The following is a 135,671-nucleotide window of genomic DNA, read 5'->3' as shown; positions in this document are numbered from 1 at the left end:
ATATTGTTTTAGTTCAACTGTGTGTAATTTAAATTTTCATTGTAACAATAAAACTGGAGCTTGTACTTGATTGTAACTGCTGCATGAATCCACATTAGTGACAAAACAATTCTATTGGATTTATTTAGTGGTTGATTTATTAACATTCGAGTTTGATTTTTTTTCCACAGAAGTGTCTGATATTTATTATGTGAAAAAAAACTAAAAACGTGAATGTAAAACTTCGGCATCTAAAATCAATGGGAGTTGTCTTAGGCAAAGTGAAGCCATATTTCCAATTTAATAATTTTGAGTTGTTCAAGTTTTGTTCAAGTTTGTAAACTTGCCAATTCGAGGTATTCAAGTTTTTTTTTTATTCAAATGAGTTTTCCATATTAATAAATAAGCAATAAATGCAAGTTTATTCGAACTAGAAAACACTCTTGAATTCACAAACTCAAAAGTTGATAAATAAACCCATTAATGTTTCAGTGTTTTGAAATGAGGTATGTGATCCAAAAAGCGACAAAACCCCTTATCCGGAAAAGCCTGGTTAATAGAATTCTGGATTATAGATCCCATGCCTGTACTAGCAATTAACTTAACATTTTGGCTTTTCTACATGAGTGGGGGAGCTATGACTGCCATCCTACAATGTGACCCTTGACAGAGTCCCATTTGACACTTGACATACGAGTGTTAGTTGAAGTTAAGGTATTTTACATAATCATCTGTAGCACAGCAACATCTAATATTCAAAATCAGATGGTGCTATTCCTTTAACTAATAAGGAAATGAATTTAGCTGCCATGCATATGTACAATATAAATGCCAATACTGCGTGCAAAGAAGGAATACCCTTAAGCTATATAGTTATTTAAGGAAATATGCAAAGGTAATAAACTTCTACATAAGGTTTAAGTTTCCATAAAAGGCTAGTCTCTCCCTTTATCAAAATACTGCCGGGATAGAAGTGGATTACACAAAAATAGGAAATTATGTGAGGATGATATGCCTTTAAGATGAAAAATAATAATATCATAATTCTAATTTCAAATGGCTTTCTCTGCTTAGGCACTCTAAACACGTTTTCATTATGTGTTGGAGAGATGAGTATAACATATGGCTGAAGTGCTTGACCTTCAGCAGTGGACGCTGCTTGTTGACATAAAGGATTCCAGGAGCCGTTGCATCAAGAATGTAGCCTATGGCCCCTTCAGGGGCACCACTAAGGAGATTACTGAAGGAGCCTCTACAGTTACAGGAATCGGCTTCTGTTTTTACTTTAGATCAGTTACTAGGATCAGAAGCAATGAGAATACAACCTACACATTCATATTAGCAAACATTTGCTTTGTATACCATTGTTAGATCGTTAGGCCTGTCTTCTCTCTAGTCAATCAGCAAGACTATAGATCATAGAAACACATTATGACAAAACACACTAGTACTATATGAATCTGGCAACAAATAAAGCTGCCTGCACCTTTGCATAAAAGTGTCAACTTCTCTTTCCCACATCCTGTTTATCACCTACCATAGAATTTGATATAACCTATACAAAATACCAACAGCTGCCTAGTACACAAAAGATGTGGCTTGACAAGATTCAGTTACTGGGTGGGTCATGGCAAAGACAAAGAAGCAGCTGGACAACTCTATCTCCCCCCCCAATTTGGCTCTAGATTAGTTAATGACCTGCAATTATCACACATAAGCATTTTTAGAGCTTACATTTAAAACTATTTAAAACTAGAATCAGGTATGAACAGCTTAAAATGTGTATTAGTGTCCTTTTATAGCAATACAAATAATTCAGGTCAGCAAGGGTACCATGACAGAACTTATGTCAAAATGATTTCCTGTATCTTTGTATACATTTACATAAAGACTTTAAATATAATATGTATGCCATATAATCGCCATTTGTTCTGTGTACTCTTTCTAATAGATTGTGATAGATGACAAGGTCTTTGGGGCAGGGTTCTAATGCAAACTGTGGGGCTGATTTACTTACCCACGAACGGGTCGAATGGAGTCCGATTGCGTTTTTTTCGTAATGATCGGTACTTTGCGATTTTTTCGTATGTTTTGCGATTTTTTCGGATTCTTTACGAATTTTTCGTTACCAATACGATTTTTGCGTAAAAACGCGAGTTTTCCTATCCATTACGAAAGTTGCGTAAAAAGTTGCGCATTTTGCGTAGCGTTAAAACTTACGCGAAAAATGCGCAACTTTTTGCGTAAGTTTTAACGCTACGAAAAATGCACAACTTTTTACGCAACTTTCGTAATGGATACGAAAAACTCGCGTTTTTACGCAAAAATCGTATTGGTAACGAAAAATTCGTACAGAATCCGAAAAAATCGCAAAACATACGAAAAAGTCGCAAAATGTTCGTTTTCAAGTCAGAACTTTTCCAATTCGGGTCGGATTCGTGGGTTAGTAAATCAGCCCCTGTGTTTTGAACTCCCAGCACAGTCTGATTTATGATATCTATATCCCATTTGTGTTTACACCTTGTAAAGCAATGTATATATCTGTGCTGTACTGTATCAATAAATACAATATATACTGAATAATAAAGAGGGTATAAATACCTTTTTGCTATAGGAGGGAAGTTTAATTTTGTGGCAGCAAAATCACTGTTTACTGGTCTTATAGTAGGACCCTTTTGTGGTATCCTGTGTATTGAATGGCACATATTGATTTCTATCAAAATTATTGCACAGTGCCAACACTATAACACATGCACAGAAAAAGGGCACATTTGGCAATCTTTCTTCATAATTTAAAGGAGAAGGAAAGATAAAAACTAAATAAGCTTTATCAGAAAGGTCTGATGTATATGTAAATACAGCCATAAGCACTCACATAAACGCAGCACTGAGTCCTGTGTCAAAAGAAACACATGATTTCTTGGCTCTTTTTTGTAAACATGATGTTCCAGTGTCTGACAACTTCAATTCCCGTGGCCAGAGTCTGCGTAGTTCTCTCCTCTCTCCCCTCTCCTGCTCCCCCCTCCCACGAGAATGCTAAGAACTCCCTCCCCCCTCCCTTAGAAATGTATGCTCTGAGCCAGCGTTTTTCAACCGCTGTTCCGCGGCACAGTAGTGTGCCGCGAGATGTTGCCTGGTGTGCCGTAGGTGAAGACAAGACTCCCCCGGTCCCCTCTGGGACACCTTCCACTTCCTGGCTCCCTGATGCCCGGAAAGCGTCACTGCCTGTGACGTCATCCGGCATCGGATCCAGGAGGGCGGAGCAACCAGAGAGGAGAGGCAGCACTATCCTGCCTTGGCACAACCCGACCGGGGGGAGCAACTGCCCAGGCCCTGCCCCGACAGACCAGATCCACCAGGGGCCAGGCCCATGCACAGCCGCCCTACTCCCCACCGGAGGACAATACCGGGACACCCCTGGATGCCGCAGCCTAACATGTAAGAAAACAATTAATAATAATATATATATAATATAAAAATTTTTGTGTGTATAAAAAAAAAAAAAAAAAATCAGTGGGGGGGTGGGTTTGTGGAGAAAATGTCCCGGAAAATACTTTCTTTGTGTTTATTTGATTCCTATTCAAGAGAATTACTTTATATATAGTCAATATAGGCACAGAGTTACATTTTTTAACATTTTCTAATGGTGGTGTGCCTCGTGATTTTTTTCATGAAACAAGTGTGCCTTTGCCCAAAAAAGGTTGAAAAACACTGCTCTGAGCTATAATGGCTAGACTGCAGGCAGAAAGCTACTTAAAATGGCAGCTGCTATCTTAAGTAAATGGAGAAAGCTTCTAAAGCTGTTTACTCAGGTATAGTAATGGTTTCTGCAGAATAAATATATTGTTCAGGCACTAATGTGGCAAATCTAATGGCAGTAAAATGCCAAAATGACTTTCTTTCCTTCAGCATTCTGGTACTTTTTACAGTTCAGTAATATGAGTGGCATGCGTGGCAGTTTTATACTCCTACCCAGGATTTACTCATTCTTCTCAACCCCTGCAAGTAAGACTGTGCTATGGCAAGTTCACAATTCAGGTTTATATATATATATATATATGTATAGGGTCCATGGAAATTATTTTCACATTACAGAATGATTTAAATGACTGGGGGAGTGGCTGCAAACTGGACAAATGAGGTTTAAAGTTTTTAAATGCAAGGTCATAAATTAATTAAAAAAAAAAAATAATTCAAGTTATAAACCAAAGGAAAGTGTATTATTTTAGATGATTTTGGGTTGACTGTGGATAACAGCAACGTAACTCAAGGCAGCAACATGCCAGAGGGGCTACTGTAAGATGCCATAGACATTCACTATTTAGTGATCTGTTAGGGAGCTGTTTGGGGCTCTGCGTACTTGAAATATGAGGGCCTATTTTAAATCCCAGGGCCTAGTCACCAGCACATATTGGTTTATATCTAGTTTGACTTGTATAATGTGGCATGCATGCACATACTGTTCAAATAGATTCTGAAAATGGTGCGCCGTTGCATGTCTCTTCCTGAGACTGATGTTGGGACTTCATCTGCTGGACTTTTTTCCTGTCTTCAGCCTCACTTCAATTAATCTGTAGGCCTTATAGTTTAGAACATGTTCTGCCTGCCCCATTACTTTGGCCCGTTATGCCATCAGTTTGTCATCTGTTGTTTGCCGGGTTACCAGCACTTCTGCCACTCCTACATTTAACTAGCCTTGTCATAATCTCCAGGCGCTGTCTTATTGTGGGAGGTGCAGAAGAGGCTACTCTAGTCCCTTGGCTCCAGTCACCTGTTCCTACCAACATCTCTCATCTACTAGATTCTGTGGTATCCTGTTGCTCTTTTAGGGGACTGAGATAGCAAATCACTGAAAGCTATGCACAACAATACGTTTTGATTAGAATCGATTTTTGATGACAAAATACAATACTTTGATTGATTTCATCAAAATTCTGGTTCAAATGGCTATGAATCCTGTTAGAAACCCGCATGATCTCTCATTTGTTTTTTGATAATTTTTTTCAATTGTTATAAATGCAATTTTTTGGTAGGACAATATACTGGAATGGGGTGGGTGTATGTACGCTTTTATCCAAATGAGAGCAATCATACTTAGAGACATTACTTCTGTCCTACAAATGAGTATCCCAGGCTGACACTGTACAAGAATTACATGATTTATGTTAACTGAGGAATATGAAGCATTTGCTATCTGTGCTACTGTGTAACAACTGCCAATGCCATTGCATCTAGAATGCAGTAGTAAGAGATAAAAGCATACCGATGCACATTCCCAAGCAACTACAACAGAAAGAAGTATTTGGGCAATTGTATCAGTGCCCCTGTTGTGTCTTCTTTCTGTTCAGCTGTTACCTACTTCATGTTTTACATGGGAAGCACAGTTTCAGCGGTGGCCACATGGTTGTCACACTGGAGGTGTATTGTCAACATTCAAGTTATTTTCCTTTTTTTTTAAGATTTTTTTTTTTAATGCATGGAACAATTACATTTTTAAATTGGAGTTTTTTTTCCAGCAACGCAATTAAGTTTTTCTGATTTGTGTTTTTTCATAAAAATGCTATCGATCAAGAAGAAAAAAATGTGGGATGCAACAATAATAAAGCATAACTGAGTTTAGAAAAAACCTCAAATTTGATAATCAATAAATCAGCAACCCCATGTCAAGTGTCTTTAAAGCTGCGACAATTATATTTGAACATGAAAATATGAAAAATAGAATTTGGATTTTATATATATATATTTTTTTGAAAGTACATCAGTATATATTGCTCAGTCTTTTATAGTAGGGTGGACAGATATTCTGAGGTGTGTTGGGGCTCATTTATCATTCACATAAAAATCATCACAACTCAGGCACTCTCCTTTAAATGCTTCTTTGTGCAAAAAACTTACATCATTTTAATTCTTAAATAGAGATTCAGCAGACGTTTCGGGGACACAGCCCCTTCATCAAGTGCTCTTACAAAGTGTGTGCAGGGAAAACATATTTAATGGGGAGGGTACTCCTAACCCCACCCCCTGTGAATCATGTGGTAATCTGTTAAAGGCTAAAAAGTTTTTCTTTACACACATACCCATTATATAAAATTACTATTACAAAAGGATACATAATACCTTCATTAAAAAAGTGTCCATATACATAAACGATCAATTTGTTGTTGCTGTTAAACAGTACAATACTTTTAATTAGTATGAGTCCATAAAGTGCTGTAAAGCGCATAAAGTGTAGATTGAAGCTCTTTTGGGCAGGGCTCTCTTCACCTCTTGTATGGGTTATTGATTGCTTTATATGTTATTCTGTATGTCCAATGTATGAAACCCACTTATTATACAGTGCTGCGGAATATGTTGGTGCTTTATAAATAAATGTTAATAATAATAATAATAATAAAGTGCTGTAGAAGGAATAAAAGTACATTAGCAAACTTGAGACACAAATCACTTTCCCATTGTTGCCAGGTAAAGCATATACATATTAAAGTAAAGCATATACATATTATTTCCCCAGCAATTAATAAAAAAAGGAATAACTTAAATCCTCATTTAACCCCATGGGGGCTAGTGTGTTCAGTCTCTCTATCCATAGATCTTCTTGTTGTAAAAGTATATTACCAAAATCACCTCCCCATGCGGGGACTCTTACTACTAACGGGAGTAACATTTTTCATTTTTACAAGGTCACAATTCTCAATGGATCTTTTATGTTCACCGATCCATGTCCTCACCTGCCTTTTAGTTTTCCCAATGTAGCCTTTACCACAGGGGCATTTTAACATGTATATAACTCCTGTAGAAGTACAGTACATGTGGCAAAATCTTTTAACTTAATCCTGTACCCAATAGAAAGATGATTAAATTCTTTCCCCCTAATAATGCCATTGCAACATTGGCAAGACAAACAGGGGAAGGTACCTATTTGTGGTGTACTATGAAAAATTGTTTGTTGTTCATTACCTGTTACTAAGTCAGCTTTAACCAGATGGTTACCCAAACTCTTAGCACGTTTATATGAGAATAATGGTTTCTCTATGAACAAATTGCCAAACTGTTTGTCTTTTCCTAAAATCTCCCAATGTCTGTAGACAGTGGTTTTGTCCGAAAAGGCATTAAAAGTAGTTACAAAGGGTAATCTTTGCTTCTTACATTTCCTATTTACATACATTTATCATTCTCATGCCACAACTGCAGGATTTGTGAGCTCAGCCGCAGCATAATTCCAGATGTGAATTAACAAATATTTTTACACACTGCAACTGTTGATAATTTTAATCTACCAGAACCTTATTATAGAACAAGACCCTGAGACAAGGTTCTCAGCATAACTGATGGTTTATTCATTAATCAAAGACAGAGTCTTGTGGAAGCTTTCAGCAACACAGTAACTGAAATGTGTCACAAACAGCTTCCAATGAGACCCTGAAAGCCTCAGCCTTTTATAGATGATGGCATACCTTATATCAAAAGTATATAACACCCCTTTTACAACTTTCTGTGTACTCTGTGGTTACAGCTGTGCAAACAGCAAAGTGCATGTGGGGGCTTAGCTAGTCAGCACTATCATGTCAGGCCCTTTTGATTTTATAAGAAAGCATATTAGAGTTATATTTTATACTTCACATATATAGCATATTTGACTGAGTGATTAAGGAACACTACTATAGTTTATATAAATAAGCTGCTGTGTAGCCACGGGGGCAGCCATTCAGGCTGGAAAAGGGAGAAAAGGCACAGGTTACATAGCAGATAACAGTTAAAACACCATTACATTCTACATTGTTTATCTGTTATCTGTTTTACCAGTGCCGGTCAGCAGTACATAATAGTTTTATTACTTTGATACATTTTTATGTTTTGGTGTTACTGTTCCTTTAAGACATTGGCACCAGAACTGAAACTCTTTGTCCTTAGGGCAAAAAACTTGGAAACTTGTGATGCTAAATTTGTCCACTGTATAGAGCCAAACTGCATGAACCCTGATAAATATTACAGTCTTATGCAACTGGGTCATCTTCTGGGAATTGTGGGTTTGTGAAAGTGCATGCAGTTCCCAGCTACTCATTTCATATAAAAGCTGTGTCTCATGTGCTGATACAAGGCAGCTTCTAGTGCTTAACACAGCCGCTTTCATCTTCAGCAGTCCTGGCTACCAAGCTACTCAGCATTAAGGTATATATCTAAAAGAACCCTCCTCTCGCTCTCACCCAACAAAAGACTAAGGGGCACATTTTCTAATCCATCTTACTAACCAGGCTTTTACTGCTTAAAGAAGGGGTACAAAGGGATGCCATACCCAGAGATTATACAAAAATGTGCACTGTTTGATACATGCTAAACTAGATACATGCTAAACTAGAAAATACTCGTAGTTAGCACAGGGAAATATACAGTCATAGAAACTTAACTGTCTGGGAAAATGTTGCCAAAGAACTGGACTGTAGAGTTTGATCGTACATGCCCATGGGAGCTTACAACTGGTTTTGGGATGCAATTAAGTTTTATTCATTCTGCAATGCAAATGGTAATTGACATTAGCCTGTCTGGCAGATCTGTACCCAGGGGAGTTGATATCAACACTTAATGCAGAAAAAAATGACCAACTGTAGACCGAGAACAATTAGCATTTGTGTTGCTTTGCAGTGGAATGCATAAAACAAAACCTTATGGAAAATGTCATTTTATGTGCCTGTGGATGTATACTGTTCTCTCTTCTTCAATTCTGTTTTGTCCTGATTTGCTATGTTGTGCTGTTTGCTATGGGCTGTAGTAAGTATAGGAGACTAAAAAGCTTTTATTTTTAAGAGTAAAGTGGAGACAAATAATCATATCACGTAAATCAGTATTATGCATGCCATACCAAACAACATACAGGTACATCCCAGTGCTGCTGGACTCCACCCTCCTTATGTGTTTGGCAACATTGGGTACCTCCTCTGATGAAAGGCCCACTGGTGTGGAACGCATAAGGAGGATGGAGTCTGGGGACAATGCGGCGCTGGGATATACCTGTATGTCTTTTGGTATAGTATGCATTATTTTAATTTACTTGATCTGATTACATGCAATCATCATTTAAATGGTTATGGTTTTGCATCATAGCTTTAAACAGTTTAATGCCAGTAAGAAAGTAAAAGGAATGTCTGACTGGTTGCTATGGGCTACTGCACTGTGGCAAAAGTGCTCAGTGTTTGTATATAAAACCTGCTAAGATTTATTATGGATAGTTTACATGATGGATTATTTATGACTTGGGATCATTTTTTAGTGCGGACAAGTACTAAATCCTCCATTAAAAAATTGGCTGAATAGGAAGCTGAATGCAAATCCTTATTTGGATATTCAAAGAAGAGCAAAATCAATAAAGTCGCATTATTTTTGGGGACAAATGACAAATGTGTTGCCATCAGTTGTAATGGGGTAAAAAAATGACAACAGTAAGGGTTCTAATTTGGTTTGGGTGGTTACCAAGGGTTATTAAGGATTGGGAAAAAGTGCTTGTATTTAGATTTCTAACTGAATCCTGGATTTGGTGCATTAAATATGGGTTCAATATAATGTAGATAAGTGCAAAGAGTAAATTTTACAACGCACACTAAACACTTATGGCAGAATGCATATGTCGTGTTAACACTGACTGTACGTGACATTTTCTTACACAAATGCAGTGTGCAAAGTGCAGTTTTAGGCGCAAATCTCCATGCTTTCTACCCCCAATTAAATGCTTTTTTTCTCCAAAATTCCATTGTCATTGCAGGCAAGTTCTGCATTTCATTTACCACAAATGTGTGGGATACGTCCAAATGAATGCAATTCAGTATGAGTGTTCGTTTGTTAAACAAACCCACACCTATAATTATTGTAGCATTGTCACTGAGGAGATCAATGTCCTGTATAAAATATTCATCTTTTTATATGGCCATGGAACTCCTCAATGCCTTCTAATATCCTTACATTTTACTATAGGGACTACATTATTCTCTATATAATTGTAATTTCTTTAGCTGGAACTTCAGATCCAAGTTGTAAATCTATTATACACCCAGGAAAAACTCTTACACAGTACTTATGTTTAGATTCTGGCCCACAGCTCAGTAGTGGCAAGAATCACACACCATTTATCAGGCAGTGACATTAATCCTTGGATAACTGGCATGAGGGTTTTATCCAACAGAACAGCTGCAAATACATAAAGGTTCTTGAATCATACAAGTTAGCATGCTGTCGTATTAGTGGCTTTCCTTGCCAGTACTCATAACTTCCAGTAAACAAACAAGCTGTCCAGTAATGTTTTCTTATTGGGTGCCAATAAACTAGTACATCACGGGGTTACGCTCACAGCAAACACATACAGTCATCTGATATGAGCAGGACCCTAGGCTAATATGTATTCTGCCATATTCTTTAAATGATACTGTTATGACTTAATGGAATGAGAAACGGTTCTTGTAAAGCTTGGTGTAACATATGGTAATGGATGACAATAATAATAGTAATATTTATAAGTACATTTTTTTTCACACAGCCTCTAATATTATGTTACTTTACATTACATTAGAAGTTCAGGTTTTCTGCATTTATGTGTTGTAGGAACCCATAGAGCTAATTCCCATACTGACTTGGGTAGTCCAAGTTACTGTTTCCTATGCCTCTTGGGAGAAAAGAACCCTCAATTTGCCCAAGTCTGTGTTCATAATTAATACAATTAGAGGAAGCAAATGGTTCTTTCTCTTTAGATGCCACCTGCTGTACAGCATGGATGCTGCTAGAGCCTAGTCAGGAACACTGAGAAAGAGCAGCACTTGATTCCAACATGGATTTATAGACTAGAGGTAACTCTCCCAGGCCATTTCTTAACAAAATTGTTGGGACAGCTAGTGAGTCAGAACAGTTTTAAACTCTCTGAGAGGTTTACTCTGAAGGACACCTGAATAACTAGCAGGTATTAACCCTACCATGTCTCTTACATGGTACCAGTTCCTGTTCAATTGAATGTCGATACAAATTTCAACCACCTCAAATACATCTTTGTACTGACTGAGTACATTTATTTCTATTAAATAAACATCTGCTTTTTGGTTAAGAGTTACTGGCGCCTAAAATGAGTTGTAGTTGAACCACGCCTTCTTTCAAACATCACTGTTAGGGCCCAGCTGAGAGCATGGCGTCACCAATGTATGTATGTATGTATATGTATCTATATCTTTATTTATAAAGCACTACTTATGTACGTAGAGCTCTACAGTAGAATAATAGATTAATACAACAGGGGGGTATTGAAATAATAGATCAATACAAAGTATAACAATAAATACAAGGTACAGTTGCAATAAGTTAAGAATCAAAAGAGACAAGATGATGGAGGTTCCTGCCCCATAGAGCTTACAATCTAAATGGGAGGGTAGCTTACAGACACAAATAGGAGAGTATAAATGCTGTAGGTTACAGTGGGCAACACTGCAATATAAGTGCAATGTAACTGTGTTCTACCAGGGAGTAGCCAAAAACTTAGTTTTGTGCCAAGAAAGGCTCAAAGGCCCAAATATTTTTTAAAGTGGAGACTAGTGAGTGAGAAAATGTAGGTTGTAGCCCCCTTTCCTGGTCCATAATTTGGTCTGACCCTCTCCCCATCTCAATACAAGGTTACAAATGTATTAAAATATTGTGGGATAGTTATGACTAATGTTCTCCCCTAATTGGCTCCTAGTATTTTCTGACTATTTACTTGTTTATTTCCCCAAAGGATGTTAGTGAAGTGCCACAGTGGGACATTTTTACAAATGCTGAGCTTAAGCAGAATATTGGCAGTCAGACTGCCTATGTCACCTGTCACCACTTTCTGTAGAGATGTATAGAAAATGCTCTGCATATGGCAGAAGTAATATTGAGATGTAGCAATTAGAAACACTTGCTTGAGCATTTCTGACAAGTGGTTTGCCTGCTGTGGCAAGCATTTCACATGGGCAGAGTTTGGACCACCGCTTTATTGGATTAAATCGGGAATTACTTTTTTTTTTTTTTTACAGTTATCTAGGTATAATGGTTGCCCGCTCACACAGGTATCATTGTGAAAGAAGGTAGAACAGAAACCCCCAGCTGCCACCCACCTTCTGCCCATTTTATATGTGGTGCTGCTAAATGCAGGCATCTACATACAGACTTAAGAGGCAACACACAGGGCAAAGATCGGGGCACTTTGCACATGAAATCTTACTCTTTCTTTAAAAGCCATCAAACACAACTATTCCCTTGAGATCTGTCTAAATTTGCAACAAGCAACAGGCAATTATCAAAGTTTTGCTGGTTCCATTAGATTGTTGCAGCTGAAATCGTTACCTGTATCTCTTATTGCTGTAGTCCCGTATTGGTGCATTTCTTTGTATTTTATTGATGCATTTAAAAGAAATACCAAGAACAGAAAGAAATGAAAATAACAAAGGGTGTCTGAAATGAATTAGGATACAGTATAATAGTAAAATACTACATTTCACAACATTTGGGTGATAACAATGCAGTTGTTAATTAAAACATTAAAATTTCTTTAGTCTTGCATGTAAAGGGAAGTGAGAACAGTATTTGTTAACCAAAGTCAACCAGTTGACAGACGTATAAATATCATTGGGACTCAGTGCAGCAAAGAAACAAAGCCGAGCTTCTTAAAGGGAAAAATGACCCTGTTGCTAAGTTATTTGTATTTTCTCTGTTTTCCATTACATAATGAAATAGATCTAGATAAAGAATGTGTATTGCATTTGCTAAACAAGGCAAAATACACAAAACTGCCATTTGCCAATGCAGAATTTTTCCCACAATTTCATTGTAATTGAATATACTGCAAAAGAGATAATTAGGGAACAAAATGGTTTGCTATTTCATGTATTGTGTGCTGTTGCACCAGTGACAAAATGTGCATGACATAGATAGGATAAAGACATATATTTATTTACCCCTCAATTGTGCAAAATTTATTAGAGCAAAAATGTGGTGTTTGTAGTCAGTGGCAGATACAAAATAGTCCACTACTGTATACTCTGTACACATATGATTGTGTTCCTTCTTACTCTGGAAATAAAATCATTAAGTTCGCAGATGATACTACGGTGATCGGACTGATCTCGGGAAAAGAGAGTGAGATGGACTACAGGGATGAGGTTGAGCGGCTATCGGAGTGGTGCAGAACTAACAACTTGCTCCTAAATACTGCGAAAACAAAGGAACTGATTGTCGATTTTAGGAGAAATAAGACCGACATTGAGCCACTCATTATTGATGGAACGAATGTGGAGAAGGTTTCGGTGTTTAAATTCCTAGGAATGGAGTTGGAGGACGATCTGACTTGGAGTGCAAACATCAAGGGGCTGTTAAAGAAAGCGCAGCAGAGGCTGTACTTTCTGAGGATTTTAAGGAAAAACCATCTTCCTAAAAATCTGCTTCTTGCATTCTATCATTGTTCCATTGAAAGCATACTTACGTATGGATTATGTGTGTGGTTTGGTGGCTGCACTTCTAAAGATGCAAAAGCACTAAATAGGGTTGTTAGGTCGGCAGAGGAAATAATTGATTGTTCGCTCCCCACCCTGGAACACATTTACAGCTCTCGCTGCCGGAAAAAAGCTATGGACATTATACATGATCCAACCCATCCTGGCCACTGTCTCTTCCAGCTTTTGCCATCGGGGAAGAGATATAGAGTCTTGAAAGCTAGAACAAATAGGATGAGAAATAGCTTCTATTCAAAAGCAATTATGGCCCTAAATATGAAAGACTGATGTATTGCCGGTATTGTTGCTAAATGCTTTTCGCTTTGAGTTGTCCTTTTTTTTGCTTCTGTAAATCTCGTTGTTCTCGTAACAATGACAATAAAGATATTCTATTCTATTCTAAAATAGGGGCTTTTTAGAACATAAATAAAAGGGAAACTACAGTAAATGGCAACAGAAAATGTGGAAAGGAAGAGAAAAAAATAAAACTATAATTATTAAACAAAGGTTTCAACTAATTGGTTTTGACCTTTAGTGTGTTTAATCAACACTATGCTTTTGCAGAGTACAAAGCAAGTCTTTACATAATTATTACAGTGCTGGAAACTCAATCAGTGACTCTCTATAGCATCAGTAACCATTGCCATCTACTGTGCATTTTGAATATTGCACAGCAACAGAATTATAATAGAATCGCTTCACACTGATCCTTATTTGTGGCAAAGATGCAGAGAAGAACAGGATATAGGAATTCTTTATTTACTAGCTTTTTATTAGATCCTAGTATTCCAAATGCTTGCAAATCATGGTTCTGCTTCTGAGGGTGCAGACACAGAGGTTATACTGGCTGGGCTGCACTACTTAACCCCTTGAAGACATCTGGTGCATGTAATTGTACTCTTAACAGCAACATAAACAAAAAAAAATGTACTGTTACAAAACCTAACCAGCAAATTAAAGGCAATGGTGATAAAAGAATGAAGAACGAAACAGAATAAAAAAGGTATATATAATATATAGTATACTGAATATACTACTCAGCGACTTAGGTAGAATGATCAAGAACATATTTAGCTATATATGCAACTGCCAGAGTAGTTTCTTGGCAGGTGGCTTTTATTTGGGACTGTGGGAGGAGAAAGCCTTTCTTGCCTTCATCACGCAGCTCAAAGGTGAATGAATACTTAATTCCCAGTGAATAAGCCCAGTCATCAGATGAGCCAGCGGTGGGATCTAGAAAGTATACAACAAATAAATATTTGTGTCCAGTGCAAATAATAAATTCAATCATTTCAATTCATGTACAGTTTAATTTTCTCATGTCATTATGCATGATCCTGTGTTTGCAGAAACAGCTTTTCCTCATTTTCTCCTGCTGGGTGCTCTTCTCACATCTGTCACTAGGTGGAGCATGGGTGCATATTCAGCAGTGAAGATGATTGCTGTGCTAATTATGACCTGTGGGGTGCTGAAGCTTGCTGTAGTCTTCTGCAAACCTGCTTTTTATAGGGTAAGGATCCATTGTCTCTTACTGTATATAACAGGGGTCATTTATGACTGCAAGTGAAGTGGCATAAGTGCAATTTTGAGAGCAGTCGCCATGTCTTTACCCACATTGTAGCCCTTTTCCATGATCCCAGCATAACTGCAGTTGGCAGGAGGAGATGCACCTGACATAATTGCAGCAGATATATTAAAACTGACACAGTCGTGCTTGCACTTCGACATGAAATGCAATTGAGCAGTAAATATTGTTGCCATCATTTCCAGTATATGTGGTTTCAGATATTTCTCTGCCAGCTACAGTACACAATTTTTTTTTAAATATCTGCATTGCCCAATAGACCACGTTTGACACCCTGTTGGGGCCATAGTTGGTATTTTCTTGGCTGTAACATCCCACATGGCTGGTCACATTTTATAAATCAGATTTAGCTCTGTGCAACTGCTTGGAAAGGGTCCTCATAGGGATGTCTTGTATGACCTTGAGCTGGTAGAACACTTGATATTCCTCTAGCTGAGTGCATGAGTTAATAGATTAGTAATTCTACACTGTGGGGAATGCACATAGCTACATTAGAGAAAGTAATAGGAATGACCTGTGCACGCTTGGCCCCAGTTACCCCTAGTAGGAATTACAGGTATAAATGTATTAAAAAAAGGATCAAACCAGAAGCATGTATGGTTCATACCTCAATGAAACCTACCTAAAATTACATATATTAATGTAATAAGGGAACTTCTGTACAATTCTCAATATAAGCCAATGTTATCTGGTGCAAATACAACACAATTTAGCGACAGTGGCCTTTTTACAGAAATGTAGCTTCTGACTACAGGCATTTCTTTTTTTTATATGTATGAACTTGCATAATGAGTGGAAATTGGCATATCCTGCGGTGATAAGGAAGGATTAAAATCATGGATACATCTGGTGCTGAGACAGCCCCTTGAACTTGGTTGTATTCTAAACAATGATTTTTCAAGAAGTGGGAATATGCTTACAAATTGTTGAAGCAGAAGGTCCATAGGTGTATGATGTTCCATAAAGGCCCTGCAGTTCAGCCACTGCTCCTTTAGCAATTTCATCCTGAAAGAAAAAAAAGTAATGCTATCCCTTAGTCCACTATGCCTTATCTTGGTAATAGAGACCTGCTGCCCAACATTAATCCTGTGTAACAGCCCTTTAAAGAGTGAAAACTGGTGGCTTTCCAGCTTTTCAATGCCCTAACTGAAAGATTATTCATGTTCTGAGGTTAATGGGTCACTACTTGCCAGCTCTTTGTGATCGGGTGCAAGCTCATATGTGTAGGAGAAAGGGAACAATAACATCTGCGAGAAGGAGTGGAAACTGATGTAAGCTTTGATGGAATCCACATGACTTCGGATAAAACTGGCCACGTTCTTAGTTTCTATTTCAGATTCGGCAGCTGCTCCACAGTAGATTTCGCTGCATGGTTCATCTGAAGAGCCAATGTCTGCAAACAAATAAGCCTGAGTGAGACACAAGCACATGATGTGCTATACAAACCATCTTAAACAACTCATAACCACGCTACATTAGGTCACAATAATCAGCCAATGCACTTCACGGTTGTGCCCACTGTGCCATGGTAATCAGCCAGTTCACAACATGATTATTCAGTTAACTTAAAGGTTAACTAGACCTCATATATAAGCTAATTCAATAAGAGATAAAGTTCTGCGACAATCTGATATATTGTACAGAGTTGGGAGAGAGGGCAATAATTCCTGTAATATATTGTGCCAGGAAAACCACAGATTTGAACAAACAGTTAGTGCTAAATTTTAGCCGGGCCTGGCCAGAACATTTTGTGGCTAACACAGTCTAAAATTAGTGGGGGTTTATGAAAATAAAGTCATTATTCTCCATTCTAGGCAGGCAAAATAAAATATGAGCTGAAAAATGACTTTGCGTTTGTTTGAATGCTTAACGGCAATGATACTTTATGACTTATTTAGATAAAGGCTGTATTTGTGAAATCGAATAGTTTTGCTCTATTATTCCATTTTTAAATTGCTTGGGACAAAGACTCTAAAAACCACCCACTCTGATTTTGATTTGCTGAGCAATTTAATGGTTAGTCTGACTGTGAAATGCATATGCTCTGACTCCTCCAACTGTGAGATTAATGATAAAAAAAAGTTGGTTTTATGGAAAAACTGCATCTGCCTTTTTGTTTTTATTACCATTTTAAATTGGTTGCACGTTAAAATCATTTCATGGTGGTGAAATCATATATTGACCAACATTATTTGAATGTTATCTATCTCATTTATAGCTGCAGAACAATGATATTTTGTGCTTTCTGATTGAAGGTTTTATATATCAGACAGATCTAACGAGATAACAAGATAAATGCTGTTCAGAGTGAGTTATTTGCTCATAATAATCTCCCAAAGTGTTCTATTACATACTCCCTTTAATATGACACAAGGGTTTTTTTGAATGTTTGGTTACAGGTAATAAAACAAGATAAGTCACATGGAATCACCACCCATATCAGTGAATGGAAACTGAGGTAAGTGGCAGTGAATTCAGTGTTCATAAGTCAGTAACTTACATTTCAGGCCTATTGCTGTATCAGCCATTCAGTCATAATTGCAGGGGTATAAAAGACAGCAAATATGTTCATCCCAGTCCTTATTCTAACTAGTCTTCTTCCTGGTTTGCCATAGTATCTGGGAGAAACAAATAGGATTTTTTCCCTAACCTTCCTTTATGCTGAACCCCTGCAGTTACTGCTCCAGGGAGGGCACCCCAACGATTTGGGAACGACTGATATTAGTTCTTATGCTGCTCAGTAATAGAGCAGCAATAGCTACAATCTGGCTTCTGGCAAGATCAACAGGTTTCCTTCTCCAGGAGTATAAAATACAACTCTCTGTGTGCACACAAGCTGTTGCTTTTACAATGGTCTCTTCTGTAACGATTATTTTTATTGCCTGGCTTTTGGATGAAATTTCATATAAGCTTTCTTACCACACCATGAAATGTTGAAGTTCCTGTTGAGGTCTGTGCCCACACATTTAGCGTCTTCTGAAGGGGATCGATTCTTTCTCCACATGCGATCCTGACGCAAAGAAACATTAGTTTTGTTTACGAACTATGAACTTGATGTTACCTTGCAAATATTCTTTGCAAACCATATAAATGACCTTATGTGGAAAAACAAACTAAAATAAATAAGGTACATTTACTCAGTAGATGATATTTGATTATATTTAAAATGTTTAACATATTACATGGGAAAAAATTGCTCTGGCAAAGACTTTGTGTATGCTATACTAACCATATTGTCATGAAGTTTACCCTAGTATTAGGTGTTTGCATTTCTATGATAGGAGATTTAGATTTTAAGTTTCAGTTGGAAAGGTACATTTTCTGGATGATATATAAACAAAAGGAAAATAAACCTTTTTGCACAATCTTTTGGGTTATTCGCCATAGTTCTGTGTTTCTACCTCCTGTTGTGCCATGCATTAGTGTTCATGTGCCCCAAAGTTCTAATGTTGTATGTGCATGTTTATGAATAGGTGACATGGGTATCTTGGGACTGATTCGGCACAGCAAGAGCATCCAACATTATCACAGTAAGGAAGACACACAGAGCTACATGTAGCAGCTACTTCTCACAGATAATGAACTCCAGAAATTACCCTGCCATAGTATAGTCCATTTTTGTATCCGTGACAAGTAGCTCTGTGTGTCTTCACCCTTACTGCGATATAGTTGGATGCTCTTGCTGTGCCTTGTGCTTGTTCTTATTTCAACTGAGACCTTTGATTCAGGAAAAAGAGAAGCAGGGTATGTTGGTGCTGTATGTAGGATTCACTTAATTCAAGTTTTATGAGTTTTTGTTTTGCCAGTTGTGCAAGAACCTGAAATCAAGAACATAAGGGCTCATTTTTGACCCCAGGGGGCGGCAAGAGCGAGAGTTTGCCCCTTAGCACTCAATCTGTAAGCAATCGAACTGCACTCTGCGCTGAATGCCAGATGAAAATGTGGTGCTCAGTGATGAGTGTAGCATTGGGAGGCACAGCTAGCCCTGTCCTTATTGCGTGCCCTAATGGACAGGGCCCCAAAGTGGGCTGCACCTCCTGCTGCTCTGTACCTTGCCCCTCTGAATGACATGCAAGGTATAGGGCAGAAATAAACTCTTTAGAGTGTTAAAGATAACTCAACAGAATTGGACAGACATTTTTCTAAAATAGTTTAAAATCATAAATAATCGTAGGGAATATAAAAGTACACAGAAATGCAGAGCTTTAATATAAGAGGAATGATAATATTTAAAATACCTCTGTCCATGTCCAAACATAGCCATCAATGTTAAATACAGGTAGAATATAGAAGGTAAGGCTCTTCACTAGTTCTCTTATGTTGTTTTTACCTTTAATGAGCTAAAGAAACAAAGAAGAATATTGTTTCATATTGATAGCATCTAAAAGACTGGGTAATAAAATTATATTTAGTCTACACTTAGCTAAACAGAGAGAGGAATACAGAGAGTGTGGCACTTGCAATCCTTACAAACAGAATTGCCTCATCGTTTTATAGGGTATATAGAGAGTTCATTCCTGACCCCACCTCGTTATCAATGGTGATGACTAATTAATATCAGCTGTACTGTACTGGCTTTTCAGCCTGAGTGAACAGAACCCCTGTTATTCTCCACATCTGATCTGTCTTATAGAGACATTTTAATACAACATATATCATATATACACGTGTGTGTAAAAGGCATAATGCATATGTTATCATTACCTCTTTAACAAACCACTGACAGAATGCTGGTGAGATCCATTCCCGTGCATGTATTCCACAGTCCATGAAAATTGCTTTTGTTGCAGAGTCTGGATTTCCCACCTACAGAATAAAAACAATAAACTGTGATTACACAATATGAACTATGTTTTATATATAGCAATATAACACCATCATTTGAGAAAACTTTCATTCAGTAAGTCAGTAAAATAAGCCAATGCCTTTTTAACAAATTCAAAACCAGTTAACTTTTATTAGTCCAAGATAGTCCTGATTTAAAGGAATACTATCATGGGAAAACATGTTTTTTCAAATTGCATCCGTTAATAGAGCTTTTCCAGCAGAATCCTGCACTGTAGTTTTATTAGTTTTATTTTAATATTTAATTTTGAAATTTCACATGGGGCTAGCCATATTCTTCATTTCCCAGGGTACCACAGCCATGTGACCTGTGCTCTGATAAACTTCAGTCACACTTTACTGCTTAGCTGCAAGCTGGAGTGATATCACTTTCCCCAGCAGCCGATCAGCAGAACAATAGGACATGAGATAAGACTCAGGCACAATGCACTGAGATGGCGCCTACACAGCAATATTACAACAAAAAAAAATACATTTGTCGGTTCCAGAATGAACTTTTAAATGGTAGAGTGAATTATTTGCTATGTAAACAGTGTAATTTAGAAATAAAAAATACACCATAAAAATCATGAAAATCCTTTTAACACTTTTCCTGCAAGACTAATAATATTTTTATTACATATAATATAATAATATTTCTGTTATTACATGGAATGTAACATATTACTTTGTAATGTACCCTCAGAAGTTGCTAAAAGGTGTTTAATTAAAGTAATAAAGCCCAGGCTTTGAAAATGCCAACTGCCAACCCACTATTGCTGGCATTCTTCCACCATGACTCTGCTAATATCTATCTCAGTGGAAGTTATCCAATTAATTATAATTTTGCATATTTATTGACCAGTCCTTAACCAACTGGTACTCCACCTCTGCTAATGCTATTATTATACTTCAGAACGTGTTTATAATATATCTTCACTATTTGCAAATGTCTTCTCTTAAAAATATATGGATATGGAGCTTTTCAGAAATGGGAAAAAAACTACTCATGTCCCTATGTAAAGCAGAAGAATGCCACTGACTATCCCCAAGCATAAGAACATCATGAGTTTATTGTTCACATGCTTTATCTGTTTAATATGCACTCAGTTAGAAAAGAAAATTACTTTTTTGTCATATCTCACCTGCAGGACATACATGGGGCGCCCCTCTACAGATTTTCCAATGTCAATTCTTTGTACAAGGTTAGGATATTTCTTGGTCAGTTTGCTCGTCCATTCAACAATCTAAAAACAGCAAATATCACACAACATGGGAGTAAAATGGTGACATGACCCATGCAAATGCAGGGAGGCTTTAATGCTATAGAAACAGACTCACAGCAGGTAAAAGAAGTACAAGAATAGAAACTACTGCTCTCAAACAAAGCTTGTCTGCAACTGGCTGAAATTCACTTAAGATTTCTGGAACAATATCTATCTGAATATTGATACATCAGATACATTTTTTTGGATGACCTGGGCCCTATTATGAAAACAAAATAAAAAATTTCATAGGAAGTATCTTCTATCCATCAAGCATGGTGCTGATGTATTGATGGTCTAAGGACTGTCATTCCTACCGCTGGACCTGGGTGCCTTGCCGTTATTAAAGGAACCATAAATCCCTGTTTGCATTAGAAAATTCTAAAGCAGAATGTCAAACAGTCAAGGAGTTGAAGTCAAAATCAGTTGGGTTAATGCAACAAATCAATGGCACCAACAGCAGAACGGCTTAGAAAATAATAACCACTCCAATTAAAGCCAATGAGTTATGAAATTACTTGAATGAGACTGAAATGTTGGAAATAAAAATATGCAAAAACTGTATTTATGTATACTGCATTTATACTATAAACAGTGTCAAAGAGTTAAAAAAAGGGTAATATGACCTGCCCATCTGTATGCAGGGGATGCTTGGGTAGTTAGAAGCTAGATAGTAGAGTAGTTAGAGTAGAAGAAAGTACCCCTGGGTAGTGCAAATTTTATGGAAAACTGACCTGATACCGGCCAGAATTGCACAGTTCATGATCTACCATGCTGGGATACCCAACATAAAATATGCCTCTAGTGGTTTAACCTTTACTTTTCCTTTAAATATTTTTTTAAGGAACCAATACATTTTTTTTACAGTTCTACCTTTTCCCACGTATTGTACTTTGTATAACTGTGTCTTTTTGACTTCTTCGTGTTGTTCAACTGGGCTTCAATACCTTCCTGAAGATCATGGAACAAAACTCTAGCAGGAAAAAAAAAACAATAGAAAAAAAGGGAAAACTTTAACTTGCACTTTGCAAAAGGTGTGAAACACCCAAGCTCTCGTTTTCTTCCACTGGTACGAGTTTTGCTGTGCAGCACCCTGTAGCAACCAATTACCAATTATGGGCAGATTTAGCAAAGATTGTTTTCCTGTAAAAACCTTGCACTGGTCAGCGTTTAATATTCTGCAGTTTTTATCGACATTCTAAAACCTTTTTACAAATTTCTAAAACTTTTCAATGCTGTTACAAACTTGATTTTATTTTCTTTCATACAAAAGAGCCAGATTTAATTCTATAAGAAAAACTTGGTTTATCTCATGAACACAATAGAAGTCTGCAGGAAATTTGGAATTAAATTAGGGCACGTGTTTTTCTCATCAAAATAAATCTGGCCCAAAATGTGAAAAAAGGGTTTTTTTCACCCTAAAGCTGTCTCTTGGCAGGTCAAGAGATAAAGTGGGTTACAGACTTGTGTACAGACTATGTTATGAAGGGCCTCAGTGGCTTATGGTTGAAAATATACATGAATGCACAGAACCTGACAGTAGGTGTCTAGTAGCAAACTGTCCCTTTTATTATATAACCCCCTATCCTACACATAGTTACTGTTCATTGTTAATAGTTAGACTCTACTCTATTTTTTTTATCTTTTAAATGGACAATTACCCATCACATATTTTCCTAACCTCAGTTTACCCCTTTAACTTAATGTATACTCTGGGCTGGGGGTGGTAAAGGGGCTTAGACTAATAAGGCATACTGACCTAAGACTGACAAAGAAGTCAGGGCATACAGTGTCATACAGTATATCTGGCAACATATTCTAATCCCACCATATAGACATGCCTGTCTCTAGCCCCCTCTATCCCAATAACCATAAAAAAGCAACCACAAAATGGAACTCAAACTGAATACTGCATAAAATCTTACTCATATGGCACTGAGTTCTGTTGCAGAAGAATCTGAACAGAATCTGCCTGATCACTGTGAACGTGAAAGTCAGCCTCCGTGTGTGGGACCATTCTGTCTGCCGTGTCTGGGTGCCAGAAGTCCAGCTGGAATCCAAGAGTTTTTATCATTTTTATTCTTTAAATTGAAAGGTTTCTTTATACATTTTTAACCAGCTGCTTAAAATGTGACCCATAGTAGAGGAATCCATTTCTTATTATATTGTCAGATATTATTCTCCCAGTGCAGAAAGTTTTAGCTTCGGGATCTCTAGAAATTGCATAACTCAACTCCCAGAGTTCCTCCAACAGCTCTTGCTATGATGTTGTTGTACAAGGCCTGGGATGCCAATGGTTGCCAACCCCTTCTATACACATTACTTATAGTATCAATGGTAAAGTACCCTTAAATATTGGCATCCCAAAATGGGCTATGCTTCAATACAGAATAGCACAGAAAGTATAACTATATACATTTCTTATTACATTGCACAGATAAAATTCCACATGAAAACTTGAATTCTCCCAGTGTATATACGCAGACAGTAGCAGCTTTTGGAGCTTCAGACATTGCACAACTCCGAGAGTTCCTCCAACAGTTTTCTATGATGTTATTTTACAAGGCCTTGGATGCCAAAGGTTGCCCTAGTATCAGTGGTAACTAAATGCTCCCTTAAATATTGGTGTCCCAAATGGGCCGTGCTTCTGTGCTTCAATGCACAAAATATATATATATATTTTTTAAAAACATATAAAACATATATAGTTAAACAGTACTTTTATTATCACTATCCCCAAGAGGCCCCACTCTTTACCCCACCCTAAATTTGGCTTTGGGAATAAAGCCAACTGAATGGCTGCAGTTATAGTGGTCATAGCAAAAAAGCAACTTTATATGCACTGTAGAATTAAAATTTGACTTTTACAATCTGTAAAACAAATCAGGGTATGTTTAAATGATTAAAATGACAATAGGACTTACCTTGATTGCTTCCTTTATTTTGTGAATGAGTGCCACATGTCCTTCTGTCTGAAGCTTGGCACGGAACACCTTGTCACTGACATATATACCGCGTTTCACATTTTGGGATAAATAAAAGAAAATGAGCAATATTAAAATGAATATGATATTTGGTTGCACAGGGTAAATGTTATGCCCACTTTTACTGATTTTGGGAAAAAAATGATACGTTATAGGAAAATGCTGATATCTTACCCATGAAATGTTTGCTTTGCTAGAACTGCAGAAGCAGCAGAACCCAAAACCCAAATTAAGAAGTAATTCATGACTTTGTACATTGCTTTGAACCCTTTCCAGGAGTGATCTTATGTTGGTTCTAGAACAGTTTTGTATGCAGTGTTATCAGATAAAGTTACTTTCCCCTCCCTCAGTGTGCCCATGGCACAGTATGCACTAGGGGAGATGTATCAACTGGCTTAATGAGAAGCAGTCTTTCAAATATATTGTTTTTTACTCTGTCTCACTCTGTGTAACTTAAAAATATACATGCATGGCTAATGACATTATATTTTCCTTTGTCAATGTAAGGCAGATATTATCATCTAACAGTAGACCGGGCACTGGTGTCTAGTAGACCTCAATAGAAGAACAATGTTAATAGATCTTTTCATTAGATCATCTCATTGGTCATGGCCATTGTTTTATTCCAAGAAAAATGTAGAATTAGATGCCAATGTAGATGCCAATTACATACAAAAATAGTTATCGATATGATATGGTTGGGTTGTTGAACTCTATGGGATGTCATACTGCCCACTTAGGGCAGTGATTCTCCACCAGTGGCTCGAGAGTAACATGTTGCTTACCTCCCCCTTTGTTGTTGCTCCCACACAACCCAAAGCAGGTTATTATTTTTGAATTCCTTGCTTGGTGGCAGGTTGAATAAAAAGATGTACTACCAAACAGAGCCTCCTGTAAGGTGATAGCCTGCATAGAGGCTACCAAATAGCCAATCACATCCCTTATTTGGCACCCAAATTAACTTTTATCATGCTCCCCAACTGAGGTGTTTGCATTTGCACTTTGCATTGCCACCATTTCCCTGCAAAATAGTGCTAAGCACAGGGGCATGCTCGTTGTATAGTTTTATAGTGTCCCTATAGTGCAGTGGAATAAATGTACAGTGAAACTGATACATCTCTAAGGGGTCATATGTAAAGCAAAACTAAGTGCTCAAAGTCCAATAAAGCCCACAATCGCACATTTTTTTTGAACTAGCAAGTTCTGTGCAAATTTCCGCAGGTCTTTGCGCTTTGTTTTGTTGGCACTGTATTGGCACTGTATTGGTGTGGGGCAGGAGGAGGCAAGGGGCAGGCAATATCAGATGTAAATTGGCACTTTTTTAAACCTAGGATACTGCATTTTCCTCTTATAATTCCCGCATGATTGAAGCTGCAAATGAGGAGTTGTGTTAGGCACAATTGCATCTCATGTGTCAATTGCATCTCATGTGAAAATTTAAAGTCTGGGTAGAATACTTTCTTTCTGCTGCTTGCCATCAAAATCTGGATCTGGAACTTTTGGAACTGTTTTGCTGCTGGTTTTGATGCTGTCCACAGTGGAAACCCTGCAGCTACTGCCACATGTCCCTGTGTCAGTTAGAGCACTTGCATCTGGTGACTTTAGTCACAAGTACCTTGAATGAATGGAGTTAATTTGTGCAATAAATATATCCAGATATATATTCAAGATATTCTTGACTGATATACCAATATTTTCCTGTTTCTCTAAGCTTGTTATAAGGTATGGGGGACCATGAACAAGGAAAGATCTCCAAGTGGGGGGTGACATGCAGCTACCATTGGTCTAATTGTACGAGTGCATTAGGTTCTAGGGTACTGAACTGAAGCAAAAACCCAGTTATGTTAGCAAATTTATTGCCATAAATGTACAAAGTAATTGTCTGAGTTTTAGTTGTGGCCATTTGCACAGTTGTGCAGAATACTTTATCATTTATTGTGGTAAAATGTTGGTTAATGAGATTGCTTCATTTCTAGTGATAACATTCCTGCTTATGCGCTTACGTTCTGCCTTTAGATCTCTCTGTGCAAGTCTAGTAGATGGTATGTTATGCATTTTTTAATGATATCTAAAATTAAACATCATATCCAGTTGATTAACAGCAGAGTTATTGGTGGGCAGCTTGTAAGTCTCGTTACCATATCTCTAACTGTCACAGATCGATTGTTCCGTTTAGATATCATTTTTATCACAAACTGAACATTTCAAACTGTCATCTGCAAGGAGCATGAAGTGCAAACGTGTTTCTAGTTACTTCTCAATAAAACAACTTATAGAAGTGAATATTATCATTGCTCCATTTTCAATAACAAAGGTTTGTGATTGGTAAGAGGAACCAATACCTTTTTTATGAACAATAAAGCAATAAATCCTTGTACAATCCTGTGAAGTTCAATGTATAAAATGCTTCAGCACATTTTCACTAGCATTAACTGGCTTTTAAATGAATTTGCTTTATAAGAAAATGTAATCCTCCCTAGCCATGATTAGCGACCAGTAAGTGCATAAAATATTTATAATATATATATATATATATGTAATATATTTTATATTTCAATCCCAATAGTGTCTGCACTCCAAGGCTCAATATTCTGCGGGGTGCACAGCCAAAATTTTTAATATATTTTATATATAAGAATAATTGATTTCTAATAAAAAATAAATCCAATAAGTATGAATAAATTCCATTTAGCATTCTGGGTTTCAAAGTATATTTCCTTTAAGCAGGCCAGTGAAGACTGATTCCAGCTATGGGAAGATTTCAGAACAAGTGCATCTTAAAATGCCCTGGGCCAGATCCCAGATCTTAAAGGGTTAGTTCACCTTTAAATTAACTTTTAATATGAAGTAGACATTAATATCCTGAGACAGTTTGCAATTGGTCTTCATTTTTTATGGTTTTTCAGTTATTTAGCTTTCTGTTCAGCAGCTCTCCATTTGGTATTTTGGCAGCTTTCTGGTTGCTAGGGTGTTATTTTCCCTATCAACCAGGCAGTGGTTTCAACAGGAGATGGGGTTATGAATGGCTGTCAGGGTCAGCAACCCCCATTTGAAAGCTGGAAAGAGGCAGAAGAGAAAGGAAAATAATAAAAAACTATAACAAATAATTAAGACCAATTGCAATGTTGCTAGGGCATTCTGTATCATACTAAAAGTTAACTTAAAGGAACAGTAACACCAAAAAATGAAAGTTTATAAAAAGAATTAATATATTATGTACTATTGCCCTGCACTGGTAAAAGTTGTGTGTTTGCTTCATAAACACTACTACAGTTAATATAAATACCCTGCTGTGTAGCCATGGGGGCTGCCATTTAAATTGAAAAAAAGAAAAAAGGCACAGGTTACTAAGCAGATAACAGATAAGTAGCAGATTCCCATTGTATTCTACACAGTTATCTGTTATCTTCTTATGTAACCTGTGCCTTTTCTCCTTTTTTTCAATTTAAATGGCTGCCCCCATGGCTACACAACAGCTATTTCTATTAACTACAGTAGTCTTTCTGAAGCAAACACACAACTTTAACCAGTGCAGGGCAGCAGCACATTATATTTTAATTATTTGAAAACATTTTTATTTTTTAGTGTTACTGTTCCTTTAAAGGTGAACCACCCCTTTGGCCTATGCAGAAGCCTTGACTGAGGACCACATCCATAAAGTTTTCAGCCAGCAGCCCCCCCCCACAGGCTGATTAATATCATACTGAGATTCAGTTAGAATTTGACCTGTAAGGCTATCATTTTGCCTGTTCAACACCCAAGGGGCTGTCGATTTAAGTTGTGTCTGGGCACCTTAGAGAGAGTGTCACGATACTGTAAGACTTTGGCTTGATATCTATGCTGAAGTATACAACAACCTACTATGAGTTCATTTTATTTTTTTTTGTTCTGTTTTTTGGAAAATGTGAATACATTGCTTACACATACTGTTTCCAAAATATTAAAGGAGAACTATACCCTAAAAATGAATATGGCTACAAAAACCATATTTTATATTCTGAACTTATTGCACCAGTCTAAAGGTTCAGCATTCATACATGTGCAACACATATATTTCTGATGCCAACTGCTATGTTTTCTATACACAGCATTTTTTCCCAAGAATTCCAGTGTAATTGCAGCTTTAATTCTTTAATTCTTCACCCTTATCTAACAATTCAGCATTAACGTTTTTGGGCACCTTCAAAGATTTTCAGTACTGCCTGATCGACGAGGCTACCAATATCCAAGGCTTTTATCGATTGGTTGGCTCGTCTCCCACCATAACACTCTGATAATGAATTTGTATTATAATATCAGTGTGTGTATGGCCACTTTTAGGGTAAGAACCCATGGAGTGGTTCAGTTGCCCACGATAGATCTCTACTTTGGTATTCCAAAGTCGCGCAAAGTTTCCTCCTGTAGGCAAAGACAAAGCAACAAGAAGCAACAATCGCAGAGATCTAACTTGGGCGACTGAACCAATGCGTGGGTTCTTACCCTTAGCCATGCCATGTTGCCAGACTGCCTTTGATTTCATATATAGCTAATAGACTAAAGGAAAGATAACCCAATTCCAATATTCAAAAGTGGTTTAAGGCCTCAACCTTATCACTATAACTCTAAATGTGATAGCTGTGATGGGAAGGGTATTTGAGGACTTGTCAAGAGATTAAATACGAGATTTAAAGGTTCATTAGAATATGCAGCTGCAAGTGCAGTCATGCTAAAATGGATGCAAATGTCGTTAAAGCTTATTTCGCCATTACACACTGCCATGGGCGAGTATGCTATATCCAGTATTCTTGTATTCACCGTATAACTTTTTTTCATGTGGGTGGTTCACTGCCATGTGTTACAGAATATGAAGGGTTAAATTAGTCACTAGTAAGTTAGCTAGTAATCTTCTTACAGCCCATAGTGCCATTCAGTCTGAATTTAACACATTTCAATATGGAAGCTCCATTCCTGTTACACCTTTTCCCATATTTCCTTTCATACCCTTTCTACTTCTTCACACCTACAGCTCAGAAAGGTTATTGCACAAAGGGATGAAGAGTATATTCCAAGAGGGGTGTGGGTGCCTGGGCGTTCTTGGGAGACAGAGGAAACAATGGCACAGTGAGTTGTGAAGGCCAATAAGATTTTAGATCCCCATAAGGAAGAGGAACTATCTTTTGCAAATGAACATAGTCCCCAGAGACCAACATCACTCCTGTTAATGCCCTTTTTCACTTATAGAACCATTAGCCCCACTGGATCTGGGCAACCTGGAGGAACAGTAATAACAAAGACTGCAGTTTACCAGCCTATCTGCGACTTGGCTACACATGGGGGAATAGTAGCAACTACTTTTTCACGGCTACTAAACACCAAAAAATACCCTGCCATAGACAATCCTGAGAATTGCCTCTGCTAAAACACATGTTGAGACTGTTATCAGTAAATGATCAGCATTGTCTATTTTAGTAGCCACAACAAGTAGCTGCTACTAGTAGCTCCATGTGTCTTCACCCTTAGTATGTTAGCTGCAACTTTTATGCCAGATGCAACTAGGCAGGTGACTGCAGTGTGTATTCAGGGCCGGATTTGTAATCCCGCCGCCCCAAGGCTGCCCCTGTCCATCGCCCTCAGCACATGTGCGAACGCGTGATTGGCACCCCCCTCCACGCATGCGCGAACGTGCGATAGGCATCCCCCCCCCTCCCCAACGTGCGGGGTGTAAACATTTGCATACGGAGCAGTGGGGGAGAGGTCCCCACTGCTCCGTATGGGTGAAAAAGCTTAAGATTGTGGTGCGGCGGGGCGGCATGCCGCCCTCAAATTTGTGCCGCCCTAGGCCCGGGCCTTTGTGGCCTCTCCGCAAATCCGGGCCTGTGTGTATTCCAATATTGTGTATTGTTGAAATGAATGCAATATCAACTTGTGCTACAGAGACTGCAGTACTGCTCCCTCTCTCTATAATGTGAAAAGCGTGTACAAGTGGGTATGTTTTATAACCCATCAGCTGCAGTTATATCAGGGGCATTGCCACCTGTGGGCTGCAACAACACTGGAATTATGGGGGAAAATGCTGCATTGTGGGTACACATGGAAACATGCTTGAAATTGCACTAAAATGAGCCCTCGTGTCCCTTAAATGCACCCATTAAGGTCTCCTTATGTAGTGTTACCCGCATTTCATCTAGGCAAATGGTAACTCTCATCATATGTGCAAACTGCAAAAATTAGTAGTGGCAAAGCAAGAAAAAGCACACGTATAGATAGGGGGCACAATAAAGGCTGCAAACAAAACTCATCTGAAATAGCAAAACTTTTATATTTCTTTGCTTTAGAAAAAAACCAAGAAGAGAATAAAGAAAGAACTGTGCATTATAACAAGGGAAAGTCTAAATGTCCCGGGTGACAACAGATTTGGCAATTGCTTTCACAGCCAGCATGGTCTCCATACAAGTTTTTTTTATTTGGTTTTCAGGAAGCAGAAAGCCATATTGGCCTTCATCCCGTAACTCAAACGCAAAGGAGTATTTCATTCCTTCATCATACGCCCAGTCGATGGAAGAACCAGAAACTGGATCTGTGAATAAAAATAATAGACTGGCTGAGTAATAAGAACATTGCAACAATAACTGTGATATATAAACATTATAGGGGTCATTTATGACTGCAAGTAAAGTGGGCTAAGTGCATTTTAGTGCAACCTCTGTTTTTTCCCCACAATGCAGTGTTTTTTCCCCATGATTACAGCGTAATTGCAGTCGCCAGGGGGAGATGCACCTGACATTATTATGGCCAGTTCATCAATTCATCAAACTTGATGCAATGGTACTTCCACTACAAAGCTAACTAGGCTTAAAGGGGTTGTTCACCTTTGAGTTAACTTTTAGTATGATGTCGAAAGTAATATTCTGAGACAATTTACAATTGGTCTTCATTTATTTGTGGTTTTTAATTATTTCATTTTCAGTTTAGGAGCTCTCCAGTCTGGAGTTTCAGCAGTTATTTGGTTGCTAGGGTCCAAGTTACCTTTGCATCAGGGAGTAGTTTGGGGGAGAGACCGTTATATGAATGGGAGAGGGCCTGAATAGAAAAGATAATTACAAAAAGTAACAATAACAACAAAACTGTAGCCTCATAGAGCTGCTGGGGTCAATGACCCCCATTTAAAAACTGCAAAGAGTTATAAACAAATAAAGCATGAAGACCAATTGAAAAGTTGCTGTCAGTAACCCCCAATTAAAATCTGCAAAGAGTTATTAACAAATAAATAATGAAGACCAATTGAAAAGTTGCTTAGAACTGGCCATTCTATAACATACAAAAAATTAGCTTAAGGGTGGACCACACCTTTAATTGTGCTGAAAGTTTTCTAAGTCTGGTGGGTGTCACTTCCACCATATGGCATTAATGATGTGTGCACCATATTCTCTCTGCGCAACTGTGCTGCAGTGATTGGCACAGGCTGATGTGGGAACCCTGGAGGTACCTTCTGGTTCAGAGGTGGTGCTAGTTCCAGGGTTTCCCTGTATCAATAGGCACAACTCCAAGACATTTAGAACAGGAGTAGGAGGAAGGCAGCAGCACCATGCGTAACTATATGGAAGTGCAAGTTGGCACAGGTACAGGTATCCGACCCATTATCCAGAAAGTTCCGAATTACGGAAAGGCCATCTCCCATAGACTGCTTTGTAATCAAATAATTCACATTTTTAAAAATGATTTCCTTTTTCTCTGTAATAATAAAACAGTACCTGTACTTGATCCCAACTAAGATATAATTACCCCTTATTACATAGTTACATAGTTACATAGTTACATAGGGTTGAAAAAAGACCAGTGTCCATCAAGTTCAACCCATCCAAGTAAACCCAGCACACCCAACCCACACCTACCAATCTATACACTCACATACATAAACTATAAATACAACCACTAGTACTAACTGTAGATATTAGTATCACAATAGCCTTGGATATTCTGATTGATCAAGAACTCATCCAGGCCCCTCTTAAAGGCATTAACAGAATCTGCCATTACCACATCACTAGGAAGGGCATTCCCCAACCTCACTGCCCTCACCGTGAAAAACCACCTACGCTGCTTCAAATGGAAGCTCCTTTCCTCTAATCTAAAGGGGTGACCTCTGGTGCGTTGATTGTTTTTATGGGAAAAAAGAACATCCCCCAACTGCCTATAATCCCCTCTAATGTACTTGTACAGAGTAATCATGTCCCCTCGCAAGCGCCTCTTTTCCAGAGAAAACAACCCCAACCTCGACAGTCTAACCTCATAGCTTAAATCTTCCATCCCCTTTACCAGTTTAGTTGCACGTCTTTGCACTTTCTCCAGCTCATTAATATCCTTCTTAAGGACTGGAACCCAAAACTGCCCCCCATACTCAAGGTGAGGCCTTACCAGGGACCTATAAAGGGGCAAAATTATGTTCTCATCCCTTGAGTCAATGCCCTTTTTTATACAAGACAGCACTTTATTTGCTTTAGTAGCCACAGAATGACACTGCCTGGAATTAGACAACTTGTTATCGACAAAAACCCCTAGATCCTTCTCCATTAAGGAAACCCCTAACACACTACCATTCAGTAGATAGTTTGCGTTTATATTATTTCTACCAAAGTGCATAACTTTGCACTTATCAACATTGAACCTCATTTTCCAGTTTGCTGCCCAGTTATCTAATTTTGTCAAATCGCTCTGCAAAGCAGCAGCATCCTGCATGGAACTTATAGTTTTGCACAATTTAGTGTCATCAGCAAAAATAGAAACAGTACTGTCTATGCCCACCTCCAGGTCATTAATAAACAAGTTAAAAAGCAAAGGCCCAAGGACTGACCCCTGCGGTACTCCACTAACCACACTGGTCCAATTAGAAAATGTTCCATTTACCACCACTCTTTGTACTCTATCCTTCAGCCAGTTCTCTATCCAATTACAAATATTATGTTCTAGGCCAATATTCCTTAATTTGATCATTAACCTTCTGTGAGGTACTGTATCAAACGCTTTAGCAAAGTCCAAGTAGATGACATCAACTGCCATTCCAGCATCAAGGTTCCTGCTCACCTCCTCATAAAAGGCGACTAAATTAGTCTGGCAAGATCTGTTACGCATAAAACCATGCTGGCACAAACTAATAGTATTGTGAACTGCAATGTATTCAAGTACCCTATCCCTTATTACCCCTTCCAAAAGTTTTCCTACTACTGATGTCAGACTAATAGGCCTATAGTTTTCAGGCTGAGAAAGGGATCCCTTTTTAAATAATGGCACCACATTAGCAATCCGCCAGTCTCTTGGCACCATGCCAGACCTCAATGAATCCTGAAAAATTATGTGAAGAGGTTTGGCAATCACAGCGCTCAGCTCATATAATACCCTGGGATGAATCCCATCCGGCCCTGGACCTTTGTTTACCTTTACATGTTCAAGTCTCTTTTGAATTTCCTCCCGAGTGACCCATGCGCCAGTAGCTAAATTACTAGAACTGGGCATATTACAAGGGAAGCCTTCATTATCTGGCTCCTCAGATGTTATTGGGGGCAGAACAGCCCTATTGGGGTTATTTAATGGTTAAATGATTCCCTTTTCTCTGTAATAATAAAACAGTACCTGTACTTGATCCCAACTAAGATATAATTACCCCTTATTGGGGGCAGAACAGCCCTATTGGGTTTATTTAATGGTTAAATGATTCCCTTTTCTCTGTAATAATAAAACAGTACCTGTACTTGATCCCAACTAAGATATAATTACCCCTTATTGGAGGCCAAACAATCCTATTGGGTTTAATTACTGTTTAAATTTTTTTTTAGTAGACTTAAGGTAGGAGATCTGAATTACAGAAAGACCTCTTATCAAGAAAATCCCAGGTCCCGAGCATTCTGTACCTTTATTGATTGGGTTTTCCACTTAACTGACTGGGCCAAGGGCAACTGTGCATGGGGTAGTAAATGACCCCTTATATCTATAGATAGTTAACAACATACAGTATATCACAAACAATGTGCATTTACCAAAAGCTTTAAAGGGGTAGTTCACCTTTACTTTACCTTTTAGCATGTTATAGTATGTCTTATTCCTAGCAACTTTGCAATTGACCTTATTTTTTCATGTTTTATAGTTTGTTTGTTTTTAATTATTTGCCTTCTTCTCGGTTTTTCCAGCTTCCATATGGGGCTCACTAACCCCAAATGCCAAAAGAAAACTATTGCTCTGTTAGTATACCATTTTTTTATTGTTATTTTTTTATTTCTTATCTTTTATTCAGTCCTTCTACTATTCATATCAAACTTCTGTCTGGTTGCTAAGGTAAACAAGATCCTAGCAACCTGGAGAGCTGCTGAAGTTAAATAACTGAAAAACCTCTAAAAATAAAAAAAAAAAATTAAAAACAAATTGCAAAATGTCTCAGAATATAATACTAAAAGTTAATTTAACAACCCCTTTAAGGAGTGCAACCACAGTTACATTCACGCAAAGATGGAGGCAGGTGTTGATGTCATTCATAAAGTTACTTGCACCGAAAGGTGCTTCTTAAAAGTCAGCTTAGTTGTGTGCAACAGAGAACCCCAAAGCTACCATTACGGCAAAGGGGCACAGTCGCTCCATAATGACCCGTGCCAATAGATGCAACATAAAGAATCATGCACAGAAGTCAGAATTCTGACAGTGATGTGTGGTTTGTTATTGTTTGTTGTATTAATGAAAGCTTACAAATTGTAGTAGCGATGGGTCCATGTGTGTAGCTAGTGCCATACAGGGTGGATAAAGCCTTCAATGCAGAAACAGCAATTTTGTCCTGAGAAGAGAAGAAGAAACACAAGTGAGAAAATTACTTTTTAATCATTACTCCCTTGTATTAAGAACTTTGAAATGTAATGTAGAGGTTGTACAATCTCTAATAATGCAGTTATTTTATGCAATGTCTGTCCTGTCAAGTAGGTATTATATGGATATTATGTGATAATTGTAGGGAAATTCAACATTAGCAGCATGTTCTACAGCAGTGATCCCCAACCAGTGGCTCAGGGACAACATGTTGCTCCCCAACCCCTTGGATGTTGCTCTCAGTGCCCCCAAACCAGGTAGTTATTTATGAATTCCTGACTTGGGGGCAAGTTTTGGTTGAATAAAAACAAGATTTACTACCAAATAAAGCCACATGTAAGCCAACAGTGTGCATAGAGGCGCCTAATAGCCAATCTTAGCCCTTATTTGGCATCTCCATTAACTTTTATGATGCTTGTGTTGCTCTCCAAGTCTTTTTACATCTGACTGTGGCTCACGAGTAAGAAAGGTTGGGGATCCCTGTTCTACAGCATATAATAGCATTGTAACTCCCAGCAAACCCCAGCATAGAACAACACTGTGACCCCCAGCAAACCTCTGCATAAATTTACATGAAGACCTCTAGCACAGGCACTGTGACATAGTAGGGCTAATTTACTACTGGTAGATTTTACATGAATGAGCACTAAGGGGCATAATTTTGTGCTCTAGCTCTTGCACCAGGCCATCTGTAAATAAGGCCCAGTCTGTAATTAAAAGTTAAAGGAGACAATCTCACACCATAGTGTATGGCATTGTGTTTGCCAGAATGGAAGAAGGAAGCGTTCCCTGTGAGCTGCTTATGGGCACTCTGCAAAGGAGTAATTAGCTAATGATAAGTGAGACAAGTATCTATTTAATTTATTTATGGAGAGAAAGGTTAAACATTTTCCACACGATTACACTCTTCATATCAAGCATTACTTCAGGGAGGAGTGGGGATTGTGGTCTCAAGGCCCCATAATTTTTTGGTTTAATTATATTGATTAATCAACCCTGTGGGAGACATGCCTTCACCAATATACTGTGTATAGTAAATTTTGTTAATGTAATGTAAAATATTATACTTAGGATGGAGAATTATATTATATCCTTCTTAAATCCTCCATAAAAATGCCCCAAATATCACAAACAAATGAAAAAAGGCCATGGAAGTTTTAGAAAATTTTGTGTTATCCCCAGGAGCTGTGTTGCATCAGGTTGCCACCACTGGGCAAATCATTCTAGCTAATTTGCCATGCAGTAGTGTGAGTGGGATGGCATGGCTGGTACAGAAAGTGACCTGTAGTATCAGATCTTACTAAACCAGCCAGGGCAATGCTATGTGCAAAAGTAATATACAAAGGCATGTTTGCCAGAATAGGTGCTAACATGTCAGCCAGTATTTGATTTTCAAGAAAAGATATAAAATACCTCATAAAAATAATGCATTACCACTTACCAGTTTTTTACTATTAGGTGGTTTTTCAGATTTATACCCATAAGGATACATAAGCATCTGTCCATATGCATGGAAACTGATATATGCTTTTAGAGATGAGATATTGTCACGAATGTAAGAAGCCACAGCTTTTGTTTCGTTTTCAGACTCTGGGCCAGACCCCGCATAGATTTCTGAACATGGCTCATCATTAGAAAATCCAGCTGTGAAACAGGCATCATGCTTTAATGTTTTTAACAAAACATACATAATGCAGGAGAATAAATATGTTTTTTAGATAAACCCCATTTGTGGAACACCTTCCTTTTGTTTACTTACTGCCCCAGGAAGCATTGAAGTTCCTATTAAGATCCACTCCAACACATTTATTATTAGCATCCTGGTAACGGTTCTTTCTCCACATACGATCCTGTAAAAATATCATTATATACTGTACATATACTGTATATATATTTATATAATATAGGGATAATATAAGTCACCAAGGAGTTTCATGACCATATAAAAGCATGAGGATGAAGGCCTCATGCTTATATGAAGGCCTCATGCTTATATACGGGCTATTGATCTCCACAGTGAATTCTAATATCCTTATATTTTACAACAGGGGGTACATTATTAATTATATTACACAAGTTTCAGTGAGTCATGTGAAAGAAATGACATCACTAAGCACTGATTATAACTGATGACATCACTAAGCACCATTTATAAAGATATCATTTACAGGATAATTATGGCTCTTGTATTTTATACAAATATAATAATATCATAAATCAGTTAGTGATTTTTTGACCCTCAACTAGGTGTATGCTTTGTAATGTTAATTTCATTAGCAGTTTTCGGGGACTTTTCCTTTTAATTAAACAAGACCGCCACAAGGTTCCCAAATAGTGATGAGCGAATCTGTTCCGTTTCGCTTCGCCGAAAAATTCGCGAATCTTTGAAAAATTCGCGAAACGGCGAAAATGTCGTGCGACAAAAAAAATTGTCGCCCGCGGCTATTATTTTGTCGCGCGGCTATTGTTTTGTCGCGCACGGCTCTTGTTTCGTCACCCGCGGCTCTTGTTTCGTCGCGCGGCTCTTGTTTCGTCGCCTGCGGCTATTGTTTTGTCGCGCGGCTATTATTTTGTCGCCCGCAGCTATTATTTTGTCGCACGGCTATTGTTTCGTTGCGCGCGCTCTTGTTTCGTCGCCCGCGGCTCTTGTTTCGTCGCCCGCGGCTATTATTTTGTCGCGCGCTATTGTTTCGTCGCCCGCGGCTATTATTTTGTCGCCCACAACTATTCTTTTTTGGACGTGCGGTGAATTTTTCCGCGGCGAAATTTTTCATCCGTTTCGCGAAACAATCCGCCAATGGCGAAAAGCGGAAATTCGCCGCGAATCCATGCCTGGCGAAACTTTTCGCCCATCACTATTCCCAAATACTTCAGAGGAGGAATATGGTGTTAGACATCAGGGCTGCCTGGCAAGGATACATCTGGCAGCTGCAAAGGCCATTGTGTTAGTGTAAATGGGATTTGCTGTATTGTATTTTGTAGTCTTTTTGCCCCCTTGAGTTTTGTATTAAACTCCCAGGCTGTTAATTAAGCTGTGCATTTATTTGTTCATAAACTCCTTAAAATTCCCTTAGTATGTGGCTGTTAATGCTTAATAGTTACAGTTATAATAACCTAAATTGCAAAATACAATGTTTACATGAGTCCATGTCCAGATATAGCCGTCAACGTTAAATACAGGAACAACGTGGAAAGTCACACTATTCAAGAGCTTTGTCATAGCTTTATCTTTTCCATAACTTCTGATTGCCTGTAAACAACGAATACAGTGACATTTACCATTTTACATATAACTGAGAGGAAACAAAATATTATTGTACAGTGAAAAAACTACCAAACCTTTCATCATCATCTTTATTATGTTGGTTTACAAAACCCAAATACTATTCTTCCACTTCCGCTTATTCAGTTTATTATGTTGGGTTAAAAAATCCAATCTACTGTGCTTTGACTTCAGCTTATTCAATTTTCCCATTGACTTTGACAGGGAAGATTTTAAAACTGCTGCCACACTTACAGCTTTGAGGCTGCATCCCCCTAACTTAAATAACATAATCATGGGGTCACCCCGAATTAAACAGTGGGAGGGGCCAAAAACTGCCAATCAATTTTCACCCATTGACTTTTATGAGGAAGTTGAAACTGCTGCCAATCTTACAGCTTTGAGGCTACACTCCCCAAACTTGAATCACACAGTCATGGGGTCAGCCTGAATGAAAATATCATGATTGTTGGATGCCCAAAAGTGGGCGGAGCTGTGAACAGTCAATCAGATTTTTCCTATTGACTTGGCCGAAATTCAACCTGCTGCCATTCTCACAGTAATAACACCAGGGTGGAGCCACCAAGCGCCAGATGTCACCTGTTGACTTTCAGTGGGGAAATCTAAATTGCTGTCATTCAGACAAACAAATTTTTGTTTTTACTATATAACAAAATGGTTCGGTCCAACGTCCCTCTCCAATAAAATATTACAGTCCGACCCCCCCAAACAAAATGGTACGTTCCGACCCGCCCTCCAAAAAATGGTACGGTCCGACCCCTCCTCAAATAAAATGGTATGGTCCAACCCCTCCTCAAAAAATGGTACGGTCCGACCCCCCCAACAAAATGGTACGATCCGACCCCCCCCCACCAAAAAATAGTACGGTCCGACCCCCCCTCCAAAAAATGGTACGGTCTGGCCCCCCCTCTCAAATAAAATGGTATGGTCCGACCCCCCCTCCACAAAATGGTACGGTCTGACCCCCCTCTCAAATAAAATGGTACAGTTTGACCCCCCTTTCCAAAAAAAATGGTATGGTCCGAACCCCCCCCCAAAAAATTGTATGGTCCGACCCCCCTCTTAAATAAAATGGTACGTTCCGACCACCTCCTCCAAAAAATGGTACCATCCGACCCCCCCCCAAAAAAAATATGGTACCGTCCGACCCCCCCAACAAAATGGTACAGTCCAACCCCCCCTCAAATAAAATGGTATGGTCCGACCCCCCCTCCAATATAAATGGTACGGTCCGACCCCCCTCTCTAATAAAATGGTATGGTCCAACCCCCCCCTTCTAATAAAATGGTACTGTCCGACCCCCACCTCTAATAAAATGGTACGGTGTGACCCCCCCCCTTCCAAAAAATGGTACGGTCCGGACCCCCCTCAAATAAAATGGTATGGTCCGACTCCCCCCTTCAATAAAATGGTACGGTCCGACCCCCCTCTCAAAAAATATGGTACAGTCCGACCCCCACCTCTAATAAAATGGTACAGTTCGACCCCTACCTCCAACAAAATGGTATGGTCTGACCCCCCTCCAAAAATGGTACGGTCCAACCCCCCACTTCAAGTAAAATGGTACAGTCCGACCCCCCCTCCAAAAATTGGTACGGTCCGGCCCCCCCTCTCAAATAAAATGGTATGGTCCGACCCCCCCTCCACAAAATGGTACGGTCCAACCCCCCTTTCCAAAAAAAATGGTATGGTCCTACCCCCCCTTCCAAAAAAATAGTACGGTCCGACCCCCCTCAAATAAAATGGTATGGTCTGACCCCCCCTTCTAATAAAATGGTACTGTCCAACCCCCCCTCCAATAAATGGTACGGTCTGACCCCCCCTCTAAAATAAAATGGTACAGTCCGATCCCCCTTTAAAAAAATGGTATGGTCCGACCCCCCCCTTCCAAAAATATGGTATGGTCTGAACCCCCCCAAAAAAATGGTACGGTCCGAACCCCCTCTTAAATAAAATGGTACGTTCCGACCAACCCCCTCCAAAAAATGGTACCATCCGACTCCCCCCCTCAAATAATATGGTACGGTCCAACCCACCCCATCAAAATGGTACGATCCAACCCCCCTCAAATAAAATGGTACGGTCCACCCCCTTCCTCCAAAATAAATGGTACGGTCCCCCCCCTCAAAAAAAATTGTACGGTCCGACCCCCCTCTATAATAAAATGGTACGGTCCGACCCCCCCTTCTAATAAAATTGTACAGTCCGACCCCTACCTCTAATAAAATGGTACGGTGTTACCCCCATTCCAAACAATGGTACGGTCCGGACCCCCCCTCAAATAAAATGGTATGGTCCGACCCCCCCTTCAATAAAATGGTACGGTCCGACCCCCCTCCCCCCAAAAAATGGTACGGTCCGTCCCCCCTCTCAAAAAAATATGGTACAGTCCGACCCCCATCTCTAATAAAATGGTACGGTCCGACCCCCCCTCCAACAAAATGGTACGGTCCGACCCCACTCTCAAATAAAATGGTATGGTCTGACCCCCCCCCCTCCAGAAATGGTACAGTCCGACCCCCCTCAAGTAAAATGGTACGGTCCGACCCCCCCTCAAAAAATGGTACGGTCTGACCCCCCCCCTTAAAAAATGGTACGGTCCGACCCCCCCCCCTCCAACAAAATGGTACGGTCCGCCCCCCCTCCAAAAAATGGTATGGCCCGACCCCCCTCCAAAAAAATAGTACGGTCTGACCCCCCTCAAATAAAACGGTATGGTCCAACCCCTCCTCAAAAAATGGTACGGTCCGACCCCCCCAACAAAATGGTACGATCCGACCCCCCCAACAAAAAATAGTACGGTCCGACACCCCCCTCCAAAAAATGTTACGGTCTGGTCCCCCCTCTCAAATAAAATGGTATGGTCCGACCCCCCCCTCCACAAAATGGTACGGTCCAACCCCCCTTTCCAAAAAAATGGTATGGTCCGACCCCCCCCTCCAAAAAATGGTACGGTCCGACCCCCCTCTCAAATAAAATGGTACGGTCCGACTCCCCCCTTCTAATAAAATGGTACTGTCCGACCCCATCTCTAATAAAATGGTACGGTCTTAACCCCCCTCCAAAAAATGGTACGGTCTGACCCCCCTCTCAAATAAAATGGTACAGTTTGACCCCCCTTTCCAAAAAAATGGTATGGTCCGAACCCCCCCAAAAAATTGTACGGTCCGACCCCCCTCTTAAATAAAATGGTACGTTCCGACCACCCCCTCCAAAAAATGGTACCATCCGACCCCCCCAAAAAAATATGGTACCGTCCGACCCCCCCCAACAAAATGGTAAAGTCCCTCAAATAAAATGGTACGGTCCGACCCCCCTCCAAAATAATTGGTACGGTCCCCCCGGCCAAAATAAATGGTATGGTCCGACCCCCCCTCTCTAATTAAATGGTACGGTCCAACCCCCCCTTCTAATAAATTGGTACCGTCCGACCCCCACCTCTAATAAAATGGTACGGTGTGACCCCCCCCCTTCCAAAAAATGGTACGGTCCGGACCCCCCCTCAAATAAAATGGTATGGTCCGACCCCCCCTTCAATAAAATGGTACGGTCCGACCCCCCTCTCAAAAAATATGGTACAGTCCGACCCCCACCTCTAATAAAATGGTACAGTTCGACCCCTACCTCCAACAAAATGGTATGGTCCGACCCCCCTCTCAAATAAAATGGTATGGTCTGACCCCCCTCCAAAAATGGTACGGTCCGACCCCCCCCTCAAGTAAAATGGTACAGTCCGACCCTCCCTCCAAAAATTGGTATGATCTGGCCCCCCCTCAAATAAAATGGTATGGTCCAACCCCCCCTCCACAAAATGGTACGGTCCAACCCCCCTTTCCAAAAAAAATGGTATGGTCCAACCCCCCCTTCCAAAAAATTAGTACGGTCCGACCCCCCTCAAGTAAAATGGTACGGTCTGACCCCCCCTTCTAATAAAATGGTACGGTCTGACCCCCCTCCAATAAATGGTACGGTCTGACCCCCCCCTCTAAAATAAAATGGTACAGTCCGATCCCCCTTTTAAAAAAATGGTATGGTCCGACCCCCCCTTCCAAAAAAATGGTATGGTCCGAACCCCCCCAAAAATGGTACGATCCGAACCCCCTCTTAAATAAAATGGTACGTTCCGACCAACCCCCTCCAAAAAATGGTACCATCCGACCCCCCCTCAAATAATATGGTACGGTCCAACCCACCCCAACAAAATGGTATGGTCCAACCCCCCCCTCAAATAAAATGGTACGGTCCGACCCCCCCGTCCAAAATAAATGGTACGGTCCCCCCCTCAAAAAAAATGGTACGGTCCGACCCCCCTCTCTAATAAAATGGTACGGTCCGACCCCCCCTTCTAATAAAATGGTACAGTCCGACCCCCACCTCTAATAAAATGGTACGGTGTTACCCCCATTCCAAACAATGGTACGGTCCGGACCCCCCCTCAAATAAAATGGTATGGTCCGACCCCCCCTTCAATAAAATGGTACGGTCCGACCCCCCTCCCCCCAAAAAATGGTACGGTCTGTCCCCCCTCTCAAAAAATATGGTACAGTCCGACCCCCACCTCTAATAAAATGGTACGGTCCGACCTCCCCCTCAAGTAAAATGGTACGGTCCGACCCCCCCTCAAAAAAATGGTACGGTCTGACCCCCCCCTTAAAAATGGTACGGTCCGACCCCCCCCCAAAAAATGGTACCGTCTGACCCCCCCCTTCCAAAAAATGTACGGTCCGACACCCCCCCAACAAAATGGTACGGTCCGACCCCCCCCTCAAATAAAATGGTACGGTCTGCCCCCCTCCAAAAAATGGTATGGCCCGACCCCCCCTCCAAAAAAATAGTACGGTCTGACCCCCCCTTCCAAAAACATGGTACGGTCCGACCCCCCCTCAAATAAAATGGTATGGTTTAACCCCTCCTCAAAAAATGGTACGGTCCAACCCCCCAACAAAATGGTACGATCCGACCCCCCCACGAAAAAATAGTACGGTCCGACCCCCCCCTCCAAAAAATGGTACGGTCTGGCCCCCCCTCTCAAATAAAATGGTATGGTCCGACCCCCTTCCACAAAATGGTATGGTCCAACCCCCCTTTCCAAAAAAATGGTATGGTCCGACTCCCCCTTCCAAAAAATGGTACGGTCTGGCCCCCCCTCTCAAATAAAACGGTATGGTCCGACCCCCCCTCCACAAAATGGTACGGTCCAACCCCCCTTTCCAAAAAAATGGTATGGTCCGACCCCCCACCTTCCAAAAAATGGTACGGTCCGACCCCCCTCTCAAATAAGATGGTACGGTCCTACCCCCCCTTCTAATAAAATGGTACTATCCGACCCCATCTCTAATAAAATGGTACGGTCTGACCCCCCCTCCAAAAAATGGTACGGTCTGACCCCCCTCTCAAATAAAATGGTACAGTTTTGACCACCCCCTCCAAAAAATGGTACCATCCGACCCCCCCCCCAAAAAAATATGGTACGGTCCGACCCCCCCAACAAAATGGTACAGTCCAACCCCCCCTCAAATAAAATGGTACGGTCCGACCCCCCCTCCAAAATAAATGGTACGGTCCCCCCCTCCAAAATAAATGGTACGGTCCGACCCCCCTCTCTAATAAAATGGTACGGTCCAACCCCCCCTTCTAATAAAATGGTACCGTCCGACCCCCCCTCAAATAAAATGGTATGGTCCGACCCCCCTTCAATAAAATGGTACGGTCCGACCCCCCTCTAAAAAAATATGGTACAGTCCTACCCCCACCTCTAATAAAATGGTACAGTTCGACCCCCTACCTCCAACAAAATGGTATGGTCCGACCCCCCTCTCAAATAAAATGGTATGGTCTGACCCCCCTCCAAAAATGGTACGGTCCGACCCCCCCCTCAAGTAAAATGGTACAGTCCGACCCCCCCTCCAAAAATTAGTACGGTCTGGCCCCCCCTCTCAAATAAAATGGTATGGTCCGACCCCCCCTCCACAAAATGGTACGGTCCGACCCCCCCCTTCCAAAAAAATTGTACGGTCCGACCCCCCTCAAATAAAATGGTACGGTCTGACCCCCCTTCTAATAAAATGGTACTGTCCGACCCCTCCTCTAATAAAATGGTACGGTCTGACCCCCCTCCAATAAATGGTACGGTCTGACCCCCCCTCTAAAATAAAATGGTACAGTCCGATCCCCCTTTAAAAAAATGGTATGGTCCGACCCCCCCCTTCCAAAAAAATGGTATGGTCCGAACCCCCCCAAAAAATGGTACGGTCCGAACCCCCTCTTAAATAAAATGGTATGTTCTGACCAACCCCCTCCAAAAAATGGTACCATCCGACCTTCCCTCAAATAATATGGTACGGTCCAACCCACCCCAACAATATAGTACGGTCCAACCCCCTCTCAAATAAAATGGTACGGTCCGATCCCCCTCCAAAATAAATGGTACGGTCCCCCCCCTCAAAAAAAATGGTACAGTCCGACCCCCCTCTCTAATAAAATGGTACGGTCCGACCCCCCCTTCTAATAAAATGGTACAGTCCGACCCCCACCTCTAATAAAATGGTATGATGTTACCCCAATTCCAAACAATGGTACGGTCCGGACCCCCCTCAAATAAAATGGTATGGTCTGACCCCCCCTTCAATAAAATGGTACGGTCCGACCCCCCTCCCCCCAAAAAATGGTACGGTCCGTCCCCCCTCTGAAAAAATATGGTACAGTCCGACCCCCACCTCTAATAAAATGGTACGGTCCGACCCCCCCTCCAACAAAATGGTACGGTCCGACCCCACTCTCAAATAAAATGGTATGGTCTGACCCCCCCCCCCTCCAGAAATGGTACAGTCCGACCCCCCCCCTCAAGTAAAATGGTACGGTCCGACCCCCCCTCAAGTAAAATGGTACGGTCTGACCCCCCCTTAAAAATGGTACAGTCCGACCCCCCCCCAAAAAAAATGGTACCGTCTGACCCCCCCCCTTCCAAAAAATGTACGGTTCGACACCCCCCAACAAAATGGTACGGTCCGACCCCCCCTCCGGCCCCTCCTCCAACAAAATGGTACTGTCCAACCCCCTTTCCAATAAAATGGTACGGTCCGATCCTTAGTTATAAGGGCTGCCATGACACAGTAATCATTATGTTGGGTTGAAAAACCCAACCTACTGTTCTTTGACTTCAGCTGATTCATCCACTTCTTCTTATTCTTAGCGCCCCCCATTTTCTAAACGCTACTCCTCCTACAGTTTTAGGGGTACAACACCCAAACTCCCCACATATCTTCGCCCTATAGCGGAGCAGGTTGCTTGTGCTTTTCTAAGTGATCCGGCCCCCCGTATTTTTGTGGCGCCGCTCCGAACACTCCAAATTTCCCATTGACTTTGACAGGGAAAATGTTCAAACTGCTGCCACACTTACAGCTTTGAAGCTACAGCCCCCAAACTTAAATAACAAAATAATGGGGTCACCCTGAATGAAAATGTGACATTTGTTGGATGACCCAATATGGGAGGAACACACAACAGCCAATTAAATTTTACCCATTGACTTTGATGGGGAAGTTTAAGCTGCTGCCAAATTTACAGCTTTGAGGCTACACTCCCCAAACTTGTTTGATGCCCAAAAGTGGGCAGAGCCACCAACAGCCAATCAGTCACTGGGTGAGTACATATTCAAGTTTTAAAAAAGTGGGCCACCAATAAATAACCAATCAGATTTTACCTATTGACTTTCAATGGGGAGATCCAACCTGCTGCCATTCTCACAGTATTAACACCAGGGTCCCCAAACTTTTCACAGTTGGTCACTAGGGGACTGCAGTTTTTTTTTTAATTTTATTGGTTTGATGCCAGGGTTCCCAAACTTTGCACAGTCAGTCACTTGGTGACTTCGTATTCAAGGTTAGAAAAAGTGGGCGGGGCCGCCAAAAGCCAATCACATTTCTTTCATTGTTTTCAGTGGGGAAATTTTACCTGCTGCCATTCTCACATGTTTAATGTCAGGGTCCCCAAACTCTGCACAGTTTGTCACTTGGTGACTATGTTCCAAGTTTAGAAAAGTGGGCGGGGCCAACAACAGCCAATCAGATTTTACCTACAGACTTTCATTTGTTTAAATTTCACCAACTGAATTTCATTGGTTTATGCTGCTGCCTTTCTCACACTATTTATGCCAGAGTTCCCAAACTTTGCTCAGTCAGTCACTGGCTGCCTACATATTCAGGGTTAGAACAAGTGGGCAGAGCCACTAACAGCCAATCACATTTCAGTAGGGAAATTCTAACTGCTTAACGTTTAATGCCAGTGTCTCCAAACTTTTCCCAGTTTGTCACTGGGGGACTACGGTCAAAGCTTAGGAAAAGTGGGTGGAGCCACCAACAGCCAATCCATTTCCACCCATTAAATTTCATTGGTTTATATTTAAACTGATGCCATTATTTAAGTATTAAATCTAGTGTTGTTAAACTTTGCAAAGTTAGTCACTGGGTCTTTGCAGTTCAAAGTAAGAAATAGTGGGCAGAGCCACCAACAGCCAATCACATTTCACCTATTTACTTTCAATGGTGAAATGTAAAATGCTGTCATTCTCACACTATTTATGTCAGGGTGCCCAAACTTTGCAGTTTGTCACTAGGTGACTTCGACTCAAGGTTAGAAAAAGGGGGCGGGCCACCAACCACCAATCACAATTTACCTATTAACTTTTATTGGTTTACATTTAAACTGCTGCTGTTCTTTAATTATTAATCCTAGGGTCCCTAAACTTTGCAGAGTTAGTCACTGGGTAACTGCAGTTCCAGGTTAGAAAATGTGGGCAGAGTCACCAATCGCCAATCAGATGTCACTCGTTGACTTTCAGTGGGGAAATATAAATTGCTGCCATTCAGACACCATTAAAACCAGGGTCCCCAGACTTTGCACAGTGGTTTTTACTATATAACTGTGGTCCAAGAAAAGCTGGGTGGAGCCAACAACAGCCAATCAGATTTAATTCAGTGACTTCACGATTTTCAAATCAACATGAAGTTTGTTCTCAAGCTTCCCTTTCTAGTTATTATCTTGTATTTATATAGTACCAGCAAGTTACATAGTGCTTTGTCAGCATACAATCCAATAAAATTACAGGGAGGGTGCTAACAGGCCCACACTTGCAATCTGTGCATTCTGACAAATGCCAGAGGCGCTGCTATAAGATTATATATGATAATATGATATGATATAAGATGCCATAGATAGTCACTGTGAGGGACAGTTGGGCATCTGTGTGCTTGAAAAGCCAGGGCCTATTTTGAATCCTTGTCTGGACCTGGGAGTTTGCATTAATGTTTTATACACAATTGACCATTTATATTATTCATGTTTAAACAATTCTTTATCACATATTGGGCCCGATTCACTAAAGTCCGAAATAAGGAGTGCTATTTATAGCATGCGTTAAAAATCTTATCACTTCTTATTTTTCACTCGATTCACTAAAAGGACACTTGTCATAATTAAGAAGCGATGTTCTTGGCGTTATTTATCTTACGATGACATATTTTAATGAAAAAAACTATGCGATAAGCGTTATTGACCTTTAGTGAATTGGTCCCTATAACGCTTATCGCATAGTTTTTTTCATTAAAATACGTAATCGTAAGATAAATAACGCCAAGAACATCGCTTCTTAATTATGACAAGTGTCCTTTTAGTGAATCGAGCGAAAAATCAGAAGTGATAAGATTTTTAACGCATGCTATAAATAGCACTCCTTATTTCGGACTTTAGTGAATCGGGCCCATTGTCTAGAAAAGCAGGTAATGTAGTCAACTTATCTTCAACTGATTTGCAGAATAATAACTAAAATAGTTGGTTTTGGAGAGCCAAACAAAATTTCACTGCTGATATATTTGACCGCTGTACCACAGGAACCTCAAATTGTATGCACCATGGAGGAAAGAACTGATGAGAATGTATAATCTCTATGGAATATATATTATATTAAACTTAATTATACGAATAAAATAATACTATACCTCATTTACAAACCATTGGCAGAAAGCAGGAGAGATCCATTCTCGCGCGTGAACACCACATTCCAGGACAATGCCTTTTTTATGAGCACTTTGGCTTCCAACCTTTTTTGATCAGTTAAAAAATAATTGATCAATTAATTTGACAGTGTTGAAATATGTTTGTTAATATGCAACTTATGGAATTATAGTACCTTGAGAACTAGTATAGTCTGTCCTTCATAAGTGTTTCCAGCTTGCACAACAGATACCAGATTTGGGTACTTGACAGAAACACGATAAGCCCAGGTTGAAATCTGAAAAAACAGCATTTATTTGACTTCAGTAAAATTCAGTAATATCAAGTTTTATTAAAAATAGAGAAACAAGAACATATCTGACCTCTAACCATGTTCGGTATCTAGGGCTAGGAAAACGTTCATCCTTGGGATTACCAGCTTTACTTAGTTGGTTTTCAATAGCTTCTTGTAAATTCTGAAAAAGAATTCTAATATAAAAGAACATGTTTTGAGACTAAATAAACACAGATGCGTTTGACGTGCCCTAAACCATGCTTAACATGCATTAAAGTCAAATAATAATATTTTGGCTAGGTGGACTTCACAATGGCAATACTACACAAGCACACACACAAAATAAAAAAACATACCACAAACAACCAAAAATACGGGGTATAAACAAATCAATAAATGAGTGAAATTCTTATGGAATCAGGGTTGTCACCTTTTCTGGAAAACTATACTGGCCTTCCTATATTTTTATTCTTCTTCCCTATTGGCATCAACAGAGTCAGACTGGGCTACCTGGGCCTCCCTCTTGAGTTGGAGGGTCTCCAACTCAAGTGCCCACTGCTGCTCACTGCTCTCACTCCCACTCCTGCACTGCCTTCCACACAGCCATCTTTATTTTTTCACAGCAAGTAAGCAGCAGAGTGGCTAGGGGTGGAGTGGGAGGCAGGCAGGTGGCAGGGTCCAACAGGGTCAGGGCCCATGGGTTTTTTTTACTGATTGCCCGGGGGGGGGGGGCAGTCTGACCCTGGCATCAAACATAATTTTTACAGGCCAGGTGGCAACCCAAGGTTCACCAGTGGGAAGGACAGGCCTGATAAGTACCACAATGCTTCAGGGACATAGCGTTACTCCTCTGACTCTTTAAACTAAGTATAAAGTGTAGACTAAAATGTAATTAGCAGAATAAACAAAATCTTAGAAATACCATGTGGTGTAGCAGTTGAGAATCTTTGAAATATATTGGTTGTGTTTAGAATAGTGTTCTGCAATGATAAAAGCAACAATTTTTACCTGATTTTTACCTGTTACTAAAGCAGCTTGGTAACACATTACTGACATTTTAGGATTTAACAATGTATTACCCACTCTGGAATTATTTGTTGCAGTGGGGGGAAATAAAAATCCTTTCTTTAGGTATGCAATCTCCATCAAGGAGCAAATTTTCAGACTGGTGATTGTGCTGCTGCTGCTGAGTAGCCCTAATCACTATCATTCTACTGAGCATTAGGGCACATGTATGTTTACAAGTACAGTGAGCAAAGTGCAATTTCAAGCACAATTACCATGTTTTTTCCCTACAATGCAGTGTTGTTTCCTGTACATGTACATTAGAGGGCATTATAGACAGGTAGCATTGATCTTTTTTTCCCATATAAAGGATCAACGCACCAGAGGTCACCCCTTTAGATTAGAGGAAAGGAGTTTCCATTTGAAGCAGCGTAGGTGGGTTTTTCACGGTGAGGGCAGTGAGGCTGTGGAATGCCCTTCCTAGTGATGTGGTAATGGCAGATTCTGTTAATGCTTTTAAGAGGGTCTTGGATGAGTTCTTGAACAAGCAGAGTATCCAAGGCTATTGGGATACTAAAACCTACAATTTGTATAGATATTGGGATATATAGAAATATATGTGAGTGTATAGATAGGTCAGCATGAGTGTGTGTATTTATGTGCACAGGGGTTTATCTGGAGGAGTTGAACTTGATTGACTTTGATCTTATTTTATATGTACAGTATATGTAAATCTTTATTTTATTTTATTTTATTTTAACCCAACTTAACTATGTAACTAACTATATGACAGTTCCAGGTTTGTGATAACTTCAGAATTGTACTCATATATTATGCTGAACTGAGAAATTAGAAGAGCAGTTAAAATACATTATGGAACTGGGTTCCTGCTGTTAGTTAGGGCCCCTCTTGTATTATTCAGTTTAAGAAACTCTAAGGAGGACAGTAGTATGTGCAAGAACTCTGCAACACTGTTGGATAAATCAGTCAGTGTTGGTGAACTCTATTACCTTTCTCATTGGTTCTCTAAGATATTGTCAAAATTGTTCCACATTAATAAACTAGTTCTGATTTATGTACTGAAATACACTGAGCCATTATGCAACCACTTGAAAATGCATTTTGTCCTTGGTAATATCTACCGTTATCTTTAATTCTTCTACTAATGTATAACAAATACAGGATGAAAAAGAACATAAATATATTGCTAAACTGTAAGGATAAGTAAGTATAAATATAATAAAATCATTCTTATCCCTACCTGTGTTTAATTCCTTTTTCCTCAAGAAGGCCAGTGATAATGTGAGAGTCCTCAGCGTTTGCATGAAAATCCACAAAGGCTTTGGGGATCACATAAGATGATGAATGAGGCTTCCAAAAATTAAGCTGAATTGAAAAAAACCCAAATGATATAAATATGCAAAATATTGCAGTAATACAGATAATTTTTTGCCCCCCTTTGCCTCCTAGCTGCTACTTCAAATAAACATGTGACAGTCTTTGTTTAAGGTTATTTTTTATCAATCTTTGTCATTTAAAAATGACAAATTTACCCCAATGTGTAATAAAAGGCACAATCTTTGCCCCAGAGCAGTAACCTGTAGCAACCAATAAGATATCTGATCTTAAACAGGTGACCGGTAAATGCTTCCTGTTAATTGGTTGCTATGGGTTACTGCTTTTGGGCAAACTTAGTGTCTTTTATTACATAACAAATTGTACATATCTCCAAGGCCTTATTATGTGAAGCATCAACCAAAACCATTATTAGGGTTACAAGTACGTGAAACCATAGCTTAAACAAAAATGTTTAAATTACCTTCACATGAAAAGCTGTGACTAAAATAATTACAATTCAAAGCTTCATCTTGAATACCCTGTTGTAGTATAAAGCCTTGGGTAAGGAGCTGCCTATTTAATGGTAATGAAAGGTTGTCATCTGAAGAAGGCTCAAGTTGACCTTCCAATTTGAGAAACATTACTGCAAACACTAAAACTGATCCATTGTTTAAGTGCCTATTGTTAAAGGAACAGTTACACCAAAAAATAAAAGAGCTTTAAAGTAATAAAAATATAATGCACTGTTGCCCTGCACTGGTAAAACTGGTGTGTTTGCTACAGTAACACTACTATAATTTATATAATAAGCTGCTGTGTAGACACGGGGGCAGCCATTCAAGCTGGAAAAAAGGAGAAAAGGTACAGGTTACATAGCAGATAACAGATAAGTTCTGTAGAATACAATGGTGTTTTATCTGTTATCTGCTATGTGCCTGTGCCTTTTCTCCTTAGAATGGCTGCGCCCATGGCTACATAGCAGCTTATTTAAATAAATTATAGTAGACTTTCTGAAGTAAACACACAACTTTTACCAGTGCAGGGCAGCAGCACATTATATTTTAGTTACTTTTATACACTTTCATTTTTTGGTGTTACTGTTCCTTTAAGCCCCTGCGTACTGTAATTCCACTTCTTGTTCCCTTGCAGCAGTAGTAGAGATACTTCAAGGATGCTGCTGTTTTTGGCTGTAGCAGTCAAATTAGGAAGCATAAGTTGACTGAATAAAGATCAGCTAGTCCAGGTGAGTGCTAAGTGAGGTTACAGCATACAAGCCGAGCACCACTTCTCTAAAGATTTACTCCCTGTTTTGAAGGCAGAAAAAATAGAAAAGGGGGAAAATGATGATATATACCAATTCAACTATGTAGGCCCATTTAGGCTGCATATCAACAACAAAAACAGTAAGGATGCAGAAGAGGAAAGGCCTTTGGGTTGTGTATGGGAAGCCATGCAGGTACAGCAGCTCCTAGTTTCCTCCATGGAATTTACATGTTTTTGATATTCCAGGTAGAGGATTCATTGTTGGGAAACCCATTATCTAAAAGGGTCCATCTCCCATAAACTCCATTTTATGCAAATAATACAAATTTGTAAAAAAATGAATTCGCTTTTTTGCTGTAATAATACCTTGTACTTGACCCTACCTAAGCTGCATGAATCCATACTGATGACAAAACAAGCCTATTTGGTTTATTTAATTCTAAGTTTATTTTTTAAGACCTAAACTATGGAGTTCCAAATCAGGGAAAAGCATTCTGGATAACAGGTCCCATACCTGTATAACAAAAAGGTTCTTACCTGCATAACTCTGGCCAAATGTTTGATGAACTGAACATCCTCTTCATTTTGTGGAAAGACACGTAATGCTTTTTCACTGACAATAAAAAAATACCCCTTTATAAAGTACAGCAGTAACACATAAGAAGTTTAGAAGATATTACTAGAAAGGATAAGAAAATGCACTGAAAACCTCAAACAGCTATACCATCCATGAACTCACTTGTCAAAGCGGCGAATGAAGGGAGCAGCAAGAGATGCTACGATAACGACAAAAAGTATAACGATTTTCATGTTTCTCTTAGACTTCTAATCACAACTGTTTTTCTTCTCTTATATATCTTATAAAGATCATATGATCACAGAATAGTGACATTTTTTTCCAATGTAAGATTCTTTGGCAATGAGATAACATGATATAGGAAGCTGGGCTCCACACAGATAACCTTATCAGGTCAGACAGAAATAGAAAATGGTTTTCATGTGAGGGTGGAAGATTTAGCAAGACTTCTTCAATTCCTTTTTGAAATTTAAATCTTGCTACCCCATAATAAATAAGCTGTTATAATTTTAGAAAACAATTAACATTTGGGCCTTCTTAGTTACATAGTTAAATTGGGTCGAAAAGACCGAAGTTAATCAAGTTCAACTCTTCCAAGGGAATCTGGGACACACACATAGACCCATACCTACCTATCTATACACTCTATACACATACATAAACTATATATACCAACATCAATACTAATTGTAGATTTTAGTATTAAAACATGTGAGGTGAGGCCTTACCAGAGACCTTTAAGAGGTAAAATTATGTTCTCATCCCTTGAGTCAATGCCCTTTTTTATACAAGACAGCACTTTATTTGCTTTAGTAGCCACAGAATGACACTGCCTGGAATTAGACAACTTGTTATCTACAAAAATCCCAGATCCTTCTCAATTAAGGATCCCCCAACACACTACCTTTTAGTGTATAACTCACATTTATATTATTTCCGTGAAAGTGCATAACTCTGCACTTGTCAACATTGAACCTCATTTTCCATTTTGCTGCCCAGTTTGCTCTGCAAAGTGGCAGCATCTTTGATTGAATTCCTTTGAAATTCCAAATTTTATTCAAGTTTTGGCTGCAGAAAAACCAGGTATAACCAGGGAAACAGAGTCTCCTGTAGGCTGCTAGTCCATATAGGGGCTACCATTTAACCAACCACAGCTCTTTTTTTGTACCCCCAGGTACATTTTTTAAAGCTGTCTATGAAGATTTTCATTCATCCAGGTCATGGTATATCTAGTATATTACTAAACAAGTCCAGTTGCTTCAAATTTATTTATACTAGATATTTTTTAAAGCTCTTGTATGTGATTCTGTTCGGCAAATTCCATGTTACAATTCTACTATGAGACTGACTGGTGTTTGGACTTGTAGTTGCCCAAAATACCCTTTCGACACTTCTCTGTGTGCTGCTTTTAAAAATGAAAGACATTTTATGTAGAGCTCCACATCAACACTTTTGCCAACTGACATTTCCTGAGGGCCTTTACGCAGGGCTGCCTCCTTATTGTACCCAAAGACTTTAATCCTGATTAACCCCCACATTCTCTATATCTACCCCCCTCAAATCCTCCTTGTACAATTTGGCATTGTGAAATGGTCTTTTTATGCCACGTTTTCTTTCCTCTTCTATATATGAAGGAGAAATTGGGGCACAATATTATTCAGTGGTTGTAAGGCATTCAACTACACCTCAATATATTTCAACCAGTTAGTAAACACTGCCTGTAACAGTATGTTAGTGTTTCATGGCTCAGTATGTCAGGCGCTGGTTAATGATACAGAGAGAGAAATATGTATAATCTAGTATTATTTAACATATAATACACAAAGTGATATAAAATCTAGTATTATTTAACATATTATACACAGAGTGATGCACTACAATATAAACTCAAAAATAAAACAGATCAACTTTAATCTGTATAAAAATGAAGTACAAATAGAATCTCAATTTTTGAACGGAATAATTCGAATCTACGTTTTAGATTCATGACTGGCAATCAGCACTTACATAGGCACATAGCCACCAGATGGCAGCATTTCTATGATGTAAGGATATACCTTGCACTGGGGATGAAAAGTCATGAGCAGCCTTGCTAGGAGACGTGTTTTATTATTAGTAGTAGTGTCCTTTATTTATATTGTACTTGTAACTGTCATGTCTTGATTGATTTAAATTAATTGTGACTTTATGTCTGTCAAGGTTTTCATTCAACCAGGTCATGATTAATAGTATTTAATATAAAACATTAAAGAGATCAAATGGCAATCAGCATATGGGCTATGTTTTCAAAAGAAGTAACACATATGCTGATTGTCATTGCCATTTGATCTTTTTAATTGATTTATATTATATATCATCTACTGAGCAACAGAGTATCCAGATAGAGCACCACATGCTTGGTTTGAGATATACACAGGTATTTGACCGGCTCAGCTGTAAATCACCAGCTAGGGACACAATTGCAATTATAATTGCTAGTAAATTTGTAATACCCTACGAATTCCTACCTTTTCTGACCCTCTCTGCTGACTTATTACCATTTATAAGGCCAGACCTGCCTATTCTCTGCCCATTTCCCCACACACTGAGCCCATTGCCCTGCTCCGTGTGAGGCCCACCCCCAGCTCCCCCGACCCGAACGCCGGTATAAAAGTTAAAAAAAAGGTGCCAACCCTTATATAGGGTCTAGAGCAACTGGACTTGCTGAGTAATATTAAAAAAAGGTTCTGCACTCATTCGAGCAGCAGAAACGTTTTCAGCATTTCTCAGCTTTTTTGCCTGGTACAGTTTTAAGCCAAAATTCACATTTTCACAAGCACTGAAATTTTTCCAGACTCCATGCTACAATTTCGCTATGCATATTGCTTTACAGAATTTTTTATTTTTTTTTTGTGATGGAAAAACAACAAACACACTAAACACTGTTTAGTGTTAAAACCACAGATGCCTTTTTATTTAAATTTTGCCATTTTGCAAACTTTTCCACTTGTTTGCAAATTTTGCCTATCACTACTAGTCTCCCATACTTTGTGCAGGTCATAATTTTAGGTATCCCCATTCATGTAGTGCTTGCTGCAGTTCTGGCCTTCAGCTATTTTATATAAGACACAGGTTGGAGGGTAATTCACAAAAGTTGTACAATGTCAAAATGTTTGGAGTATTTAAGGAGTAGTTGGAGCATTCCAATGTAACTTCCTTTTTAGAGTGGGATGTAAATAAGGCAAGGGAAATGTTATTAATAATGCCAAAATTATATTCCACTTTCATGTTTGTTTAATCATTTCTTAAATCATTTCTCCCACCAAAATGATTTTCATTTATATAGTACATTTGAATTTAATGTGATAGTTGTAAACATTCCATATGTGTTCCTCATGGATTCTTTTAAGCTACAGTATGTCCCTACTTCTGATGTAGTTAGTAAAGAATGTGCTGACATTATCAACCTACAATACACAACAGGCATAAACCATATGACACATGGGTGGATCTATCTATAAACGAAACGTTACAAGTGACCATAATGTAGAGCAGAGGATACACCATGCCATACACAAGGATAACTCTAAAAGACAGTCATTCATAAAGACAACACCAGGAAAACTGAAGGCCTGCTCTACAAACTTTTCTGTCACTGTTCACTCTCACTGTCTTTTTTTCACTTAACTCACTTTACACACTATTATCTATCCTTTATTATCAGTTTCTTCCCTAAATGGCCATGTTATAGGCATGGTAAAGGCAAATGGTTGTGGGATAGATATCTGGGCACACCAGACATTTCCCAGTATCCCAGAAGGCCAGGCCAACACTACCAATATATTAGGCCTCCCAGTAAACCCAATCTCTATGTTTTTCCTTGGGACGGAGTTCCATGTAGGGAAAAACTAACACAGTGCCCCAGGCGTCCCTAGCAATGAATTAAACTCACGGATGCACCATAGAGTAGAACAGAAATATTTTACACTATGCTTTTGTGCAAGGATGCCTGGGAATATGTCAAGCTGGCAGAATTCATATTCACTTTTTATGCTTTATTCAAATTCACATTACATTGCAGCCTGGAAATCAGTGTATTCTGCATCAGCATTAAGCAATGCTGAGCCTACCGAGTATATGAATACTGTTGTGAATCTCTATGGGTAATTCTCTTTAATGCCCCACAGTGCTTCTTTGTTTCCCTTGGTGGTGTTGTTTTAGGAGGAGAAGTGTGTGGATTACAGCAAATATCATAGTGTCTATTTGTGGCACTTATCATTATGGGTTATTATCCATGCTATTAATGGCTGTGGTAGATAGAAGTTCAAGAAAAGGTAAGTTGTTTAGCATGACCATCCTTTTAACTGGAGAAAGAGAAGCTTCTATGGTTTAATTCCAGCCCATTATGGCTATTGGGTACATTCTGTGGCCTGCAAGGCTTGTGTAAACAAAATCCTGTTCTATATAAGTGCACTAGTTTCAATAAGCAGCTATAGCTCCTAATGCAAGGAAAGTCTGGTGTTTATTACCTTCCAGCATGTTATGGCTTTATTGGATCCATATACAGCAGTGATACCCAACCAGTGGCTCAGGAGCAACATGTTGCTCACCAACTCCTTAAATGTTGCTTTTTTTTACTTTCCTAACTTGGAGACAAGTTTTGGTTGCATAAAACCCCAAACAGAGCCTTCTGTAGGCTGCCAGTCCACATAGGGGCTACCAAATAGCCAATCAGAGCTCTTATCTGGCACCCCAGGAACTGCTTTCACTTTTTCCATTTGAATGTAGATCACGGGTATAAAAGGTTAGGGGATCCCTGATATACAGTCTGCAAGGCTTCAGTAACCAAACTTCTGTGTTATAAGAGTGCGAGAAGTTGGTTACTCAGATACATTATGTAACTTTGACACTATTTTTATGCAAAGGCTTCTGATGCAATGAGAGTTTTAAATACCTTAGGCTGATGCCACACGTGGCGTAGGGTTAATTTTTCGGCAAGCGGAAAAACGCTTGGCGAAAATTCAGCCCTACGCCTGCTACTTGTGCCTGCACCCGAATGAATGGAATACCCTCGGGTGCAGGCACATGTAACCGACTTTGCATTCTCTCGCGTTTTCATGCGTATATCGGCTACATGTGCCTGCACCAGAGCGTATCTCATTCATTCAATTGGATTCATCTGTGGCCTACAAAGCTACCAAACTGTGTTATATAAGTGTACAAACTTAAAGCAGTAGATAAGCTGTCTCGCTATGTTACACCTGTCAGAAAGGGGCTTCTAATTCAAGGAGAGGTTTGTATGGCGTTATTACCTTCCAGCCTATGCCTTTATTCATCTGAACCCTGCAGGGCTCATTTGCTGTAGGCTGAGTACTGTCGTTATGAATGCCATTCTGCTAATGGAATATGCCAAGGATCTAATCAAGCTTTTTATTTCATGTGGTTAGAAGGTGAGATGTTTATAGTGAATTGCTACATGAAGTTCAGATACTTAGGGGTGTATTTATTAACACTGGAGGCAAACAGTGCCGGTGATGTTGCCCATAGCAACCAAACAGATCTTTGCTTTTGTTTTATAATTAATTGCTGATTGGTTGATATGGGCAACATCATCGGTAATGTTTGCCTCCAGTATTAATAAATATGCCCCGTAGCATGCTGAAACTATGACTTCCTGCAGTTCAGCATGATTACCATGTATAAAGTATGCAGTTTAAGTAATGTTGCCTACTTATACTTCATTACCATGTTGCAGCTGCTCAGTATATTAATGCTGTTTGCTATCTCTGAAGTTTTCTTCTCAGTAAGTTATATTGAGTAGTATTAATTTCCTTGACATTTCCCTGGCAGGTACTTTTCAGGGGCAGATTAAATATGATGTACAGTATATAAGAAGCCTATAACTAGAAACTCTTTACTTTGTGCAGAAAGCTGTCATTCACGCTCGGTCTTGGGGGAATCTTAGTGGGAAAATGTTTGCATGTTAGATGCATCTGTTCCACTTGGGACACCTTCCAGGACCAAGCTATAGCCCTGTGAGATAGATTAGTAACCAGAAGCTATTATTGGAAAGCAAAATTATTAAGGTAATTGAGGTTGGATTTTTTTAAGAATGGTCCCCTTTTGGAAAATAATTTATTGGAGAATGTAAGATTTGTTTTTAGACATGGTAAATCAATAGCTTGTAATATCTATCCTAGCCTTTACTCTCCCCAAAAAACAAAAGGTAAGGGAACGTAACGGTTAGTTAATAATGGGTGCTATAAATGTGGTAAAAATAGTGTGTAATTCCCTACTAGTATAAGATACGTTTACAAGTAATGTGATGAGAGTTACATACGTCTTTTGAAATTATATCAATTTTGATATTAGGGGATTTATATACTTAGCAACATGTAATTGTGGTAAAGAATATGTAACTGTAGAGCCCATTATTTGGGAGTCACCTTATGATCTTGCATACTGTATGTCTAACCACCGCTGATACTTTAATATGTATATATTGGTACATTAGACATACAGTATGCAAGATCATAAGGCGACTTTAACCAAGTTAAATTTCAAGGTATTGTAATTGTGAAATGAGGGCCTAAGAATGGGATTATCCTTAGGCTCTTAGATCAGAATGGGGTGTATTGGATAAACACTTTAAGAACACTCTTACCCTATGGTCCAATTAGTGATTGGGAGGTATCATGTTTTATTGAGAAGTTTGCTCATACTCTTTAAATGTTTTTGGTTTTTTTTTTTAAATTATCTTCTATAGTTATTTATATGATTTGGAATAACATAAGTAGTTTTATATCAACGATATTGTCTTATTATATAAAGATTATTTGTATAAGATAACCATGATGTAATTGCTGTAATAGAAAATAATCCAGTGGATTTGTATGATGTTTTTAAACACGTTTAATTGAAATGTTGTAATTTATTTTTACAATTATTGTTATCTGGAGCAATACTCCTTTTTGTTTGTGCAATAAACAATACCTTACCTTACCTAAGCTCCATAAACCCATATTTGTGGCAAAATAATCCTTTTGGGCTTATTTAATATTTATATTTTTTAGTAGATTTACAGTATGGAGATTAAAATTATGGAAAGATACCTTATCTGCAAAACCCAGGGTCCAAGTATTCTGGATAATAGATCTTATACCTGCATTAGATTCAGAGGTTGTATATGATAAGGTGATTTAGAATATTTTGGTCAAACTAACATCTTTTTTTGTTTAGGCTTATTGACCTACCTTTTTAGAAAAATACTGTATTATAATTTCATGCAATTTGAAGCATCACCTAAGGGCAGATTTATCATTTATTAATGTGAGTTTAGAGCTTAATATATAAAACTCACCCATGTTCTATTCATTCCTATGGGACTTTTAGACTTGTGTTTAGCAATGAGTAAAAGTTAAAACTCACCATTTGATAAATACACTTCTAAAAATCCCATAGATATAAATAGAACATGGATTAGTTTTTATGTATTACGCTTTAAACTCACATTTTGATAAATCTGTCCCCTTATGTTAGAGATATTCTACATACATTATGCACCATATGGACCCCATATGTAAGGGACGAAGAGGAAGCATTTCTGAATGTCTGCATATGGGCTACTGCAAGGGCTTAACTGCTCCATGGGAATCCTCGCTTATCGGGCAACAGAGAGAACTTGTGTGACAGCTTGTGTGTAACCTTACTGCATTTTATATGCACCGTATCAGTGGCCATGGGAAAATTCAGCCACATATGGGCCAATCAGTCTGTCATATTATGAAAAACATTTGTGTTTATTTACAGTGGGAAGGCTGCAATATGTAACAATTGAGATTGCCTTTATTATGATTTAATCTCATGAGAAATATTTTTAGCGTTTAAAAAAAGCTACATTAACTGATACATGTAGTTATAATAACTGGAGTCATGTATATTGTAAGCTAAGTTGACTATTTCTGTCAGTGACCTAACCCAGGCTAAGTTTTATGTTTATTTAGATTATTTTTCACAAGTGGGATGAATCTGGCCAGACTATAATAATATGGCACTGGGGGATATTTAATAAACACAAGTCTCTGTTCTCAGTTGAAAGCTGATGGCCTATTTCAGATGGCAGTGACATGGGGCACCCAAAGGTCCCAGACTACTAAAGATTTGCGAGTTTACATTAATACTACTAGTCAGTCATGGGCCTACTGGGCCCTATGCACCCTGGGGCCTCTGCAGTTGCAGGCTCTGCTGTAAATGATAAACCCATTGAGGAAACCAGACATTAGAGCATGAATGGAATAGAAGGGAACATTTTTACACTATAAAAAATGTACATATTGTACTTGCTAAGGGACCACTTTGTAGGTGCAAACAGTACTACAGATTGCAATTGTTTAACTGCACCCTCTGAATAAACATGTTAATTGCTTTAAAATGCTCTTAAAGTAAAGTGCTAGTCAGATTAAATGTATTTAAACAAAAGTGCATTATACCACATTTACAGAACAGAGGTACAGTAAATACAGCATAGTATGTTAGGTCCATTATTTACTGCTGGTTAGTTTTTCTTGCATCCACTGGGACTGTTTAAAAATAATTATAGGTTGAAGTAGTGGGATCATGTTGGCTTAGCATTATTTAACCATAAAGCAGGGCAGGGACTGGCCCCACACCCAAGCTATAATAACCTGGAGCAGTACTCACACAATCATACTGGATGCCTTCTAGTAGTCTGAGAGCAACAAGCGTAATTGCCTACACATACTGACATACACCTGTTATAAAGATGTTGTACTGATCATTAATGAGTTTTTAAGACATTTCACATAGCTCTTCTTGGAAAGTTAAACAAGGGCCCATCCATGTCTGAGAGATACTATACATTTTTTCAAAATGAATGGCTTGAAAAGTGTTATGCTTTTTAATCATGACACTTTGGCCACAAATAAGATTTTGCTTCACTGGTGTCTACGGATGACGTGCTCTGGTAAGGAACAGTATGGTTTGCTGGACTGGTTATCACTAGCTATTCAGTGATAAACTATTCAGTTTAAAGAATAAATACAAATGAAAGCACTTTCTATTACAAAAAACTTGGGAAGCCATAGCATAATGTTTAGTGCAAGGTATAAGAGGATGATAATTATATCATGAGAGAAGTTGTGGTATCGATCTACTTGGCAATGACTCAATCAGTGCTTATGGTAACAAGTGACTTTTCTGGAGACAACATCAAGCATTTTGTCAGTGTTGAGAGAAGTTGCTGCATACAATACCACTTGTAGCTCTGTAGGGGAATAGCTACATTTCTAAATAAGTAAATTGATAGGCATGACTTGACTAAAGAAATATTATTTTCGGATGAAGTTAGCCAAAGCTTTGGTTTTGCTTTCTGACTCTAGACTACTGCAACAGTAGGGTTTTAGCACATGGATTTGATGTTGATCCTCCAGCTAAATGAAAAGAACTCTTGAATATATTTTTACTAGTTCTTCCTACTCACTGTCTATAATTATTCTTCTTCTGCGAGTTCCTCCTTCCCTCACTCCTTCTATTTCAAACAAAGGATGAGGGATGACCAGGGGATAGCTTCACTTTTACCTGTTTGATTTCTTTATCTCAACAAATGACAACCATATATTTTTTTGTGATTAAAACAATAGGCAAAAAAGGATGATTGGTTGCTATGGGCAACAGCATTGCTGCTATTTGGTGCTAATATTAGTAAAAAAAAAACTCCAGGTCCATTTATCCATGCTCTTAAGTGGTTCTTAAGTGGAGCTATAAAAAATTTGCACCCCTTAGTGCTCACCTAAATAACACTTTGGGCATTGACTACATAGTACTGGGGATGCAACACAGCCCTGTATTAAATACAACAAGTGGTAAGTACAGGGCTGTATTACTCCTAGTGCCTGTTGCACTCCCTAGCTTGAGTGTCTCAATGATGTGCAAACTAAGGGGAGTCAAAGGGGACTTCCACATGCTCCTCCCAGCCTATCTTTCATAAGTACAGCCCTGCTAAATGCAGGCAGCGCTGTATTCATGAGAAACATGTAGGTCTTTTGTGGAGTTCAAAGACCTATGTCTATGACACAGCATGGAGAAGGTTGCAAAGGGTAAAATATGCAGCTACTTGCACCTGATTTTTGTGCTTTGAACCCTGCTCCAAGTATAGTAAATGAGGCTTGAGAAATTTGAGGCAGTATGAGGCTAGATTACGCTAAAATGTTATCTCTGGCATGACATAAATAAGTATTTATAATAAATTGCACTGCATATTTTGCCTATTTATTAAACAAAACATTACTGCACCACGCAGCACTCTGGGTCAGTTCCAAAACACTTGCTATTTTTGGTAGCAGAACGTGTCTTTCTTCACATACTACAGAGTATAAACAGAGTATGCATATTAAACCAATGATTTATTTTGTCTTTAAATAGGGACATTTTAAGTCTCAAGAACAACCATGTTCAACCATAATCAGTATTTGTTTTTTACAGAGTTGTGGGATTTACTATCCACAAACCCATTATCCAATTTCTTTCTCCGTGATAATCAGTACCTTATACTTGAGAATAGCTACGCTAGCATACTGTATGTTTATATTGCCGGTAAAATGTAAGTTTTAAGGCATGAATGTACTATATGACAGCAAAGCCAAGGTCTCTAGAATTCCAGATAATAGCTCTCATACCTATATAGTAATTCTTCAACAGTAACATATGCAAGAATAGTTTGATTAAATTGAACGAATTATATCACAAATTATATATAAGGAAGGGGCAGTTCTACTGCTAAGATCTGGAAAGCTAGGTTGTAACTAGACAACAAAGCAAGTTTTGGGGCAGACATATGGGGTTCTACAGAATGTCCTGGAGTGAAAATTCCAAGTTCTAAACATTTTGCCTTGGGAACAGTCAGGGCAAATGGTTGTTTAACTTTTTTAATTCAAGCCCCACTTTGAAGTCCAAGCTCTACTTACAATAGCTCATAACAAGGTTATAGGAAACAATTTATGTATCGGTCCTTCAGCCATAGTTCCACTTATATATAGGACAGAATTTTTTAAAATCCTAAAATAACACTAGGGACCAGATTCATCAAAGTCCGAATAACAATTGATGAAAATTCGTATACTTAATGATAATTTCTGATGTGTGTAAATGTTACGAAAATTTGCCTAGGGGCCCATTAATCAACCTTATGTAACTATTTTAGGAATATCACTAGTATTAGAGAGGAGTCCTGCAATTTATCATGTTTAAAGAAATTAAAAAAACTCTAAAATAGCATTTTTGACTTACTTCATGATTATTATAGGTTACATGGAAAAATATTAATAATCACACTGGTACAAGGTTTGCTTATTCTGAATGATCCAGATGAATACAGGCAGCCCTGCAAAAAATATGATGTTTGCTGCCCATTTTTTGCTTTTGCTTTGGCTCATAATATGGCTCATAGGGTCAATGAGACATCACTGTGATATTACACCAGAATAATGAGACTTTTTTGCTCTTTGTCTGGGCTCCCTGGATGCTTGTGCAAAGGATCTGCACAAAATCTACTTACAGTATATACCCCCTCTCTGTGTCCATGCCCAGTTTGTCTGATTTTGCTGCATTTCAAACCATCATTTATGTTTAGAACAGCATTACAGTCAGTTCACTCATTTCTACTACATATACTATATATTTATTGTAATGGACTTTCCATAATCATCTTGCTTGTGTAATCATATATTGCAGATGTAGTCTATTTTATGTAAACTTTACTGTGTCTTTAGTAACTAAAAACACAAAGGGGCACATTTACTAATCCACGAACGTCCGAAAAGCGTCCGAATTCCTTTTTTTTCGTAATGATCGGCAATTTTTTCGTAAATTGTTGCGACTTTTTAGTAGCCGTTACAACTTTTTCGTAAATTGTCGCGACTTTTTCGTAGTGTTACGACTTGCGCGAATTGTCGCGACTTTTTTACGAAAAAGTTGTAACGGCGACGAAAAAATCGCAAAAAATACAAAAAAGTTGCTATATGTTCGTTTCCAATCCGAATTTTTCCCATTCGGATTCGTGGATTAGTAAATGTGCCCCCAAGTGTTGTCATAAGTTTTGAAACTGCCCCTGTAAGAGATAGCGAATCCCTATGTTATCATATAGGGACCTTCAAATCCTGCCCAGGCAATAACAAAATCTGTTTTCAAGTTCTGTAAGGCTCCATGGTCAGCTTATGTCCCTATCATGAGTGTACACTTTTCCAAATATGTGTTATCAATTAACTTTTCTCTTAAAGCAACATCAATGTCAACATCAACGATCTGAGAGGTCCATTGAAAACTCCACAACATTATCGTGTACACATATCTCTGGGTCTGGGGCAACCTGCACAAAGGCACTTTATCAGAAATAAATCAGTGAAACAATGTTGAAGGGAACTCCATCACTTGCACAACTACTAGCATACTTTATATAACCCCCATTAGAGAGCCTTACATTCTAGGGAAGATGCAATTACCTAGAGAGGTGCATAGCTCATTGCAAGGATTATTAGTGTTAAAAGTCGTGGAAAAAAATGTCACTTTTTTAAAATTTTTGTGTCCAAACAGCTAAAAATCTGAATCCAACAATTCACCAGCTAAAACTTGCCGAGATCATGTAGAAATCAATGGCAGATGTCCCTTCTCTTTCCTGAAAGGTCCTTCTTTTACTTTGAAACTTTAGGGGTTTCGGGTTCATGACACGGGTTTTTGTGTGACAATTCAGAAAAAATCAAGTATTTTGGGAGTTTCCTGCGACTTTTTCCCGTGCAGACTTTTTAGTTCGTACTTTTTAGTAAATGTCATACATTAGTGGAAATGAGTTTAGTCGAATTTTTTAAAATAAAAATATGAGAAAATGTTTTAGTAATTCTGCCCCATAGGGCGAGAAAAGCTGTTAGTTTGGCCCCTCCAGGCCTGCACCTCTTTGCATGTGCCGCTGATGAAGGCCCCTGTTTTGTTAGGGCCGAAACATGTCTGGTCTTTTTTATGTGTGCCACAAATACATTTTGAATATTTTCTAAAGGAGTGCCATGTTTTTTGCAATTTTTTGTAGGTATTATGGACACTTTCAGTTAGCGTCCTACAGAGAGCACCCAGTATGTTATACTTATATTACGGTGTGCCATCCTAATACTTGCATATTGCCTCCAGAGGCAGCTTTTTGGCCCACATGTCAGGCTCTCCCATTGGCCTGCCTATCTGTCTGAAAATGTGACGAGTCTTCTCCTGACTAGGTCTCCATTATGATCTGATAATTGTCCTGTGGGCCAAATGATCAGATCATCCTAATTTGTCCCAGCTTGTTGGTGACCAGTTGGGTAAAGATATATCCAATGAGTGGATCTTATAGTGTGTGCCCATCATTCCTCTCAGGCAACCAATGAATGGTGAAATCTGTATCCCGACCAGTGCTGGAAGTGCTGTATACTCTTGTCTAACTAAATCCCTATACAGAACTTTGCAATATGGTAGTTTCTATTACAATATACAGAGTAGAATTGTTCAGTGCACATAACATACAATAACATATGAAAGGACAGTCTGTTTCTGTAATATAAATAAAACATATGCTCTAATTTGTAAATGCTGAGCATTGCATCAGTCTTTTCCTATGAAAATAGAAAACTTCATTCATGCGCTATGTTTTCTTCAAATCCGCCTACATTTTTTAAAGTTTAAGTCATTTGTATATTTCTCTCTCTCTTACATCATGTTCATGTCAGTTACATAACAACTATTTCTATATTAGATATTTCAACGGGTCTGTAGCTTTTTAAACAGCCACGATATTCATTTTCCCCCTAAGCTGAGAAATGTGGGAAAGTTCCAGTACAATTGGAAAACTGAGCAAATGCCTATGTTTGGGTAAGCTAAAGCTCTCTTATTTGTTATTTGTTATCTCTTATCCATCAGGGGACAGAAAATATCCTGTGAATTTTTAAAAAATGAAGTAATGGTGAATGTAATTTATTTTGGTAAGTTATCGGCACATTGGTGATGCTAATAGCTCACAGTAGGATTCTGATGCAGCTGCAAAGGCACACAGTTTTACTCATTGTGATCAGTATTAATTCCCTTTCTACAGGTATATATATTTTTTTTTTTGGAAAGACCCTTTCTATAAAGTCAGGTCTGACTAGTCACATGGAAATGATGTTGCATAAGAATTTCATACATATCCATGGAGATAAATGTGTATGTTTTCACTTTCAGATCAGACACAAATTGCTGCAGAGCTCCAACATGGCAGATTAGCAAAGTAAGATCCAAAGAGTCTGTCTGATAATCACATTGCTGTTACACCACTGTGCCCCACTGACCAGAGCTAATAAACCTACTTCCGACATGAGTAGCGTTTTTATATCACAATATATACACATTATAGGAGATACCTATAAATAGTTTTTAACGTGAAATACTGTTCTATTCATTTGATTATTCAACACATCAATATTGTGATAAAAGTCACCGATCCCATTCAGTTCCACACCCTTTAAACCTTCTTACTATCTCCAGTATGCTACACTACACTAAATCAATGTTGCACAAAAGCCATGCACTTGTGTGCACAAGTTAATTGCAGTTTTCACAAAAAACTTGATGTATTATGCACACTCCCACATTTGCAGTAGTTCTGCCTTTGCTTGATTGTTCTATACGCGCAGTAGGTGTTTTTATACTACAAGCAGTAAGCAGTAGGCCAAGGATGACTTTAACCATCAGTTATTCAATATTCAAGGAAAAAAGCTGCATTTCTGGGAACTAACACGGAAACCACAAATCGCCAATGTCCTGATATTTAGGCCCCATAACACATTTTAGAATAATGATGCAATATATAAATATGATTCCGTTAAATGTAACATCCACAATCCCACTTTCTTACAATCCTATTGTGTGCTATTTAGGAATGAAAGATTCTTATTCCCCATTCTCACTTTCTTCCTATTCCCATTTGTATGAAGTACACTAATGTGCGTTTCACTTGTGGGGGCACATTTACTAAAGAGCAAATTGTCTTTTTTCTGTGAAAATTTGCCAACATGGTAAATCGTAGCACAAGACATTTCAATAGCAAAAACCCTCAGCACTTGAGAATTTTAGCTCCATTTCTCCAGGCGAATATTTGCTCAGACAAAGAAGTGAAAGTTCCATCATTTATCAAAGGGCAAAATTTTCTATGCATTACCCTTTTTGCCAAAGTCTATATTGCCTGGTTCTGACTTGCGAATTGATGAAGTTAGATCTGCAAAGTGACTGTATCAGTGATATAAAATCCTGCATTCCAACAAATATGCATGCATTTTTTCATATTTAAAGTGGAATTCTTTATATAGGTTCTAGAAGTAAAACATATTTTTTTACCTCCTGTATTGTTAAAGGAGAAGGAAAGGCTAATAAAGAGTTAATCTCAAGCTGCAGGCATACCTTCAGTTCTCTCAATAGTGCCCTTAAGTCTCCCCATATTTCTTCCGTTCATATGATCAGAAGCCTCATAGGAAAAAAATGTTGAGCTCTGTAAAGAAAGTTCCCATAATGCCTCGCTCCTGCACCAAGGCCAAGACCAGTGTACATGCTCAGTTTGTAAGACTATGAGTCAGCTTCCTGCTGATTGGCTCAGATCCACATTCCTAAGGGGGGGAGGAAGTTCTTAGCATTCTTGAGGAAGGGGGGAGCAGGAGAGAGAAGAGAGCTGCGTGTCTCTGGCACAGGAAAACAAACAAGAAATCCTGTTTCTTTTGTCAGTGCAGCGTTTCTGTGAGTGCTTATGGCTGAATTTACATAGACATTTCTGATAAAGCTTACTTAGTTTTTACCTTTCCTTCTCCTTTAATAACTGTACATTTTACACATGCTGACTGCCAGCCTCCGCCAATTTTTTTTTTTTTAAATGCTCGAATGATTATAAATAAATAATATCATCTTAACCTGTTTGGAGTTCATTAAAGTCATTTATATACGTGTAAGCTCTTTTGGGCAGGGCCCTCTTCACCTCTTGTATGGGTTATTGATTGCTTTATATGTTACTCTGTATGTCCAGTGTATGTAACCCACATATTGTACAGCGCTGCGGAATATGTTGGCGCTTTATAAATAAATGTTAATAATAATAATCCTATTAATCAATGTATTAATGCACGCCAAAGCACTTTGTCCTTACTGATGCTGACAAGAAAGTGTGTTCAATTATTTTTTTGTTTCAAACATATTTTTTTTCAAAATCTCCGCAGACTTTTGAAGACTATCCAATAATGTTTTATTTCTAAAATATATTTACAATTAAATATTTCATTGTCATAAAAAACACCATATTTTAACAAACGTTTTATGTTGTAACATTTTTTGCAAACTTTGTTTTGAAACACACAAGTCCTTTATATACTCACTGATTAGTAATTGACATTAGCTTTAATATGTTAGCAAATTTTCCTGCCAAAAAAAGTGATGCTACCGAAAATTTGCGACAAAATGTTCGCACCAACAAAAGTTCACTGACAAAAGTATGCCTGCGTTCTTTTGCTGTGACGAAAATACGCATTTTGATGAATAAGCGTAAACTGCACAAATTAACACCTGACATAGTTGAACATAGTTGCCCCTAGGAAGCAACAGGCATGTGGTTACTACATACCTGACATTTCCTGGTCTTCTGCCTCCCTGCTTGCTCCGCCCACTCACTTAATCTGGGAAAGAAGACTGTCCTCCGGTTTCTGCGTGCCCTCCAGCTTCCACCTTCCAGGATGATCTGCCTGCCTGCCAACCCCAGGTTAGTGTCAAACAACACACAAACACACACTTATTATACTAATACACACTTATACTTACACATACACACATACATTTTGGGGGTGCTGGGGTGGTTTCACACATTCACAGCACCTACTTGCACATGCACACACATGCACATAACACGCATTCTGCCAAGTGCACACACATACACAAAATTTTGTGGATTTTTTTTATCTCATTGTTTTTTTTTTCCCAGAAAAAAATGTTTTATTGCCTTTGCGGATAGCGTAGTCACTAAACCCACTGTGCAAATACCTTTTGTATGCTATTTTGGTGCTTATATTACATTTCCTATGATTTTGGTACATTTGAGTCATTTTATTGCATTTTCAATTCTGCATAGGTGTTGTTTGCTGTAAAACTAATTTGCCCAAGCCAAAATACTCTAAAAACCTATGATTCTGACTGCAGATTACACCAGGCAAAAAAAAACATTGGTTTGAGTGGTTTTATTGGATTTTAGCGATTTTACTGCATTTTGCATAGTTTTTTGTTACTTATTTTTACCTATGGAAATTTGTCTGCTATATATCGATTTGGGTGCCTCTGTATGTCACATGGTTTGGTAAATCTATGCATTTTTGGTGTTAACCTTTTCAGTAGATGCCTGGCATTTGTATTTAGAATGTTTTATGTTGCTATGTTTGTCTGTAAAACTAATTTGCCCAAGCCAAAATACTCAAACTATAATTCTGACTGCAGATTACACCGGGCAAAAAAAATATTGGTTTGTGTGGTTTTATTGGATTTTAGCGATTTTATGTTTTATGTTGCTATGTATGTTGCTATGTTTGTCTGTAAAACTAATTTGCCCAAGCCAAACTACTCAAACTATGATTCTGACTGCAGATTACACCAGGCAAAAAAAACATTGGTTTGAGTGGTTTTATTGGATTTTAGCGATTTTATGTTTTATGTTGCTATGTTTGTCTGTAAAACTAATTTGCTCAAGCCAAAATACTCAAACTATGATTCTGACTGCAGATTACACCAGGCAAAAAAACATTGGTTTGAGTGGTGTTATTGGATTTTTAGCAATTTTACTGCATTTTGCATTGTTCTTTGTTACTTATTTTTACCTATGGAAATTTGTCTGCTATATATCGATTTGGGTGCCTCTGTATGCCACATGTTTGGTAAATCTATGCATTTTTGCTGTTAACCTTTTCAGTAGATGCCTGGCATTTGTATTTAGAATGTTTTATGTTGCTATGTGGGGTATTGGATAGGGTAAAATGCAAGCTTTGTGACAATTTTCAGAAATATCATAAAAAACTTTATATTAGCATAGCTTTGTAGTTTGGTAGTTTGCAATAGAAAGATGTATTTACCCATTTTTGTTTCATCAGAATGTGTACTTTTGGTAAATATATGGTTTTCTAGGGTCTCCATACTGTTAGAGGGTCTTAAGGCACATAGACAGCACTATCACATATGGCTCCTGATACAGTGTCCGTTCATTTAGTGCTGGAGCCGATCAGTGAGATACTGTACAGAACTGGTCTATGTTTGGCTACCTGAGGTACACACACTTTTGTAATCAGTGATCAGACTATATGGCAATCTATAGCTGAAGGTATGGGCTCAGATAATCTTTTTTATGTGACATGAATAGAAAGCACTGCTGCCTAGAGCTGGGATGTATACAAGGAGTTTATATATTTTCCCATTGCTTGGGCGGGTTTCCTTCAGGTACTCCAGTCTTCTGCCACATTCCAAAAACATAGATCTTACACTAAGCTGAATACTTATTAGTAGGTTATATTTTCCTGTAAAGGGAAACCGGTGCTTATGCACTAATAGCACTAAAAGCCCTGACTACTCAAGGTTCAGTATGTGTACAATTTCGGGGGGGGGGGGGGGGGGGGGGGGCAGACTTCTATTATTATTTCTTTTCTACTACTGATTATAAATTTGGTAGGACAATAACAAATCTATAGATTATCAGATCATCCACAGACAAGGCCTTAAATGATTCATTCATGTTACCTGATGACCCAGTAAATTATAAAGACAATATAATGTATTTGTGATTCATTTATTTGATTTCATTATACACCAACTGTTGTTTCTAAAATAATTAAGAAAACTTTCAGACCTAAGATTAAAAATATTAAATACAAATGGACATCACAAGACCTTTAGCACTAAGTTAGCTTTGAATAACTTCATTTAGCATTGTTCTTTATGTAGCTGGCAATGTATTTGACGGCCAGCATGGTTTCTTCACAGGTAGGTTTAATCTGAGATTCAGGGAGGGCAAAACCATATCGTCCTGTGTCACGGAGCTCAAATGTGTATGAGAATTTAACGCCTGCGTCATAGGCCCAGTCATCTGATCCACCTGCTGCAAGGTCTACAAAAAGAGATGCATTTTAATATAAGTGCTTCATACACCCCAAATTAGGATTGTTTACTCATTTTACTTGTGTACTTGTGAAAAATAGGGTGCTGGTATGTATAGTGAAGTAGTAAAATTCTTAATGAATCAGATAAAAGTGAGTGTAGGACTGGCCAAACCAGGGATGACTTTGACATTTGTTGGCCGGCTTGAATATATTGCAATATATGGACAAACAATCCCAGTTTTGTTTAAATGTATATATTAATTTAGTGGTCACAGCCTCATTGCATCCCCACCTAGTGGTTTGATAATTAGCGGTGAGCGCAACTTTCCCTTTTTTGCTATTGTTTATACAGGAGCAGTAGCCAGCTCCATGTTGTAGCTCCCACCCTTCCCAGTTACAGTCAGGTGACCCCATTGGAGCCAATAAAAGGGCAACCATATAAAACTCAGTCCTTGTGTAAAATGTATATTGAAGCAGTAGAGCTCTTATTGAATCAGATGAAAGTGAGTGTAGGACTGGCCAGAAGGGATGACTTTGACATAGTTGGCCAGCTTAAAGTATATTGCAATATATGGACAAAAAATCCCTCTTCTGCTTAAAGGGGAGGGCATTGCTTGGTAGCTTAATGCACAGAATGTCTTAATGTCCTCTATATTGGTAATGGGTGAGTGCAGGGGGGCATTTGTTTCTGTCTATCAAGCAACAAGGACATACTCAGGTTAATTTACAAGCTGGTATGTCCACCTGGCTGCTATCTAGCTATTATTTCAATAGATTAAAGGGAATCCTCTAAACCAGGGGTCCCCAAACTTTTTTTTACCTGTGAGCCACATTCAACTGTAAAAAGAGTTGGGGAGCAACACAAGCATAAAAATTCCTGAAGTGCCAAAAATGAACTGTGATTGGCTATTTGGTAGTCAACTGGCAGCCTACAGGAGACTGTTTGGTAGTACACCTGGTTTGTATGAAACCAAAGCTTGCCCCCAAGGCACCTGGTTTGAGGCCACTGGGAGCAACATCCAAGGGGTTGATGAACAACATGTTGCTCGCGAGCCACTGGTTGGGGATCACTGCTCTAAACCCATAAAACTAAAGCCCAATGACAGCTGACAGGTACAGTAAAATCTATTGGCCACAGTTATTCCCTAGACAAAGTTACTTTACATGTTTATTTGCTACTTAAAGATGCAAAACAACTTACAGATTGTTGATCCTCCGGGACCGTAAGTGTACTTGGTTTTGTACAGTGAAGTCAGACTGTTAACTGCTCCCTGAGCAACTGCATTCTAATATGAAGAAGAGAAAAGCAATTTTTTTTCATTTTAACAGTTGCAGTTTCCATTCCTTTAGACAAAACACCATCCATATAATCTAAACAAGATGCTAGTACTTTAATAATGCGTGTCATAATGATTTTTGATTGGATGACATCACAGTGTTGTCCATGAAAGCATTAGAAATCTGTATTATTTATTTATATAAGAAAGTAACCCAGCTCTTAGCTGGCACAAAAGCTGACCCTTCCTAGCTACTAAAGGGTTATGAACTTAGTACTAAAAACCATGTATACAGATGTTCATAACCCTTCAGCTACATGTGCAAAATGTCATAATGTCCTATATATATTTGTAATGGGAGGACCTCTGTCAAATCCTGATCCAAACAGCACAGACAGGTTAAATCTTCAGTGTGTATGACCAAAAAAAGTAATGGTTTTGTTTTTTAAAAGAATTTCATGCAAATATTATTGTATGCATACATTTTAGAATGGTAACAATAGCTTACAATCTGAGGATAAATGATATTATAGTTAAATGATATGATATAAATAGGGGCTATATATTGATTTTAAGATATATATTAATATTATTTCAGAATATAGGCGGCCATACTTTAAACATATAATAAACAAAAAGTTTGCTGAATTTCTGACCCTAGCAACCAGCCAGCTCTTTGAATCAATCATCTCGCTATTAATGGGAACCAGACTTGGATCAAATTTTAGGTATCAGTTATAATGTTTAGTGAGGGGAGCAAATTACAAATAAAACAGGGGCAATTTGCACTCTATCTAGTCCATAAAAGAACTCCTGCAAGTCTCTGCACTTCAAACCGGATCACAGCAACCTGTTTTCCACAATAAATACAACTTTGCATGTGTCCAGCCACCAGTCCACTCCACTTTTCTAGTTATGAATTACACTAATATGTTCATATATGCATTCATTTTATCTTAAATGTGGTGAATATTTTGTATTTTAAGGAAACTTAAGTTCGATTTTGACCTTTTTTGCATTTTACGTTTTATTTTCCTGTCTGTGTGTGTTTATTCTGGGTAGTCTAATTTCCCTTACTATAGAAACATACAGGCAGGTTCATTGGCTCCCTACTGTGTGTGACCATTGCTTCTTGATAAAGATAATGGAGCTTTCCCATATATACAAAAAAGTCGGACAGATCTTCACTAATAAGTGATGCAAAATGGTGATTGCCAAGGTGCACTTAAAAAATGCTTTGTATTTCACACTTACCAGTTCATTGTGATCTTTAGCAACTGCATAACTGTAGGAATAGGGGAACAGCAACATCTGGCTATAAGAATGGATAGTAAGGTAACCCTTGATTGCAGGAATGTTTGCGCGGATGAAGTTAGCCAAAGCCTTTGTCTCTGGTTCAGATTCAGGAGCAGAGCCACAGTATGTTTCATCACAGGCTCTTGTTGAGGCTCCAGCAGCTTAAAAATAACAAATAACCAACTTAACTTATGTACGTATGTATGTATAAATATATATGTAACCCATGCTTTATTATCTGTTATGGGTGAAAAATCTGAATTTCTATTTGCTTTCATGTTAAATGAATAAATACTACTTACTGCACCAGCCAGCATTAAAGTTTCTGTTTGGGTCAGTTCCAATGCAAGTGCTGTTGGGGTTAGCTGAACGAGTCTTCCTCCACATACGGTTCTACAAATGAAATCTCCATATTTAGTGAAAAGGGACTTGAACTCAGTCAGGGGCTTAAGCTAAATCACTTTACTTACAGTGGTCCAGGTGTAGACGTAACCATCAACATTCAATACTGGCAAAACATAGATGTCCAGGTTGTCGAGCAGAGAGGTAAACTCAGATTCAACGCCATATGCACTCACAGCCTATGGGCGAACATAGAACGTACATTAAAATAGAATGATGAATATTAAAAGAACAATTTAGACCAAAATGAAAAAAAAATTGATTTGACTATTCCCTGTGTGTGTAAAACAAACAAACAAAAAAAGTTTAGGAGAAATAAACCTTACCCATATCACATCCCTATGGGGGTGATTTTTTCCACTATTCAAATTTTTTTGCACTAAAACGTATTTGAATTATGGTTCAAAAACTTGAATGTTAGATATTTATTAGGTGCAAAAATCTGAAAACTTGAACATAAAACTTCAGCATCTTAAAGCACAGTGTCGGAATGGGAACCCAGGGGCCCACCAGAGAACCTTAGAACCTAGGCCAACTTTCCAAACTATTTTTCCTCCTTTCCTTACCCATCTCTTTATTCTCCTAGTCTCTTTTATTTACATGCTAGCATCTATTCTTCCATCTATTCCTTCTCTTTGTTCCCATCAGAAATAGGGAATGACCATGAAGCAGGCCAAATGCTCAGGAGCAGGAGGGCCCACTTACACCTGGGCCCACTGGGGGTTTTCCTGGTATCCTGGTGGGCCAGTCCCTGTTAAAGCATACGAGTTTATGTAAAAGTCAATGGGAGTTGTCCTAGGCAAAGTCAAGCTATATTTTGAATTCAATATTTTCAAGTTTCACTTTTTTTTTTGTAAACTCACAAATGAAAGATATTTTTAAGATTTAAGATTTTTTATAAATAAGCAAACATTTGATTAATAAATAAGCCCATAGTATTAAAGAAAGTATGAGCATGCACACTAAGCAACTTAATGCAAAAAGGTGAAAATGTATAATGAGGAAATACGTTTATCCAAGGGGAAAGCTGTGTTGGACATGATTCTGTCTGATTATTCCATAACTATTCTTACTTAATTGTATATGAGAATTCATCTACCCAAGCATGTACTGGGAAAAAAGTAAGATTCTTTCCAAATGAAATATATTTATATATATTGCATAATTAAAAGACAAAATAACTGTTGTTTTAAATTATGTTTTATGGCATTTCTTTTGTTTTACCTCTTTAACAAACCACTGGCAGAAAGCAGGGGAGATCCATTCCCTAGCATGAAACCCACAGTCTATGAATACAGCTTTCTTGTTTGCACCGCTTTTTCCAACCTAAGAAATAAAGAAATACATTTCAACAGTGTTTGTATATAGAGATCAGAGTGCGAGGCACACTTGGTAAACCATTTTATGGTCAAAAAGGCTGTAACTGTGTGTATTAGAAACTTCTGTTAATACATTATCCACTAACTGGGCCCACACTCTTGTGTAAACTCATGAAGGGACAAGAATGAAGTGTGGGAATCCCATATGTCTAATGTAATACCTGTGTAGTGATTTATTTCATGTAAAGCTACCCAAATATTTTCCATACAGAATAGATCACAATATTTGACAGTTCTACATAAATGTTCACTTACTATGGAGGTTGATAAGTAGTTGTGTTAGATACTTGTTCCACGTGAGTGAGATAAGTATAGAGAGGCAATCTGGGCACGCTTCTTTGGCTAAAGTTAAAATGTTGGCATCTCCAGTATATTTCATGATTTTAAACATCAGCTGTGCACTGACATTAATGACAACTTCAATTATAAAAGAGAACATGTCTTTATACTACATTAAAAATACACAGTACCTTGAGCAAGTAAATAGGACGGCCTTGATATGAGGTTCCTATCGAGGAACGAGACACAAGTCCTGGGTTCTGAGCAGCAATGTTGGCAGACCAGGCATTAATCTGTAGAGCAGACACATCAGGAGTATTATATCACAGAGGTTTACTGTATACATCAGGGTTTGCAAGTTACTCAGTTTGACAACTCCAGAAACATCATAAACTACATCACTAAAATGTAAGAGATCTGATGGAATGTGCATTCTATCCATGGATTTTTGCTGTAGATCCCTACAGTGTGTAAATTTCCTGATTTCTGTTTCCAGAACAGGAGAAGACTGTGGCTATAAACCATTGCTTTACTGCTATTGCAACATTATTCATGGAGTGTCTTATTAATAGGTACCTTTGTTCTCTACTCCCATTTGAGAAATTAGTGGTAATTCATGCTCCTTAACCCTGCTTCCTTGGCTTAACATTTGGCTCTTCCTTTTTCTTTTTGATTAATATTAATATCACTGTCAAAATGTATTGTTTTCACCTTTACAGTGTAGCAAATATCAATTCCATTTTTGGCCAAGCCACTTATAAAACATTATTTTATGCCCTTATTTTATTTGACCCAGACTATTGCAACCTACCTACTCTATGCATGTATATAACAATAAAAGTTCAATACCGTATCAAGATCATTGTATTTCTCATAACTGTGAACAGCCCTGATGTTGCTGTCGCGCTGCTTTTCTAGGGCATCTTGCAGATCATTAATCAATATTCTGTAAATAAAAATATATAGAATGTAGCACAATACAATCATATTCAATATGTGTATTATACAAAACATGCATTTAAATGGTTATTGTTTAAAATTGCCAACAATGGGAAATCCATATATTTGTTTTCCATTTGTTATAAATATGCCTAAATTGATTGTACATTGCAATCACTGTTTTTATTTCTCACTTTTTTGTACTCCTTGGATACTGATATAATACTATGGAGGTATGGGTGGTGAACTAATAATTTAGTCCTATTCTTCCTCTCCTTTTCATGAGGACAATTGTAATAATTTAATGACCCCCCCCCCCCCCCCCATTACCTGTTAAAGTCCCTAGGCCTAATCAATAAGAGAGTTTACAATACAGGAGAATAAACTGGAAAGAATCTAAGCTGACAGTGACTCAACAGTAGGGAGCCATATAAACTTAATGCGTTCTGTGGTCTCTTAGTAGATAAAATAACCAGGACCAATTTAGCATCACAACCAATGAACAATTAGCTTTCAACAGTCTTCTACATTTTAGAAAATCAAAGCTGCAATCTAATTGGCTGTTATACGTAACTGCATTGTGGCAAATTTACACACAACAATGACATATTCAAACAATAGGACCTACTCATAGGGCATCCCACTTTGCTGGAGAAGGGCCTGAACCTCATATGAGACATGACCATCAGCATGAAAATCAGCTCGTTTTCCTTGTTCTACAAGTTGTGCTGAGTCAGGGAGCCAGAAATCAAGCTAAGAGATATAAAAAAAATACAATTTACTCATTACATTGTGTCCATTGAACAGAAAGTTAGGTCAAATAAATGATAATGATCATAACAGGGCAACTTCCAATGAACCATTTTTTTTTTTTAAAAAAGACACTTGTTCTCCCACTAGAATCTAGCTTCTTAAATGTATATTGGCTATTTCAATGATCAAATAAATAAAAGCAATACATAATGTAATATGTAATATAAATAATGTCCTAAGAAAAAAGTACATAAAACTCAAACCGTTTTTATCAATATACATACAAAAAGCTTTTGTCTGAATTGAACACTGGACCTGAATTGAACATATGTAATAAATGACACTAAGTTTCCCCAGGTGTAGGAACCCATAGTAACCAATAGGATGTTTGCTTTTAAACAGGTGACCAGCAGATGCTGCCTGCTGATTGGTTGCTATGGGTTACTGCTCCTGGCCAAACATATTGCCTTTTATTAGCTAACCCCTTAAGACTTTAAGGCAGGGGCTTGTAAACACATCAATTTACCAAATGCTCAAATTACATTTATAAAATTAAACAGATTTATTTTCATTTGAAAATCACCCTCTGACTGACTTTTCATTCCCATGCAGTGACCATCAGACTTATTATTCCTTTGGACCTAACATTTTCTAAAAGCCATTGAGTTATTGGTTTGAGACTGGCACCACACATCCTGATCAACGAGGATATATTTTTTAAGCTTTCATTTTCTCTCAAGCATTGGGAAACCATCCTCTACCCTCATGTCTATGGACTATATTTGAATTTGATTTCTAGGCCACATCAGCCAATAAATGGACAGAGTTGTGCCTTTCGCTTCCACACTTCTTCTGGGGGCATAGTTTTCCTTACGTCAGTTTGAAAAAAGACCTAAGTCCGTCAAATTCAACCCTTCAATGCACATATTTACACTTATTATACAAAGCTATCTATACACTCACAAATAGAAAATATTTATATCAAAACCTATAATAACTGTAGATCTAAAGATCACTATAGCCTTGGATATTATTCAAGCCCCTCTTAAAGGCATTAATAGGATCTTCCATCACAACATCACCCAGCAGGGCATTCCCCAACCTCACTGCCCTCACTGTGAAGTGTCCCCTACACTGCTTCAAATATATATAGATTTGCATCCATACATTTGTTGCAAAATGAAAAATGTAAAATCCATTTAAAACTCATATACACAATGAGCATGAACTCATCCTGCCATTGGCTGTTAGCATATTATTAAGAGGATTAAGCAGTAACTTAGACAATAATTCACACTGACCCAGTAACTCATGGTAATTGCACAGATGTTGCCTTTAATGCATTCAGTGAGCAATGTACCATCTAATAAACTTGCTTTGGGAGAAATAACTATTGCCTTTATAACTGTAGTTAATACTTCAACTGTAATGAAAACAAAGGCTGAACCCCCTACACCATATTATATACAATTCTTCCCAGCTACTTATCTCTATAGCACTAAATGCTTAACATACATATTTCAGTGTACATATGCCATTATTTATAAGCCTTGTGCACAGGACTTTAGGAATGAAGATTGTAGGAGTAATATTGCCCAGTATTCCCTTCCACCCATCGGTCAGTGACTGCCTCCTACTCCTGCAGAGATAATTAAAAAATGTCAAATTGTAATTTCACATTTCCTGAAACACCGTTTGTATTTAGCTCAGCAGTTTTAAAACTGTTAACCACTAATGTGACTGCAGCTGCTGCAAATTATCCTAGAACTCTATCGCAATAATTCTGTCTTCAGATACAGCAGCACTCAAGCTTAGAAAGGATAAAATCAGAAAAAGAAAAGCTGACAGCCAAATTATTTAATATAGAGAGAATTTAAAATGTAAGTGATGGCAGTAATGTATTAATGCTTTGGCAAATGCTGACAGATATATAAGGGGTTCATTGTGCAGTGAATGACCTTTCCATGTTTGTGCTATAGCTGTTTCCAAGCCACAAGGCCACAGCAGTTGGGGGATGTATAGATTCCATGGGAGATAAGTGGTTTCTGCAAAATGATAGATGCTAGGAGCAAGGTTAAAGCAACAGAGTTTATATAACACAGTTGCAAAAAGACAAGGGAATCCCATAACCATGAAAGCTTATACACAGGCCAGATAGCAAAATATTATAAAGCTGAACATCTGTAACTCATCTGCTACAACAGCTTTTTCCCTAAAAATCACTCACTGCTTGCCTTGTTAATATTTAACGTATACCAATGTATTGAGGGTTGGTTGAGCAACATAGAGAGATACAGAGGACACTATCATTTCTTTGTTGCTGTGCATCTGACTGAGCTCTATATTATTCAGGATCAGTATTCAGTTGTTTTTTTGTTGGGGAGGTGATTAATATCATGAAAAGCATCACAACCTCAAGGGGGAATCATATTTTTTAAAACCTAAGAGTGCAATCATCTTCTTTCTCTTATAACTGGCATTGAGTCACTGGTGTGGACTCTTTCTGTTATACAGAACAGCTCCTATAAAGGCCTCTAAGCAGAAAATAGACTCGCAGGAAATACAAATGATGCGTTTCCTTTTTAAACAAGATCTTCATTTTGTGCTTCACTCTTTTCTGCTTAGGGATTAAAATTAAGTAAACCAGGGAACAAGATGATAATTAGGTATATTCTTTACACTACTTATTTATTTTTTTCATGTTTTGTGTCAGGGCTCAAAGTCAATACCTTAAGTCAACCTACTACAGTAGGTAGTAAGAATGACCATATCCAGTAAAGCAACATTGTATATTTGTATGCATAGGTAATAGGATTGTATGATTATAGAGTCAATGAACACTTTAAGGTGGCCATTTACTAGCTGTTGGATTTTTCTTTTTCTGATTTTAGTGCTAAAATCCACAGAAATGGGAATTTCTGAGATTTACTGTGCATCAAAACAGCTAAAAATCTGAATCCGATAATTTTCCAGCTAAAAATTGCTGAGATCATATAGAAGTCAATGGTAGATTCTTCTTTTGCTTTGAAATGTTAAACAATTCAAAAAATTCTGAATTTTCGCAAATTTTGTGTGATATATACTTTTTAGTAATTGTAAGATATTTGTGGAAATTAGTTTATTCGAATTTTTAAATAAAAAATAGAGAAATGTTAGAATTTAAATAAATCTGTCCCCACATGTTGTTATTATCTTATATTACACAAGGGCCTGGGAGCTCCATGAACCTGTTTAATAGGGTGCATTGTTTATGATTATCAGATTCTTCTGTGGCATCTAACATCCTTACATTTGATATGGGGGGTATATAATTCTCCATATAAAGGGTTACATAGTATATGGGACAGTGATATCAGACTTATTACATGCAGTGGCCCAATTATTTCTCATATAGCATGTTCGAGGACTGGATACAATTAAAATAATGATGTTGTAGAGTGTCTATGGAGTTTTGAGCAGCCATGAAAATCCTATGGAAGGCCACATCTAGCCCACCGGCCTGAAGTTGGACAGCCCTACTATAAAGTGTTGGCTAATATACTACTGGAACACCAGACTTCATTAAAAAGTTCAATTGTACTAAAATAACAGGTAGGTATGTTATCTTGATCTTATGTGTTGGTGTTAATTTGAAAAGAGCCCTATTGAAGACTTAGTTAGGTGGTGTCAGGGACAGAAATTGGGGTAGGCAGAAGAGGCACATGCCTTGGGGGTGACACTAAGTATGGGGGGTGCCAGTCACGTAACTCTGTATGCCTACCCCTAGTCCAGACCCTCAGAGTCCTGCTTATTATCCCCTTTTAGCATCCCCTCACTGCCCACTCATCTATTCACCCCCTGCCCAGCCATTGCACGGTAGTGGGTTATCTGCCCAGGTTGCATAGGGTGCCAGGCTTTTGAGTTTCCCAAAGCCAATAGATAACTATGACACAAAAAACAAGAGAATGACATATCTGAGCATAACCAAAAAACTAATTTGGTATCATAAATGGCTGGTATCAATCTAAGAAACAAATTCTTTTCATACTTATGTTCAACAACCACAAATGTCCTTTGAAAATATCACCAGCTTCAAACATGTTATCTAGCATGATAATACAAGAATATGAAGTAAAGGCCAATCTTACCCCTTCTGTTTGGGCCATAGATTTGATAAGTTCAACATGTTCAGCATTTTGTGGAATTACACGGAACACTTTTTCCCTTGGATAAAAAGAATGGAAATGTTATGTTCAGGACAAAGAATTTTGCATTATCTAATTATGAGAAGGAAATGCCAGTGATTCTTACCCATGAAAGTTTCTGGGTTCAGCAGAAACTGCTGCAAGGCTCACAAGGAGGAGTAGGGCCCACATGATGTCTGATAGAATGACTGTGGTTTTTCTGCTCCCTTTTATATGTTGGTCGAGTTGTTTTTTGGCTTCATGATTTGCAGTACGTGGCAGAACACCCATTTTAATGTGTAACTAATTATAGACCTGGCCTTGTATTTACTAATGGCAAGAACTGGTTGTTTTTTACACCTGTGAAAAATTCCATGCCCAACATCATGGTGGAGAAAATACACAGTGGTTATTACATCATTAAACCCCTTCATGTTTGCTGTATATACATATGTTTCTACACAATAGATACCCATACATCTTGCACGTAATTAATAATAGCAAATTAAGTTTTGCTGTTTTATAAGAAAATCATTGAAAAGGGAAAATAGACATGATTTTTTGGTACATAAATGCAAAAAAAAAAAAAAAGAATAAGAAAAAACCTCTATACATCCTTTTAATAAACCATCTCTACTGTATGCCTGAAGGGCTGGTGCAATTTGTGTTTTGGCTTATTATTTTGTTTTTTTCCAGTTGATTCTCTTGTAGTAATTAATATAATTTAAATTATGCAAGTTCTTTAGTCTTTATAGCTCCATTATCTACTGTATTTTGGAAAGTATGACATCCCCCACCAAGGCTTAGAAGTTATTATATAATTAGCTGAGAAAGAAAAAAATTAGAATTCAACTGACCTGAACCCACAAATAATATTACAGAAAGTCTGGCTGTACAGGTAAAAACCTAAAAGGGGGTAAAGGCGAAGATCCACTCACACAAGTTGTTCCAGGATTTCCATACCGATTTACACCCACCCTAACCCTCACAGGCAAGTTATTTGCAACCAAACTTGTGGGTAAACCAATAGATTCCAAGGAAAAACTTTTTCTTTGCTATTTATACCACATTTATATGTGGCTTACAGTCTAAGACTAAAATGAATTCAACATTTACGGGTATTGGATCTATTACACGGTGTGCTTGGGACCTTGGGTTTTCTGGGTAAGAGGGGTTATTTAAAAAGCACTAATGACATTGCTAAAGAATTGGACTTCATAATTCTGATGCCGACTGCTTAAAATTACATCTGAATCTGAATAGCAGTGATTTTGGACGCAATTGCGCAAAAGTATGTTGAAGCATGCAATTACGCATGTTTTAGGGCATCAAGTGCAATTGCATAAGGCACATAGCCTCTCCCAGCAGCAATTACTCTGGAATTGTGGAAAAAAATGTTGCATTGTTGGTATAAAACATGGCGATTTGCCTACAAAAGTGCACACTGCACTTGCTCAAACAAGGAGTCCTAAGGTGTCTTTCTGTAATTTGGTACACTATACTTAAAAACCATTTACATGAAAAAATATAGAATTGTTTTGCCAACTATATGAATTCATATAGCTTAGTTACCATCAAGTGCAAGGTACTTTTTAGTATTACAGAAAATCATTTAAAACAAGAATTGTTTGTCTTAAGTGGTCAAAATAAGAGACTTTTTTAGAAGTGTATTTATCAAATGGTGAGTTCTAACTTTTACCCATTTCATAAATATGCTTTTAAAAATCCCATAGGAATGAATAGAACATGGGTGCATTTATGTATTAAGCTCTAAACTCACATTTTGATAAAGCTGCCCCTTAATTTACAACCCACATATGATTAGGAATAATATGAAATTCGGCTGATTATGGTTTAGCCTAAATGCTAATATAAAGCAATCTATTTTCTTGCTTTACTGCTATTGCCTGCTCTGTTTTCTTTCTAGGAACAGCTTTATATATATGGGAAAAAACAAGGTAGTTGTATGTCAGTACAATTTCTGTTCCCAGGCTCTTTGAGCATTATAATAACTGAGCTTTTTGTATTGATATTATGGGTGGGGGAATGGTGCAGTGACCAGCCAATAAAGGTACTAGTCTGAAAGCAGAGCAAAATATTCATGTGTCTCATTGGGCTAATGCCAGACAAGGCGTAGGTTGGATATTTTTAACAAGCGGAGAAACGCTTGCTGAAAATACCACCCTATGCCTCCTTCATGAGGCTGTACCCGAATGAATGGAATACGTTCGGGTGCAGGCACATGTAGCCGAAATATGTATAAAAATGCAAGACTTTCAAAACTCGCGTTTTTATGCGTATTTCCGCTGCATGAGCCTGCACCCGAGCGTATCTCATTCATTCGGGTGCAGGCACATGTAGGAGGCATAGGGCGGAATTTTCGGCAAGCGTTTTTTTGACATCAGCCTTAGTGATGTACATATATTTTTTGGAATGTATTTTAGTTCTGTAGGTAAGTCAGGGTTTCCTATCTGCCTTCATTTTGTATATTAATGTACAAATCTGGTGACTGGAAGGACTGGAAGTATAGGTAATGTTTTTAGCTATTTAGTATAGGTGATTTATATAGATTTTAAATCCTGTCATATGAGGTGCAGTCATGTGTCTAGATCTGTAAGATGCAAACAGACCACTGTTTATGGTTCACTATACACATATTTTCCTTGTTTTACAGTTGTGTCTTATATATAAATGGCTGTCAAAAAGAACATGGTCATTATTATTATTATTATTATTATTATTTATATCTATCTGTTGGCTAAAGTAACACTGTACAGCACTGCACACTCAGATGTAAAAAGTGTTAGTTTTAAGCATGAAATAAAGTTTATTGGGGAAGCCAAATAAGGACTGTGATTGGCTATTTGGTAGCTCCATGTAGACTGCTGGCCTGCAGGAGGCTCTGCTTGGAGTAAAACTGTGTCTCTGTGCTTCCAAAACTTATCTCCAAGCCAGAAATATAAAAATGGGCACTTATTTTAAAGCCACTGGGAGCAAGATCAGAGGGGTTGGTGAGCAACATGTTGCGCGTGAGCCACTGGTTGGGGATCACTGGTGTACAGTGTAAGGGGTACAAATATAGATGTGCTTAACTCCACTGACTGACATTATGCTAGCTCTTAAACCAGATACCTAACCCCAAGGAAACCAATTTTCCATGACCGCAAAATATAGTTCCTTGCATAAAATTGTCCCCAGTAATTAAAGAGTTATTATAAAATAAAACTGTCCATTCTAGGATTTGTAGAGTGAGTTTATTTGCCATTATTTCATCATCTGTAAAGGTATACCTCATTGTGGGCTGAGAAAAACAACTGCTGCTTATTATATTTTACCCATAACCCTTGTGGTATAACTCATATGACTGTGTTTAGAAAACTTTGCATAATTGGCCCAAAATGCCATGGCTGTCTCCTTAATGTCATATTATCTTTTAATACCCAAGATTAATGGTCTGTAGTGATGTCATCTGGTATAATCGGTGCTTAGTGATGAACTCAGTGTTGTAAAATATGAGAATATCAGAAGACACCTGGGAGTTCCGGGACCTGCATAAAAATGTGCATTTAAATGGTCACGGAATTTTTAATCACTATACAGGTAAGGGATCCGTTATCCAGATACCCGTTATACAAAAAAGCTTTGATTTATGGGACAGGCTCTGTGCTTTTAAAGGGAATGAATAAAGGTTTGTTTTAAAGACCATGGTCGTTCGGTGTGCTGATTGAAGCCGCATTTGCTTTGGATTGAAATTTGCTCCCCAGGCTACGAGTTCAGGGCTGGCAGCACCCGGACCATACATCGAATTTGGTGAGACCAATTTTGCTTACTTTCATTGGCAGTGTACATGTCGGTAGTGGGCCCGGGGTTTGTCGACCCGGGTCAAAGAACTTTTTAGGTACATCTTTAGTGGCCTTTGATTTTTTGCAGACTTTTATGTTCCACTGTTACTAGTTATCAGTGTGTTTACTTATTCATTTTAGGTTTGCTAAAAACCTTCATTTGTTGTGTACCTTTGATTTATGGGACAGCCATCTCTATTTAAATTAAATAATTGTAACTTTTAAAACAACTTACTTTTTCTCTACTAAGATATAATTAATCCGTATTGGTGGCAAAACAATCCTATTGGGTTTATTTAATGTTTAAATGTTTTTTTAGTAGATCTAAGATATATAGAGCCAAATTACAGAACCTCATCTAGAAAACCCCAGGCTGAGCATTCTATATAACAGGTCTCATACCTGTATTTTAAAATAGTATCTTATTCTACATATAGAATCAAGACATGTAAAAATACTGTTGAAATTATAGATTTAGTAAAATAATGTTTTTCCTAGGATAAAGGAACCATGTTGTAAGTCCCTGAGAAAGAGCAAGACAAAGTTGGTTGTACCAATAACAAAATTCTGGTTTGAGGGAATAAGGGGCATTCAGTTATTTCTGTGGTATAAAAACTAACACAAACAAGAGCCTGAAATCCATTCAAACCCAATAAGAGCATGAGGGATTTATTTGGCCCTAGAAAGAAAGTAGGAGCATTAAATACCTCTTGCAACTTTATAAGAAAAATTATCACTCTGATTCTTATACAACAGTTTAATTTTTTTAAAAAACTTTAACAGTTGATTTTGGAACTATAAAGAAACCAACTGAAAGACAATGATTTTCCCAGTCATGGACAAATGTGTTTCCTTGGGTTTATATATCAGCTATCATAATGTCAGCCAGTGGAATTAATATAATCTACAGTATATCTGTACCAATTACTCTGTATACTCTGTATTACTAACAGTATAACTGCAAGTAATCATTCGTTTTCGTCAGTCATTTATATATAATAAAACAATGAAAATATGATTGTACCAGCCCAAAAAGAGTGTTCTGCTTTTATATTAACATTCCAGGAACATGGACTGGATCCTTCTTTACACTATGGAGTCTTTGCATACTATGGAATCATTGCCTGTTAGGAGCAGGATGTCAATACAGTTGGTTACTTTGTTGCACAACTTGCTTCTAGACCAAGCTAGCTTTTTCATTAATTGTGTTTGATCTTAACCCATTCCCAACCTTGCTTCTTGAATAACCCTTGCTAAACCTTATTCCATGGTGTAGACCCCAGCCTGGACTTGACAAGGTTTATGGCTTCTCCCCTTGTACACCAATATTTTGCACTTGGATATTTTGCCTTGATCACTGCGTACATCAGTTTGCATTATCGACCCCATATTTTTTTCTGTAGTGTTATTTACAGGTACATGAAAATATATGTACAAATGACACACTGGTCAGAATTATCCAAACTGGAAAAATACAGTAGTCTTAACGTTTTGCACTTTCTCTTGCCTGGAAAAACAAGTAACCTTTTGACTAGATCAGGTAATAGAATTGTAGGCAAAGTTGCCAATATTTTTGCCATAAATTACAGTCCACCTTAGTATTGCCAAATGACTTCGGCAGCAAAGATGCAGACAGAAAACAGCAACCATCAGATCTAATCTGGACTGGAGAAAAGACAACATGAAACAAAAGCATAATAATAATTATAGAGACATTTTACTGGTCTGTAGTCAGAATCTGGAGCAAATGACTAGCAAGGTAGAACTTTAATTGCCGATGATGGAGATTAATTAATAGGGAGAAACTGAATATAAATGCCTGACCCATACTGTAAGGGCAATGGCACAAAGATGGTCATTGTGAAGCATTTTTCATCTTGAACATGGCTGTTTGCAGTTTGAATCCAGTGTGGCCACTTCTTAAATATATTTTATGTTAAATTTTGTAAAGAATTTTGGTCCACTAATGTAGCATAAATTTCCTACAGCTAATATTTAATTCTAATCTTGCTGTTATTGCACATTTGCTACTTTGCCCTGTTGTACCCAGGTATTATACACATGTAGTTTTATGCATACATTGAATTAGCTTGTACAAGTACATTCTGTGCCTTCAGTTCTATGACTCCGGAGGAGCATGGCGTTGGTTGTTTTTAAGGGGGATTTTAGACTTTTATGAGTGTTATTATTGTTAACAGTGTGGAGTTTGCTGAATGGGAATATTCTATATTTTCTTTTTTGGACAGCTCGGCACTGACCTACCATTGCTATATTTGTTAGGACCATAAGCTATAGAGTATAAACAAGCCTTAATACCATCAAAAATATGGCTTCACTCGGCACAAAACGTTAGCTTTACTACTTATAACAATTATTATAAATAAACAGACCTCACCCACGATCGTTATAAGTGCCACATTAAACATTTACCTTGGAGTATTCCCAGCTTAGATAGGACAAAAAAATTAATGGCGACTGCTAGTTTTATTTTTGATGATAGTGTTATTTCCCAGGAAGCCCATTCTCATGGGTGCTATGGTTTCCGAAGAGAAATGACACGTAAGTATTAAACTGTTTATTTTGGGTGCTCTGTTTTGCCCATTATGACTGGTATCATCTATAAAAGGCATTTAATGGGTCTGTGTTCCATGCTGTAGGTCATGGATTGCCATGGTCTGAAGTCTGAGACGTCACTGTGATATTTTCTTTGTGACAGATAGAATGTAGGATAACTATTAGTAGATTGTTCAAAAACATTGGCTCTGCATCTGCCCAGTGTAATGATCCTGGCCCGTACCTTAATTTCTCACAGGAACATTTCCATGCAGGTCATTAGAAATGAAATACTACATTACAAGATGTAGTTTCCTTATTAAGAGAGAGGTTTTCACTTGCAAATCCCTGTATGAGTCAAATAAAATCTGTTTTAAATACATTCTATGGTTAATCCCAAAATAGACATACAGTATGTGGCCCATTTTTAGGCATGCCAACCTGCTTAATATGAATGTAAATTTTTTTTTAAATGCTTATAAGTATTAGAATCAGTCTGCCAGTCTATCTGGCTGTCTCCATATATATTTATTTACTTTATTTTACTTTGAGAATCCAGTCCATGGCCATTCTTTTGCCATTATGTGCTCTTTAGTGGCAATAACATCACTAATCTGCTTCTTCATATACAGAGAGATCTGGAGACTAATTCAGAGTGAAAGGGAAGGCCAGGAAGAGATTGGACCAATACATAACCTGTAGCAACCAATCAGACATTTGCCCTTATCTTCTAACTTGTAGTAGACCATTCAGTACTATTTTCTGCACGATTGCTATAGGGGACCTCACAGGTGCAAAGTGTCCCCCAGAAACACAGAACATTTTGTATACACACATCATTTTAGTATTAGCTTTGATCCACCCACTGATGTATGCACACAGCTAATTCTTTTATTCTTAGCCTTATATTTACTAGCCCCCAAGGAGAACTCCAACCAAATAATTATGAACCATATTTGGTTATGAGTGAAAGTACTTTTATGCAAATTTCTAATTTACATTAATTAACATTTGTAGATAATGTTAAAGTTATTGTAAATGTAATTGGCACAGATACTGTTTTCCAAAACAATCCGATATATGGTTCAATATAAACTGCACAAAAAGGGGGGTTGTGGGAGCACTCCAAGTAAAATATACAAGTACAATGGAAGTGCAACTGATCTGGGCAAATTAACAAAAGGGTGAGTATTGATCAATGTGCATTCCCTGCTCCACCGTTTCATTAATAATTTAGTATCTTTGCAAGTGCAGCGGTTTTTAGTTACAAAATTATGATCATAAAATTGGCAAGCCACTATACCACGTCAAGGTGAAACCCATGTGGTGGTCCTAACTACAGTATTTACCTCTGGTCAAATTTTTTGTAGGCTGGCACCCCCATGCAATATAGATAAATTTCTTCTGACCTAGGCATTGGTCTCAGTCTCAGTTATAGGATTGATCCTCCCCCAATTATCTTTTGCCAAGACCCAAGCATTGGTTTCACAGGCTTAATCCTTCACCGCTTGTGCTACAACCACATTGAAGTTTGGCCATACTCCCTGCATACTCCCTGTCCCTGATACAGAAAAAAGAGGGGGGTTCCATGTAGTTGAAACACCCTCACACCAGTCCCTTTAATAGTGTTCTTTTGCTTTCAAGATTGGTGTTGTCTGGGTGGTCTCACTTGGGGAAAGAATTAATCTTGTGAAATCAGTCTTGACAATTTCTTTCCTTCTAGAAGCTAATGGAGAGAAGAATCAAGGCTGTGACTGAGACCAATTCCCAGGTCAGGATACACTTTTCCCAAGAATCGCAGCTGTGCAGGGAGGTGCCAGCCTTTGAAAAATAAGACTGGAGGCAAATTGTTAAGACCACCATATGGGGTTTTCATAACACCTCTTGTTTTAGAATATACATGCCATTGCAGAGATACTAAATTACTTCTGAAACAGGGTCCCAGGGAATATGCATTGACCAAATCTCTTGGCTAAACAAATGTCTGGCTGGTTGCTATAAGTAACTGCTGTTGGTAAGTTGCACCTATGGTAGTAAAAAGGAGGCCACTGTATAGCACCTAATTGGGCATTAGTTAAACCGCTCTGTCACACCTAGTCCTGAAACTCAATTGGAAATTCCATTGCCTCTACTGCCAGTCAGACTCTAACAGCTGCTAGTTTTCTTCTGTTATTTACAGCAAGTTGCCCAACAGAACTTGTTTTTCACAGCTGGGTCAATATGAGCAGAGCAAAGCAGATAAGCAACATCTTAGGGGACTCGTTCCTTATTCGACAGTCCCCACACTACTTTATGTAAATACTTGTTTATGGTGTACTTTCTTGGAAAATGTTATTTATAGCTTTTTATTGGAATTATTTATACAACATGAGCAATTAGTTAACCTTTTTCATTCTTACAGTATGGGACCCCTTTTCCCAAGTTCCAAATCAGTGACACCATACATCATACATGAAAAAAAAAGCCGTGTCCTAGACTTTCCATGTGTCCACGTGGAGAAGTTGGAACAGTAGAACCTGGGATCTATAGGTAGTTTTGTTCATGAAATATACCTTCAACTAACAAAGCACTTTAAGTAGGGAACACAAATACAAGGGGTATCTGCAGCATACATGTGCCACTATGTTGTCAGAATCATTGCATTGTTTGCGGTGGTGGGAACAACTTCCCCTTTAGTAGCATTTTCAGGGTGGGCTACCCCAAGAGCCAAAAGACTGTTGAAGGTTTCTGCTTTAAATTATATTGCACAATGCAATAATATTGTAAGAATATGGCATCCAATAACATTATTAAATAATTCATTCCTAAAAATTACTTGGCTTTTTTTCTGGTATTTTAAGTCACATATTGCTGTGGTTTTTCATCCACAAAGTAGTACATTTTTGGCACTTCTAATGGAGAAAACATCAAATCCCATTTATATTCCGATTCCAAGTGACATTCTCATTTTGCATGCAAATCAGTGGGGAATACATATTGCTATTAGAATCCCACAGGCCTCACATCATCCCTCTTTGATCCATTTGCAGCTGGAGCTGACTCTGAGATGGTTTAACCCCATTGAGATTTCCTTGTGTTGTTCTGTTCACAGTTGCAGGGTGAATATCAGTTTATAATGTACAGTATTACCCAGATAGACAGTCCATAGGGGGACCAGCGATATGTCATGGCAGTGCACACATACCTCCATACTGTATGTCATAAAAGCCACTAAGTTTGCCCAGGAGCAGTAACACATAGCAACCAATAAGATTGTTTTTAAACAGGTGACCGGTAAATGCTACCTGCTCATTGATTGCTATGGGTTACTACTCCTGGGCAAACTTAGTGCCTTTTATTACATATGGAGGTATGTGTGTAACTGCCATGACATATCGTCGGTCCCCCTATGCCATTTATTACATAACCCCAAAAGAGTCAGTTGCAACCTATTGTGCACCTGTGTCCCGGTTATATAATCTCCACTCTTTACAGCTTAGAATGTATCAGTACATGTTTATTTCCTAATAATGCCTTTTTCAGACTGTATATGAAATGTATTTTGAAATATAGACCATTACTTAAATTACTGCCATGGCTCTCCTTCTCATCTATTTCTGAGGCAAAGTACATGTAGGAGGTGCCATCCAGGAGTGCAGGGTATCAGTGTGCTCCAAGTCAGTGCACTCATCTAGGACATGTTAAATAGAGATGTGGCGAACTGTTCGCCGGAGAACTAATTCGCACAAAAATCGGGTGTTCGCAAGTTCGCAAACTTTTAGCGATGTTGGGTTCGCCTTAGCTGGAGCCAAATTTTGACCTCTCACCCCAGAGCCAGCAGATACATGGCAGCCAATCAGGCAGCTCTCCCTCCTGGACCACCCCCGGACCACTCCCTTCCATATATAAACCGAAGCCCAGCAGCCATTTTACATTCTGCCTGTGTGTGCTTGATGAGTTAGCATAGGGAGAGAGCTGTGCAGGGATTTGAGGGAGAGTTTAGGTAGCTTTGCTGACTAGTAATCTACTTTCTACTGCTCTGTATGTAGCTGCTGGGGACAGCTGTCCTGCTGATCTCATCTGCTGTAACCCAATAATCCTTGTAAGGACTGCTTTTATTTTCTGATTACTGTTACTCTTCTTTTCATTGTGTACTGCAGCTCCGTCTGTGTGTGTTGGAGACAGGTGTGCTGCTCATAGTAGTGCACTAAGCACCAACCACACATAAACATCATTTTTTTTTATTTGTGTTTTTTTACTTTGCTACTGTAATTTATAGAGCCCAGTGCTATTAGTCTAGCTGTGGGGGACTGGTGTGCTGCTCCTAGTAGTTCACCCCCAGCACCAACCAGAGATCACTTTTTTTTTTATTATTAATTTTTTTTAATTTAAATTTCTGTTCTTTAATGTGTCCAGTGCTGTTTGCTGTTGTTCATAGTAGGGCACCAAACACATTACACATAGTAGTGACATTGCATTGCAATAAAATCACCTGAGCAATGTTTTTCCACCAGCAATAATATATTCCGTATCCACTACTGCTGCGTTTTGTCTTTGCGTGTGAACCGGCTGTAACCTTTACACGACTTGATTGGCATGTAGACGCCGGAAGTTTGAAAGCAGTTTATTACACAAGTTTAGAAATGTAGTGTGATTTCTGCCCTTTACAGCTCAAAACGCAACGCTGTGTCAACAACGTATTTTTCAGAGACATTTTTGCCCTTGATCCCCCTCCGGCATGTCACTGTCCAGGTCGTGGCACCCTTTAAAAAACTTTAAAATCAGTTTTCTGGCCAGAAATGGCTTTTCTAGCTTTTAAAGTTCCCTTCCCATTGAAGTCTATGGGGTTCGCAAAGTTCGCAAAAGTTCGCACTTTTTGGCGGAAGTTCGCGAACGGGTTCGCGAACTCTTTTGTGAGGTTCGCTACATCTCTAATGTTAAAGTAAAGGGTAGCAAGTTGGGGGACTTTGTCTTATGTAGTATAGTGCTGTAAGCCATGGAAGAAACCACATCAGCCTTAAGTGCCTTTTTTCAAGGCTCTAGTAAAGTCCAGCTATACATTATTATTAAATATGCCCTGCTGATTGCTAATTATCTTTGTAGCAAACTAATGTTATAGAGCAGTGCTGTCCAACTGGCGGCCCGCGACCCCCATCTGTGTGGCCCCCCACCTGTCTGGCTGCTTTGATGGCTTACCGTTGAGCAAGCATTAAATGGTATCAGTACTGAGATTAACTGGCCCCCTGCATGGTTCTCACCTCAAATTCAGGCTGTAATCCCTCTGTATTGTTTAAAAATGTAATCCCCTGTGTTTTTCACACCTTTTAATCTCTGTATTGTCCACCCCCTGCAGTGTTCACACCTCAGGCTCAGACTGTAATCACTCCCATTGTTCACTTCCTCACACCTCAGACATAGGTACTGTAGGCAGAGTATGGCACACACAGGCAGCATAGGTCAGGGAGGGTATGGCACACACAGGAAGGGTAGGGCAGGCAGAGTATGGCACACACAGTCAGGGTAGGGCAGGCAGAGTATGGCACACACAGTCAGAGTAGGGCAGGCAGAGTATGGCACACACAGGCAGGGTAGGGCAGGCAGAGTATGGCACACACAGTCAGGGTAGGGCAGGCAGAGTATGGCACACACAGGAAGGGTAGGGCAGGCAGAGTATGGCACACACAGTCAGGGTAGGGCAGGCAGAGTATGGCACATACAGGCAGGGTAGGGCAGGCAGAGTATGGCACACAGAGGCAGCATAGGGAAGGCAGAGTATGGCACACACAGACAGCATAGGACAGGCAGAGTGCTGCCTGTGTGTGCCATACTCTGCTTGCCCTATGCTGCTTGTGGGAGGTGAACCTGGCAGGGGTTTGTTGTGGGAGTTTGTTAGCAGTTGGAAATAGCCATTAAATGGTCCCTAAGGTTTGTAATTATGTACTGGGGGTTGCTCTGCTATCCACAGGGGAGGAGGAGGCGGCATATGGAATTTAAGGGTATATCTTAATATGACATAATTCTTTCACATATGAATGACAGTTGATATCCCCACAGTAAGGACCAAGCATTTGGGATTTTGCTGTGCTACCACCATTGTGATAAAATAGGTGTGGTTTGAAGTGGGTGTGGTTTCAAAAAGGGGAGTGGTCAAAACTGGCTTCAATTAGCGGCCCTCCACCATGTATGCTAGAGAAATTCCGGCCCTCGGCACTGTAGAAGTTGGACAGCACTGTTATAGAGCACTGTGCACATGTGTTGTAAAGCAGAACACACCCTGTTTGTTCATAAGAACTATGGCTTGTCCTAAGTCAAAGCAATATGACACAGGAAACAAACCCAGACCTCACAGAATCAAATCCTATTTTAGGGTAAAATTCATTTTAAAGGAAGAATAAAACCCCAAAAATGAATATGGCAAAAAAATGCCATATTTTATATACTGAACTGTTGCACCAGCCTAATGCTTCAGCAATAATCCAGGATTTTAAACTTGTCACAGAAGTTCCCAATCTTGGAAAGTGTCTGTGACACTGACATGCTCAGTGAGCTCTGAGCAGCTGAAAGCAGAAAATTAGGTTTGTCTGAAATATAAGCTGATGGCTGGTTATTACATTCGGATGCTAATTGTTCCCGAACTGCAGTAATTGTCTGTATTGATTACGAGTCAGCCTTATACTGGGACATTTATATTCTATATATACAGTATATTGTCTGTCTCTCCATAAGCTCAGGTAAGTGACTGCAGCACAGAGCATGTGCAGGGAATCAGCAGAAGATGGGGGGCTACTGGGGAATCTTTGGGGGCACAGATCTTCCCTGCTAAAGGGCTGGGGTTGCCTTGGGCTGGTACAGAAACCCTAAACATAATGTATATAAATATTTCTACCAAGTTCTTTAGTTAAACTCTCCTTTAACTATGACAATGGTATTCAAAGACAAATTTGATAATGATCTTTCCATTATTTATATATGTTTAACATTATAATTGAATTCATTTATTGTCTGTACCCTTCTAGCTCTGCAATTGAAACTGTTATGTGTTTGTCCCATGTACTCTGGATATGAGACAGCGGTTGAAGGGAGAAAGTGAATTATGAATAAGAGAAGTACTTCATAGAAAGATCATTCAAATATTAACAATAAAGAAGCAACCTCAGTATAGCATTTCTGGATACAGTTATTGGGTATTGCTGACCCTGGCAGCCAACATAGCATGATAATGTCAGATTTAAGAGAAAAGCCAAATAAAAAGAAAAAAGGAATAAAAGAGAAAACCCAACAGCAATTGCAGAGTTATATTCTCATATTACTGTCTACTTTGGAACAGAAGCTCCAGCCTAAAGGTTCAGCATTTGAGTCAGGCCTTCAAAGTTGTGCATCTCTAATTTTGTTAGAAGTATCTGCAACACTCACATGCTCAGTGGGCTCTGGGCGGCTGTTGAGAACCTAAGCTTATGGGTTGTCGCAAATTATCAAGTAGAAAATGAGGTTTGTCTGTTATATAATGCGATTCCAGAGGGCTGATATTACATTCTGATGCAAATTGCACTGGTTTCTGAGTTGCCATATAATAAAAATGTGAATTAATTACTTGCAGTGTGACATATAAATTCTATATATACAGTCATATATAAACACTGGGCAAATTTGCACCTGGGCAGTTAGCTATGGCAACCAATCAGATGTTTGATTTTATTTTTCTACCTGCAGCTGGCTCAAAAAAACTGTTGCACTGAGGTTACTGCCCAGGTACAAATTTGCCCAGTGTTTATATATGAGCCCCACTAGTGTTATTGTTGGTCCCTAAGCTCAGGTAAGTGACAGCAGCACAGAGCATGTGCAGGGAATCAGCAGAAAAGAAGATGGGGGGCTACTGGGGCATCTTTGGGGCACAGATCTTCCCTGCTAAAGGGCTGTGGTTGCCTTGGGCTGGTACAGAAGCTCCAAATCATAACTTGCTGGTTACCATAATGCACTAAACAATAGCTGCAATTTGTATCTGCTTCAGTGGCATTTCTTGTTTGTTTGTGCAAACTGTTATGTTGTTAGGGACTCCTTATTTTGTAAAGAACTGGGAAGGTGATGACCCTGTATAAATAATAATAATAAATAATTCCCCTGTTGTTTCTCCTACAGGAGTTTGTTCACTATGTTTCCAGGCATCTGCTCAACATCTTGTGTTGTGTCTCAGAGTGACTCTAAATAATGTCCAGCTGTGTGAGGCAGAGCACATGGCGTGAGACCGTAGCAGTCGGCTACAGAGAGATGTTTGGGGGGAATGATACAGGATCCGGGAGTGCAGTAGTTTCAGGGGTCTTGAGAAGTGGATCTTCTCTCACTGGATCACCCCTCCCCAGAGCAAAAAGGAAGGAGGGAACAAAAATACAAAGGACAAGTAAAACATTAAAACAACAAACAACTGTTTAACATTAAAAGCACTGTTAGTAATAGAGATAAAATACATAGTTGCAGTATATAGCCAGATTGCGGTTGGTCAGTAAAGCAAATGTAAGTGAGTGCTAGCACTACAGTACCAGAGTTTCTCAGCTTCTGTAAGTGATACTGGTAATGTACTTATATAATATGCATAGATAGATTATATGTAGTCTATTGTATAGTGGATGGTGGACTATCTTAACATTTTCTTTTATAACAGTTGTTGTGGTTGTGATTTATCCTAACAAGTGTATTTCAGATACTGCAACATATTGGGTTGTAAAGGTTAGGTACTTATGCTCTTCCTCATAGCTTCACAGTTTAATATTGAAAATTACAGAAACTAAACTCAATGCAGGGTTTTGTATTTATGTATTTAGGTGAATCTCCTTAAACCTAATCACCTTTCACTTTCTGTGTAGTTACTTTGGGATGGTTTGTAAGTCAATGACCAGGAGTAGCAGCACAGAGACTCTAAGTCAGGGATCCCCAACCTTTTATACCCGTGAGCCACATTCAAATGGAAAAAGTGTTGGGGAGCAACACAGGCACAAAAATGGTCCCTGATGGTGCCAATAAAAGCAATAATTGGCTATTCAATTGCCCCTATGTGGACTGTCAGCCTACAGGTGGCTTTGTTTGGCATTATATTTATGCAACCAAAACTTGCCTCCAAGCCAGGAATTCAAAAATAAGCACCTGGTTTGAGGCCACTGGGAACAACATCCAAGGGGTTGGGGAGCAACATGTCTTCTCCTGAGCCACTGGTTGGGGATCACTGCTCTAAGAAGAGGACAGTCATAGATGAAAAAAGATGTGGAGATCCAAAGGCAATGATCTTTACTCTAATGCGCCAATGGGCCTTATACTCAAGGTACTTCATTTAGCTTAATTGTTCTCATTCTTTAGCTGTTCCTTAAATAAAATCTCTGAAACAAGGTATTAATCATAAACATGATATTAATATGCTTCACAAAAGAACATGTACACATAGGGTCGCGGTACATATACGTTATAGTCTTTATTTTCTTTGTCATTAAGAATTATAGCACTTAATCAATAACAAACACATTCTCTGAGCTGAAATATTACAGTGATAAAAGTAACACACAATATATATCAAGTCGTTTTACAAACATGGTGATCAAAGCTTATTCCCCTCCCCATGTATATATCTGCATTCAGACCACATTTAGATTTAGTATTGGCATGAAGATTAATAACATCATTCTGGAACAATCACAACAGCGGGGCAAGGAACGCCAGCAAGAATGTTAAACAATAAAATTAAATTGTGATTTACTGGGTATTTCCAGTTCAAAGTAAACATATGTTAGATCAGGAATACATGGATTTATAGTGAAAATCAGTGCACCTCTATAAAGCTGCCACTTCATTAGAAATTGAGCCAAGTTTGTGGAATAAGGGTCAGTTAGAGCTGATAATAACCTGAATAATTGCCTTGCTTTGTTTTTCTTCATTAAATACTTCAGTTCAGTGCTTGAATTACCAGAGATGATTCTCATGTTTTACTTTAAAGGAGTTCCTTACCCTAAACTAAACTTTCCTGCCTAATTGTGCTTAGTACTGATTAATACATATGATGGCGTAGATTTGTGTCAATTAAGGGCCAGAGCCTCTCTAATCCAATAACAAGGTTACAGAAATCATAGCTGTATAAGCCATTTAAATACCTCCCAACTGTCCTGATTTTCGCGTGACAGTCCCCCTTTTAACAGCTCAGCTTGCAGTCCCAGATTCTTACTAAAAAGTCCCTCATTTCCCTTTGATCTCCTGCACTGAATGCTAAAAAAGATACAATGTTTCTCAACTTAATTAAAAAGTAGCTTTTGGCCGAGAGCCCAGAAATCTTAACAAGCTACACCTGTACTTAGATACAATGTTTCTCAAACTTAATGAAATAGGTAGCTTTTGGCAGAGAGCCCAGAAATCTTATCAAGCTTTACCTGCACTTAGATATAATTGTAACTAATAAGCTAAACAGGTGTCTTGGAGGAACAGAGACGTGCAGCTTAAAGGGCAATTTCACTTTTTTTGCGGAACTATAATAACACATAAAATGACCCAAACCCCCAGAAATGTGTTCAAACTTTAAATAACCTGCCAAATTTAGTAAAATGGGAGTGGTATTTGGGGATGTGGTCGCAAACATGGGCGTTGTTAAAAAAATTATTTTTGTCCCTCTTTCCATTCTTCAAATGTTGGGAGGTATGCATTTAGCCAGAGATCTAGAATATGTAAGACAGTAAAATCAGTGGGGGTCATTTATCAGCAAAGTTATGTATGTATGCATCAACCCATGGAAACCAATCAAATTGTTGCAATCATTGTTTTACCTGCAGGTGGCTGATTGGTTGCTATCGGTTACTGCCCAAAATCTCCTTCCAATTGGCCTAAATTTGCTTTCAGAATTTTCCAGGAGAACAAATAGGCATTTTTCTAAATCTCACCCAAACCAACCTGCAGGCTGGGCCACCCCAGACATTGCTTTGGGTCCACATGGTGGGGGGTGGGGGGTCAGCAGCACAGATTAACAACTATGGATTTTTAGGATCTCTGCATTAGAAATATAGGGCTACAGATTCATGTGCAGCCCCATTCAAGAGACCTTGGCAACAAATAACATTATATTACTTTCCGTAGTCTGCAAAGTAATTAACATTTAAACTTAGACTTATATTGTATTAGTCATCCTTTAAAACAGGAAAATAGTAGGTAAACAATACCTTTTATTGGCGAATTGTAGTAGATTATAATATGCAAGTTTAGAAACCTAAACTCAAACCTCTAAGCTTTCATTTTATAATCTAATAAATTCACCAATTAAAGGTATCATTTACTCTGCGTTTCCTGTATGATTTATTTCAGGAAATACAAAAAGAAACCAAGAAGTGAAGCTAAAATGTTCTTTCAGTGTAACTGATAATTATTTTAACTCATGAAAGTCTGTAGCCACTTCACTTTGCACCGATTTGAGGTATTTTGGTTGATTTAGAGCAAATATTTGTACACAAATCACTTTTTTTACTGAAACCCAGCTGGCTGGGTGAGTACACAATCTGTACACAGTAGTTACTGCAGGCTGCAGATAGCAAGAAGTGTAGAAGTCCATAGAGATGCATTGTTGCCAGTAGTGAGCTCAAGAACATGGTGCTTTGCACTGCTGTGTTTTCATTTTCACCTTTCCCTGCCTTGGTAAATGAGCCCTAATATGTATACTTTGGGATAAATGCATCCATAATTATCTAACCGTACTCACCTTTTTCTTGTAACCCCACATGTGTGCTTTCCTCTGTTTTAGATCTTTCAGTGACCACCCTACCCATCACTCAGATCTGCAATGGGATGCTGCTGTGCTTGGAATGTAACAACTCTAAATAGTATATATATTGCACATGAAGGTATATCTACCTGCCTCCGCCGCCAATACTTTCCAAAGCAATACCAATTGCATATTCTAAGTTTTTCATTACATTCCCATCTGTTTGGAATAATATAATTTACAGCAGATCAGCAGGAACGGGACATATTACAGCAAGATTACAGAAGGGTCTTTATGGTCTGTGAATTTTACAAAATGCCTTGAAACTGGAGTAGTGTTTAGGTTAATCTAACAGCCTATTTAAATATGAACAAACAATACGTATGATACAACTTTTTCTGTCTAAATCAGTGAATACTATAAACATTTTGTGTGCCATTTGTGCAAAATACATTGTGGATTTGACAAAGGTGGATCTGTACAATAAATTAAATGTGTTAATATACAAAAAAAGATATATACAGATTAATACTGACTGACAAATAAATTAATGAGGTATACATACAGCATGACGGTACGCCGATAACAGATATTTACACACTCAGCTGAAATACAGAACTACCAGTACTTCAATTGTTGCAGAACAATAAAGGTTCATCACCATCATCATCAATTACCTGGCTTATGTGAGTTGCCAATGGCTGCTTTTTAAGAATAGGCCTCTAAATGCTCAAGGTTACAAAGCAAAGGTGTTAAATGCACAATAGGAGAAAGCCTTGGTGAAATGAAATACGCAAGAGGCTATTAGGACTGGTCTTAATTTTCTTCTGCTCTAGTAATGTAAATGCTGCCAGTTCCAAAAGGTCATATGTAATAATGTGGAATTTCTCCACTTTAAGTATTTATATTTTTGGTCAGGAATACAATACCTACTAAACTATTTGCAATGTTCCTCTTTGTCAGTCATCTGCAAGCTAATTTTATTGGACGCATACTTGGTGTCTGACAGGCGTTGTGAAGCTGTACTCATTTTGGTGCTAACACTTGCGTGGGACCTCATTTTTGGCGGTAAGTATTTGATGAGTTGCAGAAAATGTTTCCGGAAGTTCTTTCCAAAAAATCCATACAGAAAGGGGTTTAAACAGCTGTTAAAGTAAGCGATGCATATTGTAATGGGCATGCCTGTGTCCACAATATCGTATATTTTGCAGTTTTGTATGACATCCATCTGAATTAAAACATCCAGAAAAGTAAACACCTGGTGAGGAATCCAACAGAAAAAGAACAGTAGAACAACTGCTACAATCATCTTAAAAATATCATCATTCCTGGCCCTTTGAGCTCTGCAGACTTCTTTCAGAGTCTTCCCAATTAATGTGTAGCTTGTCAAAATGATCAAAAAAGGGATAAAAAAGCCAACAATGTTCTTGACTAAACTCATGCCGATTGTGAAATATATTTGTCCGGACTGATATACCAGGGCGCACACTGTTTGATTTGTACCAGGAAAAATATATATTTGACGATATATTATGCTAGGCAGGCTTGCCAAAAAGGCTACAACCCATATACCAACACATGTCAGCCTGGCAACCATTACAGTACGCCGAATACGAGACTTCATTGGATGGACAATGGCAGTGTAGCGGTCAATGCTGAGGCATGTAAGCAAGAAGACGGTGGTATATAGATTTAAGGTTATTGCAGTTGATGCCAACTTGCACAAGAAGTCACCAAATGGCCAGTGATAGTGCATTGCTGTGTAAGCTGCCCATAAGGGTAAAGTGATAACAAAACATAAATCAGACAGAGCTAAATTCATTAAAAATATGCTGGCCACTGTCTTCATCTTCATGTAGGAATAAATTACAATTACCACTAGGCTGTTGCCAAATACTCCTACAACAAATATTGTACTATAAATAATAGGAATGGTGATGAAAATGTAATTGTGCATTCCGGACCTGGCACATTTCACTTCTCCTGTAGATACGTTGGACAACATCTTTTTTGATTCTGCCTCAATTCAGACCTTAATGTAGACAATTCCACTTGAATATAGAATATACCTGAAAAACACAAGCATATTTAGATAAATAATTAATGATTAATTTTTGCTAAAATCGTATTTGATGATGTAAATGTCCATATATAAACCAATCAGTTCAGTTTCTAACTTTCATGTAAGTGATGGTGAGAAAAATCTTGTTAAACCAAATCTCTAACGCTCCTTCGCCAACACTGTCTTTAGCTTTTTCGGTAAAAGGAAGTAGGTCCAAAGTGTAGTGATTATGGCAAAACACTAATAGCAAGAGTAAAACTGGTACAGAAAAAGTACAGCAGGACTTGTCAAGGTATATTGTAAATCATATATATCCACCCTTAAGTAATCATGAAGAATGATGAGTGAATCTGACTTGTTTTGCTTGGCAAAAGAATTGTCAAATGTCTAAAATGTGCCAAAATTTTGCCAATTGCGTTGAAATCAATGGCTGTATTTTTCTGCATTATTTTCTTGTGCCAAAAGAACGTTTTTATTTTGTGCCAAATGCATTGAATTGAATGGGTTTTTTCTTGTCTCAAAAATTGCAACTTACCTTTCCAGTGAAAGAAAATGCATGGTGAAATTCTATCACAGATTTATGAAATTTTTTACCATTCATGAAAACATGAATTTGCACATGAATCTGCTCATCCCTAATCATGAGATAAGATATCACATGACAATGACTCAGTACCTAATCATATAGAAGGGACGTGTGTTTTGCAGTGAAAATAATGGCTGATGCCTGTTGCAGGTTTTCATCTCATGTTGGACAACAATCCCAGCATCAAATAAATAAAGGTATTATACCTCAAACAAAGTTATATGGCCAAAATGGCACAGAAACCCCAGGATAAAAGTGTCACACTTACTCCTGCAATAGACAATTAGTGCTGCCTATGGAACTATACTCTATATATAATAAAATAAACAAGGTAAAAAATAAAATAAACCAGGTAAAGCAAGAAAAAAAACTCAAAATGAGGGTTAACATTCTTATCCCATTTGTGAATCATACAGAAAGTTGTTATTTTACACAACCTTAAAGCATCATGTGGTGATGATGATAGCAATCAGTATGTGTGGGATTTGGCAAGATGGATGCACCCAAATTAGTACATTGCCTGCAATCCCACTCACCTTTTAACATTCCAGTATCTGTTTGCCCTGCCTATGTTATTGAAGGAATAGTTTTATACATGAACACAGAATATCCATTAAAATTTAGTAAAAAGCTTCATGCGTTAAGAGAGTTTACTTGCTTACTTGAGCCATTCAGTGCTTTGTCCAAGGACATGTAAAGCCTATTTCACTAAATGTTAGGCACCCAAATAGATTGCTGAGTTTTTTGCCCACACTGTTGCTCTGGTTAGGAGAGAACCGCACAAGCTTGTGGAAAAACTGTCTGAGCTTTGCACTGCCATTATACTTACCTTTCTACCAGTGTCCAAGGCATCCCCTGTGTGGATCTCTGGTAAGGAGATGCCAGTATGGCGCTCAGACAGTTTTTTTCCACAGCAGTTCTTGCAGTTCTTTCCTAACAGGGACACCAACTTGGGGAAAAACTTAGCAATCTATTTCACTGGGGGGGCACCTAACATTTTGGCACCCCCCCCAGAGAAATAGGCTAGTAATAACCTACAGAAATAATAATTAGATCTCAGCCATAAATTGTGCCTTTACTGCTTGTTGCACTTTTGAGATCTAGATATGGGACCTGTTAACCAGAATGCTTGGAGCCCGGAGTTTTTGGATACTTTAAGTCTACTTAAAAACATTTCAATATTAAATAAACCCAATAGGATTTTTTTGCCTCCAATAAGAATTAATTATATATTAGTTGGAATCAAGTACAAGGGGCTGTTTTATTTTCACAGACAAAAAAGGAAATCATTTTTAACAATTAAATGATTTAATTAAAATGGAGACATGGCCTTCCCATAATTCAGATCATTCTGGATAAAGTTTTTCCAGATAACAGATACTACACCTTTACTGGAAAGAGACAGTCAGACAGGTAAAAGGAAAATAAACTCTCTTAACGCATGAAGCTTTTTACAAAATTTGAATGGATCCTGTTTTCCCAACATTGCTCTACTCTACTTTAGTTTACACATGGTTCTTGCTTTTTAACTCGTCATCTCTCTCACATTACTTTTTTGCTTCTCAGTTAATTACGATGCTGCTTTCTCTGTCTATTTTCTAAATAATAACATCATAGAGCTAAGCAGCGTCTCGTGCAGATCAGGCAATGAACATTGCACATTGTTGCTCTTTATCTTATCAGCTCTGTATTTGAGGATTCTAAATATAGTGATGCCGAAAATATGAGTCCTCCAGTTTGCACATTGCTGTATGGGAAAGAAATCACTTGAAAGCAGCTGGATAAACTGGGCCTCAGTGCAGTAACTGAAATGCAGGCAAGTACGGTGTGTCTAGCATGGCCTAAATAAAATTAAATACTCATAATTACCATTTTGTAATAAAATATATGATTGTACAGACATTTCTACGTAACAGTAAGAACAATAAAAGTGAATTTTGATCTTTCCAACCCCAGTGTTTTAAAGGCATTCACAAGGGGCAGGGTGCAAAAACAGGTTTAAACCCCTATTTATTTTCTACTTTTGCACTCTGCCCTCCATTTTGCAGAAAAGCTAAAATGAAGTACAAAGACCTCCATCTGCCCCAGGAATACCATACTGTCTGTGTTTGGCAGGGCTATATTCATATGCTGTGGGCATCGATATGATAATGACATTAAATCGTTAATGGACCAACCAGAAGCTCTAAGGTTCCTCAGCACCCTGTGTCAACTAGTGAAGTTCAGTTGTGTGGAAGACTAGGGTGCACTCGTCACTACCACCCTGAACCCCAAAAATGACAATTTGTGCATTAAGCTACTAAAAAAACGCCCTCCCCTTCAAACAAAACATATATTTTGTCCATGTATTGCAATACATTCAAGCTGGCCAACTAGGTCAGTCTCCCCCAGTCTGGCCAGTCCTACACTCACTTTATCTGATTCATTAAGAATTCTACTGCTTCATTATACATTTAACAAACGGACTGAGTTTTACCTGCAACTTGCTTGCTTTCAGGGTTAAATCTAGTGATGAGCGAATCTGTTCCATTTCGCCAGAAAAGGTGACAAATTCTATGCGCAACATATTTTACATGCAACAATTTTCTTTTACTCCAAATGCATTAACGTTAATGCCCATTTTTTGTATTGGTGACATTTTTCTCTTGGTGACTTTTTTGTTTCTGCAGCATTTTGATTGCGGTGAATATTTGTAGCAGTTTTGTGTAAAAATTTGCCGCTGGCGAAATGTCCAATTTCGCTGCAAGTCCATGCCCTTTTTATTGCCCACCATTAGGATTGCCTAAAATATAAATATGTATATATTTTATTTACAAAACATCTGTAAACATGTGGAGACTTCTTGCTAGACTTCAGTACTTATTTCTAGGGCCCGTTTTAAGATAGGAAAGATTGTTCGTCTGCTCCTGAGTTGACTCATGAGGAATGAACTAGTCTGAAAAGTAGATAAATTAAAATATATTGGAAACACTTGTCCAAATAGAGGCCATTCAGCTTTTGTACAAATACAGCATTCAGCAGAGTTAAGGTGGCCATACACGCACCGATATTATCGTACGAAACCTCGTTTCGTACGATAATCGGTGCGTGTATGGCATGTCGGCGAGTCGACCGATATCGCAGGAAGCTGCCGATATCGGACGACTCGCCGATCGGACAAGTTTGAAAATTTTGATCGGGCGCCATAGAAGGCGCCTGACCAAAATTCTCCCTTCAGAGCTGAATCGGCAGAAGGAGGTAGAAATCCTATTGTTTCTACCTCCTTACCTGCCGATTCAGCCCTGAATGGTGTGTGGCGGATCTTACGATGTTTCGTGCGACCGATGGTCGTACGAAACATCGTCGGATCGCCACGTGTATGGCCACCTTTACACTTCTAAGGGCTCTGGCACACGGGGAGATTAGTCGCCTGCCTCGAGAGGAAACTTCTGCGATTTCACTGAAATCGCGCTGCCACGTATGCCATCCCACCGGCGATTTACATTTCCGCCGGTAGGATGGCATTTCAGGGAGATTAGCTGCCAGAGCCCTTAGATGACAGGTGAGCCCCACCTTTTCCCACCAGCCCTGTTTTTTTGTCTCTTGGTAACATGGTAACAAAAAGGCAATATAATATGATAAATTGCGGAAAGCCACTTCTTTAAAGTGAACCACATGACCTTAGATTTATATTTTACAAATGGAAAATTCTGAATAGAGAAGAAAAGAATAAGGAAACATCCCAGAGACTATACAGCTGATGGCCAATTCCCGAATTGTTTTTGACACCAAGGAAACTGAAATATGTTTACTTTCTTTTAAATCGAAATGTAAAAAAGATCACAAAGGACAATGCTCTATGGGCTTCTTAAAGGACCACTCATGCCAAAATCAATTATTAAGAAGCTCAACAAGCAAAGTTGTCAACACTAACTGCTGGGGGATAATGTGGTGCGCTAATCATGCTGCTGAAATTGCGTGGGTTTGTCTTTTGTGACATCATTGCGCATTTGTACTGTGATGTCAGAGATGTTAGCACAATTGTATTAGATTTTGATGCGTCAGACGCAACACCCTCTGGTGTGTGCAACAATGCTGGAATAATGGGGAAAACGCTACATTATGGGAAAAGAACATAGTGATTATGTTCTTAATTGCACTTTGCTCACTGGGTTGTAAATGACCTCTATATTCTGCTTTGTGGAATGCATATCTTTATTGTTATTCTGCAGTCATTTTTTGTTTTTTTGGGGTGTAAGATTCTAGCCCATATGATATTTTAAAATGCCATTATCAAAGGCTTTTATTGTGACTGCCCAGTGCTGAATCTCTCAACCCCAGGAGATTAAAGTGCGGCACCGAAAGTGGTCCCCGCTGCCCGGAACTGACATCAATGTGAGTGAGTGATTTTGGGGAAAGGTAGCAATACACTGTAAGATCCGCTCATTTGGCAAGGTCGCCAAGTGAGCAGATCTTCTTCTGATATGCCCACCTATGGGTGGGCAATATTGGGCTAATTCGATAGTTTGGCCCTAGGGCGGGTATAGATGCTGTCAGATCAGGGACCGCATCAATGAACAAGCATTTTGAACAAGCGTAGTATACAAGGCTATCTATACCCGCCCTAGGCTATCTATACCCGGGCAAAATCTTTTGTCCTGCACGATCAACAAGATAACTGATATCTGATGCTCCTGTGATATTGGTTGTCTCATTGATCCATCATACACGCACAGAATATAGTACTGGTGCATGTATGGCCACCTTTATTGAGCTTGTACTTCTGTTTAATTTTCTGATCCCAGTTCAATTTTCTGGAACGAAGCATGACAACTAAATCATTTCTAATAAGTAGGATAAAAGGTTCAAAAAAAGATTAAATTGAGAATGAGCAGCCTTGCCCTGGCCCACTGGAACACGTCAGTGAATGAAACAGAAAGCAAGAAAACATCCATTATTCCCCCAGCACAGACACATAATCTAATTCCTGTATCTGTGTGTTCCCCTCGAGTGAGAGCAATTCTCAATTTATAAAAGACTCAGATAATTAAAGACATGTTGATTGGCCTTGTAGCCCTTAAACAAATGAAATTACGTCTTGAAATGTAATGAGGTGATAATTAAAATGACATACTGCTTCAGATTCTCATAGAAAACAAGCTTTGTCCCAGCTATCAGTGTCACAAATAACAAATAAAGATGACTGTATCCGGAAATTCATTCACCTTAGATTCCAATTAAAGGCTGGAGAACAAATGGGAAGCGTCTCTTAGTTGGATGCATTTGATTTGATCAGCTGTTTTGTAAATGGATTTAAATAAAACAAAGGCACACAATTAAACCCTTTTCTAACATTGTTTATATTGGAGGGAAATGATTATACACTATTTTTGTCATCATGAAAATGTATAAAACAATAAGTCTTTAATTGTCCCAATTAATTTTTTGGACTTATTAATGAATACCATGTATGTGTATGTGCAATAATAAGGGGTCAGATCTGTTAAGTGTCATGCTATGAGTGTGATTAACTGTTATGGGTCTATAGTTTAGTCTCATGATGGGAAGCATTAAGTCACAAGCAAAACTTTCCATGCCCCTTCTTTCCACCAACCTGGTTGGTAATCAGGTCAGACAGGTTGCTTTAACAGGTTTCAGAAATAGATTCAGCATTGCAGCAATACCTTCTGGACTTTTCTGTCTCTGGATAGGTTCTATGGCCTCCCCATAGCCCACCCCCACCCCAGGTCCGAGAACTCACAGAACAGCAAATTGGGTGATTAGGTTATAGTCACTGATCTGTTCACTCTGATATATAATTGATATATATCTGCTGGTGAGTTTAATAATAATTCATAGTTTCCTTATCTTTGGATGGAAATCTAAGCACAGGAAATGTTGAACTATTTATGGGCTGGGCCTAGGGAATAGAAAGGTAGTAATTGCTTGCTGCGTCTTGATAAGTTAAGATGGTCATACACAGGCAGATTTAAGCAGCCTTATCTGACCGTGTATGGTGCTCTCCGACAGGCCAACCTGATTGAATATATCTGACTATAAATCAGAAAGATGTCGATCAGGCATGTTTGATTTTCCCATCAAATCGAGGACAGCATTGGTTAGTTGATGTGGTGCTCACCCGATGGCCTGTATCCCACATCATTGTGATCCCATTGTTTGGCCCTAGGCCCAATATCTCCTACCTTGGGTTTGCATAACAGGGAAAGACCCATTTGTTTAGATCTTTTAATGTATGGGCAGCTTTATTCAAGCTAATTGTCACATGTCTTAGAATGACCCACTTGATACTTCTGTGAGATGAAGGATACGTTTTTGTTTGGATCCTTTTTTGATATTTGACACCTGCCTTACTGCAAAGAAATTGTACTCCTTATTTGTTAAGTAACTCTATGCTTCCTCAGAACTTCTGAAATGCTTCTACTGATTTTGATGCATTTTTTTGCACTGTGCATTTTTATTATATCATTATGATATTATTATTATTATTAGAATTATGTGCAGCTTTAGCCCCATCGCCATTGTCTACTTATCTTCACATTTCATCTCCAACTTCATCCCTGCCTCCATTTGCACTTGTGAATGTAAGTACAACTCTCCTCATCTCTTCAAACCACACAAGCCCAAAAGTAAAAGGGAGATGAAAAAATACCCTAGCACTGCTGTACATGGGAAGCAGCACAACAGTCCTGTACTAAAACATCTAAATCTAATTAATCAAAACTTCTGGAACTTTAGTTTGCATTTATACAATCACTACTCCATTCCCAGGAATTTTGGCCAAAAAAAAAAAAAGACAGGGCACCCAGGGACTTTATTTCTTTGGCTTGCTTTAGATTTGTCTGGTTCAAGAAAACGGAAATCTTAAATGATTTCATATGATAAATAGCTCTGCGAAAAGAAGATTCTGTTGTGATCACTTCACTGTTCTCTTGGCTTATTTGTTTCCGTATGAGAAGCAGGATGTTTTTTTTGCCCTTTGTCCCAGCTCAGCTCATCAGTTTAGCTTTGTAACATAGCCTTAAAATGTAAGTAACTGCAAGAAGAGTAATATACTAATCACTCAGTTAGTTATTACATTACATTACATTAACATTTATTTATAAAGCGCCAACATATTCCGCAGCGCTGTAGTTATGAAAGTTAACCTATTTTTAATGGTATTGCCAATACATTAATCATAAAATAATAAGAAAACTCAGGACTGCTACAAGCTCTGTATATCTGTATTTTCCAATTTGTGCCTGTATGTTACCCAACCACTTAGATTGTAAGCTCTACATGGCAGGGATCTCCTTCCTTCTGTGTCTCAAACCACACTTATTATAACAATGGCATCCATTTCTAAGTGATGACAATTATGTCTGCAGTTGGAAATAAGATCTAAGGGTGTCGCCTGCGTCAAAAGAATAGTCGCGCGTCAAAAAAGAATAGTCGCAGGCATCAAAAGAATAGCTGTGCAGCAAAAAAACACCAGCGGGCCACAAAAGAATAGCCGCAGGCGACAATTTTTTTTGGCGCGCAACATTTTCGCCATTTTTTCCGGCAAAATGAAACGGGACAGATTTGCTCATCACTAATGGCCACTAAATGCCAGAAAATACCCTGCTGAGAACTGTCTCTGCTAAACTACACGTAGAGACAATTATTAGTTGCTGTGACAAGTAGCTGCTACTAGTAGCTCCATGTGTCTTCACCCTATAGTGTTTCTTCACTGCATGACAACGGAAAGTTCCTATAGCCACCAGTGACACATAGTTTTTGGCCTGAAAATGCACATAAGAATGTTTTCAAGCCAAAAGCAACTTGTCACGTATATATTTATATCAGCAACAGGAGGCACCAGGGTGTGGGTATAGGGCATATTTCCTCTGGCTGAACTAGTCTGGTGAAGTGAGGCTACGTGTGCTATTAGCCTTCACTATTCTATCATATCTGCAATCACTTAGACTGCTGAGTAAATACACACAACAGAACACTTTCTAGATCATATCAGATTTGCTTAGCAGAACAGAACATAGAAATGTGTGCAGCATACGAGATAATGAAACAAATGGACATTCTGCTAATGTGTTTACAAACCAAGTGATATATGAACACCTTAAGAGAGTCAACAGATCGAACACAGTCACAGGTCCTGGGTGAACATACAGTTGCCTGGTATAATACATAGCTATCACTAAGGCCACGGCTGCCCTAACAGTATTTCATGAAGTGCAAAGGACTAGGAATAACTAGGCAAACTATGGGGGAGATCAACATTCAAGTTGATTTTTTTCACGATTCGAGTTTTTGTGCGCTAGAAAAAGTCAAATTCAAATGATGGTTCAAAAACCTCAAATGTCTGGTATTAATTAAGTGCAAAAAACCTGAAAACTTGAATGTAAAAATTCACCATCTAAAAGCTTGTGATCTTTTATAGAAATCAATAATAATTATCATATAGATTATCGTTTTGTGACACTGCACACATTTCGGGTACCACTGAGTGCTTTAACAACCTATTTATGGGCTATTTAAAATGTGTTAAATAGGTTTGGTCACTGCAGTTCACATCGTAGGTATTGTAGCTGGGAAGAACTTCCAACAACCCTTATCAAGGGTAAGACACTTAGATTGTAAGCTCTATGGGGCAGGGGCTTCCTTCCTACTGTGTCTCACACCACATGGCACTTACTCCCTGTGTATTTATATGTATTTATTGTTTTTATTATAACACTTGTCCTCCCTGTGTGTAATTGTGTATTTTGTAAGAGTTACAGCACTGCGTATCCTTGTAGCGCTTTATAAATAAAGTTATACATACATACATACATACACAATGTATATATGAACATATTGTGTTTATAATGCCCCCTGTAAGTCCAAAGTTAGATTATAGCTATGATTATGCATTCATTTTCCAAGAGACGTCTGCTAGTCATATTAATATTACATTAAAGGTCCTCTGCTGAGCTCTGAATTCCCTTAGTTGCACTTCTGAAAACACATTCCCCATTTACCCTCATTACTGGCGACCTTACATATCTCATTAATGGCTTCATCACTCCATAAATTCTGAGCTAATAAACACATCTGAAATGAATATGTAGACTTGTACCCCCCAACAGCCCAACCTCTCTTTGTGTTTGTGTGCCTGCGATCAAGGATCAAGTTACAGTAGACAGCAGACACTAAATACCATAATTATACTTAAATTGCTATGGTAACCAACATTTATTTCCACATTCTGCCCGTGACTGCTGCATAAGTCATTTAATTAAATGGGTTCGTTCAAAGCCATGTTCCTATAATTCCTAGAAACAAATATTCATCCTATATCTCTCTGTATCTGCATCTCTCTTTGGTCTGCAGCCATTGTGAATCCTTCGTTTAATACTGTGCAATATTATAGGTCATGGCATAATTGTACCTGTTAAGGTTATAAGGGTCAAATATTGGTAATTTTATAAAAGTCCAGAATTTTGCTTAGGTTTATTGATTTATAATAGTAACAAACCAAGTACAATTTAACAATTATCTACTTGACAGAAAACATCCTATTAGTTGCAAAGGGGTACTGGTAAAACCAAGAAAATGTAATTACTTTACTCCTGAGTCTTTTTGTGTGTTGCACTCAATATTTATAACAGTATAATTTAATATTTATTTGTTGCAATATGTGTTCCTCTTGTCAACTGTCCTCAGCCAGCCTGCAGCCTGCATTCTCCAAATCCCACAATTCCTTGGGCACGTGAATCAATAAAGAAAAGAATATCACAGTGCAATGCATTATGGGTTATGTAGTTCCTGCATGCTGTCTGTAAACTGTGGAGAAGTTGCTACAGTTTTTAACATCAGTGTTTTAGTCCCTCTTCCCCTGACCGGATTTCAAATAATGCAGAAAGAAAGAACTGATTTGCAGTTGGATTTCAGCATATAAAATGGTATTTATTCATACTTTCATTCATTGAAGGAACAGATTACAGTTATAGGTATATTAGGGGTTTCTGTGTTGTGTGGAGTTCCCCTTTAATGTACAGTGCTGTGTACAGACAATAAAGACATACAGAAAATAAAGACATACAGAAAATAAAGACATACAGACACATATATACAAAATCTATTTTGTACAGGTACTGGTTTATACTTCAGATAGCAGTCAAACAAAGGGGTGCAGGTTGTTCCTTTGTACAAAACCTTTATTTAATGCTTAATTGATGATGAAGATTCCATCACAATTTACTACCCACTCATTTCAGAAATATTAAATAAAAATAAATCAATCAATCAAGCAGGTCTGAAAATCCCATTGGTTAAGGAGTACATCAGGTTGGTGTTGATATAGTCCTTCTCAGCCCTCTACCAACCCATGTATGCATGCACTGACAGGAATGCAATAGCCTTTCATTGTAAATCTGGACAGATTTTGGCTAGTAAATGTTTGGCATGGGGCTGTCATCAGCCCATAAATTGACTCTGACAACTATATGTGCATACAGCAGAGTAATTGGCAGCAAGCAGCAAGTGATAGATAAAGGCAGTATCAGTGGCACTCCGCCAACATACTCAAGAACAATGACTGACCGAGTGTTTTGTTGACCACATTTTGCTGCAGTGACAAAATTCCAAAAAACTGCTTTCCGTGGTAAGCATAAAAATGATTTCTTATAACTTTTTGCTCTATTATTATTCAAGTGTTGGTCACCGAAACAAACCCCGGGACACAAAGCGCATCCTCTGTTAAAGGGAGACTGCTATCAGTGACAACATTCTCGCCTGGCAAAGTAGCTGCAGGTAAATTCGTAATAATCCCTACTTGCTTGCCCCAGCCTACAAACCTCCCTAATAGCTTCAATTCCCTCCTCTGAGTGCCCCCAAACCCTGCCTACTTACTGTAATTGGACTGTCCTTGTCTATCCCCGCCCCTGCAATGTCATGACTCCACCCTGTGATGTCACAAACCCGCTCCTTCTCAGACCCACCCCCGCCTCTTTAGTCATTGGTCTGTAAATGCCAGAAGAAAATGTGGCATCCCTATAAGGAAAAGCAAGCAGCCTATTACCCTAAAGTTTATAAGAAGTGGTAAAATGAATATAATGTCATTTCTGTAAGGGGGAACAATCTATAAATTACAGGTAACTGTACAGCTTTAAACAGATAAAACTGCAACATTTACACAAGCTCTAAGAAAATTAACTCCAAATTGGCTAGATTCCCAATAGCAAGAAAGGATTTTTGTCTTAACTATCTATTTCACATGTATTTAATCTTACCCACATTTTATATGTCACAATATTCATGTAACATGTGCCTGTTAGACATTCCCTGCTCTCCATCTGTTTGTGTCAGTGTATGAGATATATAGATGACAGACCGCAACAAAACAGGGGAAACTCAACATATTTAATGGGACAGTAAAAACAAAAAGTGAAAGTGTTTTAAAGTAATTAAAATATTATTTTCCTGCACCAGTACAAGGTATGTGTTTGCTTCAGAAACACTACCAGAGTTTATATAAAAAAAACTGCTATGTAGCCATGGGGATAGCTATTCAAACTGAAAAATGGCTAAATGGCTTAGGTTAAATATTGTAACAGATAACATATCAGCTCTGTAAAACACCATTGTATTCTACAGAGCTTTCCTGTTATTTGCTCAGTAACCTTTTCTCCTTTTTCCAGCTTGAATGACTGCCCCATGGCTACACAGCAGCTTTGTTAATATAAACCAGGGATCCCCAACCTTTTATACTAGTGAGTCACATTCAAATGGAAAAAGTGTTTGGGAGCAACACAAGCATGGAATGAGTTTCTGGGGTTGCAAAGAAGAGCTATAATGGTAGCCCCTGTGTGGACTGGCAGCCTATAGAAGGCTCTGTTTGGCTTTACAATGGGTTTTATGTAACCAAAATTTTCCTAACTAGAAATTCAAAAATAAGCACCTATTTTGAGGCCACTGGGAGAACATCCAAAAGGGTGGTGAGCAACATGTTGCTCATGAACCACTGGTTGAGGATCACTGGTATAAACTATAGTAGTGTTTCTGAAGCAAACATACAATTCTTACCAGTGTAGGGCAACAGTAAATTATATTTTAATTACTTTAATACACTTTTATATTATGGTTTTACGGTTTCTTTAAATAATAACATCTTACTCTAACATCGGAAACCTATCACCCAGACATACCAAGCTGTATATTAAAAGCCCTTTTCAAATTTAACATGAAACACAAATTCCTTTTTATTATCATATCCTTACCCATTATAAAGGCATTTAAAAATACCAGCTGTCAATCATATATTGCGTGCCCTGCCTCTAGACAATTACTTTCCATTCAGCACTCAGTTTCCCCCTCCCTCTTTAACATCTAATTGTGTAGCCAGTGCATGGGCATCAGGTCCCCCATTTTGGAAAAGATTTTTTTACCAAATTATTTACTAAATAAAATCCCTTTAAACACTGCACTTTTTATGCCCATGTGGGAAAGCTCCAATAGTAAGGTTTTCCCAGGCAATAACTGTTCTCACTGAAGCATGAATATTTTAATGTCACAACCTATTTAGACCCCACAGAATCTAGGATGCAAAAACACATAACAAGGGTCACAGTGTAGAGAGAGCATAACACTAGGTTTGCTTAGATAGAAAACAACATCCTCAAAAGCAATAACACAAGGCTGCCTTGAGCAGATTTAATTAATTAAAATCTTGCCTTTTGTTGTGATAATCCTGGTAGTTATATGCTGCCTGTCACATCGTGACTCCCACTATATTACACAGGCCCCAAAACACTGTAGTTCATGAGTGGAGGCACAGACTTATATGTACATAATATAAAAGTGTTTTTGTGCAGTGCAGGGCTGTACCCCTTCTGTGCCTACCTATACCTTATGTCACAGAGCATGAGTGAACTATGTATATGTTTTTGTGTGTCCTTTTATGTGTGTGTTTAAATCCAAGCAAAAAACAAGAAAGGTGTAGAAAAGGTGCACAAACACTGAGCTGCCAAAAGTAAATATATCTTTATTTTTTTCACAGACATACCTGACTGTGATCCTTACCTGTTATCGCTTACCTGTTACCCCCGGCAGGCGTTCCTGTTAGCAGAAAGCTGCACCAGCCAGGGGTAAATACAGGCGAGCGATCCTTTTCCTTCCTTCTCCTTCCACAGCGATCCCAAGGCCTGGAAAAAGCCAGCTTTTTTGTTAAAGATCGGCTTTTCACTTTAATGCGTATGCACGAAGACCAAAGGATGTGTATGCTCGCGCATACCCCAGCTGATGCAGTTTTCTCCTAAGAGAAGCATGGGCTGGGGGTTTCAGGTAAGTGATTACAATCACAGGGGGGGGGGGGTAACTTACATTTTAGCGCCCCCCAGTGATTGTAACTTTCCTTCTTGAAATATAGAAAGGAAAGCATGATAGCCTGTCTCCAGCGCTGGATTTCTTATCCAGGAGCCCCGAGGCCACCCCCATTCTGCGCCCCGCGCATGTGCCTTTGCCCCCCTCCCAGAGCAGGCACACATTACAACTCATATGGAGCAGTGGGGACAAGTCCCCATTGCTCTGTATAGGGGCAAAATTTTGATGCAGCGCCTTAGGCCCTAGGCCCTAGGCCTGGTGTGGCCTCACCACAAATCGGGGCCTGCCTGTCTCCAACTAATAGGAAACATTTCCCAACCTCATTAGGCTCACTGAGTGATTTACCATCTTGTTCAACTGTGAAGTGATGAATTCTGGGTATTAAACTCCCTCTGTTTTTCAAAGAATCTGTGCACCACCCAATATGAAAAGCAGAGGGACTTCAAGGTCTGGAGTTTATTAGATCACCCTTCTGGGTACTTGCCATTCAACAAAACTCCAATGCCATTCAATCAAATGCCTTTGGGAATGGATGTTGTCCATTTATATTCTTACCCCCATATTTAATAAAAGGCCCTAAAGTTGCCCAGGAGCAGTAACCAATAGTAAACACTAAGATCACGGCTTTTAAACAGATGACCAGTAAATGTTTCCTGATGATTGGTTGCTATGGGTTACTGCTCCTGGGCAAACTTTTTATTACATAACCCCCTTAGTATGTTTTTTTTCTGTCAGTATAATTCAGTGAAGTTACATTTTTTGTGGCAGTGAAAAACATGAGGTAAACCTGCATCTGTAGGCCTCCCCTTATATTATGGACACAATATACCTTCTGCAATCCCTGTTGCATACTAAATGCAATAGTATGTAGGGACCCATAGGGTAATAGCCTCTATGGCTGTACAGGATCAGTTCCCTTAGTTATTAGGCAGAAGGGCCTGTAGTTCTTTTACATATATATATGCTGTTGGATAGCAGGTAGGAGGAACACTTCCTGTCACACTTTGCTATATTGCTGGGAAAGGGTTGGCACTTCCTCTTTAGCGTTTACCTAAGGAACAGGATGGATGTTGCTGGGAACCTGGGACATAGGCCCCCCCCAGGGGTAGTCGGTCCTTGCTGAAGTCAGGTATTCAGGAACCCCGTGAATGAGGTGTAGTTTGTGTTAGCTCTAGCTTTGTCAAAGTACGTTCTTACTGTATAAGAGCATGTAGCAAGAGCAGCTTGTGCTCCAGCAAAGATTGATACTGTAGCTCTTCCCTTAGGCAAGACATGCCTGTAGTGTAGGGACCATAATACTGAATAATGGTTTAGGTAATGTGTGTACCCTGATCCAGTGTGCAGGTTTCTGGCCATTAAGAGAGGCCCTAAGGGTGTATCTGGAACCTGCCACAGGGGTGTTACCAGTCTGTACTCTGTGATAACTGCCTCAAAGGACCTGTGAGTAACCCTGTGCTATGAAATAAATCCCTTTGTGTGGTTTGCAAAAACTCTGGTGCCCTGTTTGTTCTAATTCTCTGTCTAGCAGCAAGTGAGATGTAGTTGCAGCTCCACCCTCCTTTTTCACTTAGCAAAGTTCTATTCTGAGTGAGAGAGTCCAGCGTGACCCATATTCTGCTAGTACTAGTCTGGCATGGCATTGCTGAGCCCCTAATAGAGGCTACAAGTAATTTTTACATGATTAAATTGCATGTGTTTTTCCCTGATTTTGCCCCAGCTTCATTTTAGCAACATCCCCATAATGTACAGTATTTGTGAGCAAGCACATAAAATCACTAAATGAGCTGCTCAGTAAAACATAAACAGGTCCATGTTAACAGAGTCTGAATGTGCCATCTAAATTTAAATATTTATCAGTCGTTTTATATTACATGTTATTTGACCATTGACTTAATTGACTATTATAAGTGCAATCATTTCTGTGGCTACTTCTCTTTTGTCTTCTCCATTAAACCCATTATGGTCCAATTGTGGCTTCAAGTTTCTGTTGCTTTTAATTAGTTTAAAGAAATGTATCCTCTTTATTTTTTTAATCCAGTTAAATAGGTCTCTTTTCTGATACCGATAGCCTCTCCAGCCATAAGTATCTTAGTGTAAAATCAGGTTTATTCTTTTCTGTGCATTAGTGGAAGTGGTGAGCAATGCTTTCTACTTTGTTTAGATACTGAGAACCCTTGTTGGAATTAAAGTGCTTGTAAATTAAAGTTACATTCTCATAAGGTTTCATATTATTGAATTAGAGATTATTTGTTTATTTTCTTTGCTGACAATGTTGTGGTGATTATGGAAGCCGCAAAGCTTTGTATGTGTTAGATATTGCAATCGTCTTTGGCTACATGCACCGTGCTAGATGCCTGTGAGTAAATTCACAATGATCGCACTAAACTAATGTGATAGAGAATGTTGATAAGCCAAGGAACAATATGCAAGTGCTTATGTTATGTCCTGTTAAAACTCACATTTAAAAAAAACCCATTACTGTTTGGTGCTGTATTTTGCTTTGGAAAAGGTAACTCCTGCCATTTCAGTGAATTCCCTCAATATTCCCCAATGATTCTACTGCAGATCTACACTGTAGTGTATAATAGAGAGAACAGCATCTGTAACAAGCTAGAGATGCACAATTGAATCATTTCTGAAATACAAGATCTGTAACAATTTTTCTTGCAATCAACATACTTTATTTGCTACATGGTTAGTTACATTCTTACCGGCTAAATAGGAACAATTATCTATGTTAAAATGGAACTTCAGCTTCCAAACCAAAATTTGTTAAAGAACAGTGTGGGGCCTACCAAAAAACCCTGGACCATGGGCCCATTCCCAGAACTTTAATTAATTCTCTCTTCCCTCAAACTGTTTATTATCCTAGTCTCTTTTCTCTACATACTATATACTCTGTTCTTCCATCCATCAAGCTTCCTTGTTCCCACACAGAAACGGGGAATGACTATGAGATAGGCTAAATAATTAGAAGCAAGAGGGCCCACTGGCACCTGGTCCCACCGGTATCCTGGTAGGCCAGTCCAACACTGTTAAAGAGTACCACAAATCACAGAAACCCCTAATATAGCACTGTAATCTGTTCTTTCGAAAAGTATGCATAAATATCATTGTGTTTTGGTGGCGTTTCACTTTAAGTTTTGTCTTTTGGTTAATGCTTTATCTTTTGGGTGATGTTTTTTTTTCTTTGGATAATGTTCAACGTATATAAAATTATGGGGAGGGTGGATTAATCTATGAATTAATTAATTGTCACTATCTTTCTACATCAGTGTTGTCTAGGGGTTATTTTTGACTCTCCTTCTCTGACCATATTAATAACACTGTCACTTTTTCTTATGCAATATTGCCAAAATCTGTCCCTTTCTTTCTACTGTAACTGCTAGGCTGCTCATACATGCTCTCATTCTATCCCAACTCGACTACTGTAACCTGCTACTAACTGGCATCCCTAACTCCCGTTTCTTGCCCCTGTAGTCTGTCTAAAATACTGCTGTCAGAATTCTCCTCTCCTCCTTCCACTGCAAGTCCTTATTGTGGCTTCCCATAAAAAAAGAATAACTTATAAACTCCTTCTCTTAACCTCCATTCTCTACACCTCACTACATCTCTTCTCTTGGGTCTCCATACTGTATGTTCCTGGCTGACTCCTCCACTACTCACAGAGCAACATTTTGGTTGCACCCCACCCCCACTACTACTGCCATTTCCCGCCTTAATCCTTTCTGCCTTGCTGCTCCTTACATTTGGAATGACCTCCCTGATTTCCTCCAGAGAGAATCCTCCCTAAACTCAAAGATTCCCTCTTGGAGCACTCGCCCAGCACCTGATCTGGGAACTAGCACTTATATTGCAGTGTCACCCACTGTTACTGCAGCACTATTACCCTCTTATTTGTGTCTGTAAGTTACCCTCCCATTTAGATTGTAATCTCTACAGGACAGGGGCCTCTATCCTTCTGTCTTTTTGATTCTTAAACAAGTTAAAAGGGTTGAGGAGATAGTCTCATATGTATGCAAATTAGTCAAAGGGATTCTGGGAACAAATTCCTTAAGGCTCTTAGAAAATTCCCATTTGATTGGGTTTATCCTATAGGCTATAGCTCACCCACTGGGTTTTTAAAGCAAAAGCCAGGATAATAGCTGATCAGATTCCCAACTACCAACTACCACCTACCACCTACCACCTACCACCTACCACCTACCACCTACCACCTACCAACTACCAACTACCAACTACCAACTACCAACTACCAACTACCAACTACCAACTACCAACTAGCCCTTCTTGGGACTACCCTGTAGTGCAGGGTTTTCTGATCAGCTTAGGTAGAGCCAGGAGTGGGGATTCACAAACAAGTTAAAAGGGTTGAGGAGAGCACCTCATACGCATGCAAATAAGTCAAAGGGATTCTGGGAACAATTTCCTTAAGGCTCTTAGAAAATTCCCATTTACTTGGGTTTATCCTATAGGCTAAAGCTTACCCAGTGGGTTTTTAAAGCAAAAGCCAGGATAAGTGGGTAAGCTTTAGCCTATAGGATAAACCCAATCAAATGGGAATTTTCCCAGAATCCATTTGACTTATATGATTCTTAACTTATTGCAACTGTACCTTGTATTTATTTGTATTTATTATCATACTTGGTATTCATCTATTATTGTAATAATCCCCTGTTGTATTAATTTATTGTTCTATTGTACGGTGCTGTGAACATAAGTAGCACTATATAAGTAAAGATGCATGTAAGATACATGCTTACAACACAAACATACAGTACATGCATTTGCAATCAAAGAAATTAAGGAATGTTTGCTGTGGACCTTTTTGGTACTTTTCTCATATATGTAGAGTTGCTTGGACTATTCATGGTGGTAATTTTTACATGGGGTGGGGTGGGGTTGGGTTAAGGCAATAAAGTAGCAAACTTTATGAGAGGTCTGGTAACTCTCAACATTATTCTGTTTCATAGTGTAACCTGTCAATGCCACATGCTGATTGATTGCTATGGGTTATAAGATGTGCTGTAAACGTAATGATTTTTAACCCCAATCTCTACATTTTTATAAAAACAAGCAAACACACACACAAATATCTGACTTTTACAGATTAGAAACTTATAGGGTTATTGTGAAATGAAAACAGTGCTGGTAAGGCTTAAAACTTTTACCTCATTACCCCATAAGAGCTTAAGCTGGAAGGAAGTTCACACAGTATTCTATATATATAACATGCAATTATCTGGCACTTGCCATAAACAGTCAATAAAATATCAGCTTTGAACTCAATGGAGGGACATCCTAATTTTCCCAAACTTTCCCATATTCCAGTGAGAAAGGCATTAGGCTGTTAGAAAATGTTGTGGAATTCAGAGAAAATGGGCAATTAATTCATATTGGATGAGACCACAATGTTCCCTGGGACATCTAAAGCCAAATAAACATGGACGTATCACTTACTGGAAAAATATTCACACACAGTCACTGTATAAAAGCTCTCTGTGGTCTGTTTAATATGGAGACAAACATGACATAAGCCTTAAGCAAATAATTCTTTGACTTTTGGTCTTCTTCTATCATTTTATCAGGGTTGCTTGTTCCTTTAACCCTTTTATACAAGTCTTTTCAGATAGATTTGGTATTCACTTTAAGTAAAATGTGCTTTCATTTTTCCAGTATAGAAACAAATTCATTTTATTTATTTATTTATTATTATTTTTTGTATTAATTTTTACTATTATATTATTATTAAATTATACTTTAACAGTGCTTAGTGATGTCACCAGTTAGAATTGGTGCTTGTGATGTTATTTGTGTTACATGACTCACAAATCTATATAGTATTTGTGAGTCATAGTATTTGTTATATTTATGTACTAGGTGCATGAGCAATATAGATATGGGGTAATGTAACAACAAATATAGTTTCTTCCAGGTCAAATAACAATAGCAACCAATAAGCAAGTAGCATTTACTGGTCTGCTGTTCCAAAGCAAACATATTTTATGGGTTATTAAAACTAGAGGAAAGCTGTGCACATGTTTTTATATTACCCCCCCCCCCATAATTATATTTATTATAAAGCAACATAACCAACATATTCTGTAGTGCTGTACAATATAAGGGTGTTTACATTAAACATACATACTATTCACAAATACTGGTCCATGTAAGAGGTAGAGGTTCCTGCTCATAGGCTGATTATCTTATCCCATAATCTTTAACTGATGGGGAGTTGGTTGACCCAAATTTTATACACATATTTGCAAGTTGATAAATAGATTAGTACAGGTATAGGATCCATAATCCGTAAACCCATTACACAAAGAATTAGAGAAGGGTAATTCCCATAGACTCTATTTTATTAAAATTCAAATGATTTTACTTTTCTCTGTAATAATAAAACAGCACCTTGTACTTGATCCCAACTAATTAATAATTTATTAATTAATGATTAACTAATTATTGATTAATCTTTACTGGATGCAAAACGATCCTATCAGGGTTATTTTTTAGTAGACAAGGTATGGAGATCCAAGTTATGGAAAGACCACTTGTCAATAAAATGGTCCCATATCTGTATAAATATATGATAACTATATACTGTATGTTGATAATATGAAGGAAATATGATAGTTACATGGATAATGGAGATTTCTTCCAGTTGGAGAGTGTACTGATTTACTATTAAAGAAAAAAGTGTAAAGAAATAATAAATGTGTGGTGTAATGGGAAAGGATAAAGCGCTGAATATTAATCCAACATTTATCCCCCAAAAATGTCACACTGCCATTTGGGAAAACATTACAGAAGGCAGAGACTTTTTTTACAAGCCAAAAATAAACAGAATAACATGACACAAACCACATTAACTGTAACTTTGCACATTGTTCTGGCTGAGAGCTCAAGGCATGTGCTGCCAAAGTGTGTGTTCCAATTGCACATTGTTCTGGCTGAGAGCTCAAGGCATGTGCTGCCAAAGTGTGTGTTCCGATTGCACATTGTACGGAATGCTGCTGCTGTATGATAACCCCACACTCTGATATAAATGCTATGCACAGTAACAGAGCTCTTCCATTAAACGTTCTATGAAGTGCTTGAGGTCTGATTAGTGTCAGTGACAGTTTGGAACATGTTGTCTTATCCTACAGAATTTGACACAACAACGGAGTATCCGTTTTCATGGGGCCAAATGAACATGCTGGGGTAATAAAGTCAGTAAATGACTCATGGGGAACCATTAAATTGCATTTTAATTAACATCAGTTTTCAACCTTAATCTTTACCGCATGTACAAATCCGAAATTACAAACCCCTTTGCTTAACACTGTATCACAATTAATTAATTTATATCCAAAAACACTAGGATGCGCCCTGCTATTTGCTATTTTCTATAGATAATGGCAAAAACATATAAAAAAGCGAACAGACCACTTTTGTGGTGCAGTGTTACTGCTGCCAATGCCCCCTCACCATCTCTGCCAATGGGACAGATGCCAGGAGTCATACTGTAGCTTTGCAATGTAATGAAAAGCACTAATTTTACCAAGTAGCAGTAACCCATAGCAACTGATAAGATGTTTGCTTAGTAAAATTCTACCTGCTGATTGGTTGCTAAGGGTTACTGCACCTGGGCAAATGTAGTGCCTTTTATTACATAACCCCTTTAGAGAGCTAAGAGTTGTTCTTCCCATCACCCATGGTTAACATATAAATTGTCATATCTGAGAGAAAAGGAAGAGATAGGATATCTTCTAATTTAGAGATTACAATCCTCCTACGTATGGCAAATCTAATTCTGAAACGTTGTGCTGCATCTTATTGCCATGTCTTAATCACAATGGAAGTCATAATTTTTTATTTACATCACCTTTTTGAAAAATAAAACTCAAAGGCAATTTGAACTTTAATAAATCAGCCCCTTGTTGCAGTGGTTTCCAAAGAGTTTGAGAACTAATGGCTTACATTTGTCCAACAGATAACTTCTTTTTGTATATGGTGTCTTTGTTTTTACATTATTTTTCTGTATTGACACTGACCAATAAGTTATTAATAACGTCCCAGAACAAATCCCAGTCTACAATCCAAAATCTGTCTGGGGGTTCTGTGATCTAGATTTGGTTTATACTCAGAGCACAAGCTAAAGTCACAGTAAGCAGGTTTCTAAGCCATGTAAAAAAGATTGTGGGACTTATATCAGTATTCTAGCCACAGCGTTTTTGCATATTCAATCACTAAACTATTTAAAAAATGTCCCTTACTAATCATGTCATAAAGACAATTTTGGTGATACAGACATCCAAACATCACCACAATTATATAACTACTTTTATTCATCCACACCTCTCCTTATAAAAAAAAACTGGCACACAACCCACTAAAATGAAGGAGTTAAGGTTATGCTCAGACAATTACACGCCTCAAAACTTGTATATAGTTTTATGGCAGAAATACAACTGTGGGAAAGAAATTATGACTTACTTTTTAATAGCTTTAGGAAACACCCAGACAACGTGTAAGAGATTTCAGTTATTGTATGACATTTTGATGATAGCTGTGTAGCATAAGATATGTTTAAACAAAATTCACAGATGGATGTGAGAACAAATCCTTACCTCTACAAGCTGTCCTCCCCCTGCACTATAGGTTTATCATTTGCAGTAAGATGATGCAGCAGATGTAGCAGACAGAGCAGCAGCAGCAGCAGTCGGTACTGTAGAGTTCAGTAAGTTCCATTCAGTGACCAGCAGCTGTACTTACATGGAAAGGAGCATTGTGCTTTATCCTCCAAATCAACTGCTGGGCACGCCTCTCCTCCTCATCTGATTTATTAGCCTTGAGGAATACACTCTGTGTGTATATAGATCACAAAAATAGACTTCAATGTGTTTGGTAAAAAATTAAAACCTGAAAGGCTTATTGATTGTTGCCTGCTTGAAACACTCACATAAATGGGCTTATTTATCAATTTTTAAGTTTGTGAATTCAAATTCGTTTTTTTTTCTAAATCAAATACAAACTTGCATATCAAATGCTCGCTTATTTATTAATTAGGAAAACTTGTTTGAATAAAAAACTCGAATACCTATAATTTTTTGAGTTTACAAGTTTGCAAACTTTAATCTAAAATTAAAAAAAAAATCTCCCCCAAAGTGTATTTGTTAGGTGAGATACATGGAATCCAGAACAATCAACAGGTAAGAGTTGGTTACACCAGATTGTTTACATTAAACTTACCAGTCTTTCTTTTTTTTTCCTCTTTCTTGAGGCAGGGTTCAGTGTAGATTTTTCTACCTATGAAGATCATTAGAAAGGAAAGTCCTGTAGATAAAAGCGCAGGGGCTGCATGACAAGGGATCTGAATAACCAGTGGCCAGATTACACTGGTTTATGTTTAGAAGAATCAGGTACAACTGTGATTAGGTGAGAAGAAAAGAATTAAAACAGGAGAAAGCTGGCCTGGGGGGTGGAGAAGAGAGGGATGTGATGTCAGAGGAAGTAGCACTCAGTTCCTTTTCTTCTGAGCAGGTAGAAACCTCCCACCCACCTTCATTTTGCATATTTAGCATATTTTGCAAAATTGGCAGGAGTTTTCTTCTTTATGTTCTAATATTATCTTTTAATAACAGAATGTGGATGTTTTCCTGAATGCATTGTTATAGTGTGGTTTCTGTATCTTTATACAGTATAAATTTGAGAGTCAGCATTGTATTATTTCATTAATTACGATCACTTGATCCAGGGAATGTTTCACATCGCCATGGGAGTCAGGAAGGAATTTTTTCCCTCGTGAGGCATAATTGGCACCAGCTTCAGGTTGGGGTTTTTTCCCTCCTCTGGATCAAAACAGTGGATATATGATAATGTACGTTAAGTTTGTCACAGCAGCGGTAGGACCTTGCCAGAGTACTGCACAGGTAATTTTAACAGAGGGAGAAAGGAGACTCTCTCCTGTGACTGCACGGTGGATTGATAGATACAGCCGCTACTACTGCTTGTGCAAGGTGACAGCCTGCTTGGATTTCCTATGATCGAGACACTGCAGATCTAGGACCGGCAGCAGGGCTGTTGAACTTTTCTCATGGTGGGGGATGCAGCTCCTGCTGGTAGCAGAGTTTGGGGCCATCCTCTCTGTAGGTAGAGGCAATCCAATATTCAGTGGTGGATATAATGACATAGTGCTGATCTCAAATGACAACTTCGGAAGTAGAATTTAAGTCTTCAGTGAGGAAAGGCAGAGGATAGTAGTGATCCCTTATGAAATTCTGGCTTTAGAATATTGCCTTGGGTTAGGCTGGTAAGGTCCTATTTATTTCATAAAATGTGAAAAAATGCAGTGGCCATTTTACCTCATCTCTGTCTCCTGGTGTTTCATTAAGGTATGTAACAAGGAAGTTCAGTGGGTTGGCTCAAGGTGAAGAGTAAGTTGAGGAGTCCCCTTGTCATGCACTTTGCACAATAAACACAACAACCTTCACCCTAGATTGTAAGAAAAAATAAGCAATAGTATAAAAAACAGTGACAGAAACAGTGCTGTTCCAAATGAAGTACCTAGCTCCAGGTTTCCCAGCTTCAATAGGTGCAGCAGTGCTCAACTGGCTATGGAGGGCAGGAAGGACTGAGCAGCCTTATGGAAGTGGAAGAAATACATTTTGAAGGTTTACAGTGCAACTTACCGTGGGGAAATTTGCTGATCTGCAACTGCACTTGAGGTCTTGTGGCTTTACTGCCTGTCAGATGTTTTCTTTTCTTTCCAACTGTGGCAATTACAGTATATTGTTGCTTCATTTAATCCAATGTACCTCTTCATAAAGTTTGAACTGAAACGAATTTGAATATATTGCCCCTTCAAACAGCCATTGTCTTAAGTTAAATATAATTAGGAGCTGATTCAACACAATAAGTTTAGGGAAATTTGCTCACATTTGAACCCCACAGAAACTCCAAATGGCAATATAATATTTGCGTTAATTTGTTATTAGCTAATTATAAAATAATAGGTGCCAGTTTCATTACCCTTATGTTCGTACTACAGAGAGAGTCACAGTAGGGCATGTCCTTATTAATGATGCTTTATACTTTTTTTAGTTTTCACAAGTGATCACTGAGTTATCAGATATGACTGTTCTGCAAGGGATGAGTATTCTAAAGCCCCGGATTCTCAGCTTCAATTATTAATGGGTATCTGACGACAATAGAGTCATTACTGAACGTGTAGATCAGGAATTAGCAATAATTTACGCACAAATCCAAACAGAAGAAGAAAACATCCTGTACTTTCACACAATTACTTGTGTTCTTATTAGCTTAGAAAAAATAAAAAACAACATTCTGCATAAGATTAGAAGTTTGGATGTTTTTAAGGAAATCTGGGAAAATTAATGTAAAACGGAAGAATATGCTATTTGGAAACTAAGCAATATCCAAATATAGATGAAAATACCCACCTACAAAGGGAGTATAAATAAAAAACAGAGATCTCCTATCCAGAAACCCATTTTCCAGAAAGGTATGAATTAAAGGCCATCTTCCATAGAGTCCATTTTCAGTATCTAATTGTGTCTAATTGTTAAAAATGAATTATTTTTTCTCTGTAATAATAAAACAGTATCTTGTACTTTATGGTAATTAAGCTGCATGAACCCATATTGGAGGGAACACAATCCTATATTTATTTGATTTTTATATGATTTTTAGTAGACTTATGGAAATCCAAATTATGGAAAGACTGCTTATCCGGAATACCCCAGGTCCCAAGCATTCTGGATAATAGATCCCATAGATGTACTTATACAAACAAATATGCAATTGGTGGATTTGTTTTATTTGTACCTAATAATTTTTGCTTGTTTTGACTCTTTTTGAACTCTTTTGACTTCTTTTGAAAATGATGTTCCTGATGTTTTATGATTTTGCATGCTTTGTAATATTTGTTTTTTCTGGTTTCTTTAACTGCACATTAAATATGATCATCCTCTATTTTCTTGGACTATTCCAAGCAAAGATGTCTTCTTTAATGAGTACAGGTATAGGATTTATTATCCAGAATAATTGGGACCTGGGGTTATCAGGTAAGAAGGCCCAGGGGAGCAAATTCAAGAGCAGTATGGGGTGCAAGACCGCTTAATTAAGAGCTCTTAATGCAGAAAGCAACTTCAGGAGGTGCATTTCAGCTTTGTCCTTACTACTTACCCTAAAGGTGGCAAGGGCAGGGCCCCGATGTGGGCTGAACCTCTTGATGGTCCATATCTAGTGCGTGTAAAGGACACACAAGTTAGGGGCAGATAGGGGGTGGGTGAGGATGCCTATGTGCCTATATACCCCCACCCCTCTTAGATTGAGCACTGATGCGCTTCATCCACAGGTTCATGCCATTCTTCACATGATTCACGCTTTGTGCAAAACATCGGCAAAATGCGTCACTGCGAATGAGGCCAAAGATGTTTTTCTGTAATTTGGATCACCATACCTGATGATGATGTCCAGGAAATAAAGCCAATAGGATTGTTTGGCCACCAATATGCAGTTTGCCATCAAGTACAGGTATCGGACCCCTTATCCGGAAACCCGTTATCCAGAAAGCTCCGAATTACGGAATGCCCGTCTCCCATAGACTCCATTTTAATCAAATAATTCAGAATTTTAAAACTGATTTCCTTTTTCTATGTAGAAATAAAACAGTACCTTGTACTCGATTCCAACTAAGATATAATTAATCCTTATTGGATGCAAAACAATCCTACTGGGTTTAATTAATGTTTTATTGATTTTTTAGTAGACTTAAGGTATTGAGATCCAAATTACGGAAAGACCCCTTATCCGGAATACTCTTGGTCCCGAGCATTCTGGATAATGGGTCCTATACCTGTATAAGAAATAATTAATAATTTAAGAACATTAGAATTATTTTCTGGAATCAATGGGTGATGGCCTTCCTGTACTTGGGAGGTTTCTGGATATAGGATTTCTGGATAAGGGAACCCATTTCTGCACCTTAAGCTTTTAAAGAAATACATCAACACTTTAACTTCTTCCACAGTGCAGGCAGTTCTAAGGATAAATAGAACTAAACAGGAGTCAAATGTTGCTGCACTCTCAAGAAGAGTAGATTTGGCTCAACTGGGAATACTCTCTGGACAGAACATACTGTACAAAACACAATTTTTATAATAACCGTCCAACATGACCAGATAATAATAATATAAGCAACATAAGCAAGAGATGTTGTGCAGTCTATGGCTTCTTGAAAGACCAAGGGACCACAATAATTGATAGACCACCAGACAAAAAAACTCTCATCAGGTATTTAAACAGTAATAACCAGTTTAGCAATTTTCAACCATCCTTTGTATTCTGTATATTGAGAGTTTGTCCTCTGTGTTAAGTCTAACACTCTGAACAGTAATGTGTATTAGGGCATTATGGGTATTACTGACAATTAATTATTTTGATTTGCATACCTTTTCCCCCTGCTTTAAACATGAAGTGTCTGTTACAAACCGTAGGGCACAAACTGCCATCTTTTTTTAACTTTCTCAAAATATCCATAGAGCATAATATGTGTAGGGTTAATCTACACCTCAAAAAGTCCCAATAGTTGAAGGATACAAATGGACAAGAATACTATTAAGTATTAATAATACTAATATTAATAATAATTAATTATATTATTAATATAATAATATTAAAAATAGTATTAAGAATACTATTACTTATTAATAATAAGGATACTATTGGACAAGAACCTCATTGACAAGTTGGAGTGGTCCACTTCTGATGGGTCTGCCAATGGACAAGCAATTGGTTGATCCATATTTGACCCAAAGCTTACCCATAACTGTAAGTGCAAGAGCTTAAGAGCAAAGGCAAACGCTAAAAAGGTATACATATAGTAACAATGAGGTATCACAAGTATCTAAGTTACCATATAAATCTTAAACCACGTTGTGACAAAGAAACAGTCACATTAATTGTTTTGGACAATAGAAAATATTGGAAGAAGTGAACAATAATGGTAGATAAGGGCTGCCTGGCCTTCATAAAAGGTACATCCCTCTCCGTGGAATACTGGGTTCATAATTCTTATCTTCAACAAAATAAAAAATAAACAAATCAAAAAGCAAACAACCATTTCATAAAAAGCACAATAACTAAACTCATCATGTAGCCCAGGTGGGAATTTGGTCTGAAGTGTCCAATAACATCTCTTTAAATAATAGTCTTTTTTCGATCTGTTCCTTCCTTATTTTTATCTTTTTTTTTGCCACAGTAATTTGGGAAATCTGATGTATTTTTCTAATAAAAATGCCTTGCAATGGTGCTCTCATCTCTTTTTCTTTTTTTTTTTAATGTTTTTTTCCTACAGTGTTACACTCAGGATATGTCACAAAATCATAAAGTATTCATATTGTCACAATATTGAGAGGCTGCTGCTCTTTCAGACCAAGCACCACGCAAATGGAAATACTCACTATTTTATTGTTTAATTACTATTTTTTTACTTTTGTGCATCCTTGTGGAATCCTTTGAGCCTGAATGCCCATGTTATTGCTGTTTAGGATTACCGCACCCTATATTGAGCATCTGGGCTTGGTGCACCTAGACTACATTTTCTACTTCATAATGGCATAATAATAATAAATTTATTCTTTATTTGCTCCTTTTCTCTTTAGTTATTAGTCTCTTTTCAAGACACCCATCAATACATGTCTTTACACTCTAGAACAAAGCACAGGAACCTACATTCAACACTGCCTGTGCTGTGCAGCGCTGCATACATGAGGGTTGGGTTGTGGGAGGGGAGGTATCCCCTATCCAACATAGATATGCAAGTAAAGGAGAGATGGTGGGCACAGGACTGAACTGTAAGGAGCACCACAGGAAAGGGATGCGTTGTACCCATAGCACTATGCCATGTAACTTGAGCTGGATTGCACCTTGTACCTTAAGCAGTTTTTGTGCCCCTTAATGCTCTAGCACAGTGATCCCCAACCTTTGCTTCGAGAGCAAAATGTTGCTCACCAACCCCTTGGATGTTGCTCCCAGTGGCCTCAAAGTAGGTGTCTATTTTTACATTTCTGGCTTGGAGGCAAGTTTTGGTTGCATAAAAACCAAGTGTGATGCCAAAGAGAGTCTCCCATAGGCTGCCAGTCCATATAGGGGCTACCAGTAAGCAACAGACCTTATTTGGCACCCCCAGGAAAGTTTTATGCTTGTGTTAATCCCCAATTCTTTACACATTTGAATGTGGCTCATGGGTAAAAATGGTTGGGGTCCCTGGTCTAACACCTGCTGCAGGGGATTTCATATATGAACCCTACAAAGTCTAGAGTTTTCTGATTCTGAATATCTAAAGATAAAAAATATCTAAGATAAAAAATGCTACTCTGGCAAAGTCAATCATTTTAGACATCTGTCCTTTTTAACTGCTTTAGAAATGATCTAATTAGGCATTGCATTTAAATAATATTTGAATGTGTTTTAAATCACCTAATCAAAGATAATAGATTCATTGCTAGAGAAATAAAGCAATTATACTATATTAATAAATTGCATTGCAACATGTAATCAAGTTTTAGAAATGATTTATACTGCAGGGCCTTGTCCTTGGGTTGTGAATATGTGTGTTTCATATTTACCACTTGCTATTAGATTGTTAATCATCTAATTGGAATATTATTTATTAAGAAGTATTAACAGAAATAATTTAGCCCTTATTCTTTTTCATTGTTAAAGTTGCCTTAGTTTTAACCATGACTTTTTCGTATTGTGGCCAGTGTCAAAACCTCAAAAACATCTAAAACCACGAGTAATGAAAGATCTTACAGTTGTAAAAAGGGCCACTGTCTTCTACATGATCTCGACAGGTTTTAGATGGTGTGTTTTCAGATTCAGGAATTGTTGCATAATAAATCTCGGAAAAGTCAAGGTTTTTTTCCCACAACTTTTTCTGGTCTTCGTCGACAAAAAGCCAATCCTAAAAAAGTCGAAGTTTAGTAAATGGCCCCTCAAGTAACTTGTCCTGGGTCACAAGGAGTTGCCACAGGGAACTGAACCAAGGTCTCTAGTACGAGATCCCACCTAAAAGGCTAATCAATATGATTTATGTACTATAGAAGTTTTTTTCAGTAAGTCGAATAATGTCTTCTAGATTTACACTAACCCTTTATTATGCACGAGTGCTTTTCTACAAATAAATTTTTATGTCATAGGCACAAAGCTAATTGTATGGTCATCATCGGTAAATGTCATCATATAACAAACATCTAAATCTGCCCCTAAAGTCTTCCTTTCTTCTAAAACACCTGATAGCTTCAGTATTGAGCATTTTTGGAAGTGTCAGTATTGTAACTTTAAGTCGTTTTTTATTCAAGTAATTGGGAGGTGGCAGGGTCAGGCTTGGGTTCTCTGTTCAGTAATATACACTGGTGGAGGAATGGAATTTTTACAAATTGAATGCTAAAGTAATCTAGATGCCTCACAAATCTAAATGCATACAGGTAGTTCCAATAAAAGACAAATTCTACTTCTACATTTACATTCATTTGTAACAAACAGGGTGTTACAATATTCTAACAAACAAGGGTTACGGAATAAAGACCTAATCGGAGAGCTTGCTCACAAAAGCTTACCATCACAATCTTGCTCGGACAGAATATGTTGTTACATATTTTTTTGCTATATTTCTAACCTTTTTTCCTGGTAAGAGAATAGGGAGCCTGATCTTACTTTCAGCAGTTTAAATGCATGTATACATATGAAAGGTCAGTCCAGGTTGACTCAGAGCCTAAGGTGGTGAAATATATTGGTGAGAACATTGTCTATCTTATTCCCAAATAGCACCTAGAGTAAATTTCAGCATGATGTTGTTGGAGATATAAAACCATTTTTTTACCAAGTTACTGGTTACTAATTGCTAATGTCATAAGATGTAATCTCATTTTATCAGTCTTATAACAATTCTACAACATAGTTTGATTTACAGTTTGGGATTTTTCCTTTAGGACTGGATGTCAGGAATGCACAATTCCACAGAGATAGAAAGATGAACTATATAGTACCCAAAAGCATACATATTGACAAAACATGCTTCTACTAGGACTAAATAATCATGAACTACATGACAATAAATTTGATAAATAATGATATGCTTTTGTTGTAGATGGCAAACATTGGATTATAAAACACTAACATCCACTCCTTTGAGTTTGCAGGAAATACTTAAGTTGACAAAAGTTCCCACTGATTGTACAATAATGCGTGCAATACTCAATACAACTCACATATGGCTCACATCTGGGCTTCTTTATGCCAAACTAGGGATAAAACTTAAGTTGTATCATGGGAATATGATTCTCATCTCAGTCTTTACAGTAAAGAGCTCAAATTTTAAGCACATCTCTAACAAACATGTATGTGTAACTTAGTATAGGGGGTAGGGAGGATTTACATATGAATATTAGAACCTGGAAAAAAAAGGAGATTCTACACTCTTTCCCAAACGTCCAATAAACATAAATGGAGCATGAGAAACGTGGGTCCTGGTCAGGATATTGAGTTGGGTTCTCAGGGAAAACATTATGCTCACAACCATTTTAGTTGTTGATTTGCTGTTGTAAACAGCCATTGGCATGGGACTAGCAGACATAGTTTATACCTGCTCATAAAAAGTGAATAATCCATATTCTTGCTAATGTCTCCCTTCCAGTCTGTTTATGGTAGCAAAATGTTTTACAAACTCATCCATGTTATTCTATAGAGTGATAGTGCTCTGCAGCATTGCTGAGAACGTTCACCTGTCTAAACTCTTGCTTCCTCATACAAATCACATCTGCGGAGAAGAAATTCTGAAAATTATCTGAAATTATCTGCTGCACTGGAAAGTTTATCAACAAGATAAATTGTCCTCTAAGGGTGAAGACACATGGAGCTACTAGTAGCAGCTACTTTTTCATGGCTACTAAACTCCAGAAAATACCTTGCCATAGACAATACTGAGAATTGCCTCAGCTAAAACACACGTAGAGACAATAAGTAAATTATCAGCATTTTCTATTTTAGTAGCTGTGACAAGTAACTGCTACTAGTGGCTCTGTGTGTGTCTTCACCCTAAGTACAAGTTTATGATCATACCATGTCTAGGTAATCTCCATATGGTGGTCTTAACTATTTATCAATGGTCCATAGGCTGGCACTTGCCTGCATAGTTGTATTTCTGGGAAAATGTGTCTTCTGACCAAGTAGTGACCAAGCAGTGGTCTCACAGGTTGATCTTCCCCTCTTAAGCTTTTATAATGGCTCATGGCTTTCCATGCACTTGCACTTAATGCTTGCACTTAATGCTTGCACTTAATGCTTGCACTTAATGCTCCAATAGGGATGCAAATTAACATATTGCTTGACAAATCGTTTGCAAGTTGTAGCACATTTTTCTTGCTGCTTGTGAGTTAAAATGTCATAATTTCCAGCATGTGGCATCAGTAATGGCATTAGAGCATGATTTACTTGGTGTGAGTCATTTGCAGCTATGGATGCAAAGCTCTATAGGCGCAATGAACAGTGGTGCGTTGGAAGTGACAGCTTTCATGCAAATAGACTAAAAACATATGTGCCATTTTACAACTCAATGGCTTATTTGCTTCTGCATTGACAAGCCACATGCAAGTTAGAAGGATTACTATGTTGATAACAAGTTGGTTTTGTTTATTTGCATTGATGTTTAGCATTTTGCACACCTGGTTCTTTGGAACATTATCCATTGTCCATGACTCTTAATGGCTCATGTTTCACAATGACAACTAATGCCATATTGTCAGGGGGAAATTTAAGAAAGTTTGGTTTGTCAACTTGTCATTGGTCTTTTACCTTTCTACTTATTGGTCACATTTGGGGGCCAATTAACTTACTCACGAACCGGCCGAATGCGTCCGATTGCGTTTTTTTCGTAATGATCGGTATTTGGCGATTTTTTCGGAAAATTGTCGCGACTTTTTCGTTACCAATACGATTTGCGCAAAAAAACGCGAGTTTTTCATAGCCGTTACGATGCGCTCATATTTTGTTGCGACTTTTTCGTAGCCTTCATGCCGAGTACGAAAGATAAGGATTCATTCAAGCTTCAGTATGGTGACTTTACTTGGGCCAGGTTGGAGCTGCAGGGTGCCATTGAGTCCTATGGGAGGCTTCCAAAATCATGGTAAGTCTGAAAGTTTCGCCCGCCGCTTACGAGCGCTCAATACGAAAAAGTCGCGACAA

The 135,671-nt window shown here is 38.3% G+C and overlaps 4 protein-coding genes across 4 annotated transcripts; all 4 read right to left on the bottom strand.

Annotated features, from left to right (window-relative positions):
• Positions 1 to 13,979: 13,979 nt before the first annotated feature.
• On the bottom strand, positions 13,980 to 24,381 carry cpa3 (carboxypeptidase A3). Its single transcript, XM_031902865.1, has 11 exons — positions 24,290 to 24,381; positions 24,056 to 24,131; positions 23,057 to 23,181; positions 22,005 to 22,104; positions 21,012 to 21,113; positions 19,747 to 19,848; positions 19,281 to 19,382; positions 17,962 to 18,052; positions 16,233 to 16,435; positions 15,963 to 16,047; positions 13,980 to 14,690 (listed from the first exon to the last, which is right to left on the bottom strand). The coding sequence occupies exons 1-11, from the start codon at positions 24,370 to 24,372 to the stop codon at positions 14,503 to 14,505; spliced, it is 1,257 nt and encodes a 418-aa protein (XP_031758725.1). The 5' UTR covers positions 24,373 to 24,381; the 3' UTR covers positions 13,980 to 14,502.
• A 6,011-nt stretch (positions 24,382 to 30,392) lies between these two features.
• On the bottom strand, positions 30,393 to 52,935 carry LOC105947369 (mast cell carboxypeptidase A). The gene is made up of 11 exons (XM_012963320.3): positions 52,853 to 52,935; positions 52,651 to 52,726; positions 50,774 to 50,898; positions 48,596 to 48,701; positions 48,409 to 48,510; positions 48,218 to 48,319; positions 38,079 to 38,189; positions 36,699 to 36,789; positions 36,381 to 36,583; positions 34,826 to 34,910; positions 30,393 to 30,671 (listed from the first exon to the last, which is right to left on the bottom strand). The coding sequence occupies exons 1-11, from the start codon at positions 52,921 to 52,923 to the stop codon at positions 30,484 to 30,486; spliced, it is 1,260 nt and encodes a 419-aa protein (XP_012818774.2). The 5' UTR covers positions 52,924 to 52,935; the 3' UTR covers positions 30,393 to 30,483.
• Positions 52,936 to 71,521: 18,586 nt separating this feature from the next.
• cpb1 (carboxypeptidase B1) lies at positions 71,522 to 82,543 on the bottom strand. The gene is made up of 11 exons (XM_031902460.1): positions 82,463 to 82,543; positions 82,300 to 82,375; positions 78,048 to 78,172; positions 77,330 to 77,426; positions 76,672 to 76,773; positions 76,047 to 76,148; positions 74,891 to 75,001; positions 74,723 to 74,813; positions 74,379 to 74,581; positions 73,049 to 73,133; positions 71,522 to 71,855 (listed from the first exon to the last, which is right to left on the bottom strand). Exons 1-11 carry the CDS (start codon positions 82,525 to 82,527, stop codon positions 71,668 to 71,670), a joined length of 1,245 nt encoding a protein of 414 aa, XP_031758320.1. The 5' UTR covers positions 82,528 to 82,543; the 3' UTR covers positions 71,522 to 71,667.
• Positions 82,544 to 98,141: 15,598 nt separating this feature from the next.
• On the bottom strand, positions 98,142 to 125,067 carry agtr1 (angiotensin II receptor type 1). The gene is made up of 2 exons (NM_001129927.1): positions 125,033 to 125,067; positions 98,142 to 102,497 (listed from the first exon to the last, which is right to left on the bottom strand). The coding sequence occupies exon 2, from the start codon at positions 102,431 to 102,433 to the stop codon at positions 101,366 to 101,368; it is 1,068 nt and encodes a 355-aa protein (NP_001123399.1). The 5' UTR covers positions 102,434 to 102,497; positions 125,033 to 125,067; the 3' UTR covers positions 98,142 to 101,365.
• Positions 125,068 to 135,671: the final 10,604 nt, after the last annotated feature.

This window comes from Xenopus tropicalis, chromosome 5 (assembly GCF_000004195.4).
Source record: "Xenopus tropicalis strain Nigerian chromosome 5, UCB_Xtro_10.0, whole genome shotgun sequence".
Classification (NCBI taxonomy): Eukaryota; Metazoa; Chordata; class Amphibia; order Anura; family Pipidae; genus Xenopus; species Xenopus tropicalis.
Note: the sequence above shows the minus strand (reverse complement) of the source record. Positions and strands in the feature narration are given on the sequence as shown.

Excerpts from the sequence above, each read along its gene's own strand:
- cpa3 (XM_031902865.1), bottom strand. The coding sequence starts at position 24,372 with ATGTACAAAGTCATGAATTACTTCTTAATTTGGGTTTTGGGTTCTGCT. Across the intron at positions 16,436-17,961 it reads CTTCAACATTTCATGGTGTG|ACATTGGCTCTTCAGATGAA; the intron begins GTAAGAAAGCTT and ends ATTTGTTTGCAG. Across the intron at positions 16,048-16,232 it reads CACCCGATCACAAAGAGCTG|GATGAAATTGCTAAAGGAGC; the intron begins GCAAGTAGTGAC and ends TTTTTCTTTCAG.
- LOC105947369 (XM_012963320.3), bottom strand. The coding sequence starts at position 52,923 with ATGAAAATCGTTATACTTTTTGTCGTTATCGTAGCATCTCTTGCTGCT. Across the intron at positions 48,320-48,408 it reads AGACTATACTAGTTCTCAAG|GTTGGAAGCCAAAGTGCTCA; the intron begins GTACTATAATTC and ends TGATCAAAAAAG. Across the intron at positions 38,190-48,217 it reads GCCAATGGTTTGTAAATGAG|GCAATCAGAAGTTATGGAAA; the intron begins GTATAGTATTAT and ends CGTTGTTTACAG.
- cpb1 (XM_031902460.1), bottom strand. The coding sequence starts at position 82,527 with ATGTGGGCCCTACTCCTCCTTGTGAGCCTTGCAGCAGTTTCTGCTGAA. Across the intron at positions 76,149-76,671 it reads GTCCTATTTACTTGCTCAAG|GTTGGAAAAAGCGGTGCAAA; the intron begins GTACTGTGTATT and ends TTTATTTCTTAG. Across the intron at positions 71,856-73,048 it reads TCCCGGAGGATCAACAATCT|ACCTTGCAGCAGGTGGATCA; the intron begins GTAAGTTGTTTT and ends CTCTTTTTGTAG.
- agtr1 (NM_001129927.1), bottom strand. The coding sequence starts at position 102,433 with ATGTTGTCCAACGTATCTACAGGAGAAGTGAAATGTGCCAGGTCCGGA.